Raw genomic sequence first — 144,179 nt, forward strand, 5'->3', positions numbered from 1 at the left:
GCCTTCCTTGAGCCTTCCCTCCCCGGGTGAATATGCAGATACCGTGTTTCCCTCCCCCCTTCCCCCCCCCCTCCCCCAAATACCAAACTACTGTCACTTTAGTGCTACAACCTGTCTTCCAGTTTTACCGTGGCAACAAGTTTATATTCTCTTAACTGGAAAGATCCTTCTGCTAAATGCTGAAACCGCCTGCCTACTTGGTTATTGGAGCCTATGACTACCTGACTTCATAACATTGCAGTAAACATCATCAACGAAACCTCACTAATACATTAAAATCCTGTAATTCCCCCTCCCTTAAACTCCAGACTTGTGAACATTGCAATAATAAAACCCCGCCCTACACTTCCACCTCTTTTCTTTCTTTTTCCATTCTGCCTTTTCCTTGCATTCCCCAATATCTCTCTCACGACCCAGCAAGCATCCCCAAGTCATCTACCCTAGTGTTGATCCAAAGCTATTGACATTGTAAATAACAATGACGTTTCTTTAAATGTTTTAAAAACTAAAACATAAACAAAAATAATGTCATGAGCAATGCCAATAGCTCTAACTTTAACAATGCCGAGACCATTGCATTGTAAATGCTTGTTAGGCAAAGCGATTAAACTAGGATCACGGGAGGTTTAGTTTCCTGCCAGACTCGAACCTGCTTCAAGGTCGGCCGCCCTAGCCGTTAAGCCAAACCTTCTCTGTCCCTACACAGTCTTTGACACCTTACAAAGGTACATGCAGCCGAGACACCACAAGCACACTTCACTCTGTTAACAAATGCTCGGGACTCACACGCAGAGAGTGTTGTGATGGTTGTTGCAGTTCTGGGAACGTGGCAGAGTGTGAATCCGATGCGAGAACCGAGGAGGCACAGCACGTGCCAGATTGACCTGATAACAAAGCTCAGGTGCTGGTATCTTACCTGGCTCATGCCGACTCCCATGGCTCCCAGAGGTGCCTGGTAACCAGGCGCACCGGCTGCAAACAGCACCAGAAAGGTGGGGCGCTGCGAGGCCACGCCCCCACGCACCCTGCATACAGCAGGGGTCACATGAGGAGGTGACGGAGTAAGAGGAGTCGATGTGAGAGATCTCGACCTGGGAACGCTGAGAGAAGGACATTGCACGGTGGGCTGAGTGCCTGCTGCAGAATTCCTGCGGTGAGACGTAGAGAAGCACACTGTAATCTGCATTTTATGCCAGGTACGGGAACACGTTTGCCAATATATTGAGTTCTAAACCAGACAATGTAGCCTTTAGTGTCGCTGTCCATATGGCCACTTACCATTAACGGGGGCGGAGCCAAACCACATAGGTGTTAGCACGAAGCGTTCACATCAGGGAAACATAATGCGCGTGAGAACGGGAATAGTGTTCGCAAAAGACGTCTATCTGTTTTAAGTGTCCAGTCCAAACATTTAAAATGCGAGAAGTACTTTCGGAAGTGTGACTGAGTTTTAAGTACGAATAGGTCAATAAATATTAGTTCTTTCACACCTTCAAATCTGACGAACTTCACGTTTTCGCTGTCGCCTCTGCAAAAAACGTTTGCTGTGGCCCCACTCCAGCACACCAGTGTTAATGGCTTTCAGTGCTGTTTTATGCATTTAATCCCGGTTCATCTTTTTCTGGTCTCCCATTCCATTTCGGACCTTCTAAGCCACTATTTCACAGTTGCTTAGTTACATCACAGTCGGAGGTATCAATACCTCAGAATACCGTGCCCTGAGGCATTATGGTTATCGTAGTTATTTAGACGGTAGTGCATTTCCACACATGTGTAAGTGTAAACATTGAGTAGTATTTTAATCAGTGTGAAGCCCATAAGAGGAGTGTAGCAGTGCCTCTTTGAAAGTATTTTCGTAAAAACTTGATATTATATGACAAGCAGTGCCTGTCGCCTGGAGTCCAATTTGCTAAGGCTAACCTCTGGAGATGACGTCGTTAATACATTTCTCTTCGTCGATACATCCAGCCAGTAGCTTAGCAAGGATGTCATTTGCCCCGGTGCAGGCAAGTCAATGGTCCCTTTGACCCCCATTGGCAGTAATGTACAGCAGTTATCTGGCTTCTTAGGGGCCCCGGTACCACTGCACGCGCTGCTTCCGAGCCCATCTACAGCCCGCACTACTTACATTGGTTCATGGAACTGGTTAACAGTGGTACACGTTACATGCAGATTGTTTAATTATTTGTGTGTTACACACAATGCAGGACAAGATAGCAGCCTGCGAACATACCCGGCGCCGGATAAAAGATGCAACTTGTTCCACAGAGGGCAACATGGAAAGAGACCCGGCTCATTCCACGAGGGTTCATGGGGGTTCCCCCTCGGCAATCTTTCTCCTTCTGGAATCTTTGGGAGGACTTATTTGGAAAAAACGGTGCCACGTGGTGGTGTATACATCACATTTCAAGTATGTTGGCTAAAAATGGGTTTATAGTCAGTCCTGAAGAGGTGCTAATTTAATATTCCGCAACTTTAGAAATTGTCACAGAGCCTAGAAGCATGTTTTCTCTATCACAGCAAAAGTGTCCGCATCTTTGAGAAGATTGTGCCCCTGCAAATTACACTGTGCTCACTACGTGAGTATCTTTTTTTGCATAGGAGAATCAGCTCCTGTATAATACGGCGTGCCCCAACTTAAACAATGATGCTTTTTTTTCTGGAGTAGGCTGGAAGTCTGTGGTTTTCAGAATGGTCTGCAAAGCAGCTTTTTGTGTAATTCGGTTTTTCCTGGAGGTGGAATTCCTTTGCTGCCCAGGGCTCTTTTGTTGTGTCTGACTGTAACATGGGAAAATAGCGAAGTATTTTTTCCCGCCTATAAATTCCCATCTGCGGCGAGCTGCGTCACGGCGGCGCTCTTGCCCTGTTTGAAGCAGTCATTTGGCAGACCTTGGCGGACGAGGGCTTAAGCCAGGAATTGCTCACACTCCTTGTTCGTCTCCACGAAAATAATTTTGCAAGAATAAGGTGGGGCAAGCAAGGAGAAGTAACTGATCCCTTTCCGGTAGAACGTGGGGTGAGGCAAGGGTGTGTCCTAGCACCGACTCTCTTCTCAATTTATATAAACGGCATTGTTGAGCATCTAGAGAAGATTGCTAGTGACGCCCCAGTAATCGCAGGCTCTCGTGTACCTATCCTCATGTTCGCAGATGACACGCTCCTACTTTCCCGCACTCCCAGTGGGCTCCAAAAAGTGGTTGATGCATTTGGTATATTTTGCGACGAGAGGGGCCTTGAACTGAACACCTGCAAAACAAAATTCATGTGCCTCAACCAGCAGTCCACCTTTAAAGGTGTAATAAAATATAAAGGTACACCCCTAGAAAGGGTGGACTCTTTCTCTTACCTAGGCATCACTCTCCAAGGAAAAATGAGTTGGAAGCCACACATAACCACAACTTTACTAAAGTTTAGGCAGCTAGCAGGCGCAATTACCCTAAAACATCGCTCCTCGCTGACAAAGCCAGTAAATTGTGTGTTGGAAATATATTCTATGAAAGTACTAGGGGCTTGTTTATATGGTTCTGAACTATGGGGGTTTTCTAATTTGAGAGAACTGGGCCGAGCAGAAAACAGGTTTTTACGAGGTATTGTGATGGTCCCCCAAAGCACACCCATAATCCCACTAAAATTGGATATGGGAAGAAAAGGAATAGAGGACATAGCGAGGCTACGCCCTCTTCTATATTGGAGACGGATTATGGTGACCCCAGAATTGAGCCACTATGCTGCGGCACTGACGGACGTTATTAAATTCGACCGTTTCCATACTATCCCATGGTTAAGGGAGCTCCGGGGACTCCTTATAAAAATGAATTTGAATCATCTATGGGATACCAAAGACGTAACCTGCTTTCCTACGAAGGCAAAGCTGAAAGACCTATATTGGGAAATGGTATATTTTACAATGTTTAGTGACGTCACAAGTACAAGCCTAACATCTCGCTTCTTGGACATAAAAATGTACCCTTCTTGCGAAATTTTTTGGGATATCATTGAAAAACCCTTTGATAGAAAACTCTATTTTCAATTTCGCATAGGTACACTCCCGGTGAATGCGTTTAAGAAGCACTGGTCCTCAGTATGGGATGAACATTGCCACCACTGTAAAGAACAAATTGAGCACATTTCCCATCTTTTGTTCTGTTGCCCATTGTATTCGTCCCCCAGACGCAAATGGTTAAAACCTGTGTGCTCTAGTTTGGGAACCCGTAGCCAATCCGCAGCCCTAAGGATACTTGAAACAGATTGTTCCATATTGCTTGTGGTTGGGGTAGCAAAATTTTTGGCCTGGTCATGGTCAATTCGTACTCGTTCACTTATGACAATCGTATCGTAATGAAATTATGTATATTCTCAATCTTGCACTCTCCCGTATGAATTATTGTATTTTATTTATAGAAAAATCTATATTTTAAGAAATTTGACAAATTGAAGTACTTGTATTTTTATTATGTATTTACTCGACATTCCATGTTTAATATGTATTTTTATATATAGTATTTATTGTATTAGGGATAGGGGAATGCTTTTATGACAAATGTCGAATAAAGCTTTAAAACTGAGCAGTCATTCGAGCTCTTGCGCCCCCTCCTCGTGCACTTGGTACTTGTCACAGGACAAAAGCCATTCCTTGGCAAATGCATTAAACTTCGATTTTAAACGTCCGCCACTATTTAACACTCATTGCACCTCCAAGATCGCAGCACCAGACTTCTGGCAGATTAATGACCGAACACGCGAAGTAACTGAACAGTAAAACATTCACATGTGCTTGGCCCTGCCTGCGTAAATATGACCCTGATGAAGTGTGAGTACATTCCCTGTTAAATCAGGGGCCGGTTCTCAAGTGTATTTAGCAGCCATTACGTAATGCCTTTGTGAAGTTAGAACTCTAAGTATGCTTCTCCCCGCAAACTTGGGGGTGGATTCGATCTGCTGTTACAAGGCTGGGAAAGCGAGTGGTGCGCGCGCGCGTGCGCCACAGCGAGACATCTCGTTTCAATTATCGCGTCCGTGTCTGGGCACGATAATTGAAAACACGTCACTGTGCGCGTAATAGACACCAATAGCCCATGGGCGGAGCAATGCGCCCGTCTTTGGCCAATTGCATGCTGTCTTTGATAAAAAAACGCACGCAAATGCCAATAGCGTGGGCCAAAAGGAAAAGCACACGCACAAGCGTGTGCGATTCCTAGGTCAGGTTTTAGACTCCCTACAAAAAGTCTCACGCTGCGCGAACAGTGCTGCACACTGCAACCCGTAGGCGTAAGACCGAAAAATGAATGTGTCCGTCTGTAACGCAACTGGTGCTCATGTAAAGCGCTCTGATACCTTCGGGTCAAGTTTGCTCTATATAAAACTTTTTTAAAAAAAAGTAATTGAGGAAGGTAGGATTCAAGTCGCATAGCTAGAGCTTGAAAAAAATGTTTTTATAATCAACACTGACTCATGAAATAGGTCTGTAATTTTTGCAGTGATGCGGATCTTTCCCCTCCTTTGGGATGAGACGAATTAGGGCATCTAAAAAGGAGGCAGAAGATCTGTGTGAGTATGAAAAAGAAGTTATGAGAGCATATAATTGTGGGAAGAGTAACTGAGCAAAATGCATGTAAAATTCAACTGTAAATCCATCTGGACCCGGGGCTTTATCCTTTTTAAGGGCATTCAGTGCATTATGTAATTCCGTTTGTGACATATCAGATTCCAACAAGCCAAAATGAACTGAAATATCAGAGGACTTTTGAATAGTACAGAGATAAAGAGAAATGTCAGAGTCTGACGGTATGTCCTCCGGCACGTATAATGACCTATAAAACTGTACAAATTGTTCTAAAATATCAGAATCTTTGTATTTTGGCATCTGGTATATATCACTAATGGACTCAATGTGAAGCGTATATTGCCTAACTTTAAGGTAATTGGCTAACAGTTTACCTGACTTATTTTGACCACTGTACATACAATGAACCATTGTCTGTAAACTCCTTATTAAATTGAATTTTAGTCTTAATAGGCTCTGACAGACATTCTTTTGATTTAAAAGTGTAAAAGGAATGTTCCAGTTTCTTTATCTTTGCTAGGAGTTCTGCGGTGGAAATGCAGGTTTGTTTTCGTTTATTAGTAATATACCTAATAATAAAATCATGAGCTGCAGCTTTAAACGCATCCCAAATGGTGTGGAAGGACAGTTTGGTTAATGGAAAAATATTAATGAAAAAAAGAAACAAAGGAGGAGGTAAAAGTAGGGCCTAAAATGAACCAGTAATTGAAATGCTAACGTTTAGGCAGTGTAGATTGAGAAATAATGTCCAATTGAATTGAAACAGGGGCATGATCAGATATGAGAATAGGACCTATATTAGCAGATTGTAAAGACTGGGAGATGTTGTGTGATATATAAATATGATCTATTCTGGATTGGGTCTGTTGTGCCGGGGAAAAATAGGTGTATTCTCTCGAAGAAGGGTTACAAAGCCTCCAGGCAGCTATTAAACTCCTCTGTTTAATAGTTTGCATAAAACATTTATGTGCTTTCGTGGGAATAAAAGTTACAGTAGAATTACAATCCAGAAAGGGATCCACAATTTGATTACAATCACCTGCAAGGATAAAATTATCATCAAGGTAATTTACAAGGTGCTGGGTTAAATTGGACCAAAAATGAACATCAGCATTGGTAGGATCTTATGCATCAAACAAAGAAACAGGAATCTTCCCAATCAACAACTTAGTAAATAACCATCTGCCTTCATCATCAGATTCTTGAGAAATAAGCTTAGTGCAGAGCGATTTATGACACAAAGTTATAACCCCATTTCTTTTGCCATCACCTGGTGAGAAGAAAATATCACCTTCCCAATCTTTCCTCATTTTTAATGATTCAGTTTCTGATAGATTGGATTCCTGAATTAAAGCTATGCTGACATCTAGATTAGATAAATTCGATAAGACACGTTGTCTCTTAAAAGGGGAATTTAACCCTCTGACATTCCAAGAGACAATTTTCAGGGGCATAAAATAATCTTAAGGGAAATACAACAGAATAAACAAGACACAATATGAAGGATGTACAATATAGACCAAAAGACAACTAATATATACATAATGAAGTTAAAAAGTAATAAACAGGAGGTAAGGGATGAAAGAGAATAAAGAATGAAACAAATGTAGCAAGAGAAAGAAAGCAAAGATGTCCTAGAAAATAAATGTTTGAGACTGAAAAAAAGAAATAGGATAGTAATAAGAGTAGGAAGAAAGAGTAGAACATACCTACAAAAATTTCAAAGGGGATGGGAGGGGATGAGACTACATGGAACAGATGGCATGTCCGAACTATATGGGAAAGGCGAGAGAGACCGCAGCACATCCAATATGAAGAATGGGAAAGCTACAAAATGAGGGATGTAGTACCTGTAAGGAAATAAATAAGTGTTACTATATAATAACTCTAATAACACAACAGTATACTATTAATAGTAACATATGGATATATGAATATTGCTATAAGGCATCTAAAATAGCACAAAGAATAACAATATTAGAACAGGTTAAGAAGTAGACATTGTAGAAGTATCCATAGTGTCTGTCTTGCAAGCATTAACAAACTCTTCAGGTTGACAGGATCCTCGTAGGTAGTTTTATTGTTGTAGGTGACCTTAAACAGACAGGGATGAAAAAGGTGAAGTAGGCTCCAAGAGAGTGAAAATCCGATCTCATAGCAAGAAACTCTTTGTGCCTGTCAGATGTACTCTCTGCATAGTCCTGAGAGAAGTGCAAGGGATTACCTGACCATAATACACGTTTCATGGATCTAACCTCAGACAGAACTTTAAGAAGATCAGTGTATTCCCAAAAATATAAAATAGCTCATCTTGGTCTTTTCAAGGTGCAAGCAACCGTAGGTTGATGACCCAATCTGTGAGCATTCTGTATATTAAGAAGAGTACCATCAGGCAGGTTTAAGACCTTTGGGCGTAATGTTTTAAAGAAGGCAGATCATGTATGCGATGGTTGTTTCTCCTAATTCTGTTTTCAAGGTCCTCAACCTGTTTCTGAAGAAACAAAACCTGAGTTTGAAGGGCATTCATCTTAAGAGTAGTTGATCCAAATGACTCAATGTTTTGTTCAGCAGTATTAAGTCTTTCCTCCATCTGTGACCATCTATCAGTAAGGTGTTGTAATTTAGCATTGGTCTCTTCCATAAAAGGGCGCAAAGCACGTATCTCTTCCAAAAGAAGATTCATAGAGATAACCAAAAGTGATTTTTTTAGGGATGGCGGATCTTTTTTCAGGTGTTTGGTAGAAGCTTTTCCATTTGCAAGTGGAGCAGAGGTCCCATTCGGACCAGATGAAGAAGCGCCTCTATGCAAAGAAACCACTGAATCCTCCATTATTGCGAGTTGTGAGAAAAAAGATGAGTTATTTATAAATGTACGGGTAGAGAGCGCCAGCAAAGACTTTGCTTTTTTCAATCTGCCCATAAATAGAAGAAAACAAGAGGGCAAGCCGAGTTACTCATCAAACAGGAACTCTGTTGTGTGAATGAAAGATTAATCACAATATTGAGGCACAGCAAATAGAAGAATGCACAAACAGTGCACCAGTAACAGAAAAAAACTAATTACGAAGCCGTAGGTAGCAATTCATCTCAAGAAGTAGAGGTGGCTGATGACATAGGAATGGATTGAGTCAGCAAGAACCATAGAATATGTTTTCAATAATACCAGTATAGCCAATTCTCTCTAAACACAGCGCTTCAATTATCCCCTTGCGTGCTCATGACGGAACCACGCCGTCATGAGCCACGGGCGGCGTGTGCTCATGACGGCTTGGTTCCGTCATGCTGCGGCCGTTGGCGGCCGCTCCTCCCACGCGGCACTAATTCCCCGCCTGTGCGGGCGAAATAGAGAGTGGGCGGAGTCGTGACGGAACCACGCCGTCATGAGCACAGCTCGCCCGTGACTCATGACGGCGTGGTTCCGTCATGAGCATGGCGGCGCCGCGCTCACCCCTCACCCCCCCAGCGCTGCGGTGGAATTCGCGCCGCAGTGAAGGGGTTAAATAGCAATGAATGGGGGAAAAAATAGTCCATTGCTGTTGACTCTGGAGCATTTTGTTTAATATTGTAGCGAGTAGGTCTTCAAACTGAAGGCACAGAGGGGGTAAAAAGCTTAAGTGGGAAGCTGCTCAATACGCGAGAAGAACCTCGGCTTCACAAAATGACGGGCGGCCTTATGAAGAGAGCCGCGCAATGGAGAAACGCCGACTTCTGGTCGCAGTGGAGGGAGGCTAAGTCAAAACCAAGTTACCTCCGACATCCTTGGTGTTTGTGACGTAAGTTCCCACGGTCGGTTGAGGAAAAAAGATGCTGCATTGCTGTCGGCACACGTGCTGCCCTTTGGAGAATCACTCAGGAGCTGCCATCTTCTGTGGGTGCAAGCCACGCCCCCTCAAATAAATAACTTACAATAATAAGTCAGTGATTATACTGACTTACTGATAAAACTGTGTCTTTGATGATAGTGAGCCAATAATAATACTGACCCATTAATAATTCTGAGCTGCTGTTGATATCAAGCTAATTAGTCATTGATGATACTGTGTCTCTGATACTAGCGTACTGACGATACTGCGGTATTGCTGATACTGAGCTACTGATAGAGAGCCACTGATAGTACTGAGCAACTTATGATGCTTAGACATTAATGATATTGAGCCGCTGATTATCCTGGGCCACTGATGACACTGACCCATTGGTGGCACTGACCCACTGATGATACTGAGCCCCTGATTACACTGCGCCACTGATGACAATGAGCCATTAATAACACTTAGCCACTGATGACAATGAGCCACTGATGACACTGAGCCATAGATGGCACTGACCCATTGATGGCAGTAAGCAATTAATGAGACGGTTTCAGTGTGGCAACGGAGGCTTTGATGATACCGAGCCCATGATGATACTAGCAACTGATGAAACTGAGCCACTGATGATACTGAGTCTCTATGATGCTGAGACACTTATGATATTGAGCAGCTGATGATACTGAGCCATTGATGACACTGACCCACGGATGACACTGAGCCACTGATGGTACTTAGCAATTACTGAGACTGATCCATTGAGGAAGCGGGGGCTTTGATGATACTGAGCAACTGCTAGTGAGCCACTGATGGTACTGTGCCAGTACGATGCTGAGACATTGATGATACTGAGCCGCTGATTGCACTGAGATTTTCATAACACTGAGCCATATATAACACTAACTCATTGATGGCACTTAGCCACTGCTGACACAGAGCCATTGATGACATTGACACATTGATGGTACTGAGCCATTGATGACACAGCGCTGTTGTTAACATTGAATGATTCACAATTGGTGACTGGGGCAACAGATGGTGTATATATATTCTCACATTCAGGCATTTCCTAGTCCTTCTCCCCTCTCCTGAATAACTGGTAATGTGGTAGATTTCATGAAGTTTACATACTTCAAAGCTAGAGTCACCTTCAAGATGCTAACCCACGCTCACAAGGCCCTCCATGACACCGGACCAGCATACCTGAATAGCCGACTCAAATTCCACGCACCCCAAAGGACCCTACAATCAGCCCAGCTCTCCTACACCATGGTCCCCCGCACCAGAAAGACCAGATCGGGAGGCCGTTCCTTCTCCTTCCGCGCAGCCAGAGCCTGGAACGACCTTCTGCTCCACCTCAGACAGATAACATCGCTCCTCATCTTCGCAAGCAACCTCAAAACCTGGCTCTTCGACAGACCCCCTCCTTGATGGACTGGAACCTGCGAACCCCACCCCTCACACCCCTCAGCGCCTAGAGACCCTTACGGGTGAGCAGTCGCGCTTAACAAACACCTGATTTGATGATTCTTTATTTTATAGGACATTTTAAACAACGGTCTATTTTCAACATCAGACCAGCCAATGAATTTATTTAAAAATATTCTTCAAATTTAAAAAAGACTTTCCCGATTCACAAATGTGATAATGACTTAACCCATATGTGCAATTGGGAAGTCTTAAATAGGTACTTAGCATTCAATGCAAAAGATAACCTGTCTATTTCCAGTCTTCGTGCACCAGTTGTGGCATGAAGAATCCTCAGTATTGGTTGCAGGTATCTATTTGCTACTGTCTTTAAGGGCTTTATATTGCTATGAGTCCGTGTCTTATAATAATATAGCATCATCGAATCTATGCATCATTAATAATAGAAGTGGGTGGCATAGCTACCAGCTATATAATAAAAGTGCAGCTATCAATTGGAATTTTCCTTTGTGATCAAAATTTGCTTTATATTAAAATTGAATACACATACTCTTGCCTATGCTGCTGCCCGATAAGGAACAATTAACAAACCGATCCCTGGCTCCAAAAGAGTTAGCCATTACCCTGCCCTCCTCCCAGCTCCCTTTTTACACCATCTGTCCAGAAAAAGAGCCAATAAGGGAGGTGGGCCGTGGTCATTTCTGGACAAGATTATGTAAAGGCACACATGGTGGGAGTTCCAAAAATGTGTTTTGCGGCCTATACAACATGCGGAAACGTGTCTGATTTTAGGTACCTGCTCTTTAATCACATTATCCAAGTTCACTTCTAACCTATTTGCCTCAGGAGCAAAGCTCGGTACATATTGCAAAGATTTGGAATCCGCTTCCACTCCAACTTAGATCCCACATGGATGAGGCGTATTTTAGAAAATCTCTTACAACCTATCTATTTAAGCGAAAATTTTTTACTGCCCGTCCCATCTTCTTTGCCTAGTGGGACACTCATTGAGTGGTCGTGCGCTATACAAAAAGCAATAATTTACTCATTCAAAAAGGCCTGCGTGATGTACAAAGCACATCATGTAAGTATTTTAAGTACATTGCTGGCAAACTCAAAGTTTCAGGGACTGCAGGGCTCTCTGCGGGAAAGTGATCATGTGTCTGACGATCCCTAAACTGAAGAAACAACACACCTTGAGTCAATTAATTTCTAATGGTGCTCAAAAGATCTGGAACTTCCTTCCTTCCACAATGCCTTGTACTCCTTCCCTCACCTCATAAAGGCACTACTCTTCCAGAAATACCATACTAAAAAGATTTAACCATTGTTCACCTCAGAGACAAACAGGGACCCTCAAGTCCATTCATGGCAGACATTCCCATCTTGAACAGTAACTTTCTCGTTTTCCACAAGGCGGCCTCCAGCTCTACCCCGCTTTTTCGCCAGGAATGACTTGCTTCCCTCTGCTACAGCTTATCTAGTAGAACTGGCTCATAACCTCATCCTTGGCTCTTATCTTTCTTTGCTGTCATCTTGTCCTAAACATTCCACATCTTACAGAAACGCTGATGGCTCCTAGTTTTTACCAGACTCTTAACCTGGTCTTAATGGTCACTCATTTCATTATCTCACTTACTCCTGGTCAGTGTTTAATACTCCACAATGCTATGGATGTTATTTAATAGTCTTGCCACCGTCCCAGCGTATGGCTTTATTGCTCTCGATTAATAGCCAAGAATCCATATGTATTCCGTATGTTGCAATTTACGGAATACATACGGAATACATATGGATTCCGTATGTTGCAATTTACAACCTTGGTTTCTTTATTTTTTCGCTCTGAGCTTTGTCTACAACCATTCTGTCTTGTGTTTGACCTCTCTTTCTTATGGAACACTGATGGTTCTTTGCTACAGGTTCTCAGGCCTTGCCTCTACCCCCCCCCATCTCACCTACTACTTATCCTTCCATGACGGTCTATGTCAAACGTCTGGTGAGCATCTAACTTCTTTTATTTTTACAGCCAAGATTCCCATGAGTTGTTATAACATCTATGGCACTTGGGATGGTGATCACCCCAAATCACCTAAAACCCCCCTACATTCAAAGTTAATAGCTTCTCTTTTTGATTTTTGAGCAGCCAGGTACTCTTCTGTGAGTTCGCTCCTGACCATCCCCTTTCCTCCTTCCACCTACGTTACATTTACTGAGATCACATACAATCAGGCGCGCAACGTCCATTGGGCTCAAAGGTCTTCAGCCCCCCTATCGTGTGTGGCAGCCCGGGCTGAGACAGCTTCCCGGGCACACACACAGCCGCACCCGAGTACTTCACAGGTCTTTAAAAGACCATTTGCTTGTTACTGAGGCTTTGTTGTTTTTTCAACCCTTCTTAGAGCCCCTGTATCTCCACTCTGCCTGTTGCTGGAAGAATTAGCCCCCCCCTCCAAATTGTTTTCTTACCCCCCCACCCCCCGAAATTTGGCTGTAGTTGTGACTCTGCATACAATTCTCTACTTCTCACCAAAATTTGGGCCTTCCACTGCAACTGCAGATGTCTCTTTCTTCCACCACCTTCTTTATTCCACCCCCCCCCCACTTTCTCTCTCTATTTTCACTCTTGCTGCTGCTTTTTCATCACAGTTTTCTCTCTTTCACACTGTTTTCCTATCTTTCTTTACCTCGTTCTTCTTTTTCAGACTTTCTCACTTCCTCTGCGGTCAACGTCTGATCAGAGAGCTGCAAACACTGGCACAAACTAAGCACTGTATAACACACTGAAAGCTTAATTGTTGCGCTGTGTGAATTTAATATCCTTAGAGGTTAGTGTGGCCAAACATCCGAAATTTTGCAGGTCTGCCTTGCACTTGGGCATCTTGTCCTGTTGCCTGCAGAGAGGTACTGCGGGATGGCAATTTCCCCACATGTTTAACCCTCTCAAAAGACAAGCACATCTCAATTTACTTTTTCAGCCTTTTAGGAGCTGTGTAGCGGTAACTATTGGTGGCTGGGATGGAGGAGCTGCAGCACAGGAGGGGTCCTGCACAATACAACTCCAGGAACAAATTCATCCCTTGAGGAGCAAATCCTGCCACCTTCTGATTAACAATCTAAATCTGTTTATCAATACCATGCTGGCAGTGCTTAATTTGGAAAAAAATCACTGTCGGTACCCAAAGCGCCCCTCAGAAACTTGCGGCTGGCGCTATTAAATGTCAACACGCCAAGGACCAAGGGGCATATCTACAAGGCGGCGATAAAAAATTATTGCTGCTTTAGCGGCCGTTTTCGGCCGAAAAGCAGTGATAATTTTATCGCTATATCAGCAAGGTCACGCTATCGCATGAATCCTTGCCTTAGCACCTATTTACCGAACGCCCAGCTTTACATCTCTAATGAGATGCAAAGTGGGCGTTCCTTCCCGAAATAACTGGAGAAATGTCGCTAACCGACATTTCTCCAATTATCAAGGGAATCGCTAACAAGCATAGCGCTAAGAAAAGTAGCGCTAACCAAGGTTATTGCTACTTTACTTATGCCTGCTTTAGTTCTGATTTAGCCATGTAATCCAATGGGAGGTGGATTACATGGCTAAGACCACCCTGCCCTATCAGCAAGGTATCGCCGGTCACAGTGCAATTATCGCTGGATTTCCAGCGATAATCACACTGTTTTCCAGCTAACGCTTGCATGTCTATCGCTTTGGAGATAAGCGTTGCTGATAGCACGCTATCTCCGCGATAGAAAGCAGCGATAGCTGGCGATAATTATCCTAGCGCTAAGTGCGCTTAGCGATTATTATCGCCGACCCTTGCTGATATGCACCCAAGTCTGCGTAGTCCTGAACCCACCTCAGGCCGCTTTAACACACTGCCAGACACTACCTACCCCTTTATTTCACTCCTGCAAGTCCCTGCTTTCTCCCATTGTGGCGTTTTTCTGTCTTTCTCTTCCTGCTTTTTCCCCGTTCGTGTGCTTTCACTCTCTTGCACTCAGGTAATGTTTTAAGGGAATAGATATGGGCCGGTCCCTAAAAAAGAGTGCCGGTGGCCACCACCAGCAACCACCGGCTCAAATTAAGCACTGCATACTGGAGATCTTCTTTGAAGTATGCCATTGATGTTTATTTTTTACATTAGGCCTGTTTCAAAGTGCTGATATATTATCAGATCGGTGGGGAAAGGTACAAGGACAGTGCGAGTTGCCTGGGAACAAACAGTTAAGTGGTAGACCTGAGAATGCAGCACACTGTTATTTGTTGCAAGGATATATATTTGCCACTGTATTTCATCTTGTGAATATACCATTAGACTGGGCACTATTCCCCTTCCCCAGGCACTGTCCCATCCATTATAACTATCTGCTTACAATTCACTTGTACAATAATTCTAAATATGTGCAGTTGTGCCAAAAAAAGGAGCAGAGAAACAAGTTCAAAAGTGATGGCCCAGAGCACACAATCTGGTTGAATTGGAGGCTGGGATTTAAAACCATTTCTTCTTGTTCTATGTTTATGACTAGTTCAAGAGAGAAACTGGGGTGACAGTCACTCTGATGGCAAGGCCAAGGAACCTAGGGAATTGTCACTGAGCGGTGATCCTCCTTGCCCAGCTTTAGAATACAGTGTTTATTTCCAGCATATTTAGGTGAAGTGGTAAAGCTGAGATTGGATGTCAAGTGTGCAAGTTTCATGGCTAAACCACACCTATTCTATCTGTCAGTGTCAGTAGGTGGTTACTGGGCAGTATAGCTGGTAGATTCTGATAATTATCACTGGTGTTTCAAAGCTCAAGACTATTTCTTTCCATTTGGATACCACGGTTGTTCATTTTCTAAACTTGACTCTCAAATAATGCAATAGCAAGCAGTCAGGGTTTGTTCCCCGTGGTGATAAAGGATTAGAAATCAAATTCAGTCAGTATGAATAGTAATCACACTTGATAAGCTCCATCTCAAGCCAAGTTATGTATTTTAAAATGGGGTGATTTAGAAGAGGGGAATGTAGAATGAAACACAGCAAATTTGCCACATGACCCATAGTCCCCCCAAGCCCCAACAAGTGTCTTCTGATGTTGACGCACACACAAAGTGTCTCTGCTTGAGCAATGTGTCTCCATGCATGTGAAGTGTCCCCTTGTGAAGTGATAATAGAATGTTGGCCAGAGTCCGATTGGGAAAGCAGGCACTCGGGCACCGGGCGATGGACCAGTGCCTGAGGACCAGCTGTGGTCTGCTTTTTTTATGCAGCCTCATGCCAGTGTTATCTCCTGTTGTTTTCATTATTATTAGTGGATTGGCAGGCAGCTCATACCGAATCCAAAAGGCTGCAGCAGCATTCTCAGCCCTCCCCCTTCACGCACTCTCTGGCATGGCCTATTGCAGGGTTGGATTGGGATTAAAAATAGGCCCAGGCACCCTTAAAAAGTGACCCAGATTTGCGGATTGTGCCTCTCAAATACCGCTTCAGTATTTTAAGTATTATACAAAGATGGAGGGGGGGTTTCTATAAAAGAGGCGTGTTTTCTTTGCTTCACTCAGATAAATGCAAATGTTACCAGGACTTTTTATGCACAGATTTATTCACAATGGTGAACCGCACCTGAATATAAGTAAGGCCACTTCTGCTCAGTCCCCTGCCCCTACTCCGTCTGCTTTCATTAATGGGCCGCCTGCCGAGAGACTGGGATTAACACCTCCACCCTGCTGGTAAAAGGGAGGTAATAGAGGCCCGTCTGCCTCCAGAAAGGCGACTCAGAGCCCCACTGGGCTGCTGGGGGCATTCGAACAGCACAGACACAGATCAAATGGGCCACCACACTGACCAAAAATGAAGCCCACAGCTGCAACTCAGATATCGGCCCATCGTCCATTGCCCTATTTATCAATCCGACCCTGGTCTATTGTCACCTTCTACAGAATGACAATGGTCCTTGGTGGGGTCACAGCATGTGGCGCGCCTCCTGTCATCTAGGCCATTACAGGGAACACCCACCATGTGAGATTTTGCTTCGGAGCAGCAGAAAAATAAATGCAAGTTAAATTATTCTGCGGGAACTGCACCGTGTTTGGGGTAGGAAGGCTCAGTTGGTGAATGTAACCATTGTAGACATACGTATTGTTGGAAAACGAGGCAGCATCTGTGAGGCCTGCACAAATAACATGACTACATTTGTCCTTCACTGGGAGCCAAACACCCAATTGTAGCGCCTGACTCTCAGAGGGTAGCGTTGCAGAGCAGTCTGAGGCTTACTCAAGGGAGGTGGTGTGGGCTAGTAATCGCCATTTGCAGGTGCACAAAAATAACACTCAATAATTGATTGTCCAGTCTGTACTTTGCTTTATAAAAGTAAGAGTACATTTATTAAACACACACACTACTCAATACTATGCACCAATTTACAAATATACATAAGCTGTTGGAATTACTTTGTGACATTGCATAACATCTCCACCCGTCCCGCAAAGGGGGGGTGGGGTCTAGCACCACCACTCCCATATATGCACATCAACTTGCCCCCAATGCAGATAGTTGAACATAACCTGGAGCGAGGGCCCTGCGCACTGGCATCATCCCAGTGGCGACCCACCCCATTACCTCAACAAGCATTAAAAAGGGGTAAACCTGCCTTGGTGACACATGACACTGACTGAGCATCTCCTACTGAGCATAAAGTATGCACCTCTATATCTTAAGGGCTCGCAGCCTGGGGACTTCACCTAAGCGCAGCAGCAAGAATCCATGTTTACGCACACTTTAGAATGACAGTACTCATCACCTTGGTTGATCATTTGAACGCATTGCAATTACAGCCCCTAAAGGCATCACAGATGAAATCACAGGATTGCGCATATACAGCCAGACACCCTAGCAGGACTGTCTGGCAACATAGCCCCACTTTGCTTATGACATCTCCTTACACATGTGACTTACAGTCCATTCAAAAGAAGTACTCCTGGCAACTACACTTCTCCTGCAGTGCGCCTCTTCACTTTAAAAGGAATCACAGGTAAAAGCATGGGATTACGTAAATACAGCCAGACCCCCTAGCAGGAAGGTCCAGCAACATAACTCCATTTAGCTTAACATCACCTTACACATGTGACTTACAGTCCCTTCAAAAGAAGTACTACTCCTGGCAACTACACTTCTCCTGCAGTGCGCCTCTTCACTTTAAAAGGAATCACAGGTAAAAGCATGGGATTACGTAAATACGCCCAGACCCCCTAGCAGGAAGGTCCAGCAACATAACTCCATTTAGCTTAACATCACCTTACACAGGTACTTCACTTTACACATGTGACTTCCAGTCCATCTAAAAAGAAATAACCAATAGTAAATGCATTTCGGTTCAATTACACCACTTCACCTCCAGGGGATGCCCTTCTCCAGACATCCCCAACTCAGCCCTTCACTCCATGATGCACTTCATAGTACACCCTCAGCTGTAGAACAAAAGTTCCAGCCTAGAAGGTGTTAAAGGCTGGCTGAGCCCTAGAGGGGTTATTCTTTCAGATGCCCCATGAAACTTATGGGTGGACTGTTCTTCTTACTGCTGGGGGAGACTGTGGTGCTCCTGCAGCCCCCCTGCCCCCCTTTTCACACATGAGGGTGACCCCCTCCTCTGGGGGCCACCAGGCACCAAAATGGCAGATTTCTTCGTGCTGGGGGGGGGGGGGGGGGGGGGAAGACTGCGCTCCTCCAGCAGCTCCCCCAGCACCTTTTCACAAGTGAGAGTGACCCCCCTCCTCTGGGGGCCACAAAGCACCAAAACGGCAGATTTCCAAATGCCTGACGAGGCATTATGGGGCGCTTCATGCTCCTCTTTACCAGCCCCAGCCACTGGGAACACTCTCCTCCGCCCTCAGGGTCTCTGATTCAGCAGGGTGCTGTCTTCACTTGCTCCCTGCGCCAGCCTTTCGCCTGGCTCTCCTCCGTGGCCTTTCTTCTCCCTGCGCAGAGGCCACTGCTCCTGCGCACCGGTCCTGCGCTCTTCTTCTGGTGCTGTTAGGTTCCTGGGGGCAGTCAGGGGGTCTCTCCTTCCAACTGCCCATTGCGCCAGGCTCCAGCACCTTCAGCCTCAGCAGACCACACCCCAGAGAGAGCTTCTCTTCCTGTGCAAGCACTTTTTAAAAGTTGAGTAGGGAGCTGGCTGGAAGTCTCTGTTGGTCCTATCAAACAGCGACACATCATGTCCCTGCCCCTGCTCCCTCCTTCTTGTCCAGCCTCTGGGTTTGTTCAAAATGGCGTCGTCCAGTGTCTCTGGCCATCTGTCTCTGAAGCCTCATCCCCCACGCTGCCTTCCCTCCTTGGTGCAGCCTGGTGCCTGGCACCCAGTGACAGCTGCTAATGGATGAGCCTGTAGCCCCACCCATCTTCTCTTCGTGGAGAGGAGGCCCTAGCTTGTGGAAGAAAGGTTATCAATCCATCCAGCTGAGGTCAGCCCTCAGCCTGGGTCTGGCCATGGCTGGCTCAGAGAAATATGACAGTTCTGGATGACCCAAAAGCAGTACAAATATGACTTTGGACTCTGCAGAATACTTCTTTTCACATTTGCTACATTGGACTTAAGTGCGTGTCTGGAATCTGTAGGCCTAATGGAAGTTAATCTAACCCCTGGCTCCACATTCCCATAGGGGAATAATGAAGTGAAAAAACAGTAAGACACACTGACTTTCCCTGGCATGTTTCTTTCCAATGTATAAAGCCTATTCCATGTCACCACCCAATACTGCATAAGTCCTGCCACACCATTCACTTTGTAGCTGCTCCTGGACTGCGCATGCTAGGAATCTCCCCTGCGCAGCCCGTACACGTCTGCACACGCATGTACACATGTCTGCATGTAACCAGCCCGGTGTCCCTTACTCCAGCTGCTGAACAGTGGCCTGGTCAAGCCAGGGGAACACCAGTAAAATCCCCATGCAGTCTCTTACATCCTGAGTTCACTGTGGGTGAGTCCCAATTTATGAGGCTCCCCCACAGTAAAAGCTCAACAATTAGGTGCTCAAAAAGCAAAAAATCCGGGCGGCCCATAGTGTCAGAACCACCTTCTAACACATATATAACAGGAGCGTCTCAGATATGAAACCTTTTTGGTGCAGAGAATAGTAACATGTTTAGGTCTTGCCTGACCCAGCACCTGCGCTGGTCTGGCGAGACTTTAAGTAAGGGCTTCAAAAAATGCTACCGCCGGCTACAGTTTGCAGTGCATGTGCGCGGGCACGCGCTTGTGAGCAGAGGCGCCATATGGCATTCCTCATGCTCATTAAGCGCATCCCTCGCCGCGCGCTTGATCGCAATCGCGATCACTTTCACGGCCGCGCACGCACCACTCCCTTTAAACTCTCCCTTTTTTTTCTCCTACAGTTAAGGTTTTTTGTGAATGATTTGTCAACGATGCTACTTCACTGTGAACCGCTCTTTACTCCTGAACTAGAGAAACGCGAGTGTTTTATGACCTACTCTGTCTGCCAGAGTACCGGCTTCAGCAAAGGTTGCCTTTGTTTATAATACAGGGGTCATTGAAAAAGGGTACAAATGGTACAATACGTATTTGTTTATTTAGATATGTCTTTCTAGCTCTCTTCACTGCCTCCTTTACTTCTTTTGTTTTTCTTTTAATAGCTTCCTATTTCAGTATAATTGTTCACCTTATTCTCTTCTTTCTTTTACTCCTTTGTATTCTTCTTTCTTCTCGTCTTTCTTTCATCTTTGCTGCTTTCCATCGCCTTTCCCCTCTAGCGTCACACTTTATTTTGCTTTCTTACAATTTTACTGTGCATATCTCTGTTGTGTTTGTCGCTGTCTCTCTTTCTCTATCTTTCTTCCATGTTAATTGCACATATGTGCTCTCCGAATTAATTTCCATAACTGCAATGTGTTCAAACAAGTGAGTATCTCATTCGGAAGGCTGTCAAAGTTTGAACGTAATACACTTTGATGGTTTGTGCAAATGTAACATGTGGATTGCTGGGGTTTGGATAGCGCTCAGAGTGTTGCTTGAAGGCGCTGCTACATTTAGGAGCGACTCAACTGAAAAGTCACCAGACACATTGATTTATGTGAACTGCACAGAGTTGTCTTCTAAATGACAGGTGCTAGGGCAGTCCGGGTGTGAGGCGCTAGAGTTACCGACCTCATCAAAGTTCAATTCTGTGAAGCCGAATGCTCCATGTCACACACTGATCTCCGCAGCAGGGGCCCAACCCGCTCTTCTGCCTCACCTGACATTTACTCCAGCTTAAAAGTATGAAGCGAGGTAGCTTATGTCGCAACCAAAGGGTCAACAAATAGAACCTCACTGTATTATAATGTAAATATAATTGTGTGTCCCTCTTATAGAACAATACAATGGGTCCTAAGGGGTTAAAAAGCTTTGGTACTGGAGACACGTCTTACAATGATGAGCTTGCACATAAAAGGAGCGGGCTGTGACAAAGAGGTAGGTGTTCAGTCTGTCTGGTCTTGAGGTGCCCCCCCATGTGGTGCGGAGGAGCCGTCTGCCTTCTCTCTGACGCTCCCTCTCTAGACAGAAGACCGGGATGCGCCTTGCCTCAGCACCCGCATCGGTTCACCTTAAATCCTATTTACCGGGATCGCGTTGATTACCTTGGCTGCATTTGTTGTTGTGCTGGTCTGCATCCAGTACTACTGCTACTGCTACCACGTGCACACTCACACACGCACAAACACCTCCTCCCTGTGCCACAGAAGGAATGCACGGTTAAGAGTTAAGAGTGTGTGGGCATGCCAGTGAGGGATAATGTACTGCATTGCTAAACACTTATAAGGTCCCAAAAGCGAGACCTATTGGCGATGCCAATGCTTGTTTTCATAGTGCTTCGAGGTCATAGCCTGTTACATTAATTACTGTGAATACGTAATTATTTAAAAACTTCATCAGACACAACATAATACAGGCTGCTGCAAAATGCACTGAAAGTTTATGTTTAAGATGAAACTACTGCTTTCAAAATATACATTTTTAGTAGGATACATTTAGACTACCTAGCGCAAAACTTTTTTATGGTCTTCCATTAAGAGCGCACACTCCAGAACTCAGCTGATGAAACTCTTCCACTACTTTTAAAGAGAAGAATCTTTGCTACCATGAAGCTCAAATGATTCTAGCTATACTAGCCTACATTGGCTCCCAGGCAGCCTTTATATTAGCTAAATAACCATTTACACACATTTACATTTCTTTCAGGTAGCAGTCATCCTACAGGGATGGTGACTTAGTGTACTAGTGCATCCACTGCAGGGGCCTGCATTTGACCTCACGATCACAGGTTCATCTCCTGGTGTGTCCACTCAGCGATAAAATGAGTACCATTTGTTTATGTAACAATAAACCTCTGTTATTCAGCACTAATATACCCTTGGGTGAACATGTGCTTTACGAACACACATTATGTTTGTTTCTTCTTTAGCTATTTGTCCATTCCTCGCTCACTTTAGAGTTGTCCTCACAAAATCCCGCCCAGTGCACCGATTTGTAGCTTGCAGTCTCTTGATGTCCAGAGACCACTCTGAAAACCAAAGCTCCAGATTTACCAGTTGGATGGATCCATCAACCACAGAGGGATCTCTCCTGAGAAGGTCCCAGAGGCTAGGAGTTATTCCCACTTTTGGAGGCAGGACTTTGTAAACATCTGGTTTTGAGCACATCAGGTTGATTAGTATTTAATTTAGCCTAGGATTTATAACTTGTGAAAAACATTTCCTGGATCTGGTTTGTCTGGCCTTTTCTGTCCTCTCTCCTGTTGTGCTTGCTCTTCTAGCAAGAGGGGTGGTTTTGCCAAGAAGGGTTATAACTTGGTAATAGACCAAAAAGTCGATGAGGAGCTCACTCGGCATCATCCTGAGAGGCTGCCGATATATACTGCATGGCGGTAGACCACATATTATCCATTATATTAAGGGTGTAATTTATGCTAACCTAGAGGGGACCTTTTTTTCAATTGCTGGGTTTTAACATAATGTGTATTTGTAAAGCGCACATTCACCCGAAAGGTATCTTGGCGCTGAATAAAAGATGGTTATTGTTACCCAACGGTACTCATTTTAACTACAGGCCTCTGCAGTGGGCGCATTAGTCCACTGAGCCACCAGACCCGAATACCAGGTCACAGCCAGCCATGCATGAAGTGTGCTGGGATAGCAGGCTACACTGTCAAGTCTAAGCTAAAAATTATTGAGGCACAATGAAAGAGTGCAGGAGAAGGAAGAACAGCTAGATGACATAGGGTGACAGGCAGTGTCAAAGAGCTCACATTCAATCTTTTCTTTCTTCCTCTATTTAATCACACACTTCCTTCCCTTTCTCTCTGTAATCACTGAAAGTAGCAAACCCTCTCTCAGTTCACCAGTTTACTATCTCTTGTCAGGTTGAAAACACAAAAAAACACATACTCAAAGCCTATGGTGTAGTGTGTTACATACAGTTTTAATAGATACCTTATAGGAGAATTTAAGGGGAATATGGAAAGGGTCACAGGGAACACAGTTATACAAATCACTCTTTTCTGGAGAGCAGTGGTGAAAGCAGAAGAAACTTCAACACTTCTATTCTGCTAAGGAAGTGTCTATGGCTCTTGGCCTACTACAGTTGACACAAACAATGTATTTTCATATAAGGCACACCATGAACTGCAATGTTTCTTGGTTTGAAAATAATGGGGATTTTCATTATCCAGTGCACCGGTACCCACTTAACTGTCTTAAAAGTATGAAATGCTGATTTGGCACGGCAGGAGTCAGTCCTCGAACATGCACTTACCACGTAAACACTTACATCACTCAGTGATTTTTTCAGACTATTTCTACAGTGTATTCAATCTATACGGGGTCACCAGTTTTGCTCGTGGGGGAGAGTCTTAATTTCTGCTTTTATGTAGTGTTCTTGTGCAGCATACTCCATGTATCCTGAGACTTGCTTCAGATTATAAAATGGAGTTAAGAATTGGGTGGGATGATGACCGTCAAAGCCTTAGCCACTCTCAGTGCTCCATTGACTTGGGTCTTTGTCTTGGAAACCATCCTACTGTAGGCAGCCATGCAGAAGGGAGCTGGCTGATCTTACAGCTCCCTAAGAGCAGAAGGAAAGAGCGAGATCCTGAAGCATTACTGCATTTGTGGATGATCAGAAGTTATCCTCGTTCAATGATGTCATGGGTGAGTCAAGACCTAGGAAGCCAGCAAAGGTAAGCTTGAGGACCATGTAGAATAAACAGGTGCTTACCTGTTTTGGGGACCACGAGAGGGTTAGTGAGGGTTTCAGAAAACTGACAGTGATGCCATAGCCCCGCAGATCTTCAGGCAAGCTGGAGCCATTGAACTAGGCCATTGATGGCACCGAAGAGTGAGGAGGAGCCTGTGGGGCTTAGAGAAGCGCAGAAGGTTTGGAGATCTGGTGATGAGTAGGAATCTCAGGGCCTTAGTTTGTCCAGAGCACCAGGGGAGCTGATAGTAAACAGAACCCTTGGGGAAGATCATGGTGAATATGTATTTTATTGACCTGGGTGTGAGCAGAGCTCTGGGTAAGAGTGAGCAAGAGATACAGGACCTAATAGTGAACAGGAATTTGTCTGTGGACAAGAGGGTGAGCAGGATCCCAATGGCACCTGAGAGTGAACAGTAGCTTCTGGGAACTTCAGTGTGATTGGTATTGAGTCTGTGAAAGAGCCTTAGATGACCTACTTAATTGAATGATCGATTAAGGATTTGTAAGGCACAGGTAGTTACCTCCAGAAGGAAGTGTCTTGAGACCCAAGAGCAGAACTGAGCTTCAGGATCCTGAGGGAGAGTGGCTACTTTGGGACCCACTGATAATGATCAACAGCCTCAAAGTCTTAGGATGAGCAGGTCACTCAGTACATTGAGGGTGAATAGAAGCCAGATGTATGTGTAAACATTCTCTGAGGACATGATGGCCAATGCACAGTGAGAATCCCTATGTAAGAGCAAGCGCTTGGAGCCTGATGGCAGAGAGGAGACTAGGGGATCTGAGGGTGAGCAAGGAGCAAGTTTTAAGGGAGACTCATAGATCTGAAGATGAACAACAGGAGATCTATCAATGAACTGTAGTGGAATAATGGTGTTTCCACACTTGACCAATGTTATTGACCAATTATGGATCTGCCGAAGGGAGCGGAGCAGCGCTGATTCATGGATGACTTTTACCGTAAGGAGCACAGCAAGCGCGACTGTGGCTGTGATCCCACTCACACCATGTCAGACTCAAGGTAAAGGGCCAGCGCATGCCCCCCTGCCCCGGTTTCCCCTTAACAGCTCTGCAGTGCTTGTAGAACGACCCCTCCCGCTCTTCCCTAGAGATAGCTTCCGATCCTTTCTGGTTATCGGAGCTTGACCCCGGCTCAGCTGCAGGTTGGGGGCTTAGATCAGTAGCTTCAGTCATTGCTTTTTGTGGGACTGCATCAAAAGACCTGGGAAATAGGCCTTCGATTCATTTATTAAATACCAATTTGACCGCAACTAATTTACGGTGCATCGGAGTTAGTATTATGACTTCACTGCTTCCTACACAGAACGCTCAATATGGCCGAAGCTCATCAACATAAATAAAGGACCTCCATTCGGAGTCTCCTTATCTAAAATAGAAAAAGGACTTCACCCTGAGACTCTTTAATTATAATAGAAAAAGGACTACATCAGCTCTACTCTAGACAGCTAACTATATAGCCATCCTGGACTTCACTAATTAACATTGAAAAAGAACTGCCACTCTGAGATTCTTTATCCTGATTTAAAACAAAGGACTACATCACTAGCGCTTCGCTAGCCATTGATCATCATAGCCTCCCTGTTCTAATTTTCATCCATTCCACTTCCACCTAAACCCCTTTTCCTTCCCCTCGCCTAGCGCAGCTCTCTCTCTCAGCCTCTTTACCCACCCCCCGTAAACACAACTTCCCTCACTTCCCCCTGAGATCTACCTCTCGTCTAACCTCTGAGTATCTAGCCCCTTAAGGCCATCATCTTACTTAAACCTCTACCCATTGGTTTACCCCTCGTTAATCTAGACACCCACATTATGGAACGCACCGGGAAATGCACCTACTCCATCACCTACCCTCCTAACCTCACTAAAAAAGCAGCCAAAGGCTTCAAACCCAACCTATTAAAATCCCACCCGGAAACCCCTATCTCTGACCCCTACTTCTCTATGAACAAGGGGCTCATTACGAACGATATCATATTCTGCACGAAAAGAAGAGCTCAATGGAGAAAAGCCTTTATCGCTCTCTTTAGGGTTTCTAACTTAAAGAAAACAGTGCACGGTATCACCCTATCTATCCTTCCCTCCTTATTCTTTAATGCTGCTTCCACCGTCACTATCTATCATAATGGTATCGTCCTAATCCAATCCTCCAACCACAACCTTAATCTGCTCGATCATATTTTTCCGCTCATTAAGGATAGAGTCACTCTTACTCTCCCCAACCCCCTTCCACTCACCTGGACTTCTACAATTCCCATCCCGCAACTGAAATAAATCAGAACTCCCAGATGACCCTACCCACCACAACTTTATCTTTTGACCCCAACGACAACCCACCCAACAACACTTTCCACCTTACAACCACCCCACTTCTTAACATCGCCAATTCACTCCCCATTCCCCCTCACCCTGCACTTTCGCACCCCCCCTCCCCACGCACCGCTACGCCCAACACCTCCCTTCAATGCAACAACCCCAACAATACCTCCTGGGACCCCAGCACTGACACCCCACAAACCACTCCTTCCGTGTTCCTCATAGCACCCTCCCCTCTCACCTCCTCTCCCGGCGCCTCTCATCAGCTTATCAGCCCCATTATCACTCACTTGGACCCCAGTAAGGACTCCCCGCACACCCCCGAACCTCTCACATGGCTCTCCTTATCTCACCCCCCGCCCCACTTCTTCTTACAGCTCCTCCCCTGGACACATAAACCCTACTCTTACCCCCACGGCTCTTGACACAGACATTTCTAATGAAACTACTTCACTTGGTCCTCCCATCCAATAACGAATCCATCTTGCCTGAAAACAGACTTGACCTGATATTATCTACCCTTCAACAAGTCAAGTCAGACATACGAGCCCTTCAAGACCTTATGTTACAACAAACCAAGTCCACCTGTACTAAACAAAAATACAGCCCGTCCCCACACCCTAAGATCTTTAACCACATCCAACATCGTCCTGCAAACTCCCAAACACATGGATCTCCACGTTGGACCACAGTCCCACACCGTAATGCCACATCCCGCCCTATCAGGGGGTTAAACCCTCTATCTGACTCAGACCTAATGGGCCTCCTCCAATCCTACGATCTGCCTTACCCTCTTCTCGACACGGAACCTCCAGTTAGCCTGCAATCTGACTCCCGTATTCATTCCATTCCGATCAACACACACAGAGCCCCTAGACTCAATTCCAGAGGCACTGTTGAAAATAACCTCACTAGAATCCCCATCACAGTTGAACCTACCACTGTAAACACCCAGCAACGTCTAAGATGTATACTCCTCAACTGCAGGTCCGCTTCCAGACATGCAGCTGATATTGCCGACTTACTTATCACGAACAAACCCGACATTATGATCCTGACAGAAACATGGCTAAATGAAACTTCTACTCCCATCCTGGACATCTTGTTACCTCCTAAATATGACATCACCAGACTCAACAGAACTGACAGGCCAGGCGGTGGGATAGCTTGCATACACCAGACCAACCTAACTGTGACCAATTCCTATGCCCCTGCTACATCATCCTGCGAATACCTATGCTTAAACTTCGACAACAACAACAAACAAATCTGCTCTCTCCACACCTTCTAACATCCTCCGGGAGATAACCTCACTTTCATAGAACACTTCATGGACATATTAGCTTCAAATGACAATCAACATATTAAACAAATTTTCTTAGTGGACTTTAACCTTCACTAGGACGACCAGAACGACCCTGCAGTTAACAGTCTCAAAGCCTTCATCACAGACCTCAATCTCACTCAAATTTACAACAGCCCTACACACGACAAGGGTGCAACGCTCAACCTAATTATCTCCAAAGCGGATTCCACACACCTAGACTCGATACTCCCATGCGACTGGTCTGACCATCATATCATTACTTTCCAAATCCTTGAATCCTTTAAACGTCTCCCGACACAACCCCTGAGTACTAAGATCTGGAAGAGAAACCTGAAAAACATCGCATCTGACCTCTCATCCTTAGCTAACGCAAAACCTCTCCGTCCCCCGGAAGACATGAATGATGTACAGGGGTTGCCAAATCACTACTTTCGCTCCATGAACAACCTGCTTGACAAAATGGCCCCATTGCAACTGAAAAGAACCTCCTCAAAAGACTCCAAACCATGGTACGATGGGAGGCTAAATGATGACAGACGCTCGCTTAGATTAATTGAATGCCGCTGGAGAGATACTCCCTCAACGGACCTCCTCCAAACTCTAAGAAAATCCAGAAATGCCTATTTTAGAAAGATCAAAAAATCAAAAACAGATTTCTTCAGGTCTCAACTAGATCTTGCCAAGAACCGCCCCAGAAAGCTTATCAAAACCCAAACTAAAAGCCTACCTATTGCCCCCAACGCCTGCCCACCCTCTCTACCCAACTGAGAGGAGTTTGCTTCCTTCTTCGCCTCTAAGACAGAATCCATTAAATCGGACCTACTCAAGGACCTTAAATCCATATCAGATTTGAGTAAGAGCCCTTCACTCCCCCTGGATGGTGCCCTAGCCAATATCCGTCCATTATTTAATCTAAAAAACAATGCAACGTGGTCCCATTTTGACATTTACTCTGAAGACTCCATATTAAAATCACTTAACACACTGAAGCCCTCCAATCACTTCACTGACCCGCTACCTGCGAACTACCTAAAAGACTTCATTCCTCTCCTACTTCCCAGCTGGTCCAAGATCATTAACACTTTCCTCCTTCAAGGCTCCATCCCTGACATCTTGAAAATTGGGCAGGTCTCACCTATCCTTAAGAAAACCACGGCGGACCCCTCGGACCCCAACAACTATCGTCCGATATCTAATATCCCTATGTTAGCCAAACTCCTGGAAAAATGTGTTAACATACAGCTGAACAGTCACATTGATCGATACAACTTGCTGAACCAATTTCAATCTGGCTTCAGAGCAGGTCACAGCACCGAATCAGCCATGACTCATGTAGTAGACGACGCGCTCAAAATCCTAGACCAAAATGAAGCTTGTCTACTAATCCTACTCGACCTGTCATCAGCTTTTGACACCGTCAAACACGACAACCTACTTGACCTCCTGAAACACAGAATGGGAATATCTGGAAATGTATTTAACTGGTTCGCCTCCTTCCTCCAAAACAGATCCCTAAGATTCAAGGTCAACCAATCCTTGTCCAACCCCATGCTAGTCACATTAGGAGTCTCTCAAGGCTCCTCCCTCTCACCCACCCTGTTCAACCTTTTCATGGAACCTCTTACGGATCTCCTCAGCCTCACAAAGATACACTTCCACATGTACGCAGACGACACACAAATATACATCAAGATACACTCACTAGAGGACATCAAATTGCTCAACACCACACTACAAAAAACCCAAACGTGGTTGGCAGAAAACCATCTGAAACTGAATTCTCTCAAAACAGAATTCCTTTTAATCGCCCCCCCCCGAATAAAACCCACACTATCCTGGACTGGATGAAACACCTAACAGCTCTCAATGGACAACCACTCATAGTCGACTCAGCGAAATGTCTGGGGATAACGCTAGACAGTAACTTAAAGATGCAGAAACACATTAGCACCTCAACTAAAGGAGCTAACTTCCAACTAAAGACCCTGCGAAAACTGAAACCCTTTCTGCCTTCACACGTTTTCAAACAAGCAGTTCAAGCCCTAGTAATCCCCTGAGTGGAATATGGAGCAGTTACCCTATGCGGCCTCCCAAGATCTTCAACAGCACCGTTAAGAGCCACGATCAATTCAACCGCTAGACTCGTCACAGGATCTAAAAGAAACGCTCACATTTCCCCTGACCTGAGAGCCATCAACTGGCTCCCGTTTGAAGCCAGAATTCACCTAAAAATCGCCTGCATGACGCACAAGGCCCTCTACCACAAAACCCCACAATACCTAGCACAGAAACTGGTTCTCTCTGCAGGCAACAGAGCCTCTAGGAGCGCCAAAACCCTTCTCCTACAACCTCAACGATTTGCCCTTAAAAAAACATATAACCGCTCCTTCTCTGGTATGGCTCCGAAGATATGGAACGCTTTGCCCAGTGAAACAAGAATGAACCCCTCCACTTCCTCCTTCAAAAGAGAAGTTAAAGCTATCCTCATGGCTAAATTCACTTGAACTTTATGTCTACTCATTGTATTTATTTTATTGTCTGTTGTCTGTGTATACTACACTTTGCCTTCTTTCTACCTGTAAAGCGCTCTGATACTCGCAAGAGTCTTGTTCGCGCTATATAAAACCTTCAAAATAAAATAAATAAATACAAGCTGTAAATCGATTCATGTACCGCAAATTTCTCACAAACTTAGCCCCAGCACTAACCAAACAATACTCTGTGAAAGGTCATCATCCGGGAATGTGGGCCACTTATTTTTTGGGTGCCCAGGCCTATTTTTGGTCCCAATCCGACTCTGATGTTGGCGACCCTATTACAGGTTCTTTCACAAAGCAGGTCCTTGTTAAGTGTTTTTTCATTCGCTGATAAAAAGGCTTTCCTTAATAGGTCTCTTGAGCCATTGCCCCGTGGCTCACAATGAATGGGATATTATACCCATCTCCCTGTCCATTGGGCTAAAGAGAACGGCGTCCTCCAGTGCTTAATTTGTAAAACAATAAGTGCCAGGGCCCTTTTCAGGAGGCCGATGCAGCATGCATCACCCATTGGCCCTGCCACTTCGGCCAATGACAGTACAAACACAACTACTAACCATGACACTCCTAGAAGTGTGACAATTCGATCTATTCCAGGCCCCCAAAGCCATAAGAATGACTTGGATGGCAGGTATTTCTGCCGGTGTTGACAACTAGGGAGAGTGGCCAGGGCAGCTGACTCAGGAGCACGGGGCTTACGGTTCGATCGCCGGTGGCAGCTCAGCTCAGCTCAGCGCCCTGTGACTCTGGGCAATAGCTTGCTTAATCTCCCTGACGGTCCCCAGTGCCTTGAGACCCTTAGGCCCTTAGGGGAGAGACCCTTAGGGGAGATTAGTTCGTGCTTTAAAAATACCAGGTTATTTATTTATTTATTATACAATTAGATGCCAGTGCCGAGCACCGGAAACCACTGGCTCAAATAAAAGCCTTGGCATCCTCTTAAAATGAGTATGAGATAGCGTTCACTGGCATCTACCCTTCACAGTGTATTCACAGGAATCTCTGTGGTAACTGTTCTACGGGGTTTCACTTGGCCTGACTCCAGCAAAACTTGGATACAATTCGAAACACAAGCTTTTCGATTCAAGAACAATGTCGAGTCTGGTGACGTGTCCAGCAAGTAGGTTGTTTCCTAAATGTGACACGAACAGGTCCTGTGCTAGGTTCCTGGTTTATTGAGGAAGAAGGGGGTGGGGCTGGAGTCGCGTGGCATAGCAAGCGTGCTAAAAGCCTTAACGCAAGCCTGGAAGATGCCTCGCGCCCCCGCACTCCAACTTCCACAGTAAAAGACAGACACCGGGGTGCAGTGCGCGCCTCGACGTCACTGCCCCTCCTTATCAAACGCCAGGACCGAGGGGGATTGCTGAGGGGAGGAGACGCGGAGCAGAGCACTGTGAACATGTGAGAGGGCAAAAGAGTTCAGGGAAATAGTACTGATGTTGTAAGACATATTTTTTAGTGTTTCTCGTTAAAGATGTGGTCCCACAAGTCACTTTTGGTTACAAAGTCGCTACTGGCTGAAGGTTTCATTCTTAATAACTCTTGCTGTTTGGCGGCTATGAAATGGGGGTAAAATGCAAATGTACTCATTTCTTACAAAATGGCAAATAATCAAGTCACGTAATTTATATGGCACCCTAACCCTAGGGTATTCGGGCAATGACACATACCACTAAGAGGCCACTCTTGACTTGTGCACTTCTGATATCTTAAGGTGCCTTTAAATTTATTTAGTTCAAACCAGTCTCCTTCCACCACTCAAAACCCATAATTCGTGTTGTTTTCCTATCCACTTTTCCCACCTAGACCTGGACACTCAGAACAAAGGCCTAGCTTGCAACCTCAACAAATGGCCTGACACGTAAATCTCAACCTACAACACTAATGCAAAAAGCATTCTAAACAATAAGAGAGATTTTAGTAGGGAGAACTTTATACACTATGAAATGAACTAGCCCCAGAAAACCCCAAAACCTTTTTGACCATACAAAGTTTTAACGTGGCGGAAAGAAAAAGACCTTTGACTAACCATAGAAATGTTCCCCCTTGCGGCAAGCGAGGAGCCGCTTAGCAACTGTAGACAATTTCACCATCTCAGGAAGAGAGGAGGTCTTTATTAATCATAGAGACTTTTATGCTCAGAGCAAGAGGAACTGCTTACTGACTGTAGAAACGTTCACCCTTTGTTATATTCCCGAGTTAGGCCCATGTAGCGAAGCAGCGTATTTGTTACATTTCCTCACAAATAACATTTCAGTCTGTGACTTGTTGCACACATTTGCACGCACGACAATGTTGGATTAGTTTCTCTGAAACTAAACTTGTTTTTACATCTAGCTTTGCACAACATTATCACTATGCCCTGAACATCATATACAAGGTCTCGTTTCGCACTACATACAAATGTCATCACTATCTTCATCCACGGGGTGAAAGGGCTAGCTATATATCCTATCCATAACATCACTAATCTATGCACACATCACAAGGCTGCTTTCTAATTTAAAAGATGAACATCCCGATAGATTAGGAGAGGAGGTACTTCCGCTGACACCAAGGGTCCTTGCATGCTGACAAATCACTATGCATCGGTCTGACATCTCATGAAGGGTGTCCAGTTCGTGACCATGATTGGGTCCTTCAGTATATCTCATCAGGTATGGGGTTGGATCGTCCCTTGGGGGGATTCTTGGCTTCACACCTACATACACTTGAGGTACACTTAGAGTAGGGTTCACATAGTAAGAGTACGCTAGATTACTTCCTTGTTTATATGGCTGCATATATACATTGTTTAGCACCGTGGGAGAACTATATCTACTATTTACGCTTTAGGTGCTTGTAATCACGTTTATCTGCTTCTGTCTACTAATCATTGCAGCACACGTATATATTTCTCTGAGGATAAGGAAGCGCGAGTGACTGGACGAAAGGTTCTGTACTTTTTCCACAATCCCTGAGGGCATGTCATGTTCAGTGGTTGCCAGAAAACCATTCACTCCCTGGTGGGTTAGGGGGACTTACAGTGGCACTGTAAGTTAGCGGGTCTATAGGCCAACATATCCTGCGGGGGTGTCCGGAATCAGTCTTGACACCTAGCCATTAGTTCATGCTGTCCAAACAATGTGCAGATCCTACGGATTGGTAGGAACCGCACAGCCCCTTACAGCAAGTGAAGAGCCTCTTAATGAATATAGGATCTTTCACTCTCGCTGGAAGAGGGGCGACTGACCGACTGTGTGAACTTTCGCTCTGGCAACAAGTGAAGAGCCTCTTACCAACCATAGAAACCTTCACCCTTGAAGTAAGAGAGGAGCCTCTTGACACACATGCAAACTTCCCCCTTGCAGGAAGAGAAGAGACTCCTACCGCCTCTAGAAACTTTCATCTTCGCTGCAAGCAAAATGCATCTTACTGACTGCAGAAACTTTCACTTTTGAAGACAGCATAGATCACCGTATGATTGTAGAAACTTTCACCGTTGAAGACAGCAAGGTTCCCCGTATGATGGTAGAAACTTCCACCCTTGAAGACAGCAAGGATCCCCGTATGATGGTAGAAACTTTCACCCTTGAAGACAGCAAGGTTCCCCGTATGATGGTAGAAACTTTCACCCTTGAAGACAGCAAGGATCCCCGTATTATGGTAGAAACGTTCACCCTTGATGACAGCAAGGATCCCCGTATGATGGTAGAAACGTTCACCCTTGAAGACAGCAAGGATCCTCGTATGATGGTAGAAACGTTCACCCTTGATGACAGCAAGGATCCCCGTATGATGGTAGAAGCCTTCACCCGTGTAGCAAGGGAGGAGCCTCTTACTGACCATAGAAACTTTCAGCCTTCAAAGCAAGAAAGGAGCCTCTTGCTGGTCACAGAAACTTTAACCTCGCAGCGAGAGAAGAGCTATTACCAGCTGTAGAAACTTTCACCCTCACTGCAAGAAAGGATACTGCTATGATCATAAAACCTTTCACCCTCGCAGCAAGAACGGAGACTCTTACTGGTCAAAGAACTTTAAACCCTCACAGGAAAAGAGTAGCCTCTTACTGGTCAAATAAACTTTCACCCTCACTACAAAAGTGGAGCATCTTACTGTCCATAAAAACTTTCACACTCAGTGCAAGACTGGAACTTTTTACTGAATGTAGAAACTTTCAGCATGGCAGCAAGAGAGAGGCCTTGTATTTTGGCTTCATAAAGAAGCAATGAATAAATAAGCAATACAAATGTTTAGGATTATAGGCTCTCAGTCATTAGTGAGTCACTTTAGGTTTTTGACACTATCAGCTGCTTTAACTGTAATATGTTTCTACCGTGTACATTGCAGATTCATTCAATTTCAAAGTAATACCTCTCTCTTGATATTTATTTTTAGTAGCAATTGTGGTCATTGTTCTGTTTTACCTTCTAGAGAATGTCTTGATTGCTCTATGACAGCTACTACCAGAAAGTACAGAAAACTAGGGGTGTCTTAACTAATCACTGCAAGCAACAGTATCTAGAGCCGTGGAAGACGCTTTGGGGAGGAAGAACAATATCAAACAATGTCACCCTATCTGTTCCACAACTTGACGAAAAGGCCCCGCCGTTCCTGTACTCCTCTCTCCACTTTCCCCACTTGCATGCGATGCTGATATACGGCGCACAGTTCTGGGAACCAACACCTGCTCTGTACCTCTTTCCCCACCATTGACACTCCCACCCCGAGCTGATCGTGCGGGGGATGTACAGGGGAAGCCGTCTTGCCGCAGAAGTGGTAGTTGACTATTACTGTACGAGATCGGGTCCGGGTATCTGGACAGACCATAGGGCAATCAGATCGGAATGGTCAACCCATAAATATTATAGTGCCAAATTCAAATTTGTTGATCCGTTTTATGTGGAGTCCCGTAAGAAATTTGTTGGCAAAAATAACAAGCATTGGAAATGCAATAGGTCTCGCATTTGCTTAAGTTAGAGCAATTGGCGTTGTAAATGGCATTGTAAATGACAATGTCTTTTAACTATGTGTACTGGAGTGTCTATGGTGTGTAGAGGAGGGAGGAAAGGCTGTGAGTGGGAGGGAGGCGAGGCTGTGGGTGGGAGGGAGGCGAGGCTGTAAGTCAGCGGGAGGAGATGCTGTTAGTAGGAGGGATCAGACGTTTTTAGTGATAAGGGGAAGCCTCCCAGTAGGAGGCAGGAGATGCTGTCAGCAGGAAGGAGAAGAGGCTGTCAGTGATAAGGGCGATCCTTTTAGTGGGAGGGAAGAAAGGCGGGGAAACAAACGAAAGGGTGGCAGGTTAAGGGGGTTTGGTGTCTGCACAAGTGGGGAAGCAGGTGTGAGAGGCACAGTCACAGGAGACACAAGAGGGGATATGTTAGATGCTGCAGAATATACCAGCTCGTCTCATGACAGTCTCAAACACTCAGACATCCTTTCCTATCCACGTCTTGTCCATGTGCATGTGTTAGATCGTATTTCTTTCTTCTTTAGCACCCTCGTTTCACTCTCTCCTGAATGCATTTCCTCAATTCTCCGCCCCCCAAACACACAACGCTGCCACTCACCTGTAAACAATTGCATTTTCTTTAACCCCTTTGCTGCGGCGCGAATTCCGCCGCAGCGCTGGGGGGGTTTGGGGGGTTTGCGGCGCCGCTATGCTCATGACGGAACCACGCCGTCATGAGTCACGGGCGAGCTGTGCTCATGACGGCGTGGTTCCGTCATGACTCCACCCACTTGCGCTAATCGCCCGCACAGGCACGGAATTAGCGCCGCGTGGGAGGAGCGGCCGCCAACGGCCGCGGCATGACGGAACCACTCCGTCATGAGCACACGGCACCCGTGGCTCATGACGGAGTGGTTCCGTCAAGGGCATGCAAGGGGTTAACTTATGCCATGTCAATATTTTGACAACTGTATTCCTCATTAACACATTTGCACAGAAATCACAATTGGAACTGGAGTATGTGACCATCGTTAGGTGGACTGTGCAAAGAGGCAAAGGATTGGATGACCAAGAAGTCTGAATAAGTTGATGACGCGACACGTGGCCTTTTATTGACTTGAAGGCGACGCGGTTCAAAGCATGCATTAAACAAAATTAGAACATTGGAACGTTGGCAGCTCCATTGAAGACAATGGAGCGCTCCGGGCTAATACTGGCTGGTATAAGCCCGGAGCTCCAACATTCCAATGATTGTCTTTGTTCACAGCTCTGGCTGTGAACAAAGACTTCAGGGAGCCTGAGGGGATTTCAATCCCCTCGCGCTCCATGAAGGGCTTTGTTTTGGTAGAACATTCTGCCCTCTAGTGGCAGAATGTTCTAATAGCCTTATAGCCCTTTGTAGCAGGGCTATACCGCTGTTAATGTCCCGCTGCTGTTGTTAAAGTCCCTCGCCTTCGGCTCGGGCCTTTAACGCTGCAGCGGGCCATTAACAGCCGGTATAGCCCGCTACGGCGGGCTATAAGGCTATAGTAATATGCTACAAACAAACAAAATAATGCAAAAGCGCAACACCTTGGAATTAGCTAACACTTTTAATGAATGCAGGATTACAGAGAACATAAAAAGTAAGCAGGAACTAAATTGCTCACGTTGATTACTGTAACTTGTTATTTTTTTTAACATCCATTGTTCTGAAGTCAATTGGTGTTTTTGCCATTACAGTTCTGGACATGAGTATATTGCCTCCTATAGGGACTAGTTTCAAAGTTCATTTTTAATTACTGCTATGTCTGATAACCGGAAGGACGCAACCCACATAAAACCCTGGGCACACTTCGGCAATAGACCGGCCATTAAAATAATCTTCAAAAGTGTTCATTTGGAGCTACTTAGAAAAAAGAACTGCAGACCAAGCGCTCGAACTAGCAGCCAGGGCAGCATGGACCCCAGCAGCTGATCTACAACCAGCAGAGTCAGGTAGTGGGAGAAGGCATGCGACACACAACAGCTGCTGAAAGAACAGGGGAGCGCTTGTCACGATCTCCACATGCAACCCTGGGCACACTTCGGCGATAGACCTGCCATTAAAATAAACTTTGAAAGTGTTCATTTGGAGCTACTTAGAAAAAAGAACTGCATCTCCACATGCTAATGTTGCTGCCGGTGAGCTTCATTTACCAAAAATATCCTTCCAGACTGTCAAACAACGTGCCAGGGTCCTTGAAAAAAGCATATCGAGCAACCACTTCTTAAAAAAACAAGCATTGAAAATGCAATAGGTATCGCCTTTGATTAAGTTAAAGCCATTTGCTTTGCTAATGGTATTGTATTCTAGCATTGCATTATTTAGTGTATATTTGTGTTATGTTGTAGTTGTATGTCGTTAGAATTGTTTTGTTAGCTGTGTACTAGTTTAAAGCTTAGCGTTAGTAGGAAAAGAGCAGTGTTTCAGATTTGGGAGGTGAATGAATAGAAGAATAGTATGTGTTAATTTCGTAGAGTGAGGATTACAATAGCATGAGGCAGTCGAAAGGGGCAAGGGGAGAGCAAATATATGCATATATATGCACATATCACAAATATACACTAAATAATGCAAAGCTAGAATACAATACCATTAGCAAAGCAAATGGCTTTAACTTGATCAAAGGATCCACACATTAAAGTTCATGGACTACATTAAATACGTAGGAAAAGAGACATTAAATTGCATTTCTTAACATTAGCGGCAGCATGGTGTGGCTTGCATAAGAGTTCAAAACAGAGCCCTGTTAGCTGCAGTGGGTCTTTCTGGCTGCAGCGATTGCGTAACTTGGATTTTAGGTCCTGGTTGATTAGCGGCTCTCGTAATACACCTTACAGGTGCTTATCTGTCATCTGTTTCCAGAGGAAGCCGCCGTAATCCGCTGTCGGCAACAGGCGGTCACATATTCTCTTTAGGCACTACGAGCCTACGAAGAATTAACAATGCCCTTTGTAAAACATACTTCGCAGTTTAAGTCTTGTGGGACAAATTAACAGTGCATTTTAAAAGACAAAGCGGCGATCTCTTACCCACAAGCTTTAGTATGTTATTGCAAAGGGGTGCCTTTAGCTTGGGGAAGAGTAGTTCGCACACCACTGCAAGTGAACCACCATAGGCGAGGCTGCCTGCTCCCGGACCATGCTCTAGGGTGAGTGCTGTTCATCTACAACTCCTCACTCACCAGAGCCTGAGGGATAACATCCAAGTCTACAGAAAAGGAAGGCGTGCGAGCCTCTTCCTCTGCCCACCCCCAATTGTGCGCTTCCGTGATTAGAGGAGGCATGAACTGTCACACGTCACTGGCGGTTTAAAGCACCAGTAAACCTTTGAAATCACATGAAACATCGGCCACCACACGCTCTGTGGACGACATGTGTGACATTAGGGGCAGGGCGCAGCTTTACCTAGCAGTTACCCATAGTGGGTTGGAGCTCAATGAAAGCGAAAGTAGGGTGGAACTCGCTTGAAAAAATAGCAAGTGGAATTCTTCGGCTATGCAAACTCCATTGAAGGCGGTGTTAGTACCAGAGAAAATGTAGAGAAGGTGGGGACACATCAGGCATCAGAGAGAGCGGCGATGAAAAAGCCCACTAACGTTGCCTTCTGGGACTTGCAGTCCTGTTTGTTCCATTACAAATTCAGGACTAAAAGTTCCAGAATGCCAAGCAAAACATGACTGGGTAAACATGAGAAATGTTATCATGTGCGGGGAAAGAGATAATCTTCCAAATGACAAAGGAAAGGGGTGCTTCTATCTCTCAATTAAAGAGCTTTTAAAGACTGCAAACTTTATGGGCTGAAAGTTTTCCGAGGACCTTCAAGAAGTCTTCAAACAAAACAAAAAATTCTCTATACTTACAGGGACGCCAATAAAGTAGAGGAGGCTGGGGTTTAGAAAAAAAGGGGGCAGCACTGGGCGGACTTTAAATGAGGAGGGGTTCATAACAGGGTTGGGGCACAATACTCTGTGAACCAAAGATAGGGGAACAAGACCCCAAAGAACCGGGGCACTCACCGATCGCCAGCGTCACGAAGGCCACCTGTATGAGCAGAGACAGCTAGCTGAGCAGGTAGATGAACCACATGTTGCAGCCGGCAGAGGCTTAGGGCGCCTGCCCTGGGCCGCCCTCCCCAGCCCCCGCCATGCAAAGCTGGAAGTGGCCGCCGGGCTCCAGCTGCGGTTCTGAGCAACTCGCACAGGAACCAGAGAGCCACTGCTGCACCTTCCGGAGCCAGACAAGCCGCAGTTAAAGCATCTGTGAGAAGCCATAGCACCACATGCAAGCGGGAGGCTAGACAAGCAGGACTGAGGTGTACCTATAGAAGAAAGACACCGCTCCAGAGAACCAAACCCTCCCACGTCACAGTAACAAAGATGGCGTCAGCCTGTCCACATGGGCCGTCCTAAAAGTGGACAAGGCAGTAACAAAAACCCTGCTTGCCAAATCACGCGCCAGCGTTTAACATAAACGCTGACGCATGCCAATTGAAAACAAGGGCGAGGCTTTAACCCCTTGCGTGCTCATGACGGAACCACTCCGTCATGAGCCACGGGCGCCGTGTGCTCATGACAGAGTGGTTCCGTCATGCTGCGGCCGCGGCGGCCGCTCCGCTGATGCGGCGCTGATTCCCCGCCTGTGCGGGCGAATAATGCGAGCGGGCGGAGTCGTGACGGAACCACTCCGTCATGAGCACAGCGCGCCCGTGGCTCATGACGGAGTGGTTCCGTCACGAGCATGGCGGCGCCGCGCTGACCCCGAACCCCCCCAGCGCCGCGGCGGAATTCGTGCCGCGGCGAAGGGGTTAAGTCACTTTGGAATCTGTATTTATTACAGAAGGCACTCGCATGGCGAGGGCAGCGCGTGCGCTCTGCTAACGCCAGGCGAGACCTAAAAAGTGCTTACCCAATAATTAAAAGACTCTGTGTACTGCCACCAGTAAAAGATCCAGCACGGGTAGGCGGGGCCAAAAGTGGACAGGGCGGTAACAAGGAGGGACTAAGAAGCCTCCTTTACAATAGAAAGCCAGCGTTTACCCTGAACTATGACGCAAGCCAATGGGAATGAGGGGCGTGGCTTCAAGTCCCCTTCTCAAAGTGCATTGATGACAATAAGCCCTCGCAGAGCGAGGAGCACATGCGCGCTCCTGCGCTAGGTCTGCGAGACCTAAAAAGAAGTGAGACTTCTGGAGAAAGGGTGAGGTGTGTGAACCCCCCAGGAGGAGCAAGCGGCACCGGCCTAAAACCAGGCACTTCTGCCCCTGCTGGGTGACTGCCGTGGTGTTTGCCAACAGCAATTCGGCGTATGAGGTGCTGTACCGCCGTGGATATTCTACTGTATCCATGTCAGGTTGTGGTGCAGGGTCTCCTGTCTCCTCCACCATCGTGAATCTATGCAGGCCAATGCGTCACAGAAGGAAATTGATGAAAACTTGCTGACAATTACAACAGAGGAGGTTAAACAATAGGCGGCTTAAAGGGGGGGGAGACCATGTGTTTTTTACAGGTGCGAGCAGGGCACACTGGAAACGCCTGCAAGCTGCACCTGGCTCTAGTCTGGCCGCCTATGAAGGATCTCCTGGGGCCCACACTCTGCAGCCGCCGGCTACAGCTGCCGCACTCATGCCACACTCACATCTCATTTTATTTTCCGAGCTAATGCCTGGTCTGGCGTTCGATTTTAGCAACTCGCCTGACTGCCCTAGGCAACTTTCCTTGGGGCTTGACTTGATGCTGCGGCTTAGGCTACGGCATGGCTCGGCTTTGCTACGCCTGCTTCTCTGCGATGCCGCTTCTCTGCTTCCGGGTCCTCTGGGTCTGGGTCTGGGACTAACAAATGAAAGAAGAAAAATGCTGAAAACATTTTTTATTGAGCAGAGAATCCGCACTTGTACGCAGGCTGTCATTGCATGCCTAAGGTCTAAAGATCCAATGAGCAACTTTCGCTATATTAATTCTTTAAATAGTGCCGGAAAAACTATAAGATACAGCTGAGCTTTGGCTAGCACATGACATTGTATACAATGAGTCAAGTTTATTCTATAATATTTTGATGTGTCATAACCTCATGTCTTATTTCTATGTAACATTGCTAATATCATTGCACTTTTAAAACAGCACAGCACATATGCACTTTAGGGATTCAAAATACCGCCAGGGATCAGGAGCAACTAGAAACAAGCATTGGCATAGCCAATAGGTCTCGCCTTTGGGACCTTATAAGTGCTTAGCCATGCAACAGTTGCATAACTAAATACTTATAGGTCTCAAAAGCGAGACCTATTGGCTATGCCAAGCGGCCGTGTGGCTGCGAAAGTGATCGCGATCAAACATCAAAGCGGCCGTAATCGCGGTAAAAGCGCCGCGCGCGCCCGCGCACATGCACTGTAGCTCCAGGCTGGCCTGGTAGCACTTTTTGAAGCCCTCTCAATAAGTCTCGCCAGACCAGCGCATGCACTGGGTCAGGCGAGACCTAAAAAGATCTCTTCTCTGATATGTAACGCCGGTCACGTTTTACAAAACAGTATACACTTTTATAAAAGCTTCCTTCTTTTTATCATTTTAAAATACATTTTGATGAAATATGTTTGATGTATAATCTTTTTTAATTCATTGTTTTTTCTTTTGGTGTATGCTATGGTTTTAAATACCTATGCATAAATAAATATACTAAATTGGGGAAAAGTCCTTAAAACAGAACAAGATCTGAATATCACTCCTAAATAAATGTAAAAAAATAACTACGGCTCTTCCAGTTAAAGTATATAAAGCCTGGTAATCATGAGAATTGGTTTTAAAAAAAAAAGAAACTACAGGTCTGTATATGGTTCAATCGATTGTGGAGCTCAAAAAAGGACAAATCAATTAATTTGATGTGCACCATGCTATTGTAGTGTCATGACCTTCAAATGTCCATAGTCTGAAACATCAGGCTAATGTATAAATTAACCTGTTACTACAGTTAATTATTCAGACCGCATTCTATTTCATTTGTTCCCCACTATGTCACACAAGACAGAGAACAGTCATATGCAATCAGTCTTGGACCCATCCAGTAGGCACAGTCCAGTCCGAACTGCCAGGTCAGGTCCTGTCAGTGAGCCTTTTGTTATTATTTCTAAACTGATTTGAGTTCCTTTTCAGCTTGTGGTCATATAAGCTTACACTTAGTTTTAGTTGCTGGAATTTTGGTTGTCATCACCACAGCTCCAAGAGGAGTAGGACTTTAGGTGGTTTTAAAAGAGGAAAATAGCTCTCTTTCCCATAGAGACATCTGGGTCCTTAATCAAGGTAATTTCAGATTTTCATATTATTCAACCTATTTACTTGAGTTTTTCTTTATCCAAACTTTCTTCACAGGCTTGGTGATTCTAGCTCCAACAGATCAAAAGTTACTGAAACCGTGGCAACGTGTTCGTATGCAGTGGAAGGCCCTTCCAAAGGTTATCCGATCATCTTTCAGTTGCTTATTTCTGTATTTGGTTGTTCATCAGGTACTAATGAGGTGAAATCTTTGCCCAGACAGTATTACCATGTGTAAAAATTATAAAATAATGAAGTGATATTAGCAAAATATGTGCTGCATTTTGCTGCATAATTTGGCTTTTCATGCCACATAATTTAATTAACCCTGCCACATAATTTTGTGCTCCCCTGCTGCATACTTCCAGTGGCCCTGCTTATATAGCAGATACTGATATAGTGATAAAGCACAAGCAATTCCAAATGCAATCACTGTTAGATGCGTAGCAGGCTCAAAGGACTAGAACAGCAAGGAAGTCAAAACAAAAAAGCCGTTTCACTATTCTAGGGTGCCCACAATAGTGACACATAAGGGCAGTGAGCTTAGGCAGAAGTCCTCTGTCTCTGATTATGGGTTCAGAATCAAATGGAAATATTCTGAGCTCAGTGGTCTTCCAGAGGCAATAGAAAAAGTCCAGTGCTTAATTTGTGAAATAATAAGTGCCAGGGCCTTGACCAGGAGGTCACTGCAGCTTGCACCACCCCTTGCCCCATCATCGCTGCCAATGACGGTACCAAAACAACTACTAACCATCTCGCTCACCTGCAAGTGCAACAGTTCAGATTTTTCCAGGTCCCCAAAGTAGAAGGAGTGGATGGCCAGGGAGGCAGGTATTAGAATTTTTTATGTTAATATTATATTAATAAACAACCGTTGCTCTGCTCATTAGATGAGCAGCGCCACCATGTGGCAGAGTTTTTACAATAATTAGTATACCTCTGACACCATTAATCACACGTTTTTTATATCAGCTAGTCTATTTAATGACTGCGATTGGGGACATTTGTTTCATTTGCTTAATTCGTTTAGACAGTATAAACCTCTTAATGGATAAACTGCTAAAAAGAAACTACCCCAAAAAACTGCTCAAAATGGGCACTAAAAAGGGCATGGTACACGCCCAGAGAGTCCCTTCTAACCCCGAAACCAGAACAAACCACCAACAAACTGGTATGCGTCACTACCTTCTCAAGTAAAACCACCGAGATGCAAAAAATTATCCGTAAGAACTGGGATACAATAAAAAGCATTCCGCTTTTCACACAGATACCAATCTTTGCTCTTAAAAAAAACAACAGCATAAGAGAAAAATTGGTGCGTGCAAACACAATATTTAAACCACCGGGAGCAACATTGAGGTCCATGCTAGCACTACCCCCAATAAAAGGACATAGAAAATGTGGCACATGTGTATCTTGCGAAAGCACAGTGGAAGGTACGAAGTTCGAATATGGGCAGAAATATATAATTCATGACGACTTTACCAACTGTAACACCAATAATGTCATCTATTGTGTTCTATGTCCATGCCCACTGGCATACATCGGGAAAACCACACAACCCGTTAAAAACAGAATCTCCCAACATCGTTCAAGAATCAAATGTCAAGTTCAAAATGCCCCCATGGTATCCCACTGTATCGAGAAAAACCACAGTCCAAATGAACTTAAATGGACAGTCCTACGCCACATTCAAGGAAGAAACGTTGACGCAACTCTATCTAAAATGGAAGCCAAAACAATCATGTTCCTTGGTACCATAGACAATGGCTTGAATGAAATGACGGAAATAGCACAGATCGTTTAATTGGAGCAGCTCACGATATCCCCCTTTCCACAACACCACCGGAGTACACTCAACTGAGATCACCAATACCAATCAACAGTGCAGGATGTAACGATGCTTCAACCTACAGCCGGAAATCATGAGTTCAATAGTCAAATATTAAATAACATCGAAAGAGGAGAAAATAATCCACCGCCAATTGAAATACCATAAGAACGCTGTAAATGAACTCAAGCTTAACCCGCAAAGAACCAAAACAATACTCCAACCTGCGGTCGTAGAATAAAGTTTTTTTCAAACTCCCTGACTCCTCAAAAAAACAACCCGGTAACTAGGACACTCAACTGACATCACCTCACCAATCAACTATGTAGGATGTAAAGATGCTTCACCCTTCAGCCAGAAATCATGAGTTTAATAGTCAAATACTGTTTATCAAAAACAACACCGAAGGAGGAGAAAATTCACCGCAAATTAAAAGAAAACAAGAACGCTGTAAATGACTCAAGCCTAAATAAAGTTACGTTCAAAATTCCTTCAGCCCGTGAAGACAACGAAGTGGTAACTATGACAACGCTCAACGTAATCACGTCGGCACCTCGACATAAATCAACCAATGAGAAAGACCGTCTTTGCAGCAATTCGAAAATGCCGGAAACGCGAGAGCAGCAGAGACCGTGAAATCAACGCCGAAGTCTCCAGCGATCTAAACAGCAACTCGACATTGCAAAAGGTATGAAAAAACATGAACAACGTGTATTAAGTTAGACGCGCAAAGCGAGATCGCTATCTAAATTAAACACCAGCGAAGAAGACGCACCAAAAAATGACGGAGGCGCGTTTGAAATGCCCCTGACTGCGAGCCACTTTGCGAACTCCACCAAGTTTCTGGGAGCGCATGCATAGCACTCAAATCACCTAAATCAATTAAGATCCAATAGGCTGGAGGCAAGAATAAACTAAAGCTTAACTCATGCATCACGGCAAAAGCGCCAACGATAGGCTCAAACCATTACTTACTAACACTACATCTCTCGTCCCACAGAGAGAAACAAGTCTGAGCAAAAACTAAAATCAACCATTTGAGCCGGCAGCCCATCAGCGGAACGGCAAGGTAGGAGCTGCATGATGACATCTATTAAATATCCGCCAGTTATGTATGAGTGTCACAACACTCACAAATATATTCACTTTTTGCAGATAAAGACAAACAAGCCTTCTCACATGTTCGAAGAGCGTAAGTTAACCTAACATTAATTTATTTTAAGAACACCTTCCTTATAAATTGAAATTAAAGTAGACAAACTTTTGTCCTTTCAGCGAGACAAGTCCGAACCCCGACTATAGAACATCCCTGAAGACGACCTCAGAACCTGATTGTTTCATATGTAAATTGACCTTTTTGTGTATTTTCAAATTCATTGTAATGATATTTTTGTTACTTCACGAAGTCACTGTATAAATGTATATATCTGTCACTGTATATAATAACGTGCCATAAGAGATGAAGTAGTGTTTATACTGTCTAAACGAATTAAGCAAATGAAACAAATGTCCCCAATCGCAGTCATTAAATAGACTAGCTGATATAAAAAACGTGTGATTAATGGTGTCAGAGGTATACTAATTATTGTAAAAATTTAGTCCAGATTCCAGCCTCTGTCATTCCATACTGAATCTCCCCCAACTTTTCATATCCACCATGTGGCAGAGTGTCATTAGTGTGGTGTTTGCCAATTAAGTGCCGGTGACGAGTACCGGAAACCAATTAAGTGCTGGTGCCGAACCGCGGAAACCACCGGCTCAAATTAAGCATTGGAAATGTCTCAACTGTTAGCTAGACCAAGATAAAAATGGAAATGTTAAAGTTGTAGCAGTTTTTCGCTTATATATTGTTATTGAATTTGTTCATTCTACTTTCAAAATCTAAGATAAAATTCACTTGTGCATGCTTGCGGGGAGACAGGGTCCACACTTTGCAACTGTTAAACTGAAAGGACGGTGCGGTAGAATCATGTATAAAAGAATTAAAAACTGGATTTATTTTGAAATTGTCAACTGTTTAATCTGATAGAGTATTGTTTCAATTTTAACCTTATTGTCCATTTGCAGATTTGACATGTAGGCAACACAATCTGTTTTGGTATTTGTGGCCTGGCCACAGTCTTTCCTACCAGTGTGCCTGTTACTGTTCAGTATTCAATGCTAAGCTTTGAATCGGGGGAAAGCTTCATGCTGGTTACTGAAAACCTGGTTACCTGTAATAACAGTTGTCTAGCTTTAGTGACTTCCTCACAATATAACTAGCTTGTAAATTCCTGCACTGTTACTTTCCGCCAATTGCTGTTTGTCATGTATTGTTGCTCAATGCGATGTTGCAATTGCATCACAACACGTTTGTATGTATGTTCAGCAGTGCCTAATTTGAGCCAGTGTTTGCAGGTGGTTCCCACTGGCACTCTTTTTATGGGGATTGTTGTTAATTGTTATCGAATGAAGGAGGAAGAAAAGGACGGAAAAAACGTGACAAAGGGAGAAGATAAGAACCTACAAGAGTGGGATAAAATGGTAGGAAGTGTCTGGTGCTGAATTAAAGAGGCATCTGGTCGAAAAAAGATTACACTGCCATGATATTTGGCAAGCTGACATACAATAGTACCTGCCACAGGATTCTGAGGAAAATGTTGTGTCCTGGCACTTATCCTTTCACAAATTAAGCAATGATCAGGGTTCTGCCTATGTATTCTGAAAGAGTTTCAAGAAATGTGACTTTCATCAATGATGTCATCAGTGATGACACCGACCATGTCATGAGTGATGTAATATGTGAGGTTATGAGCAGTGTATTGTGGGGGTGTAGGTTATAGTTAGCTTAGGTAAGTTTAACTGCTGAATTTCAATGGATTTGTACAAGTGAAATCTGAGCCTAATTATAGTGTTCCTGTAACCTTTGTTTTTTAGTGAATTTCTAAGGTTTTTTATAATTCTATTTTCTGACTATAATGTCCTTTAGAACCTTTGGTTTTTTTCAGTGAATTTCAACGGTTTTTAAAATGTTATTTCCTAGCTATAACCTGTAACCTTTGAGAATGGGTGTGTGAGTGGTTCTATTGGTCTCTAAGTGGGGTGTGTGAGTGGGTGTGTGGGTGTGTGAGTGGCTATATGAGTCTTTGAGTGGGTATGTGAGTGACTGTATGGGATTGTACATTGCTGTGTAAGTGGGTGTAAGAGTGGTTGTGTGGATCTGTGAGTGTTTGTGTCTGAGTGGGTGTATGAGTGTCTTTGAAGGTCTGTGAGTGAATGGATGAATCGCTGAGTGGATGAGTGAGTGGGTGTGTGAGTGTCTCAGTGGGTCTGTGAGTGGTTGTGTGAGTCTCTGAGTGGGCCTGTGAGTGGGTGACTGAGTGGGTCTGTGCGTTGGTGAATGAGTGTCTGAGTTAGTCTGTGAGAGTGTGCGAGAGTCTTTGAGTAGGTCGTGAGTGGTTGCACAAGTTTCTGAGTGGTTCTATGAGTCAGTGCGTGAATGTCTAAGTGCGTCTATGAGTGGGTCTGTGAGTCTCTGAGTGGGTCTCTGTGTGGGTGAATGAGTGCTTGAATACATCTGTTAGTGGATGCTTGAGTGTCTGAGTGTGTCTGTCAGTGGGTGCATAAGTCTCTCAGTGGGTCTGAATGGGTGCATAAGTGTATGAGTGGGTCTATCAGTGGGTGTGTGGTAGATAAAGTAGGGGGCACACGGAAGCAGGTACTTGTGCCAGCTCCCCCTGTGATAGTCCTCCTGTCCAGCTTCTCTGCAGTCCACTACCCTCTACTGCCTTGTTTTTGTGTCTCCTCTGGCCGTTTTCTGCTAGTTATTCTGCAACTTCTCTGCTTTCTCCTGCCATCTATGTTGCCTCTTTCTGCTCATTTTGCTTGTTATTCTGCCCCTGTCTGCTAGCTCCTGACCTTATTCTGCGTCTTGCTGCTCATTTTTTACCTCTGTTTTGACTCTTGCTTCTTGTTTCTCACCTCTATTTTGCCTCTTTCTCCTCATTCTGCCTGGCATTATGCCTCTTTCTGTTCACTCCTGACCTTTATTTTGCTTCTTACTGCTCATTTCTGATCTTTATTCTGCTTCTTGCTGCTGGTTCCTGACCTCTATTTTTCCTCTTCCTGCTTGTTTTTGACCTTTATTCTGCCTCTTTCTGCTCCCTTTTGACCTTTATTCTGCCTCTTTCTGCTCATTTCTCACCTTTATTCTGCCCCTTTCTGCTCGTTTCTCACCTTTATCGTGCCTCGTTCTGCACATTGCTGACCTTTATTCTGCCTCTTTCTGCTTGTTTTTCACCTTTATTTTGCCTCTCTCTGCTCTTTTTCCCCGGTACCATGGTGTGAGCCTCAAGACCCCGTGGTCCCAGCCGGCTCCCCTCCTCCTGCAGGAACCGGCGTTGCTGCTGCATGCAGGGAGCTGTTTGTAATGAAGAAATAGTTTCATCTCTTTCCCTGCTTGCATGTCTGCAGGAAGAGAAAGAGATTAAACCTCTGCTTCCAGTGGGCGGGAGCACTTTGACAACTCCCGCCCGTTGGAAGTGGAGTGTTTGCTTTTGCTTGGTGGGAGCTGTCAGCACCTGCCAAGCAGAAACAAACAGAAATGTCCCAGGAGTGGACTTCCCGGGACATAGCAGGAGCCGGCCCTGGGGAGGTTGTGGCCCTTGGGGCCATATATGGCCCGGGAGGGGGAACACGCATACCCCCTCCCACTTTATAATGTTATTTTGATCCAATAGAGGTGGTGGCTTCAGGGGTGTGGGGGTCCGTGCAGCCCCCACAATATTGTTAAAGTAGCCCTGGGGAGCTGGTAGTCCCCGGGGTTTGCAACAGCCCAGATGGGGGGTGTCCCTGCAGCTCTCTCCATTAATTAAATAACGCCCTGGGGAGGTGGTGGTCCCCGGAGCTCAAAGAGCCTCAGGAGGGGCCCATGTGCCCCCAAAATGGTCCCGGGACCTGGCCCTACCAGGGGCCCTTTTCAAAACACTGCACTTGTTTTTTTTCCATTTTTGCCACAAATTCATGAATTTTGCGAATATGCAGCAAACAGGTTTTTAGAAAAATGCTTTTTTGCCCTGCTGGGGTCTCCCAGGGACTCCCAGACCAAGGCTTGGGGCTCAGGAAATTCCTACCCTGCTCCCTTTTCTTTGTTTTATGTTGTTTTGGGACTCAGCTGTAGCAGAATCCCAAGATGGCTGCCAACACTTCCTGATTGAAGTGTTGGCATTCAATCAGAGCACTTCAGTTCTCTGCATGAGCTTGTTATTATTTGCGAATTAGCAGCGATCACAGATATCCTAATTTGGATTTCCTTAAATTTCACAACAACTACTGAACTAATTTTCACCAAATAAGGGAAAGCATGATCTGTGTAACCAAATCTACCTTTCTGCCAAATTCAGTAAAATTACGTCCATCGGTTCAAACTGTAGTCGTGTTCAAAGCTCCGATGAGAATTAACGTGGGTAACGCCCTTTTTTTGATCCCTCGTTTTTCTCTGCTTCTTATGGTTACCCCCACTTTTTGCTGATGTTTCACTGCTTTTCGACTTTAGTCTGGCTGTGACCCTGCTATCGAGGGCCCCAGCCTAGCTGCTTCCTCTCTAAATTGATTACATGTACTTTAGGTACACCACAGATTGGATTCTGGGGTACCCTTATAAGTCCCTAGTATATGGTATACTATGTACCTAGGGCATAGGTACCCCAGAGGCCTCTCAGGGGATGCAGCATGTATTATACCATCCCTGGGAGACCATTTAAAATGACACAACAGGTCTGCTACAGCAGCCTGTGTAAGGTGGTGTATGCACCCCTTACTCAGATATAGGTTCCCTATGTCTATCCATACCACTGCACATATAAACCTATCAGTCACCCCTATGGCAGATCTTATCAATCCTGAACTCAGGGTGCTGGGTTTTATGTGAGAGGGTGCCCATGCATGAGCAGAGCCCCTCTGCAGCCTTCGGAACCTTGTTTCCGGGGTTGTTTGTGATGCAGCCAAACCATATACTTTTAACTTTCTAGTTGACAAAGACTTAACACTTACTTCCCAAGTCAATCAGGTCACCTCGGCTTGTTTCTTTACGATTAAAATTCTTCGGAAGATTCTGCCTTTTATCCCTTTTTCATTAAGGAAAACAGTGGTAGGAGCTTTGGTCCTGTCGCGCATTGACTACTGTAACGCATTATATGCCGGAATTGGAGAAAGACAGCTTTCAAAACTCCAGTCATTGCAGAATGCAGCTGTAAGAGTACTGCTAGTTCTCCCGAAACACCATCCGACATCATCGGGCATAAAGCTTCTGCACTGGTTCCCTAACCGTCGGAGGGTTCAGTTCAAGGCTCTATGCCTAGTACACAAAGCTGTCTATGGAGGAGGTGCAGATGACATGAAATCCCTCTTTCCCCGTTATGTTCCGACACGTACATTAAGATCTGGCAGTCGAGGTTTGATCTATCTACATAAGATCAAGAGGGCCCGTTGGGGTGGTAAAGCGTTCTCATTTCAAGTGATAAAATTATGGAATTCCCTACCCACAGAGCTTCGATTGGGAACAAACAAGACTCTGTTCAGGAAAGCATTAAAAACCTGGCTCTATACTAAATCATAAACAGGCTGCACTATTCTCTTTCCTCATACAGCGCCAAGACGCCTCGGCATAAGTGCGCTTAACAAATATTTCAGTCAGTCAGTCAGAAGGGTACTTTGACTTTCAACGGGCGTACCTGGTTGCTCCAGATGTGCCCTGACTCTCCATCGCTTGGGGAGTCCACAGGACCTTGGTGGTCCACACCGAAGCCGTTTTACTCTCACCGCGTGTTTTGCCATTGCCAAGGCTTGTTGGTCTCCAATCCGGACATCGACCCCTCAGCACTTGACATCCTTCATGGCACCTGCAGACTGTGGTCATCGTCGACGCCTCCTGGTCTCAGTGACAGTGGAGCCTCATCGCACCTGAAACACCCAACATCGGTGGGCATTCGTCTATCGTGCCCCTGGTCACTGGCAAGTGACCCAGACTCTGTCCCCTCTGTTTTCAGGTTCTTTACATCTTCGATCCAGGCTTAGATCACACCGGACACTTTTCCTTTCCATGGCAGCAGCACTTTGCAGCAACTCTCCATTGAAGACAGCAAGGATTCCAGACACCATTTGACACCTATGCACCCGGCTTCCCTGGGTTAGGTAACATGAGTACTCCAGTGCTCACATGAGTGCTGGCCTTAGAACCTTCTAAGTCTAACAGGGTTTGCTCCAAGTCCTCTCCTAAGTGTCCTTAATCTCTAAAGTTCCAACCGCGACTTTCCCATAGGATTGTACGGAGCTCACGGCTGTGTTCTCACACTGCATGCGTCCCCGTAGGTCCCCTGTGTCACTGCCTTGGGTGGTTTATTGGGGTCCCAGCGGTTCTACATGCTTTAGGCACCTTGCCTAGTGAAGTCGTGGTTCTTATACCACTTTCTTAATATATGGTTTAGTCTCCCCGTGGGGCTCATTGTATATTGTGCTATTTACTGTCGTTTTAGAACTGTGTTATTGTGTGCATTGCTCTCTAATCTCATAAAGAGGTTAGTAGAGAGTATTTAGTAATAAATACATATATGTTATATATATACCTGTGTAGTTCTCCTTTCATTTAGTCATTCAAGAGGTTATAATCTGGTAAACCAAGCTGCTTTACATTTCTTCGAGACTGAGCATGAAGGCTGCTCTCCATAGCTACCACTAGGATAGCTTTCAATAAAGGTTGTCTTAAACCTAATCATCAATAAGGGTTGTTTGGACTGGTGCAAGGTGCCCACTATAACTAGTGGACAGCATATACCAGGACAACTTCTCACATTGGTGTGCAGCGGTTGGGATTCAAGCTTGCTATTGCTTTATCAGATAATCTCATTGAGTGACTAACTGAAAACCAACATAGGTACATAGGTACATATAAATCAAGTTTAGAATACAGTAAGTTCTACTGAACTTAGAGTTGTGTGTCAAGGGCTTAGCACACCCTTTCTACAACTCAAGAGAGTTTAGCAGTTCCCACTAGGTTAGGTAGGTGCAACACCTCACAACACTAGTATTTCTTCAAGAGCAGAAGCCAGTGGCTCCTTGCTGACTACGTATGACCATCTCTCATTTCAGGAATTGAGAAATATGTGTGCATCTAGGAAATTGAAGACAGGGAAGAACCCTAGGACTCAACGCCTCATAGAGGTTTTGTTTATAGATTACCTCAGAAAGACCCGAGGGTCTGATGAGGCTGGCAAGTTGGGTGGGGCAGCAGAAGATGACAAGACTGGAAGTGAAAACATCCAGGACCTGGAATCTAAAGCTGACCATGAGGATCAAGAGGATTCTAACCTGGACAATCCAATCCTTCCTGAAGGTGAAGGTGAAGGTGAAGAAGAAGTCATTAATGGCCGTCTCTTTACCCAACCTGGAAGGGCTACCAGTGTACCACGAAGGTCTAGATCTCCTTCTCAGGAATCTAATCATTCTGGTACAGCTGTAGGGACCTCTGTTTTTAATATGACCACTACCTCTTATTACAGGAAGTGCAGACTGCTTGACTTTTAGAGAGCAAAGCGCAGAATCAAGAGAGAGCAGCTGGCCTTAGACAGGGAATCCCTGGAGCTCCAGAGAGCTTCACAAAAGTTGGGGCTAGAGCCCCATGGTGGCAGCAACAGTGTCCCTAGAGGTAGAGATCATACTCATGTCCATAGGAACCTGAACAAGATTGTCCCTCCCTACCAGAGTGGGGATGACATTCACAAATGGATAACTGCACTTGAGAGGGCCTGTAAAATACAGAGGGTCCATCAGGAGCAGTGGGCAGCAATCTTGTGGCTCTCCTTTGCAGACAAATGCAGAAACAAGCTCCTCACTGTTAGAGAAGAGAATGATGACAATTACAAAGTCTTGAAGAGTACACTGATTGGTGGGTTTGGCCTAAACACTGAACAATACAGGATAAAGTTCAGAGATACCCAAAAGGCATAGACTCAAGACTGGGTTGACTTTGTTGATTGTGCTACTTAGGCTCTGGAAGGCGTGTTACTTGGCAGTAAAGTGTGTGATTTTAAAGGATTGTACAATTTGATTATGAGGGAGCAGCTCCTTAATAATTGTCAAAATCAGCTGTTGCATCAGTGCCTGGTGGACTCTGATCTGACCTCTCCCCAAGAATTGGGCCAGAAGGCAGACAAATGGGTCAGAACCAGGGTGAGGCAGAAGGTTTAGAACCAAGGTGGTGACTCCAAGAAGTAAGATTCTAAGAACTCTGATAAGGGTGGTGAAAAGGGTAAAGATCAGAAGTCTTCTCAAGGGCCCCAAAAATCTGCATCTGGTGGGGAGTCCCAATCTAACAAAGGAAAAGGCCAAAAGAAACCATGGTGTAAAATCTGTAAACAGAAAACCCATTGGACAAGTGATTGTATCAAGTCCAAGGACTCAATTCTAGCCACCATTGCCCCTAAGGCAACTGTTCCCCCTAGTTCAGCTCCAAGTGGTGGTACTCAGAATAAGGGTGAAGTAGGGCTACCCTGGGATCTGAGATGGACTCTGGCATAGCCAGAGGTCCTACTCAGGCTGTACTGATCTGTGATGGAGGCGTGGATATGGCCTCCTTATTTGTCAGTCCCAGTAATCTGGGCAAACACAGATAGCAGCCTTTGATAAATGGAAAAGAGACCTTGGCATTCATTGACACAGGATCAAGTGTCACAATGGTGACAAAATATCTTGTGGCTCCTGAGCAAATCATACTTGGGGAAGTGTACCAAGTGATCAATGCTAGCAATTTCAGGACAGACCATTCCTTGGCAGTTGTTCATTTCACCTGGGGAGGGGTAACTGGCCCTAAGAAGGTTGTGGTAAGTACAGACTTCCCTGTTGAATGCTTGCTTGGCAATGATTTAGAAACTTCAGCTTGGGCTGAAGTGGAACTCAGGACTCATGCAGAAATGTTGGGAATTCCTGCAGATGTGTTTGCTATGACCAGGTCAGAGGCAAAAATGTCTAACACTGAACAGGCCCTGAATCCTGGAAGAATGGACCAGGCGCCTCCCAAGAAAAGGAGCAGTAGGGGTAAGGCAGTGTCTTCCCCCCTGACTCTTGAGGGAGATGATCTCAGTCCAGAAGAAGGAACTGTCCCAGAGGAGCTTGAACCTGGCCAGGTTGAGTTCTTGGAAACAGGGGGCCATTCCAGGGCAGATCTGAGCCAGGAGCAGCTGAGCTGCCCTTCTCTTGAACCCCTCAGAAAACAAGCTGCTGATGAGGCTGCTGGGAATGCTAGTGGAACCCATAAGATCTATTGGGATGATGGACTCCTGTACTCGGAGTGTAGAGACCCCAAGCCTGGAGCCACCAGGTGGTTGGTTATACCTCTGAAGTTCAGGGGCTTCCTATTAACACTAGCCCATGATATTCCCTTAGCAGGACACCTAGGCCAAAACAAGACTTGGGACAGAATTGTCCCTCACTTTCATTGGCCTCACATGTCTGAAGACACCAATGAGTTTTGTCGCTCCTGTATCACCTGGCAAGCCAGTGGTAAGGCAGGTGGTACCACAAAGGCCCCCCTGATACCACTACCTGTGGTGGGGGTTCCCTTTGAGAGGGTTGGGATTGATATAGTTGGTCCCATGGATCCTCAAACAGCATCTGGGCACAGATTTATACTGGTGGTGGTGGACCATGCCACTAGGTATCCAGAGGCTATTTCCCTTAGGACCACCACAGCACCTGTGGTGGCAAGGGCCCTACTTGGAATCTTTTCCAGAGTGGGTTTCCCCAAGGAGGTAGTATCAGACAGAGATGCAAACTTCATGTCTAGTTACTTGACTGCTATGTGGAAGGAGTGTGGTGTGATTTACAAATTCACCACCCCTTATCACCCACAATGCAATGGGTTAGTTGAAAGGTTCAACAAAACCCTCAAGGGCATGATCAAAGGTCTCCCAGAAAAGCTTAGGCGCAGATGGGACATACTTTTGCCCTGCCTTCTCTTTCCCTACAGAGAGGTTCCACAGAAGGGGGTTGGTTACAGCCCATTTGAGCTTCTGTTTCGACATCCAGTGAGGGGTCCATTGTGTCTAGTGAAGGAGGGATGGGAGTTACCTCTCAAACCCCCTAAACAGGATATTGTGGACTATGTACTTGGTCTCCGCTCCAGGATGGCTGAATACATGAAGAAGGCAAATAAAAACCTTGAGGCTAGTCAGGAATTACAATAGGCCTGGCATGACCAAAAGGCTGTGCTGACTGTTTACCAGCCAGGGCAGAAAGTATGGGTGTTGGAGCCTGTGGCCCCAGCAGCCCTCCAAGATAAGTGGAGTGGCCCCCATACCATAATTGAGCAAAAGGGAGAGGTTACCTACTTGGTGGACATTGGAACTCCCAGGAGCCCCCACAGGGTGCTCCATGTCAACAGGCTCAAACCATATGTTGATAGGGCTGACATGGGCTTGCTCATGGCTACTGATGAGGGACAGGAGGAAGAGAGTGACCCACTCCCTGACCTGCTCTCTCAGAACCCTGATGATGGATCAGTAGATGGTGTAGCCTTGGCAGGCAGCCTCACTGTGCAGCAACAAACTGACTGCAAAAAGGTTCTCGGACAGTTTAGACATATGTTTTCACTGACACCAAGTCAGACTACCTGGTGCACTCGTGAAGTGGACACTGGGGACAGTCTGCCTGTTAAAAATAAGATTTACAGGCAACCTGACCATGTCAGGGACTGTATCAGGGCTGAAGTCCAAAAGATGTTGGAATTGGGAGTTATTGAACCCTCAGATAGCCCTTAGGCTAGTCCAGTAGTCTTAGTGCCTAAACCTCACACCAAAGATGGCAATAGAGAGATAAGGTTTTGTGTAGACTACAGGGGTCTCAATGCAGTCACTAGGACTGATGCCCATCCAATCCCTAGGGCATATGAGCTTATAGACACTTTGGCCTCAGCCAAGTTTCTTCAGCAAAACACACAAGATGATGGACGGAATGTTGCATATTGGCAAAACATTCACCCCCAGTCACAGATCTGGGTTTAATCGATCGTTATTTTGCTCACCACGCCACCCCAGTTCAGAAATGGCCATATGCAAATCAGTCTTGACCCTGTGCCTCATGGGAACAGTCCAGCCCGAACTGCCAAGCCATGTCTTCCCTGGACCGGAATCAAGCATCCTAGGACCGGTTTCGGGGTTTCACCCCTCTTCAGCCAGGATAGCTTGACTCCAGTGACGTAGTGAGCACGGGACCCACGTCTGGGCATACCCTTCCCACATAAGGTGAACAGCAAAAAAAACAAAAGGTGATGGACGGAATGTTGCACATTGGCAAAACATTCACCCCCAGTCACAGATCTGGGTTTAATCCATCGTTATTTTGCTCACCACGCCACCCCAGTTCAGACATGGCCATATGCAAATCAGTCTTGACCCTGTGCCTCATGGGAACAGTCCAGCCCGAACTGCCAAGCCATGTTTTCCCTGGACCGGAATCAAACATCCTAGGACCGGTTTCGGGGTTTCACCCCTTTTCAGCCAGGATAGCTTGACTCCAGTGACGTAGTGAGCACGGGACCCACGTCTGAACATACCCTTCCCACATAGGGTGAACAGCAAAACACAAAAGATGATGGACGGAATGTTTCACATTGGCAAAACATTCACCCCCAGTCACAGATCTGGGTTTAATCCATCGTTATTTTGCTCACCACGCCACCCCAGTTCAGACATGGCCATATGCAAATCAGTCTTGACCCTGTGCCTCATGGGGACAGTCCAGCCCGAACTGCCAAGCCATGTCTTCCCTGGACCGGAATCAAGCATCCTAGGACTGGTTTCGGGGTTTCACCCTTCTTCAGCCAGGATAGCTTGACTCCAGTGACGTAGTGAGCACAGGACCCACGTCTGGGCATACCCTTCCCACATAGGGTGAACAGCAAAACACACAAGATGATGGACGGAATGTTGCACATTGGCAAAACATTCACCCCCAGTCACAGATCTGGGTTTAATCCATCGTTATTTTGCTCACCATGCCACCCCAGTTCAGACATGGCCATATGCAAATCAGTCTTGACCCTGTGCCTCATGGGAACAGTCCAGCCCGAACTGCCAAGCCATGTCTTCTCTGGACCGGAATCAAGCATCCTAGGACCGGTTTCGGGGTTTCACACCTCTTCAGCCAGGATAGCTTGACTCCAGTGACGTAGTGAGCACGGGACCCACGTCTGGGCATACCCTTCCCACATAGGGTGAACAGCAAAACACACAGCCAAGTTTCTTAGCACATTTGACCTAACAGCTGGCTACTGGCAGATCAGACTAGCTGATGATGCAAAGCCAAATACAGCATTTTCTACCCCTAGTGGGCATTACCAATTTGTGGTGATGCCCTTTGGTTTGAAAAATGCACCTGACACTTTTCAAAGGTTGGTGAACAAAGTCCTTACAGGCCTGGAAGCCTATAGTGCAGCATATCTAGATGATATTGCCATTGCTGTCTTTAGCTCCACCTGGGAGGATTACCTGGTCCACCTAAGAAATGTTTTGGAGGCCCTGCAAAAAGCAGGCCTAACTATCAAGGCCACTAGGGCCCAGAGAGGGCATAGTCAGGTTGTGTACCTGGGCCACCTTGTGGGTGGCGGCCAGCTTCAACCATTGCAGAGCACAATCCTGACCATAATGGACTGGGTTGCTAAAACAACCCAAACGCAGGTCAGAGCTTTCTTGGGCCTAACTGGGTATTATAGAAGATTTGTCAAAGGTTATGGATCCATAGTGACCCCTATGAATGATTTTACTTCTAAGAAAATGCCAAAGAAAGTTCAGTGGACAGTCAGCTGTCAAAAGGTGAAGATTAGTCAAACTGCTATCAAGACAATACCCTTTCAGGCCTAGAGTGATACATAATTATGCAAAAAGGAAGCCAGGAACTCTGGGAAGTTCCCAAGTTTAGGTGGAGAACACCTCCTTTATATAGAGAACCCTACTACAACACCAACACTCTGAATCTGTGTTGAAGAACATGTAAAAAAAATGCATGAGCAACTCACTCAAACACTCCAGGATTTAGCAAAATAATTGCAAAATCAGCAGACTAGCGCAGTGACCACAAAATTGATCTTTTTTGGCCGCAAAAAAAGTCTCAATCAGACTGCCCAAAAGAATCTGAAATTTTATTAGCTATTCACGTATATGTCACTACGTGGCGCTGTGCAGACGTAATAACTGGCTGCTTCCTCCTGCCGCATTACAACAGACAGTAGTGCTGCTAGTGTAGCTGTCAATGCTGACGGTGGAGCAGTGCCCAGCCACCACTGGACTGAGAGGATAGCTACGGCGGGACACACTGACAGTGCTCTCAGCACAGATGTGGTCTGTCGGCTAAACTGCCGACTTTGGTGCTGGAAACCAGGGTTTGAGCCTCTGGGTTGCGTCCACATCCTGTGATTCTGGGCAAATCACTTAATCTCCCCATGCCTGAATGTGTAAAGCGCTCCAATACCTTCTGGTCGAGTTTGCGCTATATAAATATGCAAAAAAATACACACTCAGGTACCCGCACACCTCACTGTGGGTGGAGGTGCATGGCAGTCTAGAGCCATCTGCACCCCTGGTCCCAGACATACGCAGCAGAATGCTGCACTCCCTTCCATCCCTCTTTATATAGTGGCAGGGGCTGCTCGTTGTGTGGCGTGACACAGTTCTCCATGCACCGCCTGTGAACGGTGTGTGCCTGCTTGCATCACTGGGCAGTGACAGCGGGTTGATGTGCATGGGAGCAGGCCGGTTTCAGACTCTGGCAGGTTATGACACCGCAGGCATCTTCCAGACTTGTCATCAGCTCTGCCCGGCTCAACTCCCTCACGGAGAATTCGCCGCTTCTTTTGTGTGCAGAGCGTGCTGCTGCACGGGCAATCCCAGAGCATGAGCAGTGCCCCTGAGCTGCTACTGGTCCCCCATCATTCAGGCACTGTTCTCTAGCTAGCACCCTCTTCTTCCAGTTTCATGCAGCGCTTACACTTGCTAACTCAACTAGTCTCTCGGGCTGGCATCACTCTTACCACAGGCCCAAACAAACTGATTTTGTTGTGTTTTTATATTACTGTGCAAACTGTGCCCCCTATAGAAGACTGTGGGGCATATCAGCAAGGGCGGGCGATAATTATTGCTAAGCGCACTTGGAGCAAGGATAATTATCGCCGGACAACTCTGAATTTCATCACGGAGATAGCGTGCTATCAGCAACGCTTATCTCCAAAGCGATAAAATTCAGAGTGCAAGCTGCCAACTGTGCGATTATCGCTGGAAATCCAGCGATAATCGCACAACTTTTGGCGATAGCTTGCTGATAGGGCAACACATACTTAGCCATGATATCCACCTTCCATAGGATATCATGGCTAAGTCAGTTTCAAAGCAGGCGTAAAGAAAGTAGCGATAACAGAGGTTATCACTACTTTTCTTGTCGCTATGCTGCTTTGTGTGAGGCTTGATAATAGGAGAAATGTCGCTTAGCGACATTTTTCCCGTTATTCTGGGGAGGAACGCCCACATTGCATCTCATTAGAGATGCAAAGCTGGGCATTTAGGGAAAGTGCGAAGAAGCATGAATTCACGCGTTAGCGTGTCCTTGCTAATAGAGCGTTAAAATTATCGCCGCTTTTCGTCCGAAAACGGACGCAAAAGCGGCGATAATTTTTTATCGCCTCCTTGCTAATATGCCCCTACGTTCTGTGTGTCTGTACAAGAAGTGCTTCTGGTCACCCCACGGGGCACTTTCTTTTCTAGTTCCTCCAGCAGTTAGGCATTTTTTCTCATTCTCTGTGAAATTAACCTACTCATAATGCACTGGTGCCACATGAGCAAAGACTCCATTAGGTTAAGGGATCAATAGCAGCTTCTATAAGGAGTATGAACTGCCCAAAATACCGAGAAGTAATAGATAACTAGGCAGAACCACCATTGTCTCAAAATACTGCACTGGCAAACCAAGCACGGGGATCCTGCGGACCTATAGAAGTCTTATTACATAGATTGCACCAGTGTAGGTGCGATTGTACTACTCGCGACGCAATTATGTATTACTTCAATTCAATTCAATATGTATTCTGTGATTACGTACCTGAATACCATTAAAAAGGAGCATAATATCTTATAAATCTGGGTGCCCTCACAGGTATGCTTTATGCCATGCATGCTGAGAAAGATTACACTCATTAGCACTACAGCAGGGGTCTCCAACCTTTTCTGCAGTGAGAGCTACTTCTGATCAGTGAAAATCATCGTGAGCTACTAAGGGCCAAGCAACTCACGCATTTTTCTGAGAGACTCACTCACGCGCAGCTTCATTGAGTTTTTAAGGCAAGCCTAATTTCTTCAGAGCCCATACTGTGGTTTGAACAAAATACTTGAGTTCCCTAGAAACAATGACCTCATCTGAGCTAATCAGCGCATTGGTCGGCCTTGCCGTGCTCCGCAACATGAAGTCCTTCCCATTATCCATGCTGGTGAACCCTTTAATTAGTTGCAATGTAATAAAATTTAAACTGACGGTAACCATGGGTGGAGGAGAGGAAATGAACCCTTAATCTTCATGCTGATGATCTCTGGCCTTCACCTGTAGGCCACACATGACTCCCTTACTGCTTCCCATCAGACCACTGCCCATCAAGGCGAGCTGCCCTCCTCTCCTGCCCTGACTGCAAATATTTCCCCTGGTGGAAGTATTATAAGCCAGGGCAAAAGCAGAGATAGGGACATCTTATGGATTTTTGGGGCCTGGGCCAAAGGTATCTAGAAGGCCCCTGTTCGGAACAGCTTTGAATTTATGATCCATTCTCAGCTCTTTTATGCCCTCTTTGGCCAGGTCACTGACAGTGCACAGGTACACTTGTCCAAATTCTAAAGCGGTTACATGTGAGGTGTGTTTTCAATGTTGTAATGCAGCAGCTCGCTAATATTACTGCAAATAATCCATGTGACACCCTCCTATTTCTCATATAGGAGATCTTGTTTTGATCTAATAGGAACTTTATTTATGGATGTTGCATGAAACATAAACACAACATTTGTCTGCAAAAAAGTCTGTAATAGACTTTCACAGACATTAAAAATAAATTAAAGTTAAACAATAAAACAATATGTTGAAGAATTATTCATGGTTATAAGGGCAAGACTGAAGAACAGAGCTTGCTCTATCACGGCCCCCTGGAAGGCTGGGGCCTTGGGCCAGAGTCAACTTTGCCCACGTATAAAACATCTCTGAGCAGAGGTATTTATAACTTCTGAGTTGGCATCCATTCACACCCACTATACTTTGAGAGCTTCAATCAGGGGATCTGTACTTCAAGATCCCCCTGCAAATCATTTCATTTTTTAGATATTTCATTTAATAAGCCAGCAATCTATATCGTGATGAAAATGCAGTTTGCTGTGAAACCTCTACTATCTTGCTAATTCTTTTTGCTGCATGCCATGGATGTTGTTTGCAGAACTTGTTTAGATTTCAGTCCTTGCCATGTTTGCTCACTCCAAAAGTTTGCCATTGAGTTAGGCATGGTGGCACGCGATGCATATTCTTGACCTCTAAGTGTAACTTTCATCAAACACCAAGAATCCATTTTCAGCATTTTAAAGGCTTAAAACAACAGGAAATGGCCACCGTAGTTTTATTTTACATTAGGGAATGCTATGTCTGGGAATCGACATGTTGCACAAAATATTGTAATTCACAAGTGCATTTTAAATTAGTGAATTTTCGTACGATCAGTTTAGGTTTGTTTCACTGCCATTAATATGAAGTACGTTTTTACATTTTTATTTTAATGGTTAGCTAGCATCACGGATCCCTTCTCCCCCTTCTCACTCTCTTCACGCCCTCTATACTCTTCACTGACCGTGGTTCTGGGCAAGAATATTTTTGGGGCCTGGGGCTGAGAAACACTAACGCTGGGGTACGGGCGCACAATTATGCTGCGACTAATTCAGGCAAGAGATTCTGCAGGCTGCAAATGCACAACATTGGACATGCACAGTGCTATGCTGAAACAAAAAGCAGTCTGATCAAAATCTACGAAAGAATTGTAGGAAGCTCCCTCTCGCATAGTCAGTTTACACTTAGAACTACACAGCATCAATAACTAATTTAGGCCAGGGCTCACCGGTCGATCTGCTGCTTCACACGCGGATCAAAGATGCGATGCCAGCCTGGAAAATGCAAGTGGCGCGGGTACTGGTAGGGTAGCAGTTCAATACTGCCTGTGCCACACCACTTGCTCGCTACCAAGCTCTCCAGCCCCTGCTGCTCTGCACTGGTTCATGTCCTGCAGGATGAAAGCGCGGTGCCAGGCTGCAGAAGGCAGGTGGCGCGATTTTGACTCTAATGACGATCAAAGTCGGCCTCTTCAGCCCGCCCCGCCAGCCCCAGCTAAGCTTAATTGAGCTTATGAGAGCAGCAGGTTTGGGTGAGGGCGGGCAACGGCTACTGGAAACAGGCCGAAAAAACAATAAGGACATTAAAGGGCAACAAAATAAAAATGCTGGTGCGAGCTACTCACAGGGCCTCAGCGAGCTACCAGTAGCTCGCGATCGACCGGTTGGAGACCCCTGCACTACAGAGATGAAAATTGGGTCTAGGTGTAGCTTGCTTAATACCTTCTAGTATGAAAAGCATATACCATACTCTCACATTCATTGGATCAAGTAATTGGCGATGGCATTTGAGATGTCTTAGTAGTGATAACATCAGTGGTGTTTAACATGCTGGGAGTGATGTAATATGTAGCTGTGGGCGATAAATTCCTCTCTACCGGCGAAGTTTGAGGAGTTTTGTCCACTCTGCATTATGCCTGGAACATGAAGTTAACTCCACCATCTGCCTCGTGTCAGAGTTTTTTCTCACAACAGCGAGTATTGGCGTCCCATAGCATGTTTTTTTGAGAGCTAGGACGGCACCCTGTGAGATTTTCTCAGTTGGTTGTGACCGTTTGTGGTGAGAAAGGTGCTGCTCGAGTAGAAAATCTACTTGAGTGGCAGCAAAGAAGCAGTGCCATCTAGCGGGCTGCATGGTGCCTTTTGCGCTGATTTTGTTGCGCTGAACAAGCTTGATGTGCCGATTCCACCCGCTTGCTTAACTCTATAGAATTTCGCTGAGTTTTCATGTAACTCCGTGAGTTCCACTCACCCCTGTTAAAATGTGAGTTGAGGAGCAGTGCATGACAGGGACTCAAATTATAGGTAACACACGGAATTATCACTGGCAAATTTCTTTTTTTTTTTAAACGTTAGTTGTTAACTCATTTTAATACCTAACTATTGCCGTACTTTAACCATTTTTTCAGCACATGCGCATAACTCCCAAACACACATATTCACGCCTCTCCCACACACAAACATATTCACACGCACACACACACTTAGACTACTTAAGTTTTGGTCTTGAGTTCAACTGAGACCAAAACTGAGTCAAAAGTCTAACTTTACTACTCATAAATGCCCTTTGTGAATACCGAAAGTCGTAAAGTTAGACTTTCGTCTCAGTTTACCTTTGTAAATCAGGACCTGTGTCTTTTGATATCAGTTCAGCTGTTACTACTCAATGAGAGCTGCTTCGTGGGAATCGAGTGTTCTCGAGAAGAGGTGTAGCAACCAGCCGAACTACTGCTCTTGGCCTCTAGAGGGCATCAGAGGATCTTCCAAAACCCCTAGCCGACACAGCTTGGCAGCACGAGACTAGTGTAGCTTGTGAGGCTACAATCAGTAGCACAGAAACTAGAGTCGTTATCAGCGCCAGACGACGGACTTTGCCACTGGCCCCAAGTCCTCAGCATGAGAATGTTTGATAACACTCCTTGTTTACCACCGTGCAGTGGAAAACACGTAATTCTCTCTTTTACTGCACACTCCAGTGGAATGTTTTTTTTTCTCTATTTTTTCTCGCAGTAACATTATCTTGTTTACCGCCGAAAGATGTGCTTCAGGCATGGAAAATGGGTCAGTCCACGTGCTCACGTATCGCGCCCTCCATTCTCTCCCAGGAAGAGCTCACGTGCGCACCCCTCGCGTCACCATTCGACTGTCACCCAGCAGATTTTGGATAGTCAACGTAACTAATCCTCGCTTCACCTACAGTGCCAAGACTTTAGTCCAGATTATGAGGCAGACGGAAGGGAATTACCATATGGAATTGTACCCTGCTTCATTATGAGGATGGTGGTGTCCCCGCGCTTGTTATTTCTTGTGTTGGAACACCGAACCTGTTTTGCCGGCCAGTACTTTCACCCTATAAAAACGCATGAGGGTTTTAACTGCAGCAAATGCGAAGCTTGTTATGGACTTTTTTTCTGACAGGCAGAAGCATTAAATGCTCCCCGTACCAGACCATCTCTACCCCTCCCTCCCCTATCCCTGCCTCCCTCCACCCTGACCCCCACAGATGCCCCCACATACATGTAAAACCTGATTAGACTAGGTGGTAAATATATGCATAAAACATGGGAATTCTGTGTGGTTTTATGATCAGTAAATCTGTTTCCCCATGCAAAGACCTCATTTTATGGGGTTCAATTTATAAGTGCAAGGTGTGTTACCACTAGGTAGGGTGAGCAGGCATCCCGGATTTGCTGGAACAGTCCTGGTTTTTTCCAGCTTTCCCGGTAAATTTTGAGAAATGTATATCATATCCCAGTTTTTTAGAGAAGAGCGAATGAAAACATAGAGAGGCAGTTTTTTATGTGCTCAAAGACAGGACGAGTTTGCAGCTCTTCTCTTGGCACATTTAAAATAAAATGCATGCAGTTAAATGTAAAAGTTGCTTTTAATTTACTTCCTCAGTGCCTCATTCACTGTGGGGCATATTATCAAGGACGGCGTTAAAATTATCGCCGGTTTAGCGGCAGAAAACTGCAGCTAAAGCGGCGATAATGGGCTTGATAATATGCCCTGAAGAATTCCAATAGAAGCCCATGTTCACACCAGAACAAGGGGGCATATCAACAACAACCGGCAATAATTATCGCTAAGCGCACTTAGCGCTAGGATAATTATCGCCGGCTAGCGTTGATTTTTATCGCTGAGCTAGTGTGCTATTAGCAACGCTTATCTCAAGAGCGATAAAAATCCTCACGCTAAGTGGCTAACATGAGATTATCGCTGGAAACCCAGCGGTAATCTCACGTTGGCTTGTTGATAGGGACAGACAAACTTAGCCATGATATCCTCCTTCCATAGGATATCATGGCTAAGTCAGAAAAATACCAGACGTAAAAAAGCAGCGTTAACCGCGGTTAGCGCTTCTTTTTTTGTCTCTAACAGGGTTAGCGATATTCTTGATAATAGGAGAAATGTCACTTAGCGACATTTCTCCTATTATTTTACTCTGGAATGCCCCCTTTGCATCTCATTAGAGATGCAAGGGGAAGCGTAGAGTAAAAGGGTGCTAACATGCAAATTTGCATGTTAGCACCCTGTTGTTGATAGGGTGCTAGTTTTATCTCTGCTTTTTTGGCTTTTAAAGCCAAAAAAGCAGAGATAAAGCCCTTGTTGATATGCCCCATGGACTTCTATTTGAATTCTCCAGGGCATATTATCAAGCCCATTATCGCTACTTTAGCGGCAGTTTTCTGCCGCTAAACCAGCGATAATTTTTAACGCCGTCCTTGATAATATGCCCCTGTGTTTTGTATGTTGTTGTTTGCTGTCATTTAAGTAATTTTGTGCCCCTTGGCTGATGTAAAAGTGTAGTCCTTCTTCTATGTTTGCTAAATGTCCCGAATTTTGTTTTTCAACATCTGGTCACCCGACCACAAGGTAATGTACATTTTGCAGGCTGATTTACCACTCCAACAATACTGTGCAGGGCAGGCTCTAGGACAGTGCGACCTGTGCCACCACACTTGATGCTGACTTCAGGGGAGGGAAGGTGCATTTTTTACAAAGTATATTATTGTTTTACAACCACCCTGTAGCATGTTGCTTGCCTCCAGCAATTTTCAGGCAACAATAAAAATGTCAAGATATCTCTGGTGATTAATGTTCTTCCTGGAGAGGGATCTGAAGTTTTGTCTAGTGAAAGTTTTGACTGATCATAAAATATCACAGAGGGTTGATATGACTGCTGCAAAGAACGTCCACTAGGTCAGTGAGTTACTGTTTTTGTCATAGACACGCTTTTGTTACTTGCAGTTTATAAGTTAAATAGTAACAGTGACTGTCATCAAAGAACTGCATGCAAACGGCAAGGTATCGATTTGAGCAATATGGTTTTTCCCCAGTCTGTCATTATCCTAATGTTGCAAAAAGGGTTCATTTGGCTAAAAACCCATTTTTATTATTAAAGAGAACCCCCAACTGTGGTGTTACTTTTTAAATTGTGAGTTTGTGTTTCTTCAAACCAAGCACTCTAAAACTATACTGCTTACCAGTATGGATGGCATGCCACTCCTACAACTTGTAGTCCTCTGGCTTATGTAACATTTCCCACACACTCATTTACACATTCATGATTGATTGTCTCTGTGTAATGTGTGTGTGATGTAAAGTGCTCTGACGCCCTACACTAGTATGAGTGGTTCTATAAAACGAATTAAATGCATCTGAGAGAGAATTGTTATGGAGACTTGACTGGCACTGTTAAAGCATGGTGGTAAGGGTATCTGTCGTGGCGGTAGTCATTGGGGCCAGCCAACAAACATTGTCGCACTGGGCACCACCAGTGCTAAAGCTGGCCCTGGTATGCTTAATTGTGCTTCCAAAGTTGGTCGCATCCCCATGGGCACTCCGGTATTCTTGATATCAGGATTTAAGAAAGTTTCACAACAGAAAATTGATTTTTCAAGTATTTCTTTATTTCTACTTCCGTTCTCACTTCATTGAAATTCTCTTCATTTTAATTCATTTATGAAACTTCCTGAATTTTTATCATTACATCTTTGTAGCTCCTATGCATTTCGGGCTACTCGCCCTTCTTCAGGGAGCATCACTACAAAAAATCATAGCACATATACTTTTCGTGAGATATTATGCATTCTGTTATTCCAGTTACATATACTTCAATAAGCAGCTATGACAGTCACATTATATTTATATACATTGTTAAATTTAATCTAAATTCATGAACAATCTATTTCACAGTTAATCACCCTGTGGTACACCCGTGAATATTGCTTCTGTCGACCTGTAGTGTGATATGGTGCGTGTTAAGAGGTTTCTGGAAAAGAATGAATTAAACAACTTAAATCTACATTTTACATGTAACATAAGTAGGTCTGAGGTGAATTTCCTTGATTTAACCGTATATGTAGAGGGAGACCGGCTAGAAACAAAGCTGTTCAGAAAACCAACGGCCTGAAATACCCTTTTACATACCTCTAGTATTCATCCCCGTAATTTAAAAGAATGCATTCCGAATGGGAATGCCTCAGAGTGAGGCAAAATTTCAGCAACAAGCTAGAGGAAGACAAAGCCCTCCACAACTTAAAAAAAAGGTTTAAGGATAGGGAGTATCCAGAAATGTGCCTGCAAACAGCTATCTCTCAAGCAAAATCTAAATCTAGAGAAGAGATCTTGTTTAACGGAAAAAGTAGACAGCAGAAGAAGAAATTTGATCCCCATGTCAGACTTATTACCACTTATAATGCACCGGAAGCGGGCATCGGAACCATCATCAATAAATACTGGCACCTTATAATAAATGATCCCATCCTAAAGGAGGCAGCCCCACGTAGGCCAGGAATCACCTACAGGAGACCGAGGTCAATGTGACAAGATCTAGTGGCCTCCAAGTCCTCTCAGCAACCCCGCTGAGGGCTTATTGGCCCCCAAAGACCCTCAGCATTCAAGGGGACTTCATTTTCCAACCACCTCTGTGCCAGGAGGCGCATTTGCAGAATGGTGGTGTGTGAGGCGTGGCCTCCGGCGACTTGCTGGAGTTTTTTTAAAAACTAAATATTTTTTTTAGGGAAGTGGGGCTGAGTGGCCTCCATTCCCTGGGCGGATTACGGCTCTGGGGAATGTGCAGTCTTTTATGAAATGGGGAGGGGGATGGCACGACCTCCCTGCCCGGGCCAATTTCCCCATCCCCCGGAGCCTGGCCTTTAAATTTTTTCCACTTTTTAAAATAAAGTTTGGCCCTGGGGACCCCACCCACGGGGCATTCCCTTTATTTATTTATTTTTTTACATGGTAATGAGGCCAATTTTGGCCCCGGGGACCCCATACCCGGAGCCAGGCCTTCATTTATGTAATCAAAAAATGGAAGGGGGCCAAGCGGCCTCCCTCCCCAGGACTTTTCAGCGCCGGGGACCCTATCCTCTGGGGCCGAGCCTTCATAATTTTTTTTTAAATGGGGGTGTGGCCCGTGGGACCTCCCTTCATGGGCAAATATCGCTCTGGAGTCCCACCCCCCGGGGCATGGCCACCTCGCTGCTGACTGCGGGGGGAGCCTCAAGGCCCCCACGGTCCCTGCTGGCTTCCCGCCACCTGTGGGAGCCGGCACTACTTTTGGACAGAGAGGTAGAAAACATGCAGCTCCTTCTGTCCAAAAGCAATTCTGCTCTGCGACGAGGTGGAGCAGTGTTTGCTATGGCTTTTGGGGGGGGCTGCCAACACTTCCTGATTGAAGTGTTGACAGCCAATCAGAGCAGAGCATTTCCCTGCACGAGCTTGTCTTTTTTTCGCAAAGGGTTTGCGACCAGAGCTATCACTACAATTTTCAACTTACATTTCTGAAAAACTACTGAACGGCTTTGCACCAAACAACAAAAAGCACAATCTGCTTAACAGCATCTACCTTTCTGCCAAATTTGGTGTAATTCCGTCCAGCGGTTCGGGCTGTAGGTTTGACTACGCATTCCAATAGGAATTAACAAAACAAATGCACCTTTATTTGGAACTCTATTTCTCGGTCCCCACTGCACATATCACCCCCACACTTTTCAAGACACACAGAGCCTACTTTGATACTTTTTGGGGGAAACTTCATGAAGATTGGTCAAACAACACAAAAGTTATAGGCAAGTAAAAAAATGATTTTCCTATGGAGACTAGGTTCTAACTAGAACTACCTACTTGGTGACAAGTAGGTAGTTCTAGTTAGGACCTAGGGGCATATTTACTATGAAGTTACGGAGCATGGTGTTAACCTCTTTGACTTAACGCCGTGCTCTGCCACGTCTGAAATGCAGGGCTGCAACATATTTACAACAATATGGTGCAGCCCTGTGTTTCCCCCTGTGCTGGTGCTAAATTCAGCAGCCTAGCGCCAATGCAGGCACCCTTGGTGTTTGCGTTGAGGGGAAGATTTTTTATGTGCAGGAAGGTGTCTCTTCTGCACATAAACAATCATAAATGGTATTTTGAAACTTCTATGTGTGCTGCTTAATGCAGCACACATAGAAGTTGCAAAACGTCATTTTTTTAATTGATTGTTTATGTGCAGGAAGGGTCACCTTCCTGCACATAAACAATCAACGGCCTTTTGATGTTTCTATGTGTGCTGCAAAATGCTGCACACATAGAAAAAGCAAAAACAAGGAGAAATGAAACATTTCTCCTTGTTGCGCCTGTTTAAGACCAGGTTTTCCCTGGTCTTAATTTTGGCACTGCCCCATATTTACATTGCCCTTGTAAATATGGCCCAGCATAAAAATGAATGGGTGTTGCATTCATTGCCCACCCATTGCCCCCCTTTCACTCCATTTTGTGAACCGAGACACGGTTCCTGGGGGGAATGAAATAGAATTAATAGGGGTCAGGATAGAGGTATCTTGACAGCATGGAACTGACTGAGGGGTCTGTGAGGGACTCCTCCTGGAGAACAAATTGTGGAAATATGTTTTTTATCACACACAAGGATCTGCAGATCCACTGCAGCGCTCAGCATGGCCCCCTTGTGAATCCACGGCCAATCTTCAGATCCAGACCCCAATTAATAAAACACACTCACTCACTCACAGACCCACTCACACACTCTCTCACACAACTACTCAGATACCCACTCACATATCCATACACCCTCACATACCCACTCACACACCCATAAAGTCACTCACACTCCCTCTCACACACCCATACAGTCACTGATGCCTCCACTCAGAGAACCACTCACACACCCATTCACAGACCCACACAGGCACTGACACACCTACTCATACAACTATGTAGACACCCATACATTTATATATTCACACACTCACAGACCCACACAGCCACTTAGACATGCACTCACACATCCATACAGCAAAACCACTGACATACCCACTCATACACACATACAGAGACCCACACAGACATTTACACACCCACTCATACATACACACAACCACTCAGATGCCCCCTCACACATCCATACACCCACTCACATACTCATATAGTCACTCATACACCTATTCCGTGACTGAAACACCCACTCAGAAATCCAGAGAACCACTCACTCAAAGACCCACACACAACCACGTACTCACCCATAAAGCCACTCACATACCACTCAGAGGCCCACAAAGCCACTTACATACCCACTCATACATCTACCATCACATGCTCCCACACTCACTTACATACCAACACAACCACTCAAACCCACCCACACACCCATACAGCCACTCACACACCCACTTATAGACCCAGAAAACTGCTCACACACCCACTCACGCACCCATGCATTCACTCACACACCTAGTCACACATCCATACAGCCGCTCATAAACCCTCTCACACACCCATACAGTCACTGATACATCCTCTCAGAGACTCAGAGAACCACTCACAAATCCAATCACATACCCACACAGGCACTCACACACCCAGTCAGATACCCAAAACACTGACTCACACACCAATTTATACACTCATACAGCCATTCACACACCCATTCATACATCCATATAGCCACTCACATCCCCACTCAAACACTCATACAAATACTGATACACCCACTCAGAGACCCAGAGCACTGTCACAAACCTACTCACAGGCCAACACAGGCACTCACACAGTCACTCATACACTCACACACCCAATTACATACCCACAAAACCACTCTCACACACACACATACACACTCAGAGACCCACAAAACCACTCACACACCCACTCAGAAACACATACAGCCACTCAAACACCCAATCAGAGACCCATAAACTACTCACACACCTATTTACACACTCATACAGACATTCACACAACCACTTAGAGCCCCAGAGAACCACTCATATGCCCACTCCCAGACACACACAGATGCTCACACACCCACTCAGACACTCACACACCCACATACACACTCATACAGCTAGTGACACACCCACTTACACACCCACTCACACACCCAGCACATAATAGCACACACACACTCACACAACCACTCACACACCCATACATCCAGTCCCATACCCATTCAAAGACTGAGAAAACTACTCGTACACCCATACAGCCACTTGCATACTAACTTACAGAATGAGAGAACCAGCAAAACATCCACTCAGACCAACACAGGCACTCACACACCCTCTCACATGCTTACACAGCCACAGATACACTTATACAGCCAGTCAAACACCTACTCACATACCCATACAGCCAGTCAGACACCCACTCAGAGACCCACAAAAACACTTGCACATCCATTCACATACCCACACAGTCACTGACACACCCACTTATAGACCCCCAAAACCACTCACACACCTACTCATACACCTACACAGCCACTCACACACCCACTTAAACACCCACACAGCCACTCACATAGCCACTCACATACCCATACAGTCACTGATACATCCACTCAGAGACCCAAATAACCACTCACATATCCACTCTCACACCCACTCACAGACCCATACAGCCACTCACACACCTACTCAGAGACCCAGAAACCCAGTCACACACCCATATAGCAGCTCACACACCCCCTTACAGACCCAGAGAACCACCCATACATGTACTCATAGACCCACACAGGTACTCACATACCCACTCAGGCACTCCCACTACCACATATATACTCAAACAGCCAGTGACACATTGCACTCATTCACAGACCCACACACCACTCTCTCACACAACTACTAAGATACCCACTCACACATCCATATACCCACTCACATACCCACTCATACACCCATAAAGTCACTCACACTCCCTCTCACACACCCATACAGTCACTGATACATCCACACATAGACCCAGAGAACCACTCAGACATCCACTCACAGATCCACACAGGTACTAACTCACCAATTCTTACACTCACACTTTCACAACCACTCACACACCCAATCACAGACCCAAACAGCCTCTCACACACCCACTCAGAGACCCAGAAAACCAATCACAAGCCCATACAGCAACTCACACACCCAATTACAGACCCAGAGAACCACTCATATATCTACTCACAGTCCCCAGAGGTACTTACACACCTATTCAGACACTCACACTCCCACATCCACACTCGTACAGCTAGTGACACACCTACTTACAGACCCACACAGCCACTCACACACCCACTCACACACCCAGCACATACTCACACACACTCGCAACCACTCACACATCCACTCACATACCCATACAATCAGTAACACACCTACACAGAGACCAAGAACACCACTTGCACACCCATTCAGACACCCATATGGCCACTCACACACACACCCACTTACAGACCCAGAGAACCCCTCACATACCAATTCACAGATGCACACATGCACTAACACACTCTCTTACACACACACACACACACACACACACACACACACACACACACCACACACTCACACACCCAGTTAAACACCCATAGATTAGTGGATACAGAGAGGTTATAGTTAGGAAATAGCATAAAAAAATTAGAAATTCACTGAAAAAAACGAAGGTTACAGGGACGTGTGAGTGGCTTTGTGGGTGTGTAAAAATAGCAATGCATTTTCCATAGACTTCTTTAAGAAGCACTACCGCAAAAACTGCTGAACGGAATTACACCAAATTTGGCAGGAAGCTAGATCTTGGCACACAAATAGTGCTTTTTGTGATTTTTTTGTATAACCATTCAGTAGTTTAAGTTTATTAAATTTGCTAGTTTACTTAAAACACTTGCAAAGTTTGTACAAAGAGTACAGCAAGGAATACACCTAAAAGTTAAAAAAGATGGCACCTTATATCAAGTTAAAAAAACAGGTGTATACAGATTAAAATAAAAATGGTCAAACCTTCATAAGGGACTAAAGTGCAAGCAATGCTATTGATTGCAGGCTATATGCCCTGACATGTATGTCCAGTCTTATCTGAAATATATGTTTAGAGGCAGAGAGTGTGCGTAAAGCAAATACTATACAGATCTAAACTTATATTGCACCCTTTTCATTAAAAGACCATAAAACGGTGTAGATGCCCATTAAAATACCATGCGTACAGAAGCTGTTGCTAACTGGCAATAATTGCAGTACTTGCGGAGACTGTTACAGTGTGAGTGCCTCTACACATTTATTTAACGAGGTTTAATGTTTTACCTTGTATTAAAATCCAGCTGTGTGCAAAACAGAAATTCAATAAAACCATTGTCAACAACTAGAATGCCAACAGTTCTTCAATGTGTAAACTGTGCATGCTGACTTATACAAGCCCTCGTAGCTTCAATTAGGATCCTTAATAAGACTGTTATTCAGTCCAGTCACCCTAAAAGCAGCATGCAACCAAGAGCGGTGGTTAACCTGCAGCGGTTACAGTTCTTATGAGGACCATTTCCAGTAAGAGCTCGACTACTCTTTGGCCCAAGAAGTGTTTATCGCTTGTCTATCCATTATGATCATTTTGATGTCCACCTTTACGGGGAACTTTAATAGCCTGCCGTTCAACTGCCGGTCCCCTGGAACACAGGGAGCCAGCACAGCCTGCCTCCGTGTCCGGATTCTCCTTTAATTGAATATAGCTATTAACATCTGTCTCAGTTCCCTCATTAGCTCTTCGCAAGAGCATATCAGATGCAGCATATCTTCTATGCCATTGCTGCATAGACTGCAGATATTCAGAGTTCTGCCAGGGAGGTATTGATTTGACCAGTTTTATATAGCACTGGCTAGACCTGGAGGTATCAGAGCGCTTTACATGAGGATCATTGAGTTACAAGTTACATCCGTTACAGGAGCATAGTAAAGTACAGCAACAAAAAACAATGTTACGGTAATACGTAGGAGGGAGGGGAGGAAGGAGCCACAGTGGGGAGATGAGGAGAACTGTGTCCAATGCCTGGCTGGGTAGGTGATGGCCGATGGGGTGAACCAGGGCCAATCTCCACTGAAGCTGTCTAGCAGCTCCACCGTGCATCAGCCATGTTGCTCAGGTCTCAAGTAAATTAAGTAGGGAAGAAAGCAGACCCAGGCGGTATTTCAGGAACTTCTCCTTAACTGTGTTTGCATATACTATATTGAAATATTGTTTAGGATCCGTTGTGCTGTAATTGTCCAAAGTCATCCAGGCATGGGCTGTGCTGGCTAGTGCCACCTTATCTTCAACTTTGCAGTTGAATACTCTTCTGTGATGTTAAGCAGGCTTTGCAGCCCCACCTGGGTATGAATCACCAGGACCAAATCATCCACATATAGGAGAATGGAGAGTGTTATGTCACCTCGTTTTGGGGTATGGGAGTTGCAGGCATTTAGCTTTGGGGTCAGGTCAGCCAGAAAGAGGTTAAACAAGGTAGGGGTGAGGACGTACCCCTGTTTCGCCCTTTGGTTGTTGGCATTTGTCTTAAGAGGTGAGTGCCTGCACCCAGCTTGACCTGAACCCATGTGTCGGTTTGGAGCAGGATAAGCATATTTAGAAGGGCCTGAGGGATATCCCAGAGAGCCAATTTGTGCCAGAGCTTGCCCCTATTTTCATGATCGAAAGCTGCACTGTAGACGATGAAGCAGAGGAGCAAAGGCAACCTGGAACCCTTTGTTACATCGACCAGGAGAGATAGCGCCAAGATGTTTGTTGTTGTGGCTGTCAGCTTAGAGAACCCTGTTTGGTTAAGCAGAATTATGGAGTTGTCGGAGGACCAAATGGCTTATTCTTCCATTTGGGTCCTGGTGAAATATTTGACCTCCTTGCCAATTAGTGTCACTAAGCGGTAGGTGTTTGCCAAGGATTTGACCCCACTCTTGTAAATGGGAGAAATTACAGATCCTCTCAATGAATCTGCTGTAATGCCCTCAAGCCTGATTTGTGAAAAGACTGGGTTGATCACTACTGCCCAGAATTTTGCTTTGTGCTTGAATAGAGTAGGAGGATGCCATTTGGGCCCGGGGACCCTTCTTGCCTATCTCTTGCTATTTGGCGGCTGATTATTTTGATGTGTGCCGATGTCGGGGCATTTGTTAGGGTTGCTGTTGATTCTGATGGAGATGGTACTTGGCAGGCCGCCTTCTGGTTAGTATCATATAAGCTTGCCTGCGGAGATCCCACCAGGGCCTGCTGAGAGGCACCTCTGGCCGGCTGCTGTTTGAAATGGTCAGAAAGGAAATTTACCCATCTATCCTCAGATACGTGAGGAAATGCCTCCATGAAATGGGCGCAGAGGTTTTTTATTTGTTTTCCAGAATTGTTCTCTCTCTGTCTGAAAGCATGTCTAAGAGCAGTCTGAGAGCAGTTTAACTCAAAGCTGGTCCTCTTGTGACCGTTTTGTCACCCATTTCAGCTTCCTTTGCGAATTATTTTGCTGTCTCAGTGTTATTTGAATTCCATTACAGGACCGGAGGATTCATAATATTGTTTCTCTTTCTTTACTGGCAATTTTTTAGCAGCTAATGAAAAACGTTCAAACATATAACCAATTACATTTCCCATGATGCCATGTTGTACATCCACCAATTACAGTCCTTCTGTCCATGTAAGTAGAACTATTCACATATCACGAGCCTCTTTCTTTTCTGCTCGCAGCTGAGTTAAGTGCCTTATTATTTTTCTCCCTTGTTACTGTGTTGATTACAAAAGATTTATTGAAGGCTTTATTGTGGAACTTCTATATTGCTTATTTGCATATTGAAATTACGTTGTCTTCCGATCGTTGTCCGCGCCCTTCGCGCCATATACTAACAATCATGGGGCATATTAACAATGCGGCGATAAAAAATTATCCATGGGTTTCTGCAGCAATGTCTTTCTGGTACAGAAGAGGGGAGGCATACACAGATTGGCCTTGAAATTTAGGGACTTCAACCATTTGTCACTTACAAACATTTCAAGATGGAGGGTATCCATTTGTTGGTGGATTTATTGAAGAAAGGGGACTGGATGGTCCATTTGAACCTAAAATACGCTTACCTAACCATTCCCATCTATCCTCCATATCAGCGTTTTCTACAATTCAGATGGAAGTACAGGTGGCTGCTATATTTGCTCCTTCCTTTCGGGCTTTCTTCGGCTCTATGGTGTTTCACCAAACTGATGAAGCCAGTGGTGGCCCATCTCAAGGAGCAGGGTGTCGTGTACTTCCTTAAAGTACATAGGATCTGCACGTTTAGACAACATAAACTAAGGAATTGGTGTCCAGACTGATTCCAGACACCCCCAAAGGCTATGTTAGCCTTTAGACCAGCTAGCTGACAGTGCCACCATAAGCCCCTAACCTTACCAAGGAGCTAATAGTTTCTGGCAACTATTGAACATGACAACCCTTGATCCTTCAGGGATTGTGGCAACAGTACAATACTTTGGGCTCAGTCAATCACACTTACTTAGTCTCCGAGAGATACACAGAATAAAGAATGGGTACGTTTTTAACATTTATTGAACCAGCATCATTCTAGTATAAAATATCTCTGCTGCAACAACCATTAGACAGAAACAGATGTAAAAGTTTACAAGCACCAACACAGTAAATAAAAGGTAGAATTCTACCATGGTGCTAAAACAGTGAATATATGCAGACATATAGATACATGATGGTAATCAAGCAAACTCCTACAATTCAAACCCTACCTAATTGTACCTAGCATGTATATGGTGTAAAGCCAAGAATTCCTTAGGAAAGAGCCAACACCATTACCTGATGGGAGAGAACGAAGGAACCCGTTTTGGTCTTGAGTTGGACACCCCGCAAGGGATGTCAGATCGCTGTGTGTTGTAGCTTCTGCAGGCCGGGACCTCAGCATTTAGTGCCAGCGTGGAAGATTCTCCTCTGCCTATCTAGTGTTGGTATGGTTCTTTTATACCATTAAGATAGCCTTGGGTTCCTTACACAATCGATATGCAGTGAGTACTCTTATGTAAATAAGTATAAACCAATACCTGCAATTATGCAAAGTAGTTAGTTCTTTCGCCCTAGGATGAAGATGACCATGACTTTTATTCGAGTATGTTAATCCTGTTATGTGTGCCATGTGCAGGGACTTTTCTAAGAATCCTCATGCGTAATAAATGAGGCTAGTTTCAAGGAAACTGATCGACATTTATTCAGCACATAACTGGGTAAAAGGTCAGTGTTAGAACCCTTATGCAGAGCAAGGTAGGACAAATGTAGGTAAAGGGTCGTGTAGCTACCTAGGCCTAGATTGGGGTACATTGGGGCACATAACAAGGGAATACGCCTGATAAATTACTTAGACGACATTCTTATCATAGCTCCGTTGTTGTCTCTGGCCGCCCTTCATTTATAAGTGACAATATCCCTCCTGCAGGAGCTGGGCTTCATCATCAACATGTCCAAATCAGTTCTCTGCCCCTCCCAGTCAATAAAATTTCTCGGGTTTGTGATCGACTCCCAAGCGGCACAGCTGAAACTCCCCAAATCCAAGTTGCGCAACTTAAAGAAGGAATTACAGTCAACCCTTTCCAAACAAATAGTATCCTTGCGGGCTATCACCCGCCTTGTCGGCCTTCTGGCATTGTCGATCCAGGCCATATTTTAGGGTCCCCTTCACTATCAGGCCCTCCAATGCCTGAAGATTCATCATCACCAAGAAGGTTTGTCCTACACGGACCAGGTTCCGCTGACAGAAGAAGTGAGGGACAACTCCGTTGGTGGTTGGGACACGTGGATGCCTGCATTGGCAGGGCCATTTTGGATCCCCTCTGGAAACAGTGATTGAATTCAATGCCAGCTGTTGGGGCTGGGGGGCTCGTTGTGGAGAGGTATCCACGGGAGGCCGATTATCTCTTCAGGAACTGTCCCTTCACATCAATTGCCTGGAATTATTGACAGGGTCCTTTGCGATTCAGACTTTTTCCCCCCCTGAGTCAGTGTCTTGTTGCATCCTCCTTCAGATGGACAACATCTCAGTAGTGAGATACATCAACAAGCTGGGGGGCACAAGGTCCCCGCTGTTGGTGGAGAATGCCAAAGATTTCTGTCACTATTGTCTAACTCATCAGATCTCTGTAATAGCAGATTACGTTTCGGGCCAATCCAACACAGTGGCGGACTGGAACTCCAGGCACCTGAAGGATTAAAGCGACTGGCAGCTCCATCCATCCCTGTTTCAAATGATTCAGTCAATTCGGGGCCCATTTGTAATAGACCTTTTTGCTTCCAGATTGAATTGCCAGTTACAGAGTTTTTTCAACTGGAGGCCGGATTCTCTAGCGAGAGCCATGGATTCGTTCTCACAGGACTGGTCGGCGACTTTGAATTACGAGTTTCCTCCGTTTATCCTTATCCCCAGGGTGACAACTCAGATCTTCTGTCAATCGGCAGAGGTGGTCTTGTTCTCCCCCCTGTGGAAGACTGAACCCTGGTTCCCAACGCTGTCGGTACTAGCGTGTGATTGCCCTCTTCTTCTCCCTTGGTCTCAGACGATGCTCCATGTCCCTCAGGGGGAATTGCACCTGCTGATAATGTCGGGCAGTTGTCCTCGATGGCCTGGAGGTTATACATAAGAATGGAACTCACATCTTGATTATGATTGGTGCAAACTCCACAAGTAAGGAAACCGTACTCTGGAGAGAAAGAAAACTCTGCTAATTCACAGAGACTCAATAGGATGTGTTTCGGCTGACTCCTCTATCTGCTCGTGATCGCCGTACAAACAAATGAAAAAGTCAGTGCCTCAAAGATGAACTAGTACAAAGTCACCTTTGAACAGAAATGACTGATACACGAATTAGTAACATCACAGGGTTTTTTCCTTGCATAACATTTAACACATGCAAGAATAGCCCTCCAAATACTCACCTACTCAGTACCAGGGTGTGACAAACCAACACGTATCAATAAATATATGAATTGTAACACACCGTATACGATTTACTGTCTACAATGCCCATGCCATCTAAATTATATTGGCAGCACTATCCACCCAACCAAGCAGCGGATTCTAGAACATGCACGAGCAATCATGAACAAAGATCAATCATAACCTGTTGCAAGGCATTTTTAAATGCGCCACAACAGTGATAGAGATATACTTAGATACTATTGCCTTGATCATATGTGCATTCATGAATGGGGAGGTGACAGAGTAGTCAAGCTGAAAAGATTAGAATCCAGATGCATTCTAGACCTTCAAACAAAGGCACCTCTGGGTTTAAATACGGAGGAGGAATTGGCAGTACATCTAGGATATTAAGATCCACACCACAAAGAGAGGGCTCTTTAGACTAGCAAACAGCACACTGTCCCAGAATTACCCATTAACTCTGCTGACATATGATTTCACCAACATCTTGACATTTTTAGAATTTCTCACAAATAAGATTGTGTTTTGTCTAGATCAATAATCATGTATTTTGCAACATATATGAGTTAATAACAATATGCTGAGGAAAGCCCATGCAGGCCATAATCATGCAGTGGATCCGTGTAACGGTAATTATAATAATGAGACAGATGTGATATAGACATACAACAGTACGATCAGTGTGATGCAGTATGCCCATAAAGGGCTTAATTACTATTGTTTGGGTTTATCATACAAATCTATTTGGTGAACAATGATGTATAATTTATAAATATAATGAATTTGAAAATCTCAGAGTAGAGAGATTATATCACTGGACGCTACAAAATGGCGACGGCATTACTACTGTCTTGGTCTAGATTTTCAGCCAGTGACCATCTCTATGTCAATGAATTATGATGTCACCTTTTCACAAGACCAATAAAATGTTATATATTGTTTTGCATGGCTAGTGCGAGCTGAACATTGAGACAGGCGTCAGCTGAAACGCGTCCTGTTGAGTCTTTGTGAATAAACAGTTTTCGTTCTCTGCCGAGTGCGGTTTCCTTCCTTGTGGAGTTTGCAGCAATTATATATATATATATACATAAATATATATATAGCAAATTCACTTAAAAAACCATAGGTTTCACACATGTTATAGTTTTTTTTTTTTTTGGGAAAATATCTTTATTGAGCATCAGATAACAATAGTGAACAGTTACATCCCGTATGCATGCGTCATCTGTGCATTTTCCTGAGCATAAGCCACGCTCTGGCATCCCACTTTCACACATGTTATAGTTAGGTGGATATTTCACTCGTAAAAAACCAATGAAATTCCCCCGTTATAGTTACTTCAGATAACTATAACTCGCGCGCCCGCAATCCTCTGCTCATGACGTCACATATTACATCACTCATGACATGGTCAGTGGCATCACTCTTGACATCACTGATGACATCATCCTTGTGATAGAGTGGTGGTCGCGCGAGTTATAGTTATCTGAAGTAACTATAACGGGGGAATTTCATTGTTTTTTTACGAGTGAAATATCTACCTAACTATAACATGTGTGAAACCTATTGTTTTTTAAGTGAATTTGCAAGGTTTTTAAATGCTAAGTTATGTATGTATTATTTTTTTTTTTATATATTTATTTTTCAATAAACTACGTATTAAAATTGTTGGGTTTTTTTAAGGTTTTTCACCCCGCGATTTTTTGTAAAAAAAAAATGTAATGTTTTTTTCTGCCTTCGGGGTGCTTCAGGGACCCCCTGACAAAGGCTAGGGGGTCAGGAACTCTCTACCCTGCCCCCTTTTCACATTCGCCACCTTCCTTTTCCACTCTTGCCCTGAAAACAAACAAAATGGCGGCCGACACTTCCTGATTTCGACCGATTCGAACGTTGACTGACATTTAACAACCAATCAGAATTACGCTCGCGCACGTTAGGGTGCACGCACCGTGCGCGGCTATAGATATGTATGTGCTTTTTACTGCAATTTTCTCTGGATCTACTGAACAGATTGACTCCATATATGCAAAAGGCACATCCCTGACCTGAGGACTACCTCTCTGCCAAATTTCAAGTAATTCTGTTCAGCCGTTCGGGCTGTACCTTCGACTAAAGGTCCTATGGGAAAATGCATGGGGAAAATGGTTTGGGACCCCCCTTTTTTCTCGGCCCCCGCTTGGCGAATCCCCCCGAGACTTTCAGGGTAGGAGCTGAGCGGAGCGCCCCATTAGTTTTGAAAATTTCGCGAAGATTCGTCAACCGGCGCCAAAGTTATTCAAAATAGAATTTTGAGATTTCCTATGGAAACACGGTCCTAACTATAACTATCTACTGGCGACCGCCAGTAGATAATATATATATATATATATATTCACTGAAAAAACCATAGGTTTCACACACGTTATAGTTAGGAATTAGCATTTAAAAAACCTTGCAAATTCACTGAAAAAACCATAGGTTTCACACATGTTATAGTTAGCGGAAATTTTACTGATAAAAAACCAATGAAATTCCCCCGTTATAGTTAGTGCAGGCAACTATAACTCACGCGACCGCAATCCTCTGCTGATGCTAATACTGTATTTAGACACTTATTTGCCCATGTCTTCTTCCATAAATTTTTAGCTATACATATATTACAAATATTTTTTTTTCATAAAGACACATATGTCATCAGCAGAAGATTGCGGTCGCGTGAGTTATAGTTGCCTGCACTAACTATAACGGGGGAATTTCATTGGTTTTTTATCAGTAAAATTTCCGCTAACTATAACATGTGTGAAACCTATGGTTTTTTCAGTGAATTTGCAAGGTTTTTTAAATGCTAATTCCTAACTATAACGTGTGTGAAACCTATGGTTTTTTCAGTGAATTTGTACGGTTTTTTAAATGCTAAGTTACTTTACGCCATTCGTGGCGTGCGCGCCCACTTAACGCAGTTCGTTCCGTGCGCGCACGGTGCGCTTCGCGCACCGTGCGCGCACGCTGAGCACGCGGTGCGCTTCGCGCACCGCGCGCCCACTTTACGCAGTTAGTGCCGTGCACGCACGGTGGGCACGCGGTGCGCTACGCGCACCGCGTGCCCACGTTACGCTAGATGGGCCATGTACGCACGATGCGCTTCGCGCACCGTGCGCACATTGAGGACATATGATGCACTTCGTTTTGAAAGGTAATATTTAAATTTTTCACCCCACTTATAAGCCATGCACAAATGGTGCCCTTCGGGCACCATTTGCACACGGGATGGGGAGAGTGTGGATAATTTTTTTTTTTAAATATTTTTTTACCGTACGCGTACGGTAAGCGTAATCGGCGAAATTAGCGAAAAAATAAAAATTTGGTTTTTGGCCTTGGGGGATCATTGGGGACTCCCACAATAAGGCTAGGTGTTTTGGAGCTGTCCAAACAGCCCCTTTACATGTTTTTCTGCTTTGTATTTTATTCCACACTCTCAGTGCGAGAGAGAAAATGGCGGCCGCCGCTTCCTGGTTTCGGCCGATTCGAATGTTTACTAAGATCTAAGAGCCAATCAGAATCGCGCTCGCGCACGCCACCGTACGCGTACGGTAAGCGTACCGTAAGCGCACCGTAAGCTGGCTCAGATATATATATTGATTTAAAGGCTATTTTCTCAGAATCTACTGAACAGATTTACACCAAACCTACAAAAGGCACTTCCTTGACCTGAGGACTACCTCTCTGCCAAATTTCTAGTAATTCTGTTCAGCCGTTCGGGCTGTAGCTGTGTCTAAAGGTCCTATGGAAAAATGCATGGGAAAAACGCGTTTTGGGACCCCCCTTTTATCTCAGCCCCCGCTTGACGAATCCCCCCGAGACTTTCAGGGTAGGAGCGGAGCGTAGCGCTCCACCTATTTTGAAAAATTCGCGAGGATTCGCCGACCGGCGCCAAAGTTATTCAAAATAGAATGTTGCGGATTTCCTATGGAAACGTGGTCCTAACTATAACTACCTACTGGCGACCGCCAGTAGGTTATATATATATATATATATATATATATATATATATAAAGACTCCTTCTGAAGTTCAAGCCCTGTGAGGGGTGGCGCGAGACCGGCGGAGAAAACCGGCAAACAATATCCAAAGAAACGGAGTTCCAATCGCGCACTCGGTGTGTTTTTGGTCCGAGTGCGCGATTGGAACTCCGTTTCTTTGGGTATATATATATATATATATATATATATATATATATATATATATATTTATAATTTCATTTATATATATATATTTTAGAATATTAGCACTGTAGTTGCTCATTAGAACATTGTGGTAAAGCTGATCACCAGGTAGTTAAATGGCAGCCTGCTGCTGTTTTTGAAAGTGCATGTTTTGCTCTGCATATCAGAATGTTTTAATGAAATAGAAGAGGAAAATATTTGAGAATTATTTTAAAATGTGTCCTAGTTTTGCTTTCTACAGCACTAACAATAATTTCTATGACAAAATGAACCCCCTAAGTTGGTTCTTTTCTAAATGAAATGTTTTAAGTTTTACCAGTTTGATTCAATAAAGATGGCATCAGGTGTGCAATGCATTTATCATAAGTAACACTGTTAGTAATCTAGTTGCTCTTTTGAACACTCTGGGAGCAGTGTTGCCAGATTGTGCTATTTACTACACAAATGGGTGATATTTTCCCATTTGTGAGAGAAATAACTCACTGTGTGGGGGGGGGGGGGCAGAAATGTGGGCTTTACTTGGCCCTTTGTACTCAAAATCCCTGAATGGGGCGGTGCCAACAATTAAAATACTGCTGAGCTCATGGCCTCAGCAGAGTAAGCCCCTCAATCATTCATAGCGCAAAAGCACTACCAATGACGGCCCTGTTAAATGCTTCTGTCCCGCCCCGAGAGTGACTGGACCAATGTGGTCTCCAGGGGCAGGCCTCTTTTGTATGGATTTCCTTGTGGTGTGGGCAGGTCTTGGCTGTCTCAGCTTGCTGCTGTGCTGAGTGAGACCTTGTGTGTGTCCCGTAATTTACAAGGGATTAAAGTTAGGTAAAATAACTGGTGGTTACATACAATCCCCTGCATTCATTTTTGGCATGGGATAAAATAGTGGCCTTTGGCGACTTTGCAAACTTTTATACAGACTGAGACTTGCGCTGCCAAGTTTCATCCTGCTTATGTGTGACATTTACATGTTTGCCGAATGCCTATGTGTGACATTTGTATGTCTTATGTGTGAGACCTGGAGTGGCACTTCACTTAAAGCTTCATTATTAACTTAAACCATTTAAACAGCCAAACTGTACAATGTAGTGCCCTCCGCATTTATTTTCTTCCATGCAGTGCCAGCAGCATGCCCATGAGTAAATACTGATAGGGAGATGGTCGATTACTCCAAAGCTGTCCTTTGCTTTTTCCATTTGTGAGAACCTTATCCTGGAAAGTACTTTCCTTTGCACTCTCGTACCTGGAGTCTTGGGGCCCGATTCACAGAACTAACTTAAGACAAAATCCTAAACTTACTACCATTTTCGTATTCACAGAAGACACTTACTCACTTCGGTATTCACAGAAGTTAGGAGTCCTAACTTTAGGACTCCTAAATGCCTTCTGTGAATACCGAAAGTCTTAAAATTAGGATTTTTCTCAGTTTAGGAGTCCTAAAGTTAGGACTCCTAACTTTACTACTACTAAACTGAGAAAAATCCTAATTTTAAGGATTTCGGAATTCACAGAAGGCATTTAGGAGTCCTAAAGTTAGGACTCCTAACTTTACTACTACTAAATTGAGAAAAATCCTAATTTTAAGACTTTCGGTATTCACACAAGGCATTTAGGAGTCCTAAAGTTAGGAGTCCTAACTATACTACTATTAAAGTGACAAAAATCCTAATTTTAAGGCTTTCGGTATTCACAGAAGGCATTTAGGAGTCCTAAAGTTAGGACTCCTAACTTCTGTGAATACCGAAATGAGTAAGTGTCTTCTGTGAATACCAAAATGAGTAAGTGCCTTCTGTGAATACCAAAATGGTAGTCAGTTTAGGATTTTGTCTTAAGTTAGTTCTGTGAATCGGGCCCATTGATTTGTAAAAAAAATAAAAAAAAACACTAGAGGCACCAAAATGACTGGTCTCGGTACTCACATGAAATCAGAACACTTCGGAACTCTGTCCTGCAGTAACGGAGTACAGTGCAGCCTGTCTCTGCACCAGAAATTCGGTGCCATCAAGACAGACCAGATGCCAACACTGCTTTTGAACAGCTGATGCAGCAGTCTCTCACCCATCCTCCAAATCCCTGCAGCACCCCATCTTCCCAGGTACCCGAAGCCCACCATCTCTCCAGGCTTCTGCAGCACTGACTGCTTTAGTCCAGGTTCATGCAGCATTCACTCGTCGTACTTGCAAACCTCCCTCCCTTTAGGCTCCAGCAGAAGGACTCTCTTTAGTCACAATAGGACCCTGCAGGGGTATTCACTTCCAAACATGCAACTACCAGAGTGTTCTGTCCTTTCCTCCCTCCATGGTCCTCCTTTCGGGATCCTACAGCCTGAACTCACTGCCCCCAGGTTCCTCCATGCTCCTGCAGTACACCCACTCTTTTAGCAGTCTACGCTGCACTCCACTTTTCTCAGGATTCAGCAGCACTCCTAGGGGGTCCTGTACATTCCCTTCACCAGTGGCGGTACAGACGCCCGCCCATCCCCTGGGTCCGCAGCACTCCCTTTCTTCATTAAAGCGGCCAATCGACCCAATGCAATGGCGAATTTCGGCCAGAGCTGTTTTAGTCAATCACTGTGACATAGGTTGGTTAAACGACAAATCGCAGGACACTTAGGGCATATTATCAAGGACGGCGTTAAAAAGTATCGCCAGTTTAGCGGCAGAAAACTGCTGCTAAAGCAGCGATAATGGGCCTGATAATATGCCCTGAAGAATTCCAATAGAAGTCCATGTTCTGGTGTGAACCTGGGCTTCTATTGGCATTCTCAAGGGCGTATTATCAAGCCCATTATCGCCGCTTTAACTGCCGCTAAACCGGCGATAATTTTATCGTCATCCTTGATAATAAGCCCCTAAGTCTTAATAACTAAAATGGTCTTTGCTGAAAGTATCCCTTATTAGTCCGCTAACAGCTGTACTGGGGGCTCTTTGAGCACACCCGTCCTTCTGGCTTCCATGTGTCCTGAATGAGAGCACTTTTTCCCTCCAGGCTATTCACTGCCACCCTTGTAATGTGGGTGTGTTGCCTTTCTAGCTTTTGGTGCTTTAGTAACACAGTGAATCAGACAGCACTGTAGCTGAACATGATGACAGGATGCATTTAAGTTGAACTAATTTCCCTTACTGCCAAGTTTTGCGTGGTCTCAGACATCCATCCTTTCCACACACAGGCCTGTACTTCGCAGCATTACACGTTTGTAAGTTGTTGTGTATAACTTATGATGGCCGCTTCAGCTCTCTTCTCCTGGGTTCACTAGCTTGTGCCATTTCTGAAAGCTAATCTAGCTGAAGGCGGAGATTAATCTGTTAGTCCAATGCAGACTCCCAAGACACAGTTTATCAGCCAGGCACAATTAGAGTGATATAGACATCTCGCAGCCCGGGGCCCTGGTGCCACTGCACCTACTGCATCATTCGTAGCTACACTCCTGGGCAGACCCCATGCTGCGACAAAGCCGTTCACCTGTGTCTGTCCTGGCTTGAACAAAGCAGTTTCCACTCATCCTTGTAAAATAAGCTGCGTAGTGCACTATTATCTGTCCAACCTTAGCTGGCACTGCAAATGACACGTGCTGTGCTGGTCAGAAGATGTGGTGCCATCCATGTGGGTGAGGCACTTCAAGAACCTGCTGCAGAGACAGGATCACAACTTCGTGGTAATGCGCATGCTAAACTAATCAAACTGTGTCCTAGGACAGAACAAAGTCATCTCAGCTCCAGGAGCAGGAATAGCAAAGTTAATGAATGCGCTACTATATTAACTCTATTAATAAGCGTGACAAATTGGTGACCCTGCAGTAATGCAGGTGACACTATAATGCGTCACATTAACCCGTGGTGCGTGGCACTTGGGAGGGCTATGGGACCCTAAAATACTGGTCATGCCGGTACAAATTCGAACAGCTGACAACCTTATTTGCAACATGCAGATCCCAGATTTGTATTGTATATAGTGTGCTCAGTGGGTTACTGCATTTGTTACCGAGATCCTTTAGTTACCAGCAGTTAATAAGTTAACATCCTTCTAATATAGAACAGTGAGCAATGAACAGGCATCAAGTGGCTGTATGCAAACTGAAAGGCAAAGCTTTTGTATTTTTTCCTTCAAGCTTGCATTGTTCCAAGGTTGCTAAAAGAGGGTTCATTTGGGAAATAATGAAGTCTTATCAGCACAGTCGACCTCTGCATTATGTTTTAAAGCCAGACTTTGTGTTTCTCCAGACCACGTACTCTTAGTATATAATGCCTACCAGTATGCATGGCATGTGACTCCTACACCTTGTAACCCTGATTACTTTATGTAGAAACCTCATGTACGTTGATTTACACACTTGCATGATTCATTGTCTATATATAATATGTTTGTATGAAGTAGAGTAGTTTGACACCCTACAAATGGATTAATAGCGCTATAAAAAAAATTGAATTAGTAAATTGTATTTACATCAATCAATCAATCAAACGTACTTTATTCAAATTCATTCACATTAATCATGAAGGTACATATACACGTCACATAGTTAAAAAAATACAGCTATAAAACCAAGTTAAAAGAAAAACCTTACAAAATACAATTCATATAAACACATGTGCAAGTTCTTGGTTTTTAGCGATAGACAAAAAAAGGAGGCAACACAAAAACTAATTAAAGGATCTGGAAGGATACGTAAAAAAATATAATCCAGGACGGCATTGCCTAAATTTACATCATTAGTGTAAGTATCAATCAATCAATCAGGGGTTTTAAAGCGCACTACTCACCCGTGCGGATCTCAAGGTGCTGGGGGGGGGGGGGCGAGGTAGATCGTTCGAAGAGCCAGGTCTTGAGGTCCTTTCTGAATTGGTGCAGTGTCGGGTTTCATCGGATGCAAAGGGGGAGTTTGTTCCAGGTCTTGGCCGCCAGGTAGGAGAAGGAACTGCCACCTGCTCTGGACCTGTGGATGCGGGGCCGTGGCATATAGACAAACATTTGACATTCTTACAGTGCATGCATATCTCTTATATACAGGTTATGAACAAAGTCAAAAACCTGCCTTCAAATCATAGTGTTGCTTAAGCACTTGTGAAGTGATAACAAGCAGAGTGTCTTTATTTACATCCATTGCATGGGTTTCTAGGTGTTAGGATCCAGATAGCACTGACCCAAGATGGGATTCCTAAAAAAGAGGGCTAATTGCCCTTTAACTGAGGCATTTGTTTTGGCCCCAGATGGAAGTGAGAATAATAAACCCCCTTACAGGTTGCTGTTCTGAAAGTAAAGCAGTCAATGTGTGGCTGTTGCTGAAAGAGTCCGGGTGTCAGCAAATTACACTGGGAAAAATTCAGCTTGTTTCACCAATGCTGCCCCCGATCTCGGATCCAGCTCAAAAATAGCTGTTTGATACCCCTCATTTCCTGCACAGATTACATATAATATGTATAGAAGGAGAAAGTGGAAAATTCTGCTGAGGAGGCAAGAAATGACGTAAGGTACGGAAATGGAGAATTTAAAAAAGATGTGGGGTTTAAAAGGGACTTACAAGCCTGACATCACCTCGCCCAGATGGATTTGCAAAACTGGTCATCACCCAGCATCCTGCTGCACACGTGTAGTGCTGCTTTCACTTGTAATTGGCATCTATGTGACTATTGATCTATGTGCTCTGAGGAGAGGCCAAAGATTGCATGTGCAATTAGCCTGAACTTCTTAATGACCTACTGGCAGGAAACGGCCTGGTAGAGCGGTTCAACCGGACTCTGAAGGGGATGATCGCGGGCCTGGAAGAGCCCCTCCGGCGTAAGTGGGACATCCTGCTCCCCTGCCTCCTATTCGCATACCAAGAAGTTCCCCAGAAATCCTTGGGGTTCAGCCCCTTTGAGTTACTCTACGAGCACCCCGTCAGGGGGCCCCTCAGCCTGGTCAAGGAAGGCTGGGAGGCGGCGCCCCAAGGCCCCCCCCGAGATGTGTTCCGTTACGTCCTGACCCTCCGAAATCAGACTAGGAGGTTCCGAGAGATGGCCGAGGCCAACCTGGAGGCGAGTCAGGAGGAAATGAAGTGCTGGTACGACCAGAACGCCACTGTGGTCGAGTTTCAGCCAGGCCAGCAGGTATGGGTCATGGCCCCCGTGAAACCCTGCGCCCTCCAGGATAAATGGACCGGGCTCTTCAAAGTGGTTGAGCGGAAGAGCCAGGTCACGTACTTGGTGGACGTCCAGTCCCCCCGGGACCCCCTCCGGGTCCTCCACGTGAACCGCCTCAAGCCCCACTTTGTGCGGACGGAGCTGAGCCTCCTACTGGCCACTGATGACGGGTCCGAGGAGGAATCAGATCCTCTCCCTGATCTCCTGTGCACCAAAGAGAAGGACGGCTCCGTAGAGGGAGTGAACCTCTCCCCGTCTCTCACTCCCCAGCAACGTGAGGATTGCCGCCAGCTCCTAGGGCAGTTTCCGGACCTCTTCTCCCTGGTCCCTAAGGTCACCGACTGGTGTGTCCACGATGTGGATACCGGGGACAGCCCGCCAGTGAGACACCGGGCCTACCGGGTCCCTGATCGGGTCCGGTCCTGTATCCAAGCCGAAGTCTCGAAAATGTTGACCCTAGGCGTGATCGAACCCTCAGACAGCCCCTGGGCCAGCCCCGTGGTCCTGGTCCCAAAAGCAGCTGCCCCCGGGGTCGCACCGGAACTCCGCTTCTGCGTGGACTACCGGGGACTCAATGAAGTCACCCGAGCCGATGCCCACCCCATTCCCCGAGCCGACGAGCTCATTGACCCGCTCGGGGCTGCTCGGTTCCTCAGCACCTTCAACCTCACCTGCGGCTACTGGCAAATTGCGCTCACAGAGGGAGCCAAGGAGCGGTCCGCCTTCTCCACCCCGGATGGGCACTATCGCTTTCGTGTGATGCCCTTCGGGATGAAAAATGCCCCGGCCACCTTCCAGCGACTGGTAAATAGAGTCCTGGCCGGGCTGGAAAAATTCAGTGCGGCATATCTCGACGATATCGCAGTTTTTAGCTCCGAATGGAGTGAGCACCTCCAGCACCTCCGGAGGGTGCTGACCGCCCTGCACCAGGCAGGCCTCACCGTGAAAGCCAGCAAGTGCCAGATTGGGCAAGGTTCGGTAACCTACCTGGGGCACCAGGTCGGAAGCGGGCAGGTCGCCCCCCTACAGCCCAAAATCGACGCCATCCTAGCCTGGGAACCCCCCATGACCCAAACGGAGGTCCGAGCCTTTCTGGGCCTCACGGGCTACTACCGGAGATTCATCCGGAATTACGGCAGCCTGGTCGGTCCCCTCACGGGACTCACGTCCAAAAAGCAGCCCAAGAAGGTACAGTGGTCCCCTGCCTGCCAAGAGGCGTTCGAGGCCCTGAAAGCAGCCATGTGTACTGCCCCCGTCCTCCAGGCCCCCGACTACTCCAAAGAGTTTGTAGTACAAACTGATGCCTCCGAGCATGGCATCGGGGCAGTCCTCTCCCAGGTAAATGACCAAGGCCTCGACCAGCCCGTAGCCTTCCTCAGCCGAAGGCTATTGCCCAGGGAACAGAGATGGAGCACCATCGAGCGCGAGGCGTTCGCCGTAGTCTGGGCCCTCAAGAAACTACGCCCTTACCTGTTCGGCACCCTTTTCAAGGTCCAGACCGACCATCGCCCCTTGCGATGGCTCATGCAGATGCGAGGAGAAAACCCCAAGCTACTGCGGTGGTCAATCTCCCTCCAGGGGATGGATTTCACCGTGGAACACCGCCCTGGGACTGACCACGCCAACGCCGATGGCCTCTCCCGGTTCTTCCGCCTCAGCGAAGAGAACCCCCAAGAGGATGGGTAGTTCTCTCTGGCTTTCAGCTGGGGGGGACGCGTGTTAGACCCGGCCCTCGTAACATAGCTAGACCTGACCCCTGCACCTCACACCAGCCCCCAAACCCACGGCCTAGCCGATTCTTCCCACCAGAACTCTCACGCACCCAACCCGGACTTCCCGTCCGTGGCCTTCCTCCTTTCGGCCACACCTGGCCCGCGTGCCCCCTTCATGCAACAAGATGGCCGCCCAGCCCCAGCGCGACCCTGGCCTAGAGGCGCCACTCCGGCTGGAGAACATCGCGCTCCCCCTGGGATGAGAGAGGGAGGAGCAGTTTCTATCACACTTCTGCGCTTCCCTGGGAAGGTGGGTTTCGATCGACCTGCCGGCCTCCCCGAGGGCTGGCTCCACGCCTGCTGGGTGTCTGGGACTCCTCCCGACCCGGCCCTGGAAGGATCAAAGGACAATGGCAGGAAACCCCAACAAGCGACCCCCAGGGGACAAGACCCCTGCCTGCACCGACTCCGGACATCAAAGAGGAGTCGCCCTATAACAAGGGGTGCTCTGGGACTGTCCGTCGGATTTGCCTTGGAAACACCTGAGCCCTGCTGAGTGACTCGCGGCTCCCTGAAGATCGTAAGACCTCCGAACTTGTGCTTGAGCCCTGCTGAGTGACTCGCGGCTCACTGAAGATCATAAGACCTCCGAACTTGTGCTTGAGCCCTGCTGAGTGACTCGCGGCTCACTGAAGATCGTAAGACCTCCGAACTTGTGCTTGAGCCCTGCTGAGTGCCTCGCGGCTCACTGAAGATCGTAAGACCTCCGAACTTGTGCTTGAGCCCTGCTGAGTGACTCGCGGCTCACTGAAGATCGTAAGACCTCCGAACTTGTGCTTGAGCCCTGCTGAGTGACTCGCGGCTCCCTGAAGATCGTAAGACCTCCAAACTGGTGCTTGAGCCCTGCTGAGTGACTCGCGGCTCACTGAAGATCGTAAGACCTACGAACTTGTGCTTGAGCCCTGCTGAGTGACTCGCGGCTCCCTGAAGATCGTAAGACCTCCGAACTGGTGCTTGAGCCCTGCTGAGTGACTCGCAGCTCCCACAGACTCTCGTGGTCCCGCCGGACCCCACGACGACAACCGTATCCCCCAGCTCGAGGATTGTGAGCTGTGCGCCAGGTACACTCCTGCATTCGATTCCTAACCCCAAAGACTGTCCCGCTACCTCCTAACCCCCCTCCAAGACCTTGGGAGCCCGCGCTCTACTTGTATATATTTTTCCTTGCTGATCATAAAGATCCTACCCCTCGATCTGATAAAGATTTGCTCTTAAGAACTCCTCGTGTGGTGTCTCTCTGTCGTGTGGTGCCGAGTGTACGATCCTAGAAGCGAGGTTCCTCCCCTGAGGAGTCTCCCGCCAGTGCCCGGCTACGATACTTCGAGGGCGGGTCTCAGGGCAGTCAGGGCCCCCTCCGGGCCCCTTGGAGGTCGCCTTCTAACATTGGTGGCAAGTGACGGGATTCGGGCTCATCATCTAGAGATCGTACCGTGAACGGCTGACGCACTACCGACAAAGATGGCAGAAGGAAACGCCGTGGTTCTCACAGAAAACGACACCAGTGCCGTGTTCCAGGTGGAACAGCTGGAAGAGTACACTCACAAAGAACTAAAACAATTCTGTAAGGAACTCAAAATCGCTACCACTGGTCTCAACACCAAAGAAGATATGCAAAAGGCACTGAAAGCTTGAGTGGATTCTGGGGCCTCCCGCCCAGAAGGAGCAGGGGAGCCCCACGACGAAGCTGGACCCTCCCAAGGAGAACGCAACAGCAACCAGGTGCGAAGCTTCGTACCAGATGGGGGCCCATCCCCGGAGGAACTCGCAGACAGAGAAAAAAGTCGCCATCACAAGCTCGAATTAGCCAAACTCAAAATTGAGGGCGAGTTGAAATTAGCCGAGAAAAAGCTAGCAGTAGAACAGTTGCGAGTACAAGGAGAACTAGAAGAGAAGAAACTCCAAAGAGAACACGAGGGAAGGAGACTTCAACTGGATCATGAACGCAGCTTGAAGGAAATAGAACTGAAAGCAAGAAGCGAAGAAGCGCGGCCCCCGGGGAACCGGGAGGCGGCCGCCCCGGCGGAGCAGAAGGTCCACATCCCCAAGGATGTGGTCAAAGAATATTACAAAAATGATGACATTCAGCAGTGGTTCCGGGCCTACGAGGTCGCCATGACCTCCCATCGGGTCCCGCAGAAGGATTGGGGGGCTGGGTTGTGGGGACGATTCCTGAGCGAAGGGAGAGACACCCTGCTCGACCTACCCACCTCCATGCAGACCTCTTATGACCACATGAAAGCGGCCCTCCTCACGAGGTACGGCCTCACCCCGGAGATGTACCGCCAGCGGTTCCGGGACTGCCGGAAGATCCCGGGTACCACCTGGGTGGAATATGTGAATTTCTTCAGCCGCGCCTTCGATGGGTGGATCAAGGGCAGCAAGGTAACCACCCTGGAAGAACTAACCGACCTTATGTTGTGGGAACACCTGGCTGCGAACTGCTTTGTGGAACTACGCCAGCATCTGCTCGACAGCAAGCTCACGGACCCAAGGAAGCTGGCTGTCGAGGCGGATCGCTGGACCAACACCCGGGTCTCCCGGGGCCCTGTAGGAGAATACCCCCGAGCCAGTCAGGGACCACCCGCCAGAGAGGGGGGGGGAAACCAGGGAGGGCAGAGAGAGTCCCAGGCTAGTCCCCCGAAGTCCCAACCTCCACCTTTCCCGGCACCCCCACCAGCTGTATCCGGCCCGCCCCTGAGACGGGGGCACCGGGTAACCATCACTTGTTTTCGTTGCCAGAAGCCCGGGCATTACGCCAACGACCCTGAATGCCCCATGGCCCCACGCACCACCCAGGCAGCATCCCCCGCTAGACAGATAGCCAATGTAGCACTGGGGGAGGAGGTTGAGGAGGCCGAGGAGTGGGAACCCGCCGCTATGGCCCTAGTATCCTTAGGAGATAGAGAGATGGTCCCTGGGAGCCTCCTGCCCCCTAACACAAAGAAATATGGGCAGCTCGTAACGATCAATGGCCACCAAGTAGAAGCCCTCCGTGACACCGGGGCCAGCATCACCGGTGTCCTCAGCCATTTAGTCCACGAAGACCAGGTCCTCCCCAACGTATTTTGCCCTGTCATTTCAGCCGACAACACAGAAAGCCTATGTAAGGTAGCCCTGGTGCCCTTTGAGTGGGGAGGGGTGGTCGGTAAACTGAAGGTCGCGGTAAGAACCTCCCAGCCCGTCGACTGTCTCCTGGGGAATGACCTGGAAAGTTCCCCCTGGAGACAAGTCGAGCGCAAGACCCACCTAGGGATGATGGGCCTCCCTGAGTGGGTGTGCGCCACCACTCGATCCATGGCGGCTCGACTGACCCCCCTGAGGAAAGTCGACGACGCCCCGACCCCTGAAGATAGGATGGTCCCGGCCGAGGGTCCCCCAATTCCCCCACCAGAAGAGTCGATCGCCAGTGAGGAACCCCCGCCTTCCGACTCCCCCCAAGTCACCGAGTTAGGCGATCTGCCCGAATTAGCCCAGTGGCACCACGAAGGGGGCCCCTCCCGAGAGGAGTTCTGCCGAGAGCAGGCTACCTGTCCTTCCCTGGTCGGGCCCCGGCAACAGGCAGAGGCCCAGGCCGCCGGCGACCAGACGGGGACGCACCGGGTGTATTGGGAGAACGACCTTTTGTACAGCGAACAGAAGTCGGTGGAGCTAGGGTCCGGCCGGGTGCTGGTGGTACCCCTACGCTTCCGAAACCTCCTCCTGGGTTTGGCCCACGACGTCCCCCTCGCAGGCCACTTGGGCCAGGACAAAACGTACAGTCGCCTCGTGACTCACTTCTACTGGCCCAGAATGAAAGCAGATGTAGAAGCCCACTGCAAGTCCTGCCCCACGTGCCAGGCCAGTGGGAAGAGCGGAGGAAGGCGCAAGGCTCCCCTCCAACCCTTCCCTGTCGTCAGTACCCCTTTTGAGCGGGTCGGGATCGACATTGTAGGACCTCTGGACCCCCCAACTTCCCAAGGGCACCGGTTCATCCTTGTCCTGGTGGACCATGCCACCCGTTACCCTGAGGCCATCCCCCTGCGCACCGTCACAGCCCCCGTGGTGGGCCGGGCGTTGATGGGAATCTTCTCCCGCATGGGTTTTCCCCACGAGGTCGTGAGTGATCGCGGTACCAACTTTATCTCCCGATACATGAAGTCCTTATGGCAACAATGCGGGGTGTCCTATAAGTTCACCACTCCGTACCACCCCCAAGGAAACGGCCTGGTAGAGCGGTTCAACCGGACTCTGAAGGGGATGGTCGCGGGCCTGGAAGAGCCCCTCAGGCGTAAGTGGGACATCCTGCTCCCCTGCCTCCTATTCGCATACCGAGAAGTTCCCCAGAAATCCTTGGGGTTCAGCCCCTTTGAGTTACTCTATGAGCACCCCGTCAGGGGGCCCCTCAGCCTGGTCAAGGAAGGCTGGGAGGCGGCGCCCCGAGGCCCCCCCCCGAGATGTGTTCCGTTACGTCCTGACCCTCCGAAATCAGACTAGGAGGTTCCGAGAGATGGCCGAGGCCAACCTGGAGGCGAGTCAGGAGGAAATGAAGCGCTGGTACGACCAGAACACCACTGTGGTCGAGTTTCAGCCGGGCCAGCAGGTATGGGTCATGGCCCCCGTGAAACCCTGCGCCCTCCAGGATAAATGGACCGGGCCCTTCAAAGTGGTTGAGCGGAAGAGCCAGGTCACGTACTTGGTGGACGTCCAGTCCCCCCGGTACCCCCTCCGGGTCCTCCACGTGAACCGCCTCAAGCCCCACTTTGTGCGGACGGAGCTGAGCCTCCTACTGGCCACTGATGACGGGTCCGAGGAGGAGTCAGATCCTCTCCCTGATCTCCTGTGCACCAAAGAGAAGGACGGCTCCGTAGAGGGAGTGAACCTCTCCCCGTCTCTCACTCCCCAGCAACGTGAGGATTGCCGCCAGCTCCTAGGGCAGTTTCCGGACCTCTTCTCCCTGGTCCCTAAGGTCACCGACTGGTGTGTCCACGATGTGGATACCGGGGACAGCCCGCCAGTGAGACACCGGGCCTCTCGGGTCCGGTCCTGTATCCAAGCCGAAGTCTCGAAAATGTTGACCCTAGGCGTGATCGAACCCTCAGACAGCCCCTGGGCCAGCCCCGTGGTCCTGGTCCCAAAAGCAGCTGCCCCCGGGGTCGCACCGGAACTCCGCTTCTGCGTGGACTACCGGGGACTCAATGAAGTCACCCGAGCCGATGCCCACCCCATTCCCCGAGCCGACGAGCTCATTGACCGGCTCGGGGCTGCTCGGTTCCTCAGCACCTTCGACCTCACCTGCGGCTGCTGGCAAATTGCGCTCACAGAGGGAGCCAAGGAGCGGTCCGCCTTCTCCACCCCGGATGGGCACTATCACTTTCGTGTGATGCCCTTCGGGATGAAAAATGCCCCGGCCACCTTCCAGCGACTGGTAAATAGAGTCCTGGCTGGGCTGGAAAAATTCAGTGCGGCATATCTTGACGATATCGCAGTTTTTAGCTCCGAATGGAGTGAGCACCTCCAGCACCTCCGGAGGGTGCTGACCGCCCTGCACCAGGCAGGCCTCACCGTGAAAGCCAGCAAGTGCCAGATTGGGCAAGGTTCGGTAACCTACCTGGGGCACCAGGTCGGAAGCGGGCAGGTCGCCCCCCTACAGCCCAAAATCGACGCCATCCTAGCCTGGGAACCCCCCACGACCCAAACGGAGGTCCGAGCCTTTCTGGGCCTCACGGGCTACTACCGGAGATTCATCCGGAATTACGGCAGCCTGGTCGGTCCCCTCACGGGACTCACGTCTAAAAAGCAGCCCAAGAAGGTACAGTGGTCCCCTGCCTGCCAAGAGGCGTTCGAGGCCCTGAAAGCAGCCATGTGTACTGCCCCCGTCCTCCAGGCCCCCGACTACTCCAAAGAGTTTGTAGTACAAACTGATGCCTCCGAGCATGGCATCGGGTCAGTCCTCTCCCAGGTAAATGACCAAGGCCTCGACCAGCCCGTAGCCTTCCTCAGCCGAAGGCTATTGCCCAGGGAACAGAGATGGAGCACCATCGAGCGCGAGGCGTTCGCCGTAGTCTGGGCCCTCAAGAAACTACGCCCTTACCTGTTCGGCACCCATTTCAAGGTCCAGACCGACCATCGCCCCTTGCGATGGCTCATGCAGATGCGAGGAGAAAACCCCAAGCTACTGCGGTGGTCAATCTCCCTCCAGGGGATGGATTTCACCGTGGAACACCGCCCTGGGACTGACCACGCCAACGCCGATGGCCTCTCCCGGTTCTTCCGCCTCAGCGAAGAGAACCCCCAAGAGGATGGGTAGTTCTCTCCGGCTTTCAGCTGGGGGGGACGCGTGTTAGACCCGGCCCTCGTAACATAGCTAGACCTGACCCCTGCACCTCACACCAGCCCCCAAACCCACGGCCTAGCCGATTCTTCCCACCAGAACTCTCACGCACCCAACCCGGACTTCCCGTCCGTGGCCTTCCTCCTTTCGGCCACACCGGGCCCGCGTGCCCCCTTCATGCAACAAGATGGCCGCCCAGCCCCAGCGCGACCCTGGTCTAGAGGCGCCACTCCGGCTGGAGAACATCGCGCTCCCCCTGGGATGAGAGAGGGAGGAGCAGTTTCTATCACACCTCTGCGCTTCCCTGGGAAGGTGGGTTTCGATCGACCTGCCGGCCTCCCCGAGGGCTGGCTCCACGCCTGCTGGGTGTCTGGGACTCCTCCCGACCCGGCCCTGGAAGGATCAAAGGACAATGGCAGGAAACCCCAACAAGCGACCCCCAGGGGACAAGACCCCTGCCTGCACCGACTCCGGACATCAAAGAGGAGTCGCCCTATAACAAGGGGTGCTCTGGGACTGTCCGGCGGATTCGCCTTGGAAACACCTGAGCCCTGCTGAGTGACTCGCGGCTCCCTGAAGATCGTAAGACCTCTGAACTTGTGCTTGAGCCCTGCTGAGTGACTCGCGGCTCACTGAAGATCGTAAGACCTCCGAACTTGTGCTTGAGCCCTGCTGAGTGACTCGCGGCTCACTGAAGATCGTGAGACCTCCGAACTTGTGCTTGAGCCCTGCTGAGTGCCTCGCGGCTCACTGAAGATCGTAAGACCTCCGAACTTGTGCTTGAGCCCTGCTGAGTGACTCGCGGCTCCCTGAAGATCGTAAGACCTCCGAACTGGTGCTTGAGCCCTGCTGAGTGACTCGCGGCTCACTGAAGATCGTAAGACCTCCGAACTTGTGCTTGAGCCCTGCTGAGTGACTCGCGGCTCCCACAGACTCTCGTGGTCCCGCCGGACCCCACGACGACAACCGTATCCCCCAGCTCGAGGATTGTGAGCTGTGCGCGGGGTACGCTCCTGCATTCGATTCCTAACCCCAAAGACTGTCCCGCTACCTCCTAACCCCCCTCCAAGACCTTGGGAGCCCGCGCTCTACTTGTATATATTTTTCCTTGCTGATCATAAAGATCCTACCCCTCGATCTGATAAAGATTTGCTCTTAAGAACTCCTCGTGTGGTGTCTCTCTGTCGTGTGGTGCCGAGTGTACGATCCTAGAAGCGAGGTTCCTCCCCTGAGGAGTCTCCCGCCAGTGCCCGGCTACGATACTTCGAGGGTGGGTCTCAGGGCAGTCAGGGCCCCCTCCGGGCCCCTCGGAGGTCGCCTTCTAACATTGGTGGCAAGCGACGGGATTCGGGCTCATCATCTAGAGATCGTACCGTGAACGGCTGACGCACTACCGACAAAGATGGCAGAAGGAAACGCCGTGGTTCTCACAGAAAACGACACCAGTGCCGTGTTCCAGGTGGAACAGCTGGAAGAGTACACTCACAAAGAACTAAAACAATTCTGTAAGGAACTCAAAATCGCTACCACTGGTCTCAACACCAAAGAAGATATGCAAAAGGCACTGAAAGCTTGGGTGGATTCTGGGGCCTCCCGCCCAGAAGGAGCAGGGGAGCCCCACGACGAAGCTGGACCCTCCCAAGGAGAACGCAACAGCAACCAGGTGCGAAGCTTCGTACCAGACGGGGGCCCATCCCCGGAGGAACTCGCAGACAGAGAAAAAAGTCGCCATCACAAGCTCGAATTAGCCAAACTCAAAATTGAGGGCGAGTTGAAATTAACCGAGAAAAAGCTAGCAGTAGAACAGTTGCGAGTACAAGGAGAACTAGAAGAGAAGAAACTCCAACGAGAACACGAGGAAAGGAGACTTCAACTGGAGCATGAACACAGCTTGAAGTAAATAGAACTGAAAGCAAGAAGCGAAGAAGCGCGGCCCCCGGGGAACCGGGAGGCGGCCGCCCGGCGGAGCAGAAGGTCCACATCCCCAAGGATGTGGTCAAAGAATATTACAAAAATGATGACATTCAGCAGTGGTTCCGGGCCTACGAGGTCGCCATGACCTCCCATCGGGTCCCGCAGAAGGATTGGGGGGCTGGGTTGTGGGGACGATTCCTGAGCGAAGGGAGAGACACCCTGCTCGACCTACCCACCTCCATGCAGACCTCTTATGACCACATGAAAGCGGCCCTCCTCACGAGGTATGGCCTCACCCCGGAGATGTACCGCCAGCGGTTCCGGAACTGCCGGAAGATCCCGAGTACCACCTGGGTGGAATATGTGAATTTCTTCAGCCGCGCCTTCGATGGGTGGATCAAGGGCAGCAAGGTAACCACCCTGGAAGAACTAACCGACCTTATGTTGTGGGAACACCTGGCTGCGAACTGCTTTGTGGAACTACGCCAGCATCTGCTCGACAGCAAGCTCACGGACCCAAGAAAGCTGGCTGTCGAGGCGGATCGCTGGACCAACACCCGGGTCTCCCGGGGCCCTGTAGGAGAATACCCCCGAGCCAGTCAGGGACCACCCCGCCAGAGAGGGGGGGGAAACCAGGGAGGGCAGAGAGAGTCCCAGGCTAGTCCCCCGAAGTCCCAACCTCCACCTTTCCCGGCACCCCCACCAGCTGTATCCGGCCCGCCCCTGAGACGGGGGCACCGGGTAACCATCACTTGTTTTCGTTGCCAGAAGCCCGGGCATTACGCCAACGACCCTGAATGCCCCATGGCCCCACGCACCACCCAGGCAGCACCCCACGCTAGACAGATAGCCAATGTAGCACTGGGGGAGGAGGTTGAGGAGGCCGAGGAGTGGGAACCCGCCGCTATGGCCCTAGTATCCTTAGGAGATAGAGAGATGGTCCCTGGGAGCCTCCTGCCCCCTAACACAAAGAAATATGGGCAGCTCGTAACGATCAATGGCCACCAAGTAGAAGCCCTCCGTGACACCGGGGCCAGCATCACCGGTGTCCTCAGCCATTTAGTCCACGAAGACCGGGTCCTCCCCAACGTATTTTGCCCTGTCATTTCAGCCGACAACACAGAAACCCTATGTAAGGTAGCCCTGGTGCCCTTTGAGTGGGGAGGGTTGGTCGGTAAACTGAAGGTCGCGGTAAGAACCTCCCAGCCCGTCGACTGTCTCCTGGGGAACGACCTGGAAAGTTCCCCCTGGAGACAAGTCAAGCGCAAGACCCACCTAGGGATGATGGGCCTCCCTGAGTGGGTGTGCGCCACCACTCGATCCATGGCGGCTCGAATGACCCCCTGAGGGAAGTCGACGACGCCCCGACCCCTGAAGATAGGATGGTCCCGGCCGAGGGTCCCCACATTCCCCCACCAGAAGAGTCGATCGCCAGTGACGAACCCCCGCATTCCGACTCTCCCCAAGTCACCGAGTTAGGCGATCTGCCCGAATTAGCCCAGTGGCACCATGAAGGGGGCCCCTCCCGAGAGGAGTTCTGCCGAGAGCAGGCTACTTGTCCTTCCCTGGTCGGGCCCCGGCAACAGGCAGAGGCCCAGGCCGCCGGCGACCAGACGGGGACGCACCGGGTGTATTGGGAGAACGACCTTTTGTACAGCGAACAGAAGTCGGTGGAGCTAGGGTCCGGCCGGGTGCTGGTGGTACCCCTACGCTTCCGAAACCTCCTCCTGGGTTTGGCCCACGACGTCCCCCTCGCAGGCCACTTGGGCCAGGACAAAACGTACAGTCGCCTCGTGACTCACTTCTACTGGCCCAGAATGAAAGCAGATGTAGAAGCCCACTGCAAGTCCTGCCCCACGTGCCAGGCCAGTGGGAAGAGCGGAGGAAGGTGCAAGGCTCCCCTCCAACCCTTCCCTGTCGTCAGTACCCCTTTTGAGCGGGTCGGGATCGACATTGTAGGACCTCTGGACCCCCCAACTTCCCAAGGGCACCGGTTCATCCTCGTCCTGGTGGACCATGCCACCCGTTACCCTGAGGCCATCCCCCTGCGCACCGTCACAGCCCCCGTGGTGGGCCGGGCGTTGATGGGAATCTTCTCCCGCATGGGTTTTCCCCGCGAGGTCGTGAGCGATCGCGGTACCAACTTTATCTCCCGATACATGAAGTCCTTATGGCAACAATGCGGGGTGTCCTATAAGTTCACCACCCCGTACCACCCCCAAGGAAACGGCCTGGTAGAGCGGTTCAACCGGACTCTGAAGGGGATGATCGCGGGCCTGGAAGAGCCCCTCCGGCGTAAGTGGGACATCCTGCTCCCCTGCCTCCTATTCGCATACCAAGAAGTTCCCCAGAAATCCTTGGGGTTCAGCCCCTTTGAGTTACTCTACGAGCACCCCGTCAGGGGGCCCCTCAGCCTGGTCAAGGAAGGCTGGGAGGCGGCGCCCCAAGGCCCCCCCCGAGATGTGTTCCGTTATGTCCTGACCCTCCGAAATCAGACTAGGAGGTTCCGAGAGATGGCCGAGGCCAACCTGGAGGCGAGTCAGGAGGAAATGAAGTGCTGGTACGACCAGAACGCCACTGTGGTCGAGTTTCAGCCAGGCCAGCAGGTATGGGTCATGGCCCCCGTGAAACCCTGCGCCCTCCAGGATAAATGGACCGGGCTCTTCAAAGTGGTTGAGCGGAAGAGCCAGGTCACGTACTTGGTGGACGTCCAGTCCCCCCGGGACCCCCTCCGGGTCCTCCACGTGAACCGCCTCAAGCCCCACTTTGTGCGGACGGAGCTGAGCCTCCTACTGGCCACTGATGACGGGTCAGAGGAGGAGTCAGATCCTCTCCTTGATCTCCTGTGCACCAAAGAGAAGGACGGCTCCGTAGAGGGAGTGAACCTCTCCCCGTCTCTCACTCCCCAGCAACGTGAGGATTGCCGCCAGCTCCTAGGGCAGTTTCCGGACCTCTTCTCCCTGGTCCCTAAGGTCACCGACTGGTGTGTCCACGATGTGGATACCGGGGACAGCCCGCCAGTGAGACACCGGGCCTACCGGGTCCCTGATCGGGTCCGGTCCTGTATCCAAGCCGAAGTCTCGAAAATGTTGACCCTAGGCGTGATCGAACCCTCAGACAGCCCCTGGGCCAGCCCCGTGGTCCTGGTCCCAAAGGCAGCTGCCCCCGGGGTCGCACCGGAACTCCGCTTCTGCGTGGACTACCGGGGACTCAATGAAGTCACCCGAGCCGATGCCCACCCCATTCCCCGAGCCGACGAGCTCATTGACCGGCTCGGGGCTGCTCGGTTCCTCAGCACCTTCGACCTCACCTGCGGCTACTGGCAAATTGCGCTCACAGAGGGAGCCAAGGAGCGGTCCGCCTTCTCCACCCCGGATGGGCACTATCGCTTTCGTGTGATGCCCTTCGGGATGAAAAATGCCCCGGCCACCTTCCAGCGACTGGTAAATAGAGTCCTGGCCGGGCTGGAAAAATTCAGTGCGGCATATCTCGACGATATCGCAGTTTTTAGCTCCGAATGGAGTGAGCACCTCCAGCACCTCCGGAGGGTGCTGACCGCCCTGCACCAGGCAGACCTCATCGTGAAAGCCAGCAAGTGCCAGATTGGGCAAGGTTCGGTAACCTACCTGGGGCACCAGGTCGGAAGCGGGCAGGTCGCCCCCCTACAGCCCAAAATCGATGCCATCCTAGCCTGGGAACCCCCCACGACCCAAACGGAGGTCCGAGCCTTTCTGGGCCTCACGGGCCACTACCGGAGATTCATCCGGAATTACGGCAGCCTGGTCGGTCCCCTCACGGGACTCACGTCCAAAAAGCAGCCCAAGAAGGTACAGTGGTCCCCTGCCTGCCAAGAGGCGTTCGAGGCCCTGAAAGCAGCCATGTGTACTGCCCCCGTCCTCCAGGCCCCCGACTACTCCAAAGAGTTTGTAGTACAAACTGATGCCTCCGAGCATGGCATCGGGGCAGTCCTCTCCCAGGTAAATGACCAAGGCCTCGACCAGCCCGTAGCCTTCCTCAGCCGAAGGCTATTGCCCAGGGAACAGAGATGGAGCACCATCGAGCGCGAGGCGTTCGCCGTAGTCTGGGCCCTCAAGAAACTACGCCCTTACCTGTTCGGCACCCATTTCAAGGTCCAGACTGACCATCGCCCCTTGCGATGGCTCATGCAGATGAGAGGAGAAAACCCCAAGCTACTGCGGTGGTCAATCTCCTTCCAGGGGATGGATTTCACCGTGTCACACCGCCCTGAGACTGACCACGCCAACGCCGATGGCCTCTCCCGGTTCTTCCGCCTCAGCGAAGAGAACCCCCAAGAGGATGGGTAGTTCTCTCCGGCTTTCAGCTGGGGGGGACGCGTGTTAGACCCGGCCCTCGTAACATAGCTAGACCTGACCCCTGCACCTCACACCAGCCCCAAACCCACGGCCTAGCCGATTCTTCCCACCAGAACTCTCACGCACCCAACCCGGACTTCCCGTCCGTGGCCTTCCTCCTTTCGGCCACACCGGGCCCGCGTGCCCCCTTCATGCAACAAGATGGCCGCCCAGCCCCAGGGCGACCCTGGCCTAGAGGCGCCACTCCGGCTGGAGAACATCGCGCTGCCCCTGGGATGAGAGAGGGAGGAGCAGTTTCTATCACACCTCTGCGCTTCCCTGGGAAGGTGGGTTTCGATCGACCTGCCGGCCTCCCCGAGGGCTGGCTCCACGCCTGCTGGGTGTCTGGGACTCCTCCCGACCCGGCCCTGGAAGGATCAAAGGACAATGGCAGGAAACCCCAACAAGCGACCCCCAGGGGACAAGACCCCTGCCTGCACCGACTCCGGACATCAAAGAGGAGTCGCCCTATAACAAGGGGTGCTCTGGGACTGTCCGGCGGATTCGCCTTGGAAACACCTGAGCCCTGCTGAGTGACTCGCGGCTCCCTGAAGATCGTAAGACCTCCGAACTTGTGCTTGAGCCCTGCTGAGTGACTCGCGGCTCACTGAAGATCGTAAGACCTCCGAACTTGTGCTTGAGCCCTGCTGAGTGACTCGCGCCTCACTGAAGATCGTAAGACCTCCGAACTTGTGCTTGAGCCCTGCTGAGTGCCTCGCGGCTCACTGAAGATCGTAAGACCTCCGAACTTGTGCTTGAGCCCTGCTGAGTGACTCGCGGCTCACTGAAGATCGTAAGACCTCCGAACTTGTGCTTGAGCCCTGCTGAGTGACTCGCGGCTCCCTGAAGATCGTAAGACCTCCGAACTGGTGCTTGAGCCCTGCTGAGTGACTCGCGGCTCACTGAAGATCGTAAGACCTCCGAACTTGTGCTTGAGCCCTGCTGAGTGACTCGCGGCTCCCTGAAGATCGTAAGACCTCCGAACTGGTGCTTGAGCCCTGCTGAGTGACTCGCAGCTCCCACAGACTCTCGTGGTCCCGCCGGACCCCACGACGACAACCGTATCCCCCAGCTCGAGGATTGTGAGCTGTGCGCCGGGTACGCTCCTGCATTCGATTCCTAACCCCAAAGACTGTCCCGCTACCTCCTAACCCCCCTCCAAGACCTTGGGAGCCCGCGCTCTACTTGTATATATTTTTCCTTGCTGATCATAAAGATCCTACCCCTCGATCTGATAAAGATTTGCTCTTAAGAACTCCTCGTGTGGTGTCTCTCTGTCGTGTGGTGCCGAGTGTACGATCCTAGAAGCGAGGTTCCTCCCCTGAGGAGTCTCCCGCCAGTGCCCGGCTACGATACTTTGAGGGTGGGTCTCAGGGCAGTCAGGGCCCCCTCCAGGCCCCTCGGAGGTCGCCTTCTAACATTGGTGGCAAGCGACGGGATTCGGGCTCATCATCTAGAGATCGTACCGTGAACGGCTGACGCACTACCGACAAAGATGGCAGAAGGAAACGCCATGGTTCTCACAGAAAACGACACCAGTGCCGTGTTCCAGGTGGAACAGCTGGAAGAGTACACTCACAAAGAACTAAAACAATTCTGTAAGGAACTCAAAATCGCTACCACTGGTCTCAACACCAAAGAAGATATGCAAAAGGCACTGAAAGCTTGGGTGGATTCTGGGGCCTCCCGCCCAGAAGGAGCAGGGGAGCCCCACGACGAAGCTGGACCCTCCCAAGGAGAACGCAACAGCAACCAGGTGCGAAGCTTCGTACCAGACGGGGGCCCATCCCCGGAGGAACTCGCAGACAGAGAAAAAAGTCGCCATCACGAGCTCGAATTAGCCAAACTCAAAATTGAGGGCGAGTTGAAATTAGCCGAGAAAAAGCTAGCAGTAGAACAGTTGCGAGTACAAGGAGAACTAGAAGAGAAGAAACTCCAACGAGAACACGAGGGAAGGAGACTTCAACTGGAGCATGAACGCAGCTTGAAGGAAATAGAACTGAAAGCAAGAAGCGAAGAAGCGCGGCCCCCGGGGAACCGGGAGGCGGCCGCCCCGGCGGTGCAGAAGGTCCACATCCCCAAGGATGTGGTCAAAGAATATTACAAAAATGATGACATTCAGCTTTGGTTCCGGGCCTACGAGGTCGCCATGACCTCCCATCGGGTCCCGCAGAAGGATTGGGGGGCAGGGTTGTGGGGACGATTCCTGAGCGAAGGGAGAGACACCCTGCTCGACCTACCCACCTCCATGCAGGCCTCTTATGACCACATGAAAGCGGCCCTCCTCACGAGGTACGGCCTCACCCCGGAGATGTACCGCCAGCGGTTCCGGAACTGCCGGAAGATCCCGGGTACCACCTGGGTGGAATATGTGAATTTCTTCAGCCGCGCCTTCGATGGGTGGATCAAGGGCAGCAAGGTAACCACCCTGGAAGAACTAACCGACCTTATGTTGTGGGAACACCTGGCTGCGAACTGCTTTGTGGAACTACGCCAGCATCTGCTCGACAGCAAGCTCACGGACCCAAGAAAGCTGGCTGTCGAGGCGGATCGCTGGACCAACACCCGGGTCTCCCGGGGCCCTGTAGGAGAATACCCCCGAGCCAGTCAGGGACCACCCCGCCAGAGAGGGGGGGGGAAACCAGGGAGGGCAGAGAGAGTCCCAGGCTAGTCCCCCGAAGTCCCAACCTCCACCTTTCCCGGCACCCCCACGAGCTGTATCCGGACCGCCCCTGAGAGGGGGGCACCGGGTAACCATCACTTGTTTTCGTTGCCAGAAGCCCGGGCATTACGCCAACGACCCTGAATGCCCCATGGCCCCACGCACCACCCAGGCAGCACCCCCCGCTAGACAGATAGCCAATGTAGCACTGGGGGAGGAGGTTGAGGAGGACGAGGAGTGGGAACCCGCCGCTATGGCCCTAGTATCCTTAGGAGATAGAGAGATGGTCCCTGGGAGCCTCCTGCCCCCTAACACAAAGAAATATGGGCAGCTCGTAACGATCAATGGCCACCAAGTAGAAGCCCTCCGTGACACCGGGGCCAGCATCACCGGTGTCCTCAGCCATTTAGTCCACGAAGACCGGGTCCTCCCCAACGTATTTTGCCTGGCATTTCAGCCGACAACACAGAAAGCCTATGTAAGGTAGCCCTGGTGCCCTTTCAGTGGGGAGGGGTGGTCGGTAAACTGAAGGTCGCGGTAAGAACCTCCCAGCCCGTCGACTGTCTCCTGGGGAACGACCTGGAAAGTTCCCCCTGGAGACAAGTCGAGCGCAAGACCCACCTAGGGATGATGGGCCTCCCTGAGTGGGGGTGCGCCACCACTCGATCCATGGCGGCTCGACTGACCCCCCTGAGGGAAGTCGACGACGCCCCGACCCCTGAAGATAGGATGGTCCCGGCCGAGGGTCCCCACATTCCCCCACCAGAAGAGTCGATCGCCAGTGACGAACCCCCGCCTTCCGACTCCCCCCAAGTCACCGAGTTAGGCGATCTGCCCGAATTAGCCCAGTGGCACCACGAAGGGGGCCCCTCCCGAGAGGAGTTCTGCCGAGAGCAGGCTACCTGTCCTTCCCTGGTCGGGCCCCGGCAACAGGCAGAGGCCCAGGCCGCCGGCGACCAGACGGGGACGCACCGGGTGTATTGGGAGAACGACCTTTTGTACAGCGAACAGAAGTCGGTGGAGCTAGGGTCCGGCCGGGTGCTGGTGGTACCCCTACGCTTCCGAAACCTCCTCCTGGGTTTGGCCCACGACGTCCCCCTCGCAGGCCACTTGGGCCAGGACAAAACGTACAGTCGCCTCGTGACTCACTTCTACTGGCCCAGAATGAAAGCAGATGTAGAAGCCCACTGCAAGTCCTGCCCCACGTGCCAGGCCAGTGGGAAGAGCGGAGGAAGGCGCAAGGCTCCCCTCCAACCCTTCCCTGTCGTCAGTACCCCTTTTGAGCGGGTCGGGATCGACATTGTAGGACCTCTGGACCCCCCAACTTCCCAAGGGCACCGGTTCATCCTCGTCCTGGTGGACCATGCCACCCGTTACCCTGAGGCCATCCCCCTGCGCACCGTCACAGCCCCCGTGGTGGGCCGGGCGTTGATGGAAATCTTCTTCCGCATGGGTTTTCCCCGCGAGGTCGTGAGCGATCGCGGTACCAACTTTATCTCCCGATACATGAAGTCCTTATGGCAACAATGCGGGGTGTCCTATAAGTTCACCACCCCGTAACACCCCCAAGGAAACGGCCTGGTAGAGCGGTTCAACCGGACTCTGAAGGGGATGATCGCGGGCCTGGAAGAGCCCCTCCGGCGTAAGTGGGACATCCTGCTCCCCTGCCTCCTATTCGCATACCGAGAAGTTCCCCAGAAATCCTTGGGGTTCAGCCCCTTTGAGTTACTCTACGAGCACCCCGTCAGGGGGCCCCTCAGCCTGGTCAAGGAAGGCTGGGAGGCGGCGCCCCGAGGCCCCCCCCGAGATGTGTTCCGTTACGTCCTGACCCTCCGAAATCAGACTAGGAGGTTCCGAGAGATGGCCGAGGCCAACCTGGAGGCGAGTCAGGAGGAAATGAAGCGCTGGTACGACCAGAACGCCACTGTGGTCGAGTTTCAGCCGGGCCAGCAGGTATGGGTCATGGCCCCCGTGAAACCCTGCGCCCTCCAGGATAAATGGACCGGGCCCTTCAAAGTGGTTGAGCGGAAGAGCCAGGTCACGTACTTGGTGGACGTCCAGTCCCCCCGGGACCCCCTCCGGGTCCTCCACGGGAACCGCCTCAAGCCCCACTTTGTGCGGACGGAGCTGAGCCTCCTACTGGCCACTGATGACGGGTCCGAGGAGGAGTCAGATCCTCTCCCTGATCTCCTGTGCACCAAAGAGAAGGACGGCTCCGTAGAGGGAGTGAACCTCTCCCCGTCTCTCACTCCCCAGCAACGTGAGGATTGCCGCCAGCTCCTAGGGCAGTTTCCGGACCTCTTCTCACTGGTCCCTAAGGTCACCGACTGGTGTGTCCACGATGTGGATACCGGGGACAGCCCGCCAGTGAGACACCGGGCCTACCGGGTCCCTGATCGGGTCCGGTCCTGTATCCAAGCCGAAGTCTCGAAAATGTTGACCCTAGGCGTGATCGAACCCTCAGACAGCCCCTGGGCCAGCCCCGTGGTCCTGGTCCCAAAAGCAGCTGCCCCCGGGGTCGCACCGGAACTCCGCTTCTGCGTGGACTACCGGGGACTCAATGAAGGGCCGTTTCATAAATAATATATCATTGGCATACATAGCAACATTTTAGAAGAGTAAAGTGGGAGAATTTTAAGAAATGACTGGAAGGCAATTTCAGGCAGAAGACAGCCAAAATAGACCTAATTTTTGCATAATAAATCATGAGTCTCCCGTCTGAATCGGTTCTTTTGGCATTTATGCATTGTGTGGTGTTACTTCTGCAAGATCCATTCTATGTTCGTTTTTGGAGCCACACTGCTGTAATAGCTATGATGTCCAGTTATTAGATTTATTCAAGGCTGATTTTAATCTGCTCCTGTAGAGTTAATTCATTAATGCCAGGCTGAGTGGGGATTTGTGGTTACAAACGTGCCAATTAGAAAGCCACAGTGGGGACTGATCTTCAAAATGAGGGATTTTAAAAGAATTTGTGCATGATTGCAGACACCCTTTGGAGTCTATTGTACCTCCTCCAACTATATGTACATTGAATGGACTTTAGAATTCATCTTAAAATGTTTTCTGATGGCTATTTTTGCATAACTTGTGCATAGCATCTTTGGGCTGGTTTTTGGGCTGATACTGCTCTGTATTGTGCTAAATTTGGGCTTGTACTTGGACAGCTTTGGGCTTTAGACGGGTCTCAAAATCTGGCAACACTGTCTGGAAGGCTGCAGTGCAACACAGTGGAATCAACTGGCAAGCTTTGTTCTGACATGCCCAAGAAAGATAGTGTGAATTTTCAGAAAATATGCTTTCATTTTAACTTCTCGAGCACCTTCCATAACCTCTATGAGAAAATCATGAGAAAACAGTTTTCTCTCAAATATGATTAATGAAATCCCACCAGAAGGTCAGCATTTTTCACAGGGTAAAATCACCTCAGTTTACACCACAATTTTTAAAATGAGTACAGTACCACTAACTAATGATTCATATTGTAACCAAAATCTGTTATCACCTTTTATACATGCTGCTTTTTGTCAAAACCTACCATTCACTACGATGTATTTCAAAGGAGTCCGTGTAACAGAGTCCTGTAACAGCAACCACAGCATGTTGTCCATGTTGTGGCCAGCCACAAATAGGGGGCTTCCCTTTGGGAGTCCCCCACCCCCACATGCCCCCTGGGGCCTGGATGTGCTCTCCCTGCCCACTTACATATTTTTTTAATTAATTTTCAGGACATTGGTGTAGCCCTATCCCCAACCCAGGTACTCGCCATTGGCTATGCCACACACGGAGCTTAGTATAACACGTCTTTATTCTTCTGTGTGGAACTGCATGCCCAACATTCTAAACCGGCATTCAATTCAGTACTCTCTAATGCTTACATCACAGTTCTATGGAGTCCTTCAGGAGCCACAAAGGTTCTGTCATTACATGCTCACACAACACTACAAAAGGGGCTAAGTCCCTGAGTCTTGTAATGGCTGCCAAAACACATATCAGCAAAAAATAAATGAAAAAAACATTCACAGACCGACTCTGACAATGATGCACCCACTGACAGATGCAATAAGAGATCAATGCACCCAGTCACAGATCCACTAATACACTTATGCACCTACTCTCAGAAATTTATCAATCCAGTCACAGACCTACAGTGAGACTCATGCACCCACTCACAGACCCACTCAGAGACTGATTCACCCATGCACAGACACACACAGACACTGCTGTACCCACTCATGCACCCACACAGACACTCACGCACCCATTTACAGACCCACTCAGAGATTTGCACACCCATTCACAGACCTACTCAGACACTCACATATCCATTAACAGACCCACTAAGACACTCATGCACCCACTCACAGACCTAGACAGACTCATGCACCCATTCAGCAATCCACTGAGATACTCATGCATCAATTTGCAGATGCACTCAGAGACTCATGCACCCAGTCACAAATGCACCCAGGGACTCATGCACTCACTCACAGATGCACTTAGAGACTCACACACCCACTTCCAACCCACTCAGGACTCACACACCCACTGACAGTCTTACTCAGAGAATCACACTCTCACTCACAGACCCACTCACAGATGTATGCACCCACTCATAGACCCACACAGACACTGATGTACTCACTCATAGATCCACTTAGACACTCACGTACCCATTCACAGGCCCACTCAGAGACTCACAGACCCACTCACAGACACACTCAGAAACACATGCATCCACTCAGAGATCCACTGAGAGTCTCATGCATCCCCTTACAGATGCAATCAGGACTCATTTACCCACTGACAGAACCCCTCAGACATGCACCCACTCACAGACCCACACAGACACTTAAGTATCCACTCACAGACCCACTATGACACTCATGCATCTACTCAGACACTAATGCACCCACTCACAGATCCACTCAGGCACTTATGTACCCACTCACAGACCTACTCAGACACTCACACACCCACTTGCACACCCATCTCAGACACTCATGCATCCACTCACAGACCCCTTCTGACATTTGCACAACCGCTCACCGACCCACTCAGACACTCTAACACCACTCATAGACCCACTCAGACACTGCAACACCAACTCACATATCCAGACAGTCTGACCATGTCATGAGTGATGTAATATGCAAGGTCATAAGCAGTGCATTGCAGGGGTGTAAGTTATAGTTATCTCAGGTAACTATAACCGAGCCCAAATATAGTGTCCATTGAAAAAAACAAAGGGTACAGGGATGTTATAGTTAGGCTCAGACTTCACTTGTACAAAACCATTGAAATTCAGCAGTTATAGTTAGCTAAACTAACTATAACTTGCGCCCCCTGCAATGCACTGCCTATGACCTCACATATTACATCACACATGACATGGTCAGTGACATCACTGATGGCATCACTTATGACATTACTGATGACACCTCAAATGACACCAATGATGACGTCATCCACAGAATCACTGACGCACCCACGCACACCCCATAGAACCTTTCATACACCCACTCAACGGTTCACAAACCCATTCACAGACCCATACTTGTATACCCATAGAGCCACTCACCCACTTAGTCAGTCACCCATAGATCTACTCACACACCTAGTCACTCACCCATACAGTCAATCACACAGCCACTTACTCACCCATACAGATACACACACACATAACCACTCACTTACTCATACAGATACTAACATGTACTCACTCACCAATACAGTCACTGACACAAGCACTCACTCACCCATAGTCACTCATATACCCCATCACTCAGCTATACTGCCTTTCACATACCCAGTTACTCACCCATATCCCACTGACACATCCACTTACTCACACACACACAGTGATACACACACTTTCTCACCCATACAGATCCTCATAGACACACTGACTAACCCTTACAGCCACTGGCTCACCCACTCCCTCATCCATTCAGGCAGTCACACACCCCCTCACCCACACACATACACTCTGACAACCGTACAGGTACTCAGACAACCAATCACTCATCAATACAGCCACTCACTTACCCACTCACACACCCATAGAGTCACTTAGACACCAACTGACAGACTGATACAGACATTCACACAATTAGTCACTGACCCATGCATTCACTGAGACACCTAATCACTCACTTATACAGTCAGTAACACACTCACTGAATCATCCATACAGGTACTCATACACCCACTAATTCACCAATGCATCTTGGTGTATATATATATATATTAAACACTCATACACTTTTTAAAAACACTCATAGTCACTGGATGACGTCATCAGTGATGTCAATTTCAATTTCAAAATACTTTATTCGGCTTTAAAATAAAAACCATAAAAGTTACACAACTCCATGAAGCAATTAATACATACAATTCATAACAATAGAATTAAAACAGTCACACCCTTATGCATCAAGCCAAAATCCAGTCGGTAAAATACCGATTCGGTAATAGCTCCCGGTATTGCGTTAAAAATACCCAATCCCAATGCATCAACCCAAAACCCGAGCAAATAACGAATCGCTAAATAAATAACCTCGAACATACCGAATCGCTAATACCCAAAATGCTAATTTACCGAATCGCTAAATACCGAATTCGCAATTACCGAAATCACTATTAGCTCCCGGAAATTGCCAATAGCAAATAACGAATCGCACCCCAATGCAACAAAACTCGCTAATACCGAAAATCCCAAAAATCGCTATTTTGCCAGAGCTAAATAAGGGGAATCAAAACCTGGAGGTAAAGTCACAAAAAAAAAAACAAAAAAAAAAAAATTCCTACATGTGCAAATGATTGAGGCAATCACTAAACCCTTAAATCTGGCCCAGGAGACCCTGTTGGCTCCCCCAAAATGGCTGCCCTCTACGTGCTTGCAAGGAGGATGCGGATCAATGCAGCAGGACAGCGCAGGAGAAGGGTACAGGAGAGAGTGTTCAGACTGCGCATAACCCTGCTCGGCCAGAATGAGGACGAGGTGTACCAGAAATATCGCCTCAATCGCGCTATGATCATGCGCCTGATTGCAGACCTGGAACCATTACTGCAGCACCAGACCCACCGGACAAATGCAATCCCTGCGCACGTTCAGGTACTATGCAGCCTGCACCTACTGGCCTCAGGGAGTTTCCAGGGGGTAATTGCGGTTGCCGGAGGTGTTTCGCAAAGCGCACTGTCACGCTTCTTCCAAAAATTCCTAGATGCCATGCTGACAATGCTCCACAGACACATCAGCTTCCCCACAACCCCACAGCAGTTGGACCGCACCAAACAGGCATTCTACCAGGTGGCACAATTTCCACATGTGATTGGATGCATCGACTGCACGCATATCCCCATATGCCCTCCGTCAGCAAATGAGTACCTTTTCAGGAACCGCAAGTCATACCACTCGATCAACGTGCAGGTTGTGTGCGATGCCAACAACATCATAACGGACCTAGTGGCACAATTCCCAGGGAGCACACACGACTCATACATCTTCCGCAACAGTGGAATGCACAGGCGACTACTCAATGGCGAATTTGGAGAGGGACTCCTGTTAGGTAAGTAGAACTACGCTTCCCCACACCAACACCACACATGTATGTACATCACCAATGCTAAGTCTATGCTTCTATCTTCTAGGTGACAGTGCTTACGCCCTGCGGGAATACATACTAACCCCATACCTAAATCCAGCAACCCCGCAGGAACATCGCTACAACGCTGCACACATCAGCACGAGGAATGTGATAGAGCGGACTTTTGGGATTCTCAAGAGCCGCTTCCGTATCCTCCACAAGACTGGCGGCGCAATGCTATACCAACCAGACACATGCTGTCGAATAATTGCTGTATGTGCAATGCTGCACAACATTGCCACCAGAAGGGGGATACCCATGGAGGTGGACAGGGATGACGACCCCCAGGCTGACCAACCACCCGCCCAACGACGACCGGCACACATCCCAAACACAGCAGAGGGCCATAGGAGGCGGACAGACATAACGCAAAATCATTTTTGACCCTGGGTAAAATGAGACATTACAAGTTGGTGTTGGGTGCAACTGTTTAATGCACAGCAGCACTGAGGATTGTGCAACAGAACTAGCATTGTGAATCATGCTCCGATTGCATAAATGTAAATAAAAGGTTCCTTAAAGTCAGGCCTGTGCAAACAGGATAATTGGATGGCCATGGTTGCTCCACCATGGACCTGCAGCATGTCCAATTTTCTAGTGCCGCTTGCCACGTACACCAAGCCTCCGCTCAGGTGCATCCATACCCTCACCACGGCCTGTCCCCGTGGAGGCACGCGAACTTCGGCGCCTGGTGGTGGCCTCTGCCAGTGACACGCTGCTGACACTGGAGGCAGCCTCACTGGTGTCATCCCCTCCCAATGCTGCAGCACTGCATGTGCTGCTCTGAAGTTGTTCCACAGCAGTGGTGATGTGTCTCAGTGACTTGGCAACATCACCGCAGAAGTGCCCAAGGTCCACCTGCAGGGAGACTGTGCGGCGTGCCAACACAGCGGTGCAGTTGCTGTGCCGTTGTATGGCCTTGGTAGCGGCGGCAGAACGCAACATTAGCTGCCGGTTACTCCTCCTCTGGGACTCATGGCCCTCCCTGATGGCACGGGTGAGCTCACGTACCTCCTCCCTGAGCTGAGCATTGCCATCAGTAACCGCAGTGGTCTGGTCCCTGACCGCCGTGCCCATGTCCCTGACCGCGGAGCCCATGTCGGAGACTGCTGCAGTCATGGCGCGCATCTCCCTCGCTAGGCGCACGATGTTGCAGCTGATGCTAGCCACATGTCTTCCCTGCAGGTTCTGTGTGCGCAGCATCCTCTCCTCAATTGCAGAGGTTGTTGGGACATCCTGGTCAGCTGAGGAGACGGAACTGCGACGGGCCCTGTGACGCCGTGCGTGTCTTGAGCCTCCATGTGGTGCAGCAGGTGGTGTGGATGTGCGCTGCGTGGGTGCCAATTGCGGGGGGGGGGTTGCCATCTCCTGCAAGGGCGCAACTTGGTGCCTGTGCCTCTGCGGTATTGTGGCTGCACTGGCTGCAGGCTGGCTTGCTGGTGCCGTTGCTTGTGGCGCAGGTGGTGGTGCCTTGGCTTGTGGCGCAGGTGCCTTGGCTTGTGGCACTGGTGCTGGTGCCGATGATTGTGGCGCTGGTGGAGGTGGTGCTGGTGGGGTGGCAGGTGTTGGCGGTGCGTGCGCATCCTGCACAGTCTCCTGGTCTGACTCCACGGGTGTCTCAGATATGATCAGCTGGTCGCTGTCGTCAGAGTCCCCAGGTGATGCATCTGTGTGTGAAACAGTGCATGATTAGTGGGATGCTTACACCTACATAGTGTTGTACCCATCAATGTCCCTCTGTGGTCCAACAAATGAACAGTCTACAGCCATGTACAAAATATGTGTTGTGTGAGGATTTACGCCTGTGCCTGCACTCTGGGCTGACTAGACTACAACTCCCAAGATGCAGTAGTGTCATGTGTGGAACTGTCTGTGCCAGAGCTGCAGACACAGTGAGATTGGGCTGGGGGCATGGGTATGGATTTACGCTATGCTGGGTGTGGCACAGGCATGCATCTTACCTTGGGCACTTGTGGCTGCGCCGGACGTGTCCATCTGGATCACCCCCACGACGGCTTCCCGCTCTATCGTCCCTTCCACAAGGTCCTCCAGGGCTGTGTTGGATGGTGCAGTGCTTGTTCCGCCTCCAGTCCTTCTTGCCTCCCGGAGCCTCTCAGCAATCCTCTCTTTTGCGCGCTTCCGGAGGTCATACCACCGTTTTTTGAGATCGTCGATGCTGCGGCTAGTGACGCCAACCGCATTGATCCTCTCACGGATGCGCTGCCAGATGCGCCGCTTCTCGGTCTCAGGCACCTTGAGGGACAGCTTGCCAAAGAGGCGGTCGTGTTTGCTGGACACTCCCTCGATGAGGTACTCCAGCTCCCTGTCTGAAAACTTCTTCTTGCGCTTGCGTGCAGATTCAGCGCTGGATGGCACTTCCTGCGACATGATGGATGTGTGCTGTGACTGGCAGAATCTGTGTGGCCTCACTCTGCACAGCCTGTCCTTCTTTCCAGCTCCTGTCTGCTCCTCTGTCGAGGCTATGTGGGTGGGGCAGCAGTATTTCCTGGTTGGTGATGTCATCAGCCTGTTCCCGGAGCGACGCGGCAATTTGCGATTTCGCTATTACCGATTCGGTAATTGCTAATTCGGTATTACCGAACTCGCTATTAGCCAAATCGGTATTACCGAACTCGCTATTTGCTAGTGGGGCCGTTTGCGTGCCCCGCTATTAAGGAATCGGTAAATTTAGCGATTTTTAAGGAATCGCTAAATTTTACCGAATCTGTTGATGCATGCCAATTACCGATTCCTTAATGGCGATTCCTTATTTTTCGCTATTAAGGAATCGGTATTAGTTTGGTTGATGCATATGCCCCATGATGGTCCCTTAAAATCCAAAAGTATATACCTCTAATGCAAGGAATAATAGGGGGGAAATCACACAGCCAGAGGCCAAAACTTCATCTATATGGGTAGTAATGGGGGGTGCCTGCCAACGTTGAAAGTTTACTAGCTCTCCATACAGATCCTAGATCTCAGAGAGGATTTCAGACAGCCTACTATAAAAGTTACACAATCTGGTTTCAGCAGTTGTAAATAAAAAAGAACTGGGCAGACCTGGGTAAAATTCAACTTCTTAAAAAGAGGTATTAAAAAATATCTGCGAGGTACTTCATAAAATTTACAGAAAACATAAAGTGTAGCAAATCCTGAGGAGACACTCCGTCGCAGCCACAGGATGCTAACACTTGACCTCTGCAGCTCCTTTTTGGGACAACAAGTAACAGATGGAAATAGTCCAATCAGAACCTGATCAATAAAAACCGCTCATGGCTCAAGATATGGCTCAATGGATGGGATTGTTTTAAGCATCACATGTTTACGGACGCTAGATTTTCCAATTTCTAGATCGTCTCTAACATGCTTTTTTAGGGTAGTAAAAGTTTTCTTTACAAATTCCACATCCTTCAAAGTAATAGAGTCAGGCTTTAAAAAAAGGTCCGGCCGTCCCAGCTCTTCGAAACAACCCTTAATGTATTTAAACCATGGAATGCGTTACATATAATCGAGGCTCATATTTTCTCTTAAGATCTGGTGGTTGAGAGCTGAATCTTTGTTTAACCAACAGTTAAGCCAAAACAACAAAAGGCGCATGGCCAAAGTATCACATAAAAATGGCAACTCCAGTTCTTCATGTACCACCAGGTTTGATGTTCCGATGGGCACTCCTAGGAGACGTTTTAAGAAGGTGTTCTCCGCCACCTGCAGAGCATCAGTTGCTGCATACCCCCAAATTTTGCTCCCATTGCGAACTAGCCATAGCAACACTTTTGGCCTGGTATATTTTCACCATTGCCGCAATTGGACACTTACCCATCTTCGCGGCAAAGTTGAAAATTACAGCATTCGCCCTTGTAACCTTCCCTTTTTTCCTCTGAATCAGGGCCCCCCAACTCAAGCGGTCGTCTACTAAAACACCCAGGTAAGAGAATATCGAGGTAGTTGGTACTTTCTCATTACCCACTTTAAAAGGGAACAGTTTCTTCAGGCGAGTCCTGACCTGCATGATATAGGATTTAGAATTATTAATTCGCAGGTCGCGGGCTTCCATACAGCTCCGGAAGGTGTCGAGCAGTGTCTGAAGTCCCCTTGCCGTCCTAGCAACGAGGACCGCATCGTCCACATATAGCAGGACGGGCAGACCTCTTTGCCCCACGTATGGGAAGTCGACCCCTGTTTTTATCAAAGTTTTTCCAGGTAATTAATGTATACATTAAATAAAAAGGGTGCCAGGATACACCCCTGCCGAACCCCCCTCTCTATTTTAAACTCCCTAGATACACGGAGGGCCCGATTCACAGAACAAACTGAAGACTAAATCCTAAACTTAGTACCATTCTGGTATTCACAGAATGCACCTAGTACTTCTGGTATTCACAGAATGAACTTACTACTTTTGCTATTCACAGAATGAACTTAGTACTTTTGCTATTCACAGAATGGATTTACGACTCCTAAACTTACGTCCGCACTCGGGCCGGAAATTCCGGCCCGGAGGCGGAGCTTCCGGGCCGGAGGCGGAGCTTCCGGGCCGGAGGCGGAGCTTCTGGCCCGGAGGTGGGGATTCCGGCCGATTTAGCTATGGCTGAAATCTCCACCTCTGGGCCGGAAGCTCCGCCTCCGGGCCGGAAGCTCCGCCTCCGGGCCGGAAGCCCCGCCTCCGGGCCGGAAGCTCCGCCTCCGGGCCGGAATTTCCGGCCCGAGTGCGGACGTAAGTTTAGGAGTCGTAAATCCATTCTGTGAATATCAAAAGTACTAAGTTCATTCTGTGAATAGCAAAAGTAGTAAGTTCATTCTGTGAATACCAGAAGTACTAGGTGCATTCTGTGAATACCAGAATGGTACTAAGTTTAGGATTTAGTCTTAAGTTTGTTCTGTGAATCGGGCCCCTAGTTCCTTTGAGGGCTACAACCCCCTCACTGTGAGGGAGGAGCTCTGGGATGGTTTGTTGGAGTATATAGGGTATCCTAAACCCACTTATGATTAGCCAGAAGTGTGAGTGAAGTCGCAGCGCAAATTAAACAATGATGTGAAAAGAGTGAAAAATCAAGTGAATTCTAAAACTGGCTAGAAGGCATAGAACAACAATTTTAATACAGATATGCCTTCTGTCAGGGTTAAAAATGCAGTGCACCAGCGGTATGGATATGAACCGCCATGGTGTGATGATTACTGGTCAACATGTTTCAGCCTATAATATAAACCATATTGGAATCAGGCTTTCGTCAGGACCTTAAAACAACGGATGCTGCTGCTAAGATATAGTGAACAGTTGATTAAAAAAAGGATATCAAACCAAAATATGGTCTTTAGTCTGCAAATAACCAAATGTCATGATACCCGCTAATGCTGGGTACAAAGCCTCACCTAAACCTGGCAAGCCGCTCAGGAGGCGAGCACCGCTCTATCCGTCGGTACGCCTGCTACAAGGTGCTATTACGATCGCCCTTCTTGAATACCGGCACAATGGTTGAGGTGCCCCAGGAGTCCGGGCAGCCGATCCTGGCTGCCGCATAACGGACAGCCATCAATACCGGAGCCCAAAGGAGTGGGTTTGATTTAAAAAGGTCTGGAGGGATGCCATCCGGGCCTGGGGCCTTATTGCACGTCAGCCCTAAGATGCCCTTCTCCACCTCTTTCTGCTCGAACATTACTGGAGCATTGATATTAACCCTGCCTTGGGGTTGATGAGGATCCATGGGGCATCTGAAAATAGATTTAAAATGAGACACCCATTCATCCTCAGATATGTTAGTGTCTACTTCTCCATCCCTAGCCTTTTCAAATAAAGGTTGGTTAATAATGCCCCAAAACCTTGCGCTGTTCCCCAAGGTGCTTGCCTCCAATAAGTCTCTCCACATGTCCTCCTTCAGTTCGCTCTTACGGGTGGCCAATGCCCGTTTGTACTCAAGACGGCGGGCGCATATCAAAGATTGATTTCTTGGGGTAGCTTTTAGAGCATCTTTTAATTGTCTCGCTGCCTTAGAACATAGTGGGTCGAACCATCTAGGGTCGGATAGCACCGTCCTATGTGATGGGGCACTTAAAAGTGACCCTATCTTGGTAATAATGACATCAAAAGCCTTGAGGACACCCCCCGGGTGGGAACCAGATGACACACAGGAAGCTAACTCGGTTGCACATGACATTTGTACCTCGCCATAAAATGAGTCTGGAGATATCTGCGACCATTTTAGGCGGCGTCTTCCATCCACAGGTCTCAACATGCCTGGGACTGTCACCCTAGCTTGTGTTAACAACAGCCTATCTCCAAGGTGGACGCAGATAGGATTATGGTCGCTAAAAACGCTATCCATGATTATAAACCCACGGAAACTGGACTAAAGGCTGGTGGAGATCAAGATGTGATCCATAAAAGAACCATCACTACATCCTTTAAAAGAAGGGACGATTGTATGCTAAGGGGGGCAGATAAAGACATTGATGGTCGCAAGTCAAATTCATTAAGCAAATTATTCAATGCGTCCCCCTGAACAGAATGCTCAAAGTGGAATCCCCGCATCCTGGCACATCCCAACTCAGCCATACGTCTGATTTTGGGATCTCCATAAGGGTGAATATTGAAATCCCCCGCCACCATAAGATTATATGCAACAGAACCGCAGGACTGTCTTATAATGCAGCCTAGCTGGGCAATCTTGCACTCCCCCTGCGCGCTTGGTGCATTATAAAAATGAATAATGCCCATACTGACATTTCTTCTCCTTAGAGCAATAACTTGTGAGTCCTTATTAGCAGTAGGAAGTTGCTGGATCCTGCAGGTCACAACCAGCGATATATAAGTCACCAAACCACCCCTGGCTCTGCCACAGGGAGAAAGGGACGCAGGGACAAAGAAGGCTTTATATCTCTCCAAAGACAGGTTACAGTTCACAAGCCAAGTCTCCTGTAGACAGATCACAGAGAATTGTCTGATGAACTGCATCCATAAGGGATCCTGAAATTTTCCCAACAACCCTGCAATATTCCATGACAGGACATTATAAGTGTCTGTACTTGCGATCATCCCTTGGTGTGCAGTCGATGGAAGCACCCGCTGCTGGTGGCTAGTCATCCCAGACGACTCCACAGCGCAGGACACAACATTTCGCATAGAAATGCGTGGGGACCCCTGTTGATGCGGTAACTCTCCAGCTCTAAGTTCTTATTCAGCCAGTCGCACTCATCCAACCTTGATAAAACTGAAAATCTGTTGGATAGCGCTAACCGAGTAGCAGGCTGGTACCCAGTCGATCGGGATTGGACCCCTTGGGGTTGTGGATAACTACCGCCTATAACTGCACAAGGTCGTTGAAACCACCTATCACATGAAATGTTTGTGTTTGGGCGCTTTGTGTAGTCAACCTTATAGAAAAAATCCAACGGGAGAACATGGATACCAGAATCGCAATGTGTACGGTCAAAATAAGCATCCTGTAAAATTCTATCCACAAGGAAAGATCTATTGAAATTCATAACAATACAATCCCCCCCTCCGGGTTTCCTCAAACTCCCTAACCAACCCACACGACGCACCATAATAATATTGCGTTCCACCATTGGACCCACAGAGGTGTTATTCGACAGCCAATGAGCAACCTTGATTTTAAGAGGAAAATCCTCATTGGACCCTGGTAAAAGTGGAGGGACATTTCCCAAGATTATTACAAGGGGTGTTGATTGGTGTGGGAGATTGATGACCACTAGATTCTGTGTGGCATTTATCAGATGACCCTGCGCCTCTTCTGTTGGTATTCCTGATCTTTGGGAAACCGAACCCTGGGGATGAATATTAGGAACCTGTCTTTCACTTGAAACATTAGCTAACCCCCCTAGGTCTATGGGAGCCATATTTATACCATGAAGCTGGGTTTCACTGGCAGGCCAAGGGACTGGAGCTGACCCAGGCATGGGTGTAATACCTGGGGTTATGTTATCCTTAGACGAGTTCGGAACCACAGATTGAATAGATTGGATGGGTGGAGCAGACCTATTTTGTTCTACTAGGATTTTCTCTATAAGGTTTAACTTATCCAAGATGGGGCTCAACTTAGCATCCAGCATACAACTCATAGTTGATTTAAAGGCTTCCATCATAGCCGGGTGAACTGTATTTACTACTGGTGATACAGGTACCATGGTTTTAGAGACTAACTTGGTGGATACATTTGGTTTAGTTTTTTTGGCTTGACTCCCAATAGACTTCGATTTTCTTTTTATGCTCCCACATGATCTTTGGGCCACCCTTGGTTGTTGTGAGGGGCCAACGTTACTGTGTGTTTCTAGTGACCTATAATTATTAATGCCACCAGTCCCTGTCGTTAGCGTAGAAACACCATCCTCCCTGTTCACAATAATAACAGCGGGAGAAAGTGGCCTTTGTGGCACCTCACAAGAGATTTCTTGCAAAGGAGATGAAGCTTCATTGGGCTGTAGGTTGGTACCCAGCACGGGGGACAAAGGTATACTCGGTGTTTCCATAACACCTTCCCTTCTGGGGTTGATAGGACCAGCCAGGAGAGAGAATAAGCCATTAGAAGGAGATCTAGAGAGATGCCTGTTCACCAATTCGATCTCCTTGTCTATAACTGAAGCAGCTCTCGATAAAAAAGCATCCATGGTTGTAACATTAGCCCTGGTTACAGCTTTTGTCCCTTCTTGACTCACTTGAGTCTTCCGCCTTCCCACAACGCAATGACAATAAAACCCCCCAAATCTTAAGCAGAGATAACAACACAGCACCTAATGCCCTGATTAAGGTGAAATAAACAATATCAGCCTGACAGACCGTTACAAGCCCCTGCCGTGCGAGAGCGCAAAGAGGTCCCGTTTGAGTAATACTTCACCCGCAATATGGTGCTACACCTAAACACTTCTCCAAATGGTTCACCAAAAAAAGGACACAGCCCCAGTCCAAAGTTTCAATGTTCCCGCGCAACTGCAGAAGAAATACCAAGAGAGGGGGCCCAGCCCGGCCTCTTACGACCCCTGACGGGCACAGACGGGCCCGCCCTTGGCCTGGGCTTTGCCCGGGTGCGACCCGCACATGTCCCGCGCCGCGCGGGTTGAGGCAGCGCTTTATAGAGCGATCACCATACCTCCCCCAGCGGCAGCTGCATCCAATGCGGGCATTGTGGTGTGGTGTACCCTGGGACAGCGAGTCCCACCAGGGTATGGCGTCCGTGGCCTCGGGGGCAGCAGGGGCGTGAGCAGCAGCCCGGAGCCCAGCAGGCAAAGGTCGATGGTGACAGCAGCAGAGATTGGGGGTTAAAATACCCTAGAGCGTCCCCATCAGTGATGTCATTTGAGATGTCATCAGTGATGTCACTGACCATGTTATGAGTGATGTATTATGTGAGGTCATAAGCAGTGCATTGCGGGAGGCAGAGTTATAGTTATCTCAGCTAACTAGAACTGCTGAATTTCACTGGTTTTGTATGAGTGAAACCTGAGTCTATCTATAACGTCACTGTAAACTTTTCTGTTCAATGAACTTCTAAGTTTTTTTTTATTCCAAATGAACTTCTACGTTTTTTTTAATTCCATTTCCAAACTATAACTTCCCTGTAACCTTTGGGTTTTTCAGTGAATTTCAAGATAGTTATTGTTAGGACCTAGTTTCCATGGAAAAGTGTTTTTTGTTTTGCTAAAAACTTTGGCGCCGTTTGACAAGCCGTCACTAATTTTTTAAACTAGTCTGCCAATCACTTCAGCTGCTGTCTTGAAAATTTGGGTTGATTCATCAAGTTGGGTGCTGAGAAAAAAGGGGTGTCCCAAAATGTGTTTTCCCCATGCAATTTCCCATTAATGGCCCTGGGCACCTCATCCCCAGGGCCGGCTCCTGCTGTGTCCTGAGGTGCCACCCCTGGGACATAGAGGTTTCCTTGTCCACAGTGTCACAGGCAGGAAAACCTGTGTGTGTTCCTGCTTGGCGGGAGAAATTTCAAAGTTCTTGCCCAGTGAGGGCAAACACGAAGTCCGCTCCCAGCTGGTGAGAGCTTTCAAAATGCTCCTGCCAACTGGGAGCGGACTTCAGATCTATTTCCCTGCCGGCAGGGATGCGGGCAGGGAAACAGATCTGGATATTGCTCCCGCCTCAGAGCTGTATTTGTGTGAACCTTCCTCATCCAGAAGGGTCCAGCCCATATTTGAGTACCCTCTCCTCACCTAGAATGGTCGAGCCTGTATTTGTGTATTCTCTTTCTCACCCAGAATGATCCAGGCTGTATTTATGTACACTCTCCTTTCCTAGAAGGGTCTTGCCTGTATTTGTGTTCCCTCTTCTCATCCAGAAGGGTGCAGGCTGTATTTGTGTACCATCTACTGATGCAGAAGGGTCCAGGCTGTATTTGAGTGCCCTCTTTTCACCCAGAATGATGCAGACTGTATGTGCGTACCATCTCCTCACTTAGAAGGGTTCAGGCTGTAATTGTGTACCTTCTCCTCTCCTAGAAGGGTGCAGGCTGTATTTGTGTAACCTTGCCTCACCCGAAAGAGTCCAGGCTGTATTTGTGTTCGCTCTCTCACCCAGACGGGTCCAGGCTGTATTTATGTAACCTCCTCTCACGCGAAAGGGTCCTGACTATATTTATGTAAGCTCTCCTCACCCAGAATCGTCCAGCCTGTATTTGGGTTCCTTCTCCTCATCCAGTAGGGACTAGCCTGTATTTGTAAGCAAGCAAATCTGAACACTCAGCAAGTTAAGAAATCAGTCTCAAGTCCAAAATGTATTGATCACAGTCCACTTTAATCCATTTCCTTTGTTCAGGCCATCCTCATATCAGTGTAGCAGAAACTTTACAGCCAGTATGTGTTCCAAACATGAATCAGTAATACAGCCAGTGGTATATGGCTGTATTACAATAGAATGTAGATTACCTGTCTAGAAGACGCCTTTATGAAACACTGGATTAAAATTGCCTTCTTCTAAACTGATGGTCTTCTCTTGTTGAGTAAGTTGTGGTTGTCTCTTAGGCTGGGCTCTTCCAATTGAGCCTAATAATGGATGAAACTGCAGCTGATGGGATGGTGCTGAGAGTATCCATTTATCAGCAAGTTTGCGTGTGTTCAATCTAATTGTTCATGAAGACTCAGCTAGATTTCTTAACCTTTCTTTCAAATGCAGTATAAACCAAGAATGATTTTTATCAATATAACAACAACTGCCAAGGTTAGCATCCTTATGGGTTTTTTAACTGAATCTAGACAATGCACTGTCCTTGACATCTTATAGGCTTGACCCATCAGAGCTCAAGGTTCAACGTTTCTTAGTATTCACACATCATAAATCCAGGTGAGAGGGTTATGCTTTCGTTTCTTCATCTTCACTGATTTTCTTGTGACATGACTCTGGTCTCTGATCTAAAGGACTGTCCCTTCATTTTCTTCTGGGGACAGGGAGAAATGAAGTGAGATCATTCTGTTGTGTCTTAAAGTCAGGCAGCCCTTTTTAGCTTGGGATAGTCTATTAAACTGCTTGCGATTGGCTCCTTATCTATTTTATATTTTTCTTTTATTTGCCATCATTTGGGAAGCTTCAACTTCTGGTCATTCATTTATTTAGTGTAATTACCGATAGTGTGTACAAGGCCCAAAGGCATCAAAACACTTTACAAAATAAAGTTTATTAGACCTGTCAGCCTTATGGTGGTCTACCCCAAAGCTTTTTGCCTTTTCTCCTTCTGTTTGCTGAAATTAATTTTTGTTGGCTTTAGAGCCCTGTGCTCGTTACCACTGCTAACCAGTGCTGACATGCTTGTGCTTACTCCATAAAACAAGGTACAATTGGCCTACACCTGATTGGCACATTTAATTTACTTATATGTCCCTAGTAAAGTGGTACAACATGTACACAGGGCCTGTAAATTAAATTCTTCTAGTGTGCCTGCAGCACTTATTGTGTCACCCACTTAAGTAGCCTTTTAAAACATGTCCCAGGTCTGCCATTGCAGATTGTGCAGTTTTGAACTGCCAATTCGACCTGACAAACTAAACTTTGCCAGGACTAATATTCAATTTTTAGTACGTATAAGTCACCTTAAAGGTAGGCCCGCAACAGCCCATAGGGCAGGGTACATTGTAATTAAAAAGTTGGCTATGTACTTTTAAATTTAATGTGTCCTGGTAGTGAAAATCTCCTAAATTTGTTTTTCTCTACTGTGAGGCCTATCTCTCCCATAGGAAAACATTGGGATACCTTTTTACATTTAATAAGTGATAACTAGTCATTCTGGAAATGCCACTGTTAGAAAGTTGGCATTTTCCTGTCATAAACATGTGGTGCCTGCAGCCTGTGCCCTTAGACACATGACTAGGTCTGACGTATGTTGCAGGCTGTTACAATGTGTTAGGACGACAATGGCTCTATTCCATAGAACACGAAAAGGCTTGAGTGTACAAGGAGTATTGTATCTTAGAGTACTACTATGTATGCGGAAGGTCCTGATTGATGTATTCCGGAAGTATTGTACAAGGTTAATCAATAAATATATTTTACAAAAAAAAAATGACTAGGTCTGACTGGCAGGTGGCCTTTGTTTATTCCTCCCAGACAGTTTAACAAAGGGGGACTATGTGTTGGCAGGATGGGCCATCCTGCCAGGGTGTGTGGGGCGAAGCTGCCTCAGCACACTCACAAATAATTTCAATATAGCCTTTTGTGGAGCCCAAGCAGGCAGGGAGCAAATTCCAGAACCATCTGTAGGAGGACAACTCCAAAAGTTTCTCCCACTTTAAAGCTGGCACCAGGTAGGAAAAATGGACCCTCAGACACACTCTTGAGTTCACTCTTGGACCTCCAGAAGGCACCAAAAGGTCTGCCCTGCATTTCAGAAGACTGCCCTACTGCTTATGGTCTACTTTTTTTTTTTTTTTTGAAACCGTTTATTGCAATCTCAAGAATATACAGGTATGGGCCTACAACCTTCCGGCCGGCCGCTAGAATGACAGGAGCATATGACATACATTCAAAAACACTTGGCGTTGCAGAGGAGCAAAATCAGGAGGTATCAGCGTCGTGGGCCACATCACTCTGACCCCACAATACGGTTTCATTTTACACAAACAACACAAAAACCACACCCGCAAGGCAACCTGCAATCGACAGTAACAGCACGTGCTCCCCGAATGGGGGACCCCAGCCATCCACAGGAGTCTAAAGAGGGGAAGGGGAACAAATCGAGGACTGGGGGAATTCCGTGCTCGGGGCTAGGAAAGGAGTCAACTAAGGGGACGGGGCTGGTGAGGCCGCAGGCAGCAATGGTGGCGCGCAGATACCCCCGCGGTAGGCGTTCCAGGGGCCCCATACCTTCACCCATGCCCCAGGCTTACCCCTCGCCACATACACCACCTTTTCTCGGAACATGCACCAATCCATGTGTTCTTTCCAGGCCGACACCGCCGGGGGCCTCTGGGATCCCCACAGTTGAGCAGTGTCACGCTTAGCTATCATATATCCCAGAGTCACCCATCGCGTCTGCGGAACCGAGTAGTCAGTTGGTTCCCACACATTCAGCAGGCATCTCCTCGCTTCAGGCAGCAGCGCGACATGCGTAACCACTCGCAGGACCTCATGCACACCACGCCAGAATCGCTCCACCTTCGGGCATTCCCACAAAAAATGCAAAAAAGTCGCCAAAGCACCACACCCACGCTTACACAACCCATCCTCAGCATAGCCCATACGCAGAAGCCTTGGCCCCGTCATGTAAACCCGGTGGAGTATCTTAAGCTGGACGAAGCGAAGGCGAGCCGGTATGGCCACCTCCTTCGGAGAGGCCACCGCGGAAATCCAGTCTTCGTCGTCCAACTCCAGCCCGTCGGCAACCCAGGCCTCGCGGAGGCCAGTCAGCAGGCCCGAGCGGTCATTAATCAATTTTTTGTAAATAAGGGAGATCGTGCTGCTTATGGTCTACTTTGTACTTCAAAGGAGTGCTGTGTTGCTTGAAGCTTGCCTGGAACCCTCATAGGACTGCCCTGCTGTTGGAAGACTGTCTTGCTGCTTGAACTCAGGACTACCAGAGTGACTACAAGACCTAGTTGGCTGTCCTCCTGTTCTGAGTTACATGGACATACCAGGCTCCAACAACTTGAAACCTGCATCTGGACCCTCCCTGAAGTGAGACCTATCCTCCTAGTGGTGCTCACCCAGTCATCAACCCTTGGAAGTCATGCTAAAGGTGCCCAAACAGCCTACAGAAAAAAACTTGGCACTTAGAAACTCTCTGCCAAAAAGTGCCTTAAAAACTAACAGAAGACTAGGCCCTACCTGCTTGCTGACCCACCCCAGGGTGGAAGGGTATCAGCTCTCATGGATCTCTTGTCGGTTACAGCCTGCATATCCATCCCTCAGGAGATTTTCAACTTTCAAAAAAGAGAATAAGGCCCAGATTTATATACCTGTTATACAACATAGAGCAACACCCAAAGTTGCTGCACTGCATTGCGTGACAGGGAGAAAGGAGGAAAGCGCCATAGCTACAGAGATATGGCACTGTCCTCCCCTCTCCAAAGTGCTGGTAAACAATTTTGCTGCCAAGCACCATGCACGCACCTTTGCACCATAGTGCAAAGGTATCTGCGTAAGTCTAGCATAGGCTTTGAACTGGAAGGGCAGCCTTCCAGTACACAATATTAGGCTCATACTAAGTGCAAATCTTTTCCTACTTTGTGTGTGTGCTGTACAGTTCAGCGCACATGCAAAGTCAGAAAAGAAAGTAGAAATTAAAGCATTTCTCCTTTTCACACCTGTTTCAAGTGGCGTTCATTTTTTATGCAAACCCCTGTGTGCTCTAGTTATTAGATAGGATTTTGTGTCAAAAACCATGCTTGGAAGCACGGGAAGACCCAGGTACCAGCCGTGGAACTCCTCCTTGATACAGAGTAACGAAAAGCAGCGCATCATGCTGGTTTGCATTACTTTTTCTTACAAAACATTGCAAATACCAATTTGCGTTAGTTTGTAAATCCCAAAAAGTATTTTGCCTCGGGTCTGCATTAAAAAGTAAAGCAAACCGATTTAAAACATTTTCTAAATCTGGGCCTAAGTTCGGATGTTGAAAATGTCACTACAACTTAATCCAGCGGTTCCCTGACAATGACGCCTACTCTTTGGGCACTGCTGGATGCCTTGCCCTGCTAAACTTTACCTTCTCAGGCATTTTTCTTTAAAAATTCTTCCAAGTCCAAAGGTAAGCAGAGACCAGGCTCTATCAACCTCGTGTATTCGAACCATACTCCTTCAGGGTTGGCAATAACTTTCGTCTTTGCCCCAGTCTCAGGCAACTAAGGGGTCGATTCCAATCCTGGAGAAACCGGGTACGAACCGTCAGTCGGAGCGTTTTCTCCGCCCGACTCGTACCCGGTAAAAACACCATACAAACATGTAAGTACGATTCGTACGGAAACACCATTTCCGTACGATTCGTACAAAACCCCGACCGACACAAAAACACATACAAATGTGATCTGGGACGGCGTGTACGCGACATGCGGACGGATTTAGGCAGATTTTTACGTACCAGCAAGTATGATTCGTACCGACAGCACTCCGGACGGCTATATTTTTACGGCACACAAAGTGCCGGTAAAGCTAGGTACGCCGCGAAGCGTGAGGAAAAGGGGGCCCGGTACGCGCCGGACACCCCCCCAGCCCCCCCCGTATGTACGGTGCAGACCCCCACCCCGTATGTACGGTGCGGACCCCCACCCCACCCCCGTATGTACGGTGCGGACCCCCACCCCACCCCCTGTATGTACGGTGTGGACCCCCACCCCACCCCCGTATGTATGGTGCAGACCCCCACCCCACCCCCGTATGTACGGTGCGGACCCCCACCCCACCCCCCGTATGTACGGTGCGGACCCCCACCCCCGTATGTATGGTGCGGACCCCCACCCCCGTATGTACGGTGCGGACCCCCACCCCACCCCCCGTATGTACGGTGCGGACCCCCACCCCCGTATATGTACGGTGCGGACCCCCACCCCACCCCCCGTATGTACGGTGCGGATCCCCACCCCCGTATGTACGGTGCAGACCCCCACCCCACCCCCGTATGTACGGTGCGGACCCCCACCCCACCCCCCGTATGTACGGTGCGGACCCCCACCCCCGCATGTACGGTGCGGACCCCCACCCCCGTATGTATGGTGCGGACCCCCACCCCCCGTATGTACGGTGCGGACCCCCACCCCCGTATGTACGGTGCAGACCCCCACCCCCGTATGTACGGTGCAGACCCCCACCCCACCCCCCGTATGTACGGTGCGGATCCCCACCCCCGTATGTACGGTGCAGACCCCCACCCCACCCCCGTATGTACGGTGCGGACCCCCACCCCACCCCCCGTATGTACAATGCGGACCCCCACCCCCGTATGTACAGTGCGGACCCCCATATGTACGGTGCAGACCCCCACCCCCCGTATGTACGGTGTGGACCCCCACCCCCATATGTACAGTGCGGACCCCCACCCCACCCCCGTATGTACGGTGCGGACCCCCACCCCCATATGTACGGTGCGGACCCCCACCCCACCCCCGTATGTACGGTGCAGTCCCCCACCCCAGTATGTACGGTGCGGACCCCCACCCCACCCCCGTATGTATGGTGCGGACCCCCACCCCACCCCCCGTATGTACGGTGCGGACCCCCACCCCCGTATGTATGGTGCGGACCCCCACCCCCGTATGTACGGTGCGGACCCCCACCCCACCCCCCGTATGTACGGGGGGCTGGGGGGACGTCGCGGACCTACGGGGGGGCTGGGGGTACGGCGCGGACATGCTGGGGGGATGGGGGTACGGCGCGGACTTGGGGGGATGTTCGGCGCGTATGCGGGCACATGTTTGGACGTCTCCATGGTTGCTGTGGAGGTTCGCTCCGTACGGTGTTTTTACCATACGTGTGTGGATTCGGACGGACGGGGCGGATCGTACTTGCGCGTTCGGACGTCGGTTTACCGAGTCGTACGTAAAAACGTCCGGGGATGTGTCGGATACTCTTTCCGACCCGAGGACGTGTCGGGGTATATTCCCAATGCGATTTGTATGGTGTTTTTTACATACGAATCGTACTTGTACGGGACTTGTACGATTCGTACGTAAAAAAATCCGGATACGATTCGTACGGGGAATATTTCTCCAGGATCGGAATCGACCCCTCAATGTCCGCAGTTGGCGCTTTAATCTTTTAGGTGTCTCTTTTTACTAAAAACTTTAAAAAATCTTAACTCTAGTCCTGATTGGATTTTTGTTGTTCTTTTGTGAAATTATTTATTCAACTTTACTACATTTTTCTAAATTCGTTTTCACTTTATTACTGTTTAAATGCTGCATACATAACTTACATATTGCCTCTGAGTTGAGCCTGGCTGCTTTTGTGCCAAGCAACTAGAGGACTAAGCACAGGTTGAATTAGTGACTTTTGCGGTTCACCCTGGAATGTGGTTTCTGCTTGAGAAGGGTTCTCAAACCCCTCAATCAAAAACCCAAATTCTAACAAAGCTAAACATAGCAGGAGACAGATATGATAACAATACAGTAAAACAATATCAAACCTACAAATATGTAGTTGATTAGGACAAGAAGAGTGCAAATAACTTAGCTTAAGTGCCATTCACCGGTAACATGATCATAAAAACCACAATAAAAGCTCGGTAGACGTCAATGGACTTGAAGTAGCTAGAGGGAGGATGCGACAAAATGGTGAACAATAAGAATGTTTTTTAGTTCTCTAATGAAGATAGAAACAAAACAAATTGTGTGAACAGTAGGTGAAAAGAAGTTCCCGATTTTGGGGGCCCAGTCATAGAAACCGGGATTTGGGATGCCGTTTTTATTGAAGGTATTGAAGTTAGTGATGTCTAGGAGAAGAGTATCTGAGCTCTAAAATGGGTGAGAACTGCGAGAGAGGTGTAGGTTCTTGGCCAAGCAATGGGATTGTTCGGTATGTAACAATTTATGAACTACACAAGAAACTTTGTATGCGGATCTTCAATCAGTAGGGAGCAAATTTAAGGAGTTTAGTGCAAGAATGACATGTTCAGAGCTCCCACAACCTGAGACCAGTCTGGCGTTTTTGAAGAGTGCAAGGTGAATTTACAGAATGCAGGAGACAAGAGAATTCCTGTATTCAAGTCTGTATAGAATCAGTGCTTGGTTCACATCTTTAGGATCATGTTCTGGAAGGAAAGGTTTGATCTGCGTATAAGTCTAAGCCTATGATGTGTGCTATTGCACATGAAATTGATGTGTTTCTGGAGCCTGGGATGAGAGCCAAGAGTAAAGTGCAATGATTTCACCGTTGGTTGTTAGTAGATTCCAGCCAGTTTTGGGCGAGGGTGAACTGATTAAAAACTCTTGTTTGTTCAGATTAAATTTGAGATGGTGAGCGGTCATCAAAATCAGTATGCACTAGAGAATCAAAGCAACCAAAGTAATATGAGAGGGACGAAAAAAATTCAGGTAAAGTTGGGTGTCATCAGCTTACTGAGGAAATGAGATGCCAAACTCTCTTATGGTATCATCCAAAGGTTCGAAATAAAGGTTAAATAGAGCAGGGGCTAGAATGGAATCTGCAGAACGCTTGGGATAAAGTAGCGGTGGTGGAGAAGGAGTGATCAATGTTGATCATTTGAGGGTGAATGAATAGGTAGAATGTGAACCAATCCAGTACCTTGCCATCAGCCACATGCTCTTATAAAGTGCAAATAAGGATTTCTGTATAAAAGCTGCAGACAGATCCAAAAGTATCAGCAGGCATGAGTCGCCAGTGTCCATAGTTCTAAAGTACAAGAGCGATGCAATATGTTAATAATGAACCTTGGTTGGAGCATATATACAAATAGACTGGTTAAAACATGACTTATTCAAACAAACAATTAGATTTAAGTGGAAAGACAAGTTATGAGGTTATTAGGTGATGTAGCAAACCTCAGTAGTCCTCATTATGCAAACTAAAAGAATTTCTTCACACCTACAATACCTTACAAGTATCTTTCATATATCATTGATTACAATGTGCCCGCAAACAATTGCCCAGTGAAAAGTGTACAAAGGTGAGCCAGTTTGTGTGTATGCAAGTACAATTGATTGAAAAGTCACAGTGAAAATAATCAGCCACGGCTTGGAATGCACAGTCCAGTAATTAATACTTTGGTGGGATTCCCTGGTATGAATGTATATGCGTTGATGGCATTTCAAGGGATTTCTATTGGTGAACACTGACTGAAATTGACAAGATTTAATGGACAAAGTTGCATGATATGGACACAATGGGTGATCTATACTGCACAATGTGTGGTTGTGCCAGGGGAACCAGTCACTGAATGCAGATATTTTGCAACACTGTTGTTCATGCAGTATCTGTTCTCTACTCCTGTCAATTTAGCTTGTGGTCCTTCAAAACTAACACACTCACAATATCGTTGTTGCCTAAATTAATATAGGCCTGATGATGACCTTCTAGTTGCTTTCATAAGGTAGAAACTACATTGACACATAAATACTCAGCTCAGGGAAACGACAAAGGGCCCGATTCACAAAGGTAAACTGAGATGAACGTCTAATGTTATGACTTTCGGTATTCACAAAGGGCATTTACGAGTAGTAAAGTTAGACTTTTGTCTCAGTGAAATTTAATTTTTGGTCTGAAGTTCAACGGATATCCAATCTGAGACAAAAGTCTAACTTTACTACTCGTAAATGCCCTTTGTGAATACCCAAAGTCGTAAAGTTAGACTTTAATCTCAGTTTACCTTTGTGAAAAGGGCCCAAATTGAGGGAAAGTGGGGGTCTCCAGTGGGGCAAGTTAATAATTTGCTGATAGCAGAATTAGAAGGATGTGGTGAGAGGAGTGCAAGCGACAAAAGATAGAGGCCGCTTTCTAATGGATATCACGCCAACCACTTCCATGAATGTTTGTCTCTTCAGTACTGCAAGTGTTGGATGACTTGTCCCCAGTTTTACACGATTACACCACAGGGTAGGGGCAGGCAGCTCATGTGATCTGTTTTTATTTGGAGGGATTGAGACAAAGACATGTTGCATTGGTATAGCCCCAAGGGTAAACAGTCTAAATATCGAGTTTTTTATGTCGGCCTACAAGAATATCGAGTTGGAAATATCGTAGGGACATATTATCGAAGTCAAGAATATCGATGACTAGAATATCGACCTGAAGGTAAGAAATATTGTTTTTGTTAATATCGAAGTTAGTAATATCAATAGCAAAAATATCGATGTTACTAATATCGATATTAATATTAGTGTTATGTCTTTTAATATGTATTTTATATGTTTGTTTTTATATTTTTTGTTCATTATTGTATTAGTTTTAGAATATATGTATTACATTTTTAGAAGTTAGTAATAATTTTTTAAGTAACTTGTGCGTTTTAGTACCTATCGGGTTGTGGGTTTATAGGGGAATAGGGTGAGAAGTAATTTAATTAGAGTAAATGAATTTAAAAAAAATAGGAATTAGTAATTATTTTTTAAATACATTTTGCATTTTAGTTCTGTAGCGGGTTGTGGGTTTATAGTAACCCTGGGCGTGACACTACGCTTCGCCCACGTAGTGTACGTAGCGCTGCCTGCTTCGCAGTTTTCGAAGTAGGCGAAGCAGGCAGCGCTACGCACACGCCAGGGCGAAGCGTAGCTGCCTACCACCCACCACCCACCTCCCGCCCGCCCTCCTTTTAAAACATACTCTAATTGTAAATTAAATAAAAGCGAAGACACTTACCCTGAAGCGCGGTGTCTCCGGGGCTCCCTCTTCCTGGTTTCCAACTTCTTCTGACAAATGCGCATGCGCGGACGCCCGCGCATGCGCATTTCTCGCCAGAAATGCGCATGCGCGGGCGTCTGCGCATGCGCATTTGTCAGAAGAAGTTGGAAACCAGGAAGAGGGAGCCCCGGAGACGCCGCGCTTCAGGTAAGTGTCTTTACTTTTATTTAATTTACAATTAGGGTATATTTTAAAAGGAGGGCGGACGGGAGGCGGGTGGTGCGTAGTGGGGCTAAACGGAGGATGTAGTGTGCGTAGATTTGGGCACACTACGCGCTGCTTCACGTAGCCCCACTACGCCCACCCTTAGTTTATAGGGGAATAGGGTGGGAAGTAATTTAATTGTAATTAAGTAATTATTTAATTTTTATTTATTGGTATTGATAATTAATTTTATGTTAAATAATTAATTGGTAATTCATTTTTATTAATTGATTCATTTGTAATTATATTAAGTGCATTAATTTATTATTGAAGTGTGTTGTGAGGTTATAGGGCATAGGATGGGAAATGATTTAATTGCAATTAAGTAATTATTTATTTTAGTGTTGAGTATTGATAATTAATGTATTGTTAATTAATTATTAATTGGTAATAACTTTGTAATAATTAATATATTTTGGGGGAATTAATTTATTGTTCATTAATTAATAATTTGATTAATTATGATTTATAGGTATTTATCAATATTTACTTGTTAATTAATTATTAATTGCTAAATGTTTTTTTAATAATTATTGTTTTTTGGTATTGAAAATTAATTATTTTTTATTTCATTATTATTTGATAATACATTTTCAATAATTATTAATTAGTTGTATTTATCATCAATTTAATTGTTAATTATTAATTGGTTAAAAAAATAAGTAATTATTTATTGGTAGTGTTAATTAATTTATTGTAATGTAATAATTAAATTATTATTGAAAAAAATATATATTTTAATTATTAGTAAGTTATTCTAACCCCTACGTTATCCAACACTTTCCCTACTGTTGCACTCTCTGGAGTTGGAATATTAATTTTAACCCCTACGCTATCCAACACTTTCCCTACTGTTGCACTCTCTGGAGTTGGAATAGTAATTTTAACCCCTGCGCTATCCAACACTTTCCCTACTGTTGCACCCTCTGGAGTTGGAATAGTAATTTTAACCCCTACGCTATCCAACACTTTCCCTACTGTTGCACTATTTGGAGTTGGAATAGTAATTTTTACCCTTACGCTATCCAACACTTTCCCTACTGTTGTACCCTCTGGAGTTGGAATAGTAATTTTAACCCCTACGCTATCCAACACTTTCCCTACTGTTGCACCCTCTGGAGTTGGAATAGTAATTTTTACCCCTACGCTATCCAACACTTTCCCTACTGTTGCACCCTCTGGAGTTGGAATAGTAATTTTAACCCATACGCTATCCAACACTTTCACTACTGTTGCACTCTCTGGAACTGGAATAGTATTTTTTACCCCTACGCTATCCAACACTGTCCCTACTGTTGCACTCTCTGGAGTTGGAATAGTAATTTTTACCCCTACGCTATCCAATATTTAGGGGCCGATTCCGATCCTGTAATTTTTTTCGTACAAGTCATGTCCGACCCGTGAAGTACGATTCGTACGGGAAAAAGTACATACGTATCAGCCCTATCCGTACGAATCAGATCGGGAAAAGTTTTACGAGACTTACGCGGACACTTTTTTGTACGAATCGTAAAAATGCAGTCCGACCGTACTAGTACGATCCGGACCGGCTTTCCGATTTACGATTTGTACGGAAAACGTCCGTCCCGTACACGGGAAACGACGTGTACATATGCAATGTCTGTGTACGCACCGTACAGTAGCAATGTCGGTGTACGCACCATACATAACCGATGGCGGTGTACGCACTGTACATTGCAATGGGGTTGTACGCACCGTACATAGCAATGGGGGTGTACGCACCGTACATAGCGATGGGGGTGTTCGCACCGTACATAAGCGATGGCGGTGTACGCACCGTACATGGCAATCGGGGTGTATGCACCGTACATAGCGATGGGGGTGTTCGCACCGTACATAAGCGATGGCAGGGTACGCACCGTACATAGCAATGGGGGTGTACGCACCGTACATAAGCGATGGCGATGTACGCACCGTACATAGCAATCGGGGTGTAAGCACCGTATATAGCGATGGGGGTGTTCGCACCGTACATAAGCGATGGCGGGGTACGCACCGTACATAGCAATGGCGGTGTACGCACCGTACATAAGCGATGGCAGTGTACGCACCGTACATAGCAATGCCTGTGTACGCACCGTACATAAGCGATGGCGGTGTACGCACCGTACATTGCAATGGGGGTGTACGCACCGTACATAGCGATGGGGGTGTTCGCACCGTACATAAGCGATGGCGGTGTACGCACCGTACATAGTGATGGCGGTGTACGCACCGTACATAAGCGATGGCGGTGTATGCACCGTACATAGCAATGGGGGTGTTCACACCGTACATAGCAATGGCGGTGTACGCAGCGTACATAGCAATGACGGTGTACACAGCGTACATAGCAATGGCGGTGTACGCACCGTACATACACAACGCATGGGGATGTGTGTCTGTACAACTCGTACCCCTGTACCGTACTGAACCACGGACACTGTAAAACAGCACAAGGAGGGTCTATTCGACTCGCACAACACCACAAAATACGTCTACAGTGCACAAAAAATGGAAAGGACTGACCTGGACACATCGAAACAGGCAAACAGAGGGGCCACTGGGTGCTGGTGCGGTGCACAGACCAGTGGGACACAAGGAGTTAACCCAGCTGTAAGGGGACAATCCTCAGATGATGACCTCTGTCCTGTCCAAGTCCAGCCTCAGGTGGCTGATGTTCAGCCATTCCTCAACGGATCTCATGCCTTCTTGAAGTTTGGATCTGGCAATGGCTGGGTCTTTGGTGAGTTTGAGGAGCAGCTGGGAGTCAATGGCATACGAGATGATGATGAGGTCGTGTGCGCATGTGATGGTGGAGAGGAGGGTCATGTAGACATTGAAGATCGTCACGCTGAGAGAAGAGCCCTGTGGCATGGGCCAGATGACCCCAGTGTACTACATGTTGCAGGGTGGAGGCAGACTTCCTGGGCCTTGCTGGTGAGCGACTGTTGGACAGGCCACATGAAGGGCTTGCTCCCTCCCCGCATGACAGGGCCCAAGCCCCGGACCCCCAGGTGTTACCCACAAGAGCAACCCGCACCCCGTCTCCCGACGGAACTCCTGCCCCCGGACATCCATGTATCATGGGGCCGAACCCCTACCGGCTCCCCCGGCCGGATCAGCCGCCATCTTGGACACTGCACCACGAGGCCGCGTGGCCTCAGCTCGACCCTAACCCTGGGCCTGGCCAGGCCCCGACATCCCGGCACCACCATCCACCCAGGAGGTGAACGGACCACTTGGCAGGTCAATGGGAGAAAGAGATGTCGATGGCTCTCCCCCGCCAGGTGCCGATCGCCCTCCAGCTCCCCCGGGCGCTGGCTCCACCCCCCTGCTGGGTGTCTGGACTCCCTCATCCCGGACCTTCCGACCTCCAAGCGCGAGGGTCCGGACATCAAAGGGCGCCAGACCTATAACTAGGGCAGCTCCAGAGCAGGAAGGCAGTTGTATCCTGGAGTCGAGAGACACCGAGAAGAACTCAGCCTTGACGGACTACCGGCGCTGCCGTAGCCCTGCCTTGTGAACTATCGTCCTGCCTGCTGGCGCTGCCGCGGCCTTCTGCATCCTCCATCCTCGTCGGGACCTGCTGGCGCTGCCGCGGACCGTGTAACGACCACCTTCATCGGGACCTGCTGGCGCTGCCGCGGACCGTGTCACGACCACCTTCACCGGGACCTGCTGGCGCTGCCGCGGCCCGTCCAAAGCTAGAACATCGAGCTCGAGGATTGTGAGCTATCCATCAGACCATCTCAGCTACCAGATTGGTAACCAGACTGTCCCGCTACCCCCTTTCCCAAACCAAGAGACTAGAATCGAGGGGACCCCTGAGTCCAGACCTCCTTGTACCATTCCATCGTACCTTAAGAAATCGCTTATAAAGAACGTTAAATCCTATCCTTGTGTGGTGTATATCTGTGGGGGGGAAGTTACGCATCTGTACGATCGCTGGAGACGGCTCCCCCCGGAGACCTCTCCCCTTGTCCTCGGCCGACCCTCCCGGTCCGTCTAACAGCGACTTTCTGATTTAACCCTGGGCCCTCCTCTGGATACCAGTGTTGGAGATGTGTGAGCTGACAGTGTGGTAGCACATGGTGTAGAATGCCATTGAGAGGTCAAGGGTGGTGGCCTCACCATTGTCGAGCATGGCAAAATTGTCGTTGGTGGTGGCAATGCTGACGGTTGCAGTGGTGTTATTACTGTGGAAGATGGTCTGGTGCCGGTTGCCTGGAGATGGTTGCATGGAGGAAAATTGTCTTTTGCTTGTTGAGTGTCTTCCTGATGACATTTGCTGGGTAGGGAAGCAGAGTGATGTACCAGGAGATCCTGCGGTACTGCCGTCCGTTGTTTAAGAAGGGCCTGGGTCTCTGCATGCCTCCTGCACCCATGGAATGTGGCAAACTCAAAGGAGACATTCAGGACGCGCTGGACGTGGGCTTCAAGGATGTGGAATGATGTGGTTTAGATGTTGTGTGGGCCTGATGGAGAGCCAGAGTGTATGTTGCACATGAGCCAGGTTGTGTCATTGCTGCTGATGGGAGTCCATAACCTGATGGGGGTTTGTCCTGCGGATAATAGTGCTGTCTGCCTCTGGGTGCCAAGGCTGTCGTGTATGCCCATGAGCTTGCAGTGGTACAAAGTTGCAAGGGATGTGATCTGCCTTGCAAGGGTGGGGTGTCTTGGATGGAGATCTGCTGTCAATTCACTCACAATGCTGATGAGCTCCTTGATGTCGTGTGTTTGGGTGTCTCTGCACTATCTGAAGGATCTCCACTTGTCCTTGCTGATGATATGGTGATGGCTGGGTATGCTCAGACGTGAGTCCCTTGCTCACTTTGCCACTGGATTCAAGCAAGCCTGGCTGAAGACGGCTGAAATGCCAGAAACCGGTCCTAGGAAGCTTGTTTTCGGTCCAGGGAAGGCATGGCTTGGCAGTTTGGGCTGGACTGTTCCCATGAAGCACAGGGTCAGACTGATTTGCATATGGCCATGTCTGAACTGGGATGGCAGAGTGGGCTAAAGAACGGTGATGGATCAAACCCAGATCTGTTGACTGGGTGTGAGGCGTTTGATTGGTTCTAATGCTCCGTCCATCACCACCCCCTTTTGTAACACCTGTGTGTGGTGTTTACCAGGGCTGTAAGGCAAATGATGGCTCTTTGTATTGCAAGGTTTGCACAAGAGTCCGGCTAAGTCTGTAGGAGTCCAGTAGGTCTGCCTTGTCCCAGGTGCCTTAACTGTTGTTCTGCTTCACAGGAAAGTCTGTCAATGTGGCAAGATTGTTGGATCAGTTGCTGATCCAGTGCGTGAGGTTGCAGGGTGTGGCGGGGGTGTTGTTTTGAGTGTCCCATACAGCTTGTCTGTGGTGACTTACATCAAGCATCTTTGGGGGATCGGCAGCGGGGTGTGGGGCAGTGTGTTGCTTGTCGGAGACGTGGATTCAAATGTTGATGGACCAATGATGGATGGTGGTGTGGTTCCCCTCCAGCAAGAAGTTACTGGCCCCCAGCCACATGTAGCCCGTGGAGGTGAGGGTGTGCGTGCAGATGTACGTGTTGATGGCTTAGCGGAATAGTGGATGTAGGCCTGCAGATCTGTAGAGCAGTGTTACACTGAGGGTTGCCATGGAGTTGCAGCAAACCCGGATTTGTGACTCTGAGGGTGTACTTGTGAATAAATAGCAATTCATCCCCCGGGATTGGTGTTGCCTTCCCTGCGGGTGATCTTGTATCCGTCTGAGATGGCAATGAAGACGCCATGTGCTGAGGATGCTTTTGTCCAGGTTACTGTCATGAAGGTGATGTGTGGGGCTGTTGTGTTGAGGAGGTAACAGAGTCCAATGGCGTGCTGGTGGACTGAGCGGGTGTGGGGTAGGAGGCACATTACCTGGTTGTTCTGACAGGGTCTTGTAGGCTGGGCAGCGTTGTGTAGGCAGTTGGAGTAGCACAATCAGCATGCAAAGGTGTCGTGTGTGTGCTTAGGGGTTGCCTGATAGCAGGAGGATGATTGTCACGATGACATTGCTTGGAGAATGGCTGCAGCATGAGCCTGTTGTGTGACGTGGGTCATGCAAAGACTAGAAGGTCGTGCACTGTGCATGTTGCAGGTGCAGACGTTCCTGCCTTTGGCACGGCGCTGGGGCTACAGTGGCACATAAAAGCTGCTGCCTGCATTTCGAATGGGTGGAGGGGGAAGGGCAGAGCATTTTTGAGGCGTGGGGGTTGCAGAATCAGGGCTCTCGGTGGGGCAGTGCTGCAGGTGAGGCAGCAGCAGGCGGAAGGGGTTAGAAATTAGGCAAAAAGTAGCACACAAAGACAAGGTCTGAAAGGCACAGTGCAACAGGTGTATGTAAAGGAAGGAGTGTCAGGTTACTCATGGGTCACTACGAGAAAATGTATGAACAATCACCATAAATTACAGCCACTGGATCAGGCAACAAAATGCGGAGATGCGCAAAGGAGACACACCATCAGCAGGCCCTCCATGCACAATAGAGATCATTAGCAATAAAGCACTGCATGCATGTTGCCAAAGTACACATACACACAGATGCTAAATCTTTGACTATTATGTCATAGATGACGCATGCAAACTGTCAAGAGAGCTGCAGTGACAGAGATGAGGCACTTTGGATTGTGCTGAACACCTTTATTCCACATACACACACAAAGGGATATGCATCCATATTAACAGACTCACAGGTCAGTTGACAGAACATGTGGGACATACGCTGGACACCCCCTTCACAACACGGATGATGTAAATCCCAATGAACTGGCACACAAGTTAAGGGGATGAGCCAAACACATCCTGCTGCACACGGAGAGGCTGCAATTCCCCATGGAGCCTGTTGTTGTGATGTCCCCCACTATGTCCACCCGTAGCATCTGCAATGTTTCAGAAGCAAGGCTTACACAGATTGATGCCTTCATCAGACGCCACACTCCACTACAGATGACTGTCAAGAAGGGTGACTATCATGTCATGGGAGTGATGCTACATGTTATATGCTCCATGGTGAGAAGACATGTATGCATGGTACCACAACATGCACAGAAGCAGTCCCCACACATTCCAAACCCGTACCACCACACAAAATCCTTGCTGCAAACCTTAGCAAGACTGACCTTTCCACATGTCCCTGCATGGAACGCTGATTCAGCACACGTTGCAAATCCTCATGAGGAATAGCAGGAGGACAACGATGACACGAGCAGACAACAGGCGCAAAATACCTGGGAATGACAGACACACAAGAAGTCACCTAAAACAATTATCACCGCACACATGGACATTTACCAAACATGAACTATGTTTGACACATGTACATTTCAAAGAAAGTCTCTCCGCAAAACTGTGTGGCATGACATCATCACTCGAGTGACACATCAGAACACACATCCAAGTCACTTTGCATTCAGTCATCTGGACACACACATTGCAACACATGCCACTCAATGCTACAAGCTTGCACACTCATACCCAGTGACTCACCATTATGAGAAGAAGTTGCATATCAGCTAACTCCGGATATCATCCTCCTCCTCCTCCTCCTCATCACTAGCCTTGTGAGCAAGCCCTTGATCCTCCACGGGTGGATGTTCCTGCTCATCCAGATCCAGGATGAGTGGCACTGCCTGCTCAACTACCATGTTGTGCAGCATGCAGCACACGAGGAAGATTCGGCAGACCTTCGCCGGAGCATAAGGGAGGGACCCGCCTGTCTTGTCCAGGCACCGGAATCGGCTCTTCAGGAGGCCAAACGTCCTCTCAATCACTCGCCTGGTCTGCCCGTGTGCATTGTTGTACCTGTGATCTGCAGCTGTTCTTGGGTTGCGGAGAGGTGTCATTAGCCATGGCATGATGGGATATCCAGAGTCCCCTACATGGAAACATCATGTAAAAAAGTGGGTCAGGAGATGCCGTAAGAGCCACAGATACCGCAACACACAAGACGAACAGAGTATACCCACCAACAAGACAAGCTCGTTCGTTGTGCAGCCGCAGCATCATTTGTGGCAACCTGCTACGCCTCATGATGTAGGCATCGTGTGCTGATCCTGGAAAACGTGCACAGACATGGGAAATCAGCATGTTAGGAAGACACACCACAAGGGCATTTATCGAGTGGTAATGTTTTCTATTGCGATAGACTTGTTCCTGTGCCTGTGGTGGTACCAAAGCCACATGTGTACCATCAATGGTCCCAATGACATGGGGCATCTCTCCCAGGGCATAGAAATCACCCTTGACATCTGTCAACTCCTCAGGAGAGGGAAATGTGATGAATTCATCAAGATGCTCCAACATGGCTGCTAAAACATCACGCAGGACACGGCTGAACATTGTCTGTGACATGCCACCAACATCAGCTATGGTGAATTGAAACGTACCTGTGGCAAAAAAATGTAGGGCTGCCATCACCTTCATCTTTGGGGTCAGCGCAGTAGGATACCTGTGTCGCGGTTGGAGGTGTGGTGCCAGCCTGTCGGTCAAGTCCTCAATCAACTGTTGAGTGAATCTGTAACATTGGATGCAGGCACGTTCCCTCATGGCACCCAAGTCTGGCATTGGTCTTGGGACAGGCGGTGCCCTGCAAGACATTGTATGTGAGAATGAAGATTGAGAGTCTGCCAATATCAATGTCAATGAACATAGCACATGCTACACTGCTAATACACATCAGGTAACTATGGAGTAGGGTGTGTGCAATACATACAGGACACATATGCCATCTTGCT

General features: G+C 47.7%; 1 long non-coding RNA gene across 1 annotated transcript; it reads left to right on the top strand.

Annotated features, from left to right (window-relative positions):
* Positions 1-1,066: 1,066 nt before the first annotated feature.
* Positions 1,067-42,668, top strand: LOC146797779 (uncharacterized). Its single transcript, XR_014969051.1, has 3 exons — positions 1,067-1,196; positions 5,478-5,547; positions 42,537-42,668. It is a non-coding gene; the product is annotated as an uncharacterized LOC146797779 (long non-coding RNA).
* Positions 42,669-144,179: the final 101,511 nt, after the last annotated feature.

Source organism: Triturus cristatus, chromosome 9 (assembly GCF_964204655.1).
Source record: "Triturus cristatus chromosome 9, aTriCri1.1, whole genome shotgun sequence".
In the NCBI taxonomy this organism is placed as follows: Eukaryota; Metazoa; Chordata; class Amphibia; order Caudata; family Salamandridae; genus Triturus; species Triturus cristatus.